The sequence below is a fragment of the Nyctibius grandis genome, chromosome 4, assembly GCF_013368605.1.
Source record: "Nyctibius grandis isolate bNycGra1 chromosome 4, bNycGra1.pri, whole genome shotgun sequence".
Taxonomy (NCBI): Eukaryota; Metazoa; Chordata; class Aves; order Nyctibiiformes; family Nyctibiidae; genus Nyctibius; species Nyctibius grandis.
In genome coordinates this window covers 18,723,873-18,844,421 of record NC_090661.1, presented here as the reverse complement: position 1 = coordinate 18,844,421, position 120,549 = coordinate 18,723,873, and the positions used below count along the sequence as shown (strand labels likewise).

The window sequence follows — 120,549 nt, the reverse complement described above, 5'->3', positions numbered from 1 at the left end:
ATAATTTCTCAAACATAATTTAGTCACAAATGCCATTGAATAATAAAGAATCAAATCACACTGTGCCCCAAATGGCTCTTTGAAAACTCCTTTTACAAGGGCTTGAAGTAAGCAGTACAGGATGAAACAAATTTATCTGAATGTGCCACAACATGTTCATCCATGATGTAAAAGGATTTCAGGAGGGAGGAAAGAGAACAACCACCCACTGCCTTCAGAGAGGTTTTCCCACTCAAAACATGACCATGGCTGTCACAAGCCATTGAAGATAATGCTGCAAAAAGGTGGCAGCACAGGAGCTGTGAGAGGCCAGACAGAAGGAGGTTGTGTCCTTCCCAGGGCCTAACCCCAAACTCACTGAGCTCCAGGAGTGTCCTCCTGAGAAATACTGAGAAACACAACAGAGAGAGGACTCCCTTCCCCGAGTGGCCTTCAGGTACGCCATCTTAAACCTACAGGTCCACCGCAGGACATGGGGCACCAGCAGTGGGAAGCTCCTTGCTCCTGGGTAGCTGGCAGCTGAGCAGCTAAGGTGGCTGGCCTGAGGCGTGCCACACTCCCTGGCTGTCATCAAGGCTGGGTAAAGCCCCCAGCGATGATGTCTGCCTGAATGCGAGGTGTTGCCTGCCTCCGAGAGAAAGTGCAGGCCTTCACAGAGGCTGCTGGGCATAGTTTACCTCAGTGCTGCCCCCAGACAGAGGGGTGACTGGCACCACCCAGGCAGCACCCTGTACCACACATGCAGGGTGCCTGCAGCTCCAGGGATGGCAATTCACCACCATCACCACTTCTTCAGGAGAAAGGCAGCGAGGTATGTACCTGCAGCACAATACTCCTACCTCTTTGGGAAACCTATTCTTAGAGGACTCAGCAAGTTTGCTACATTTCTGCTCCTGGTACAGCAATCAAAACTGTGCCTGAAAGGCTTTGGACTTTTTTTCCTGTTTCTTGTAATTGTTCTTTTTTTTTTTTTTTTCTCACTCTAACAGGAATTTGAGGTGGAACGACCCCATCCCCTCATGCAAGCAGGCACCACAAAAGAAATCACAGGCTTTCCACCCCGAAATGACTTAGTGGAGCACAAGATAATACACCTTAGCAAGGTAACCTGTGGTTACATGTAAAGGGTGGAAAAGTGCTGGTGGCAAACTGTCCCCCAACAGCCCCCAGGCCCCAGCAGGGCTGCCCTGGCCCTACTGCAGCCCCAGGGCCAGCCTCCATCAGCCCCTGCAGCCAGGGCACAGCAATGCACTGGCTCCCTCCTATATCCTCTGTGGCAAAGCACAAACCACACGGTATTTATACAGGTGGTATAAATAAACAGTATTTATACACAGGTGAACAAAGCAAGCTATCCCACCATTCTCCACAAAGGCCAGTTTCTAACACCACTGGGATTTGGTATGGTTTTAGCTTCCTTAAAGGTTAAAAGACAAGAGAGAGAAAAATGTCTCCAGCTGGTTTTTGAAAGTATGTCCTTTTTCCAACCTCTTTGTTTTTATCAGCAAGTTTTGCTGGTTGGTCCTGGTTGCCTGGCACAGCAAAGTTACATAGGTACTGTATTTTACAGCCATCTGTGTACTTTAGCAGATGCTCCTCTGTCTCTGCCTGGTGCACGTTTCTGCTCCCGTCCACAGGGCCTTCAGGCAAGGCTGAGGATTCTGATAGTTTGGACAATGGGCTGAATCAAGACAATATAGGAAAGACTCAAATCTGTACATAGTCCTCTCTGTAAGGTGTGCCAAACTCTGCTCTGGCACTGCTGAGAATCTGTTGTGTTGTACCTATGAACTCAGGTATCCTGACTGCAAAAGTAATGACTGTCAAGATCAAACAGGTCCCATCCAAGGAAACAGTAGAATGTATGCAAGGAGAGACTGTTTGTCACCTTACTAAAAAAGGAATTCTGTTCTTGCTTATATTTCTTGAGGCTATGTCTGTCTTGTTATTTATTCTTTGTTTCATTCTTAATATCAATTGTATCATGCAGCTTAGTGCATGTTTGTACTGATGATTATACTGTATTTCTTGTGTTACATGATATAGGCTATTGACGGTTTCATTCTGTTTACTGACGTGTATGTTTTCTTAAAGTTTTGAAATACATATTTTAAGTACTTTTTTAAATAGTAATATGTATTTATATCTTAAATGAAATCTATAAGCTTGCACTTTTCTGAAGAAACTATGTTATTAGCCTCCAGGAAATATAGCTAGCTGCTTTCAGAATCATGCAGGAAGTTTCACAGCTGTGCATTTGATTTATTCACCTATCAGCCGTTGCATGGAAGATCATTGGTCTATCATGTCAAACTTTTGTACAATACAATTGTGTCAAAGTTTTGCACAATACAATAGCAAACAGAGTATTTTGCTTGAGGCAACAGGTTATTTTGTTCCTTTCTCCCAAAAAGTTGCATGTCATCTAGAATGTTACTCAGATATTTCAGCTGTGTTAGGCAATCTGCATTGATATATATATGAACTCTCATGTTAAGACTACTTTCTGTGGTTAGTGCACAAGGATCCCAAAGGGGAAAGGATCTACAGAGAAAGTGCAGATTTGTTGTCTGTTGTTGTTTGCTATTTCAACCAATTTTTTTCCTCTTACTTCCAGTAAGCAACCTGGAACTACTTGTACAATTACTTCTCTGAAGTCTATACAGCCTTCTCTCTCCCAAATGAAGATCACAGGTAAATACAAGGTTTGTAGGTAGACATAATGTTTTATTGGCTCAGCGGGCATAATTAGAAAAATTAGGGAAGCTTTTTGGCACAAAGCCCTCCAGTCAGCTTCAAAAAAAGGTGACTAAATATTTTGCCATCAGAGAGTTATTTCTTAGGTAAGTCTACCTGAGGAAGCAGTGAAATCCAGCCAAATCCTACTCTCCTAGCCCATTCAGCTGAAGCCAGGAGGACTGGATTTGCATAGTCAGGATAGAATTTGGCCCATAGTCAGCTTCAGGAAAACATTTGCATCATTGACACTTGAAGAAAAATCCTTCATTATTTTAGTGATATGTTTAAAGGCTCGCGTTCTCCAAGTACTTCTGTTCCACTATAGATGCTCTAAACAGTACTACTGCTGTTATACATATATGTTGCTAGATGTAAAAGGGACTTGTAGGACTCACTCCCACTAGCTGTACTGGTGCAAAGTTGATTTTTTTACTTCAAGTAGAGCATACTGTAGTGTTACATTTACATGTCTCTACACTGCATATGAGACACATATATATGCAACAACCATGTAGACAAATTCTAAACAAGCAGTCAGTATTTTACCTGTAAACACATCTCAGCAAGGCTCCTGGGTCTTGAGGGATTGTTCCCAGCAGAAAAGATTGGTCCCTCTGGTATTAACATTGGTGTGTTTGGGGCTGTGGTGGTTGCTTGTTTTACTGAATCTGGTTTCATGGTAGGATATTTCAGGGTCCTCCACTTCTATCCATGCATGTAATACCATTAGTTGCTAATAGTGGACAAAGTCCTCCTTCTAACTGGAAAAACTGCTTTGCTCTTGAGTTCTGCAAAGTTTGAGAGTAGTTGTCATTTTATCCCTGATAATAAATCTCCTGTTCATTTTGACAAAGGCTTAGATATTTAACAGGCGTCACACAAACTGAATCCATACAGAGCAGTCACACAGGCTGCGATTGTGGATGAGTTGTATTACCTTCAGCCTAGTACCTAAAAAAGTCCTTGAGGCGTGGTCTTGACTCTACCCCAACACAATGCACATGCTGACAGATCAGAGCCTTGTACAATAATTGCTGGTTGATAAAGTAAATCCTTATCAAAAATGTACTCTCTGATGAAAAGATCAATATAAGTAATCAAGACACTCTGTTTGGAAACCATGTGAAGGCTACAAGAACATACAACAAGGACTGGGAGGTTTTTTTTAAATAATTCTGTAAAAATCATGCAACAGCATGAGTAACATTCCTTTATAGGAGATAACAAGTAGCAAGGACAGGGCGATCCTACTCTGTCTACTCTCTCTCCGTCTTTCTGTTTTTTCCCCTCCATTGTATGTTGGTTTTTTTCTAGTTTTCTGATTGCATTTCATAAGAACATTTGTATTTTGGGGCCATGGTGTACTGGTACTTAGCTGTCAAGTCAGCAACATTCTTGAGAATTTATAAAACTCTCAACTCATGAATAGCTGTGTTGGAACAACTGGGATTTCTTATGTCCATAAAGTCAGATTCCACTTAATACCCAATGCCATTCGACATACCTATTCAGAAAGGTAGTTTAAGAATATATGCATTTCAGAATAAACTAAATGCTTGCTTTGGCATTAGTGTTACTCTAACAGCTAAAAACCCCACTTACATGGACCAGGATTTTCATGTGCTGGGCACTATAATATACCATAGTCTGAATCAATTCTTTGAAATATGCACATATATACTTTGCCAAACTAGATGAGAGTTTCATTTTGTTTACATTTCTCTGCGTTGTCCTATTATTATTTATATAGATATTTATTAAGCCATGGGGGTGCTTGTAGTAGAATGGCATAGAATTACTCTCTGCTGTGCTGTACAAACATGAAATGTGAGAATTCTTAGAGATAAAAGGTGATATAAAGACACGGAAGAGAGGAGAGAGAGAGAACAGTAATAAGGCATCTAAAGTTACCTGTGCTATTTATGAAGCTTAAAAGAAACAGACAACTGCTTGAAACTGGAATTTTGCTAGTTATTTCTGTAGTAGTGTGACCACTGCTCTGCTAGTTTTAGGACAGTAGACACAGTGTTCACGGAGTGAACAGTAGTCATCAAACAGAGGGGAGGGATCAAAGCTGACTAGGGACAGAAACTTTTCTTAAACTCCAGCAAACAATGTCATTTAAAGGAGACTCTGATATACAAGGATGTCCGCACACCACCTCCAAGACAAATAAAATTCAGAAGCATGACGTCCTTTCCATGGCTTGCCCAGAACAGTACAGAAAGGGATTCTTTATATCAAGTTGTTTAACTCTTTCAGTCACAAAGGCCAGCCAGTATCTTTAGTTGTGTTTAATTTAGTTTACCTCCAAGATCTGGAGGTAAAAATAGTTATATTATCCCATTCATTTTTTCACTTGCTACCTCACACACATTCTCAGCTTCCTTACTCATCCATACATACCCACTTCCCTCTGACACCTCTCTGCATTCTGCCTCCTCATTCTTTCTAGTTATTATCTCTTTATGAACCCCAAGTCCCACTTTCTACCTCTCCCGTCTCTCCCAGTCTGTGCTCCACTTTCCATCTCCCTTTGACTTCTGTAAGAGGAAGCTGTCACACTCATAGTCCAGTAGCATAGTCCAGCAAGGGGCAAAAAGAAAAGGGGCAGTGAAGAGGAAGCTCATCTGCTGGTGACAGCTGAACTGTAACAGAAAGTAATGAAAAGAATGAAACTGGTCAGTCTTCAAGGTCTTTTAACTTCTATTTTAAATTTTCTTCTTCTCCATACTGGCTGCAACCATGATCCATATGCCCTTTTAACTTAATAACAACAGAAACAACAACAACAAAGCCATAGAGATAGTGAACGCAGAGGCGTCACATCAGGATCCCCTGAGCCACATATTTGTGGAGTATAGGAGAGTATTCTTCAGAATTATCACTTTGTGCTTGCTCAGCTCTTTCCTTGATGTGCTATGTTGGCCACTGCCACAGACAGAGTATTGGGCTGGATGGACATTTCCTTTCATCTACTGTGGTCATTCTTATACTAAATGAACAGAGTGGAAGTAGTTCTCATGTGGGTAAAACCAACACCAACTTACCTACTGTTCTTGGTTTACGTTAGCGTTGGGGGAAAAAAATAATCTTGAATACATTAGCAAAGCAAACACGTATTTATCAGAAAGGTTTGATTCTGTTTCCCAGTATCTAGTTTACTTTCCTGAATTACAGAAAGGTTGAGAGTTTGATTTGGCATCCACTAAATGCTTTACCACACAATAGAAATACCGGGATCTCTCTGTATAAATGTAACACCCTAGGATGGCATCAGCAGTTGCATGAACAACTTGAATTCCAGTAAATTCTAATGAACTGTGTTTTGCTTTTCAAGTGTAGTTGTCAAGACATACTTTTTAAACAGAAGCAAGATCCCCCCAAATTCCCTTATGCTGCAACATGTTGATTTGTTTAATGATATATCAAGCAATTTATTCTCTTGTCACATTCTGAACAGCTGGATCATTCTGATTGAAATAATTCCACCTCCTCCTTCCAAAAATACTTGTCACAAGTAGATCAAAAGTCTGTAAAATGTCAACTAAATGTTAAAAATCTTGAAAAAGTCATAGCGATTAGAGAGAGGGTCTTAGCATGAAAAATGTTGTATAATCACACCTGGCAGTGATATAAGAAGATTCAGGAACAAATCTAAACTAGAGTCTGTCATGTTCTAGCTAATGTACAACTGATGGTTCAAGATAGTACATGTCAGTAGATATGCAGTCATTCATCTTCCACGATTCTGCATTATGCATTGCCTTGGGATAGGAAACATTTCACTGACTTAGTAAGACAGCATGTGAAAGGATACAATCATTATCAAAGTATACATTATTAAAGGATTAATAAAATTTGTATGAGCTTCCATAGAAGTCTCTTAATTGATTTCAGTGGGAGGTGAATAATGTTCTACATATATGAAATTCTTACCCAGCTGTGAAGAATAGAGGATATCTAAGGTTAATCACTAAAATACAAGTGCAAATTCTTATGTTTTAGCAAATTAGCATAATTTAAGAAAAATATGAATTTGCATATATCTTTGTCATCACTTTCATTATCTGGATCTCTGGACCACAGAAAAAATGTCCGAAGACAGATCTTTTCCCAAGGTGTTCTTCACTAAATCAATTCAGATAATCATAGAAGCATAGAATTATTTTGGTTGGAAAATACCTTTAAGATTATCAAGTCCAACAGTTAACCTAGCACTGCCAAGTCCACCACTAAACCATGTCCCTAAGCACCACATCTGCACGTCTTTTAAATACTTCCAGGGATGGTGACTCCACCGCTTCCCTGGGCAGCCTGTTCCAATGCTTGACAACCATTTCAGTAAAGAAATTTTTCCTAATATCCAATCTAAACCTCCCCTGCCACAACTTGAGGACATTTTCTCTTGTCCTATCACTTGTTACTTGGGAGAAGAGACTGACACCCATCTTGCTACCACCTCCTTTCAGGTAGTTGCAGACAGCAATAAAGTCTCCCCTGAGCCTCATTTTTTGCAGACTAAACAACCCCAGTTCCCTCAGCTGTTCCTTGTAAGACTGTTCTCTAGACACTTTACCAGCTTTGTTGCCCTTCTTTGGACACAATCCAGTACCTCAATGTCTTTCTTGTAGTGAGGGGCCCAAAACTTAACACAGTATTCGAGGTGCTGCCTAACCAGTGCCGAGTACAGGGGGACAGTCACTTCCCTAGTCCTGCTGGCCACACTATTTCTGATACAAGCCAGGATGCTGTCTGTAAGCCTTAAGGAACAGCTTTCCCATATTAACGTTCAAGGGCCATTGAATAAAAAAAGTCTGAGGAAAATGATCTTTTAAATAAGTTTTGATGTAGAACTGGCTAAATTATATGCATAAATATGCTCACATTCCTTTCTTTTTATGAGCAAATATTAGCTAGAATAGTGACTAATTAGCAGGTATGCCCAAAAGAACAACCATGAGAATTTCCTGACTTCTATTCTATTCTATTCTATTCGTCTTGGTTTCAAATTATAACATACCAAAGGTTTTGCTCCATTCAGAACTTTTATGTGGTTTTGATCCACAAATAACTTAGCAAATAATTCTAGAGCCAGATGTCTTCTTGGGTACAGCTAATGTCTCTGATGTACAGAACGAGATCATTCAGTTCTTTCATGAGTGGGCAAACTGGAAATTCTTTCCCAAAGTCCCACTTGTCTTTGATCTTTATATATACAGAATGTTGCTTCTGTTAGGAGCAAAGTAACACAAATGGAAAAACCCACTGGATTGTCCAGGGTGTATATACAGCATGCTCTGTGATTGAGACCAGCTTAGCCTTCACAATTAAGGTGTGTCTGATGTTAATCTGTTTTATTACATACAAGAGTCCCAAAAGGTTCCTTCACACTTTACATGATTATGTTCAAACTGAATACAATGGAAAAAACTCCTTATCAACTTAAAAGGGAGCAGGAAACAATTTATTGCTAAAAAGTATAAAATGTTCCTAGAAAGTCCTTGAGTTGGCGAGGTTTGTGGCTTGAAACTTTAAATGTTACTTTGAAATTATTGTTTGAAATGTCACAGAACCACTGTACCAAACTCAGTGCTGGTGCGATACTGACCTGTGGACCACAAAGAATAGATATAAGGTGTTGCGTTTGCCTCCATGTATGGAAGGACATGGCAGAGCAGATATTTTCTTCATCTGAGCATTACTCAATGCAGTAAAAGCAGGAGATGAAACACCACTTCATCAAGTGGAACAAGAGAGGACTAGTTCCTTTGCTCAGATTAGGACAACCTGAAAGATACTTTAATTTGCTCCTAATGCCAAGATATAACAAAGACATCACAGGCGGAAGAGCCCATTCCTACCCTCCTCACACCAAAATCTGGGGAAAAGGATCAACATTTTTAATTATCAATTTTCAATAATTAGGGTTTCTTACTCCAGGAGCAACCAGTATCAAGTTCCTATCATACTAATATGTAAATGTAAAATTTGTTAGTTCCTTCTTGAGACATTTATAATAAAATTATTTCAGCCAGACAAACAATAGAAGGGAAATCAGACACAGAGGAATTTTGCATGTTGGCATTCTGCAAGGAAATCATAAAGTTGAAAATAAATCCAAGGACTCCTGACTCTCAGGAGACTGCCATAGATACTTCCGTAAGAGACCATAGCCCCACCAGATTCCTGTTAATGATCACGCTGCTACTTTGATTCTGAATTAGAACCAATTTATTTTGATGCCTTTTTTTTTTGCAATATACATCAAGATTCTTACTGTGAATTGTGTCCTATCCATGTTCATACTCAGACATAAGCAGAAATACCCAGCTTTTTTTTTTTTCATAAGTACTTTGAATGAGTTGCAAGTGGTTTGAAACAGTTCAACTGCTTTACCTACCCCATCAACAGATATATTGTGAGAGCTTGACAGGTTGTTTAAAACACTTCATCTTAGTCTTAAGCGCTGAGTATATGAATTTAAATATGCTCTACATAGACAATGGGCTACACTATCTCAGGATAGTACAGGTATAGGATACCCTAAGAAACATGCAATGAAAAGATCTGTATCCTCCTTTTTTGTTTATGATGGGAAATTTCAAGCACTTCTATATGCAATGCTATTTAATAAGCCACTTTGATATTTACTCATGACTTAGATGCTTTCAAAAGAATGGAGTTAACAGGTTTGAGCAGTCACTTGAGCTACGATAAGTGGCAACTGGGAATTGTTGTCACCAGAGCTAGAAAACATGTCTTTATGGAACACAACTACACTTCTGCTTCTTCAATTCCTTTCCCAATATTTCCTCTTCTTTTATACCCATATTATACCCCTTTCCACTTCTGCAGCCAGCAACAGTGATTGAGAAGAGAGGCTGCTTCAGGAATACATGGCAAGCATATGTCCAAGGATCTTATTTCCATGAAGGGTCAGAAAGCATGAGACGCTCTTGTGTGGTGGGGTTTAGGAAGCAATAGACAGGGTGAATACTGGAGTACAAGTAGTGGTGTTGCAGGCAGCACAGGTTGACTTTAAAAGGTAGTTGGAAGGCCATTTGGTGAGACATTTAGGTGAGTACAAACAGCTTGGAGTTGCAGAGGCGGCTGTTTGCTGCCTGTGGGTAACAGTGGGATTGAAGAGTTAGGCACAGGAGTGAGGGCTACTGTAGAGTACACAGCTGAGGTGGATGGAAATGCATCACAAGAAAAAAATAGAGTGGTGGAGAAAATTCACAGCAGTGTGTAGCCCTCCACACCATTGCCTGCTGTTTTCTGACAGAGAACCAACAAGCTTAGCAACGAGATGACAGCAAGATTTTCATTCCCAGGGACTGTTTTTCCTATTAAAGCCTACCCTTACTACATAGGATCCAAACAGTTCATACCTTAACCCACAAATTTGAAGAGATCCTATGTGCAGTGACATGAGTTTCATAAAGAGCCTGTGATGGGGAGGTATTTGGATGATGACCTTCAGGATCTCAGACCACCTCTTCAGCATTGTATAACCTCCTGTCTTCACTAAGCCACTTTAATACCTTACTATCTGCATTTAATCTGATTCTCAAGCTTCTTATCTGTAAGCAGGTACCTGAGTACCTTTGGCTAAGATGTACAAGAATGTAAATGAGATCAGAATCTTGCTCATTATGTTCAGAAAGCTGCAAGAATAGTTTTTACTGTTCTTTGCAATGTTTCTACAGATCACTCAGCACCATTATTGAATGTAGTCCTAAACAGTTGAGTTTGGATTAAATAAAATTGCTAAAGTTCTGGAGACTACCTTCTTCTTTACAGATGTATACCACAGAAATAAGAAGGAATGAAGCTTGGTTAATCTCAAATTTTTGTGAATTTGAAACTAGAAGTGAAGAAACAAATCTCCTTACATCTATCAGGAAAATCACCTTCAGCAGTTGCAGTATATCTATTATGGTAAACTAGTAGAGCAGCATGCGTATACGTGCATACACCAAAAGGTTATGATGTGCAAATAATAAATAGAATGGGTGACTCGCAGCCTCTACCAGAGAAAAGCCTGACTGCATGAAATCCATCAACATTCTGCTTTGACTGTCCCTTAAATACCATATGCAGAATGGCAATTAATTTAAACCAAGTGCAAGTTGCTTTGCATGTTCTTTCTCTTTGTAAGGAACATTACTTAAAATTAAAACTCACCTCAGCAGTAAAAGAATAACAATAATTAATACAGCTCTATTACTCTGAAATCTTTTGCTGCAACTAGAAGCAGTCAAACAGTGCAGTCAGAGAAACATCAAGATTCTTACCGTGAATTGTGTCCTATCCACATTCTTACTCAGACATAATCAAAAATACCCAGCTTTTGTTTCCTAAGTACTTTGAATGAGTTGCAAGTGGCTTGAAACTCAGTTCAACTGCTTTACCTACCCCAGCAGCAGCAGGCAGCACTTTGCTGTCCCGTAATTCTTGCTTGGTCTTGAAATAAAGGATGATGCTGCAGTCTGTGGAAAGCAGAAGCTTGCTTACCCCTATTCCTGCCTAGCTGCTTTGTCTGATTCGACTGGGGCAAGAGAAATAACACCAAATTCATGTCCATTCTTTGTCTCTCTTATTCTGTTTTCTGACTGCACAACATACTCAGAGAGCAGGTGCTGTACTCAACACCAGGATGGACTGTATTTTGAATGTCTAGTTCTTACTAGTGTTTTGACAGATAACATACTGAGAGCATTGTAACAGGATAACACAGGCACAGCTACATGGCTCACAACCCCTATCCTCCATAGATACGGCAGTCGTTGTGATGTCTTATGTACAGGACAATGCTTAGGGATTCAGAAAATCCTACTTTTAGGAAGCATTTGATGAAAAATGACTATATACAGAAAAACTAGAACACTGATTCCCTGTCCTTGAGCAGACAGAAGCGCATTTAACAATTTCATGGTGGTTTTTAAACACTAAAGAGGAGCTTCGAAGTTGAAATGGGAATGAGAAAGGAAAAGAAAGACTGAAACAGAATTAGTAGTAAGGGGAAAAGGCTTACAGGTGCTCCTGCAGCATCAAGATATGCTACAAGAAGACAAGGAGGGCTTGTATGAAGTCCTAGAAGCTTCCTCCAATAAATTTCAAGCTGCAAATATATCATCTGTAAAAGGTGTGTTTTCAGTTCATGTACCCAAGAATTTGGAGAAATAATAGATCATGAACCACAAAAAATCATTGATTCCTATAATTGTCAAAACTTTAGAAAATAATTAAATTCATCTTGCACTAAAGGGTGATGAAATTTTGGAGCCAGGTCATTCACTGGCCTGGTTTACTGTGGGGATCATAAGAGTGCCAAGGCTGGAGCAAGAGAGGGAATGGACATGTGTAGCCAGTGCAGTGGAAAAGGAGATAGCAGAAGCTCTGCTTTAGGTGGGTTTGAATTTCTTGGGAACCACATCTTAATTAACAGAGTAGAACAGGATGTCACAGAGGAGAGCAGCAGGAGGAATCACTGTGGTCATCTGCACTGACCCTTAGCACCAACCATCCCAAAACAGATGGACTCTGCTGCACACTTGCTACCCCACAACAAAACTATCTATGTTGAGCTTTTATTTGCAAATTGGGAGTTAGTCTGCGTAAGATTTTCCTCAACTTGTAGATTTGTCTCATAGTCTCTATTGACGATAGAGAGGGAAAGAGGAAGCAGAAGAGCCATGAACTGAAAACTGAGTTCTTGCATTGTTGTTTCTCTGCTCAGGGTGGATGCCAGGTAACTTCTATTAACCTGAAGAACAGTGCAGACAAGGAGATAAGGGATGATAAGTGTGACTCCTTAGGCAGAAGTTCAGCTGAGACTCTAAACTCAGTCAGCATTGCAGACAGGAGCTAAACTTAGAGCCGAGTCCCCACACACAGTCTTCAGATTGAACTTAAAGTTACCTACCAATATGGTCATAAACTTAGTCTGTCACACATTGAGAATATGTGCAGCACTAATGAGCATACTCAAATCTGAGCAGTTTTTCATGGAACAGATGCAGAAATGACTCATCAAGTATCACTGAGAAAGCCTCACAATACAAGGAAAAATACACTAAAGTTTGTCCAACCACAGATTTTGAAATAGGAAAAAAAATGCAAATGAAAACTTGAGAGTGCTTTGGGAAAAAAACAATCATTAAAATGAGGGGCTACGTGCAATTATTGGGGCAATAATTATGGCAAGCTTGTGGAGAAGAAAAGCAAAGGAAAAAGTGAACTATATCTAAGTCTCCCACCAAGGATTCAAAAGGCCAGACTTGGCTTAAGTATATTATTAGTATCCCACAGCATAAGCAATTTATGAAATAAAGAAAAGATGTACAGGCAAGGCAAAAACACAGTAACATACAGGACATTGAATGCCAAACAGATAACAAAGCATCAGTGGCCATATTAGTCCAGAAAGGCCTACTCAGCACTATGCTGAAGAGGAAAACAAAAATGAAACCCAGCCAGACAAACCAAATGAGAGCTATGAACACCATCCGAACACTGTGAGAACCAAGCAAATATTTAAGGTAAAAAATCTACCAACTGAGTTTTCAGATAGCATGTACAATGGAAAAGTTATGCTTTCAGATGAATTAAGTGCATGATGAACCTAGGGACATTAAACCTGGTAAAAATTATTTACCATATACGTATACATTTTCCCAACTTAAAAAAATAGCACCCAGCAATCAAAAATAATGAGATAAGACAAGGCATGGCAGCTTTCTGGCAGCAAAGCTATTAAAAGTTTTTCCAGATATTTTTAAAGGATGGAAATGAAGTAAAAAAATGATTCAGCCAGTACAGCTGAGTACTTACATAGTTAAAGCCTAGGAGCAAGAATCACAATGAGAAAGAAGGTATTGAGCTTACCTGGGTTATATACCGACCATGTAGAAGTCAAGCAAGCTGTGCACTTAGGAAGAGCTACTACCGTTGAAAACCACAACATGAATTACCACATTTCATTAATCCAATTTGAAATGCGCAGAAGCTATTGTTGCCAAGGTATTAGACATGAGTTTCATTTACTTTTCTTGCATCTTCCGTTCCCCTTAGTTAAGGTGATCAGAGCAAGAGCTCTGCTCTTCCTTGCCTGCCAACAGTTCAAGATACCAGCTGCAGGCTCCTCTTCCAAATCCTTTAAAACAGAATCAAGAAAAGGGAAGACAGCACAACTGTGCACTTAAAGTGTCTCTCTGTAATTAAGGAACTATGACTAATGTCACTGACAAATGAAGCAAGATACTTCACTTCTTCTAACCTTCACTACTCTTAGCTCTCACTTGTTTTCCATTTAGACGGTCTAATCTCCACACAGTTTTCTTCCACATTCCATAACACCTTGTGTAACAAGTTCTAAAGTTACTGTAACAAACTAAAAAGCAGTAACAACCATATACAACACAGAGCTCATCTGCCATTCACTGTAAGAGTTTAACATTCTCTCCACATGCTTTTCACCGTGAGGCTGTGTGCAGCTTTGTTTTCCATGCAGAAACCTCTCTGAGAATTCTCAAGTGGTGTGACATGTTCTACTAAACAGAAAATAGACTGCTCTATCAATTCCAAGAACCAGGGGAAGGAGCCTGTGGCCAGAGTGTGTCCACCATTTTCTTCCACAGTGGCAGTGCACATATTAATTAGGGGGAAGTTAACAGGCCATTGAAAAAAGGGTGGAGCATGAGCGTGAATCCCTGGGTAGGGCTAAAAAGCAAACCCTAGTGAATCACCTGTAGACTGATGTAAGGAAAGAACAGCTGAGGCTATCAGAGAAAGGTGAGAAAAGCACAAGCAGGACAAGCCAAGGAAAGCAACTAAACGTCTACACAGCTAGGCAGAAAGGGTGTGCCGGATCCTCTGCTTAAGTTAATGCCAACTTGATTTACATTAATTGCAGACTGTCATTACTTTACATTGCTTTCCACACCACAATAAATATTCTCTCCTCTAAGCAATCCAACTATTCATTAGTTTTCCCAGTTCACATGGCAAGTGAGGACTTGATAGATCTGAGGCACAATGCTGCTTTACCCGGGTCCCAACTGTCTCTGATTTATCACTCGTGATGAGGTAGAAGTCCACAACACTAGTGGAGTTGTAATTTGAACACAGAAGGCAGATGAATTTTGGTTTCATTAATAGCCTTAATACTACCACTTCCTAACTTCTGAATGCTTGCCTTTGCCACCCTCATATTACATGATCTACATTCAGGTTGTAATTATAGAATTTATAGTATATATGATATCCACATTTTATCTGGCATTTTAAATTCTGTGTTAAATTGGTATAATCAATGCCTTCAATTTTGTCCCTACTTCTATGCAAGAAACCAAAAAGAAAAGGTAAAATTGGAGAGGTTATATCCATTGTCAGAATTATGGGTCAAATAACACATATATTGGATTCACTGTTACAAAAGGTACTTTTAGTGACCAATCCATTGGTACAGATTTTTGATACAAGATCAAAATAAGAGTCAGAAGAATATTTGTCAGACAGATCCTTGGCTGTTGTAATTAATTTCCAATAACCTCCTATAAAATAAGCTGGTCTATAACAACTCTACAGATCTATCCTAAATTAATTTCCGTGTTATTTGACACTGAGATGTCAAGATAAAGTTCTGGGTTTCACACAGCATTAAAACAGAAAAAACGAAAAAATGCAGGAAAGAAACAAAATGCTTTCAACACCTCCCTGAACTTTCCCTCCTGCAAACAAAAGTGCTTTGTTTTACTGCCAGGCAATACCAAAACTGTGGTCCCTTGGTGGGTTCCTGGTGTACGCTAACAACAAAGACAGCTGCTCAAGCTTCAGTTATTAAAATACTTCAAAACTTGCTTCTGGGATTTCTTTCCCCTCATACAATTGAAGAGGAAACCTTGCTCCTCCCTACCTACATAGGTAGGCTTTTTTTACTGTACCATCTGGGAAACTCAAAAGTCCTTCAACTACTTTTTTTTAATCTACAAGAACTACTTGGAGCAACCACCCATGTGACCAATGAACATGTTTACTTAAACCCTTCCTTCTGTTTTTTTGTGATACTCTCATCTACAGATATGTTTGCCCCAGCAATTAGTAAAATCTCATAGCCTGATAACTTTCAGAATTTCATAAGCCACCTAACAGAGTGACCTGAATTTCTTCTGTACCTGTTTTGTCATTACCAATTTCACCCACTCCTTGTGGTGGAAAGGGAGGAAGAGAAAGAGGCTGTATGGTTGGATAAGCTGAACACTGGAACATCATTTGAATGTCACTACTCCCTGGAGATCAAAAATTTCAGTCTAGGCAGTAGCAACTGTAACAACTCCAGAATATATAAAGTTTTGAGAAAAATATCTGAGCAACATCTTTTAAAGAACACCTTCAAATACAACTAGAACAGCCTTCACAACAGCTATATAATAGTGTGCACTGGTAAATGCTTAGTGAATTCGCATATTCAAGTTTGACTTGCATTGTTCTAGTCACAAAGAGCTATAATGAGTGAAAACTAAAAACTGTCTTAGAATAAGAAATAAGTGTTTGGTATTAGCACTCTGCTTAGCAACACCTCCAGCAGAAGAGAAAGGGCAAAGGAAAAACAGCCTTGACCCCACTGGCACACTTAGTCATCCTAGGTGCAGACACCCTCCTCACTGTCACCAGATGAGTATCAAAAGCACTAATCACCCCCTCAGAAAACTCTTTTTGTCAGTAGTCCCTTGCCCTAGTATACCCAAATGGGAAACAAGAAACTCCCTCCAAATGTTTTAAAGTAATACAAGAAGGTCCTGGTATTCTGTTATTCCGCTCATGCAGAGGTGGGTGTAATTGAGAAAAGAAGCAACCTCTGCTACTTCTGATCATCACATGTAGCCCATTGCTAAAGGTTTATGCACATTAGTTGCTGAAAGCCTAGTTTGTTGGGTGGCTTGTTTAATTGCTTAAGTGAGACTAGTGTATATTTATTTAATACAGCTAACTGGTCACGTAAACAAGATATCATTTGCCTTCTCTATGTACAGATGAATTTATATTCATTATGAGTACTGGCATAGAATAAAACAGCGCTCTATGGGCAGGAAATCCAGTCTTTTCTTTTCTCCTGGTCTGCTGAAGCATGAAGATATAGATCTAGGGTGTGTAAACAGCTTACTATTGATTATGAAGATGTAACCTTAGTAAACATCCTGGATATTTTGACAGGGGATGTGTTTCATGCTATAGCAGGCCAATATGTTGACTTAAGTACACCAACCTTGCCATAGTAAGCTACCACTGATTTAAAAAAAACAAATCCAGATAGCACTTCATAAAGGAGCTCTTTTTTGTTTATTTTATAATACTAAATGAGTAAGGATCTCAAATATTTAGTGCTAAATGAAAGTGGAAATAAGGGCTCAGCCGAAATAAATTGAAAATAAATTACACCATTCAGTTCAGTAACACTTGAATGGAATATTGTATTATACTCTCCTATTCTTTTATGGAAATATTTTTAAATTTGTAGTCGCAGGGTAGGATTTTGATAAGAACCCAAGGGAACTGGGCATCCGGCTGTGAACACATTTTACAATTAAGACATCTTCCCGACATTGTCTCCTTCCCCTGCTTCAGCAGAAACGACAAATATCAGTAGAGACTGCTGAACGGGATCTTACCAGACGTGCAGAAGGTAACACTTTCCTATTTTACACAGAAAGTCCTTTTTGTATCTCTACACATCCTAGTATACATAATATTTCTTTTTTCTCCTTCTCCTATGGCTCCCCCGCTCCAACTATATCTCTCAGGTGCACCACGCTAAATACCCCACTGAGCAACAGCTCTCATTCCATTTCTTATGATGAAAATATTTGAATCCATCAGCTACCTCCATTCTTGTAAACTGGCAGGAGACTGAAGATGAGAATGAACTGAGGGCAAATGCTATGCGTATACCAAATGCTGGACTGTGCATTGTTTTTGCCAGACCTAGCAGTTTTAAAAGAATGGTTTCACTAACTTTGAACATTTTTGTCTGTCTTTTACCGTATTAAAGTAATGTCTATTGACCTTGAAAAGAGACAGAAATCTGCCCAGACCAACTCATCCTACCTATCTCCGATGCCAAGCTAAAAAAGGAGGATAAAGTGACATGAAGTAGCAGTACTGTCTGTATTTATTGAAGTATACATTCATTACTGCTTTTGAAATTCTAATCCAGTAGAACTGCAAAAAGCCAATGTTCAGGAAAAAAAATATATTAAACATTTACTTATAGGCCTGATTCATTGCCTGTTTCTCTAATTTGTAGTCCTCTTAACTCCATGGATGCAAATGGAATTACACAAGAATGATACTGAAACAATGTGATCATGGTCGTGGGCCATAATCAATCTAACATTTTTTTTTCCTACAAAGCTGGTGTAAGGCTGTTTGACTGTCTGAAATTACAGAATCACAGAATCACAGAATCAACCAGGTTGGAAGAGACCTCAGGGATCATCGAGTCCAACTGTTGCCCTGACACCACCCTGTCAACTAGACCATGGCACTAAGTGCCATGTCCAGTCTTTTCTTAAACACATCCAGAGATGGTGACTCCACCACCTCCCTGGGCAGCCCATTCCAATGTCTAATAACCCTTTCTGAAAAGAAATTCTTCCTAATGTCCAACCTGAACCTCCCCTGGCGAAGCTTGAGGCTGTGTCCTCTTGTCCTATCGCTAGTTGCCCGGGAGAAGAGGCCAACTCCCACTTTACTACAACCTCCCTTCAGGTAGTTGTAGACTGCAATAAGGTCACCTCTGAGCCTCCTCTTCTCCAGGCTAAACAACCCCAGCTCCCTCAGCCGTTCCTCATAGGTCAGACCCTCCAGACCCTTCACCAGCTTGGACGCCCTCCTCTGCACTCGCTCCAACACCTCAACATCTTTCTTGAAGTGCGGGGCCCAGAACTGGACACAGTACTCAAGATGCGGCCTCACCAGTGCCGAGTAGAGAGGGACGATCACTTCCCTAGACCGGCTGGCTACACTATTCTTAATAGAGGCCAGGATGCCATTGGCCTTCTTGGCCACCTGGGCACACTGCTGGTTCATGTTTAGTTGGCTATCGATCAGCACCCCCAGGTCTCTTTCCGCTGGGCCACTTTCTAACCACTCTTCCCCCAGTCTGTAGCGCTGCATGGGGTTGTTGTGGCCAAAGTGTAAGACCCAGCACTTGTTCTTGTTGAACCTCATGCCGTTGGTGTCGGCCCATCTATCTAACCTGTCCAGATCCCTCTGTAGGGCCTTCGTACCCTCCAGCAGATCGACACTCCCACCCAGCTTGGTGTCATCTGCAAATTTGCTGAGGGTGCACTCAATCCTTGTGTCTAGATCATCTCTAAAGATATTGAACAGCACCAGCCCCAGAACTGAGCCCTGGGGAACACCGCTAGTGACCGGCCGCCAGTTGGACTTTGCCCCATTCACCACCACTCTCTGGGCTCGGCCATCCAGACAGTTTTTAACCCATCGAAGAGTCCACCCATCCAAGCCCCGGGCAGCCAGTTTGTCTGGGAGGATGCTGTGGGAGACAGTGTCGAATGCCTTACTGAAGTCTAGAAAGACTACATCCACAGCCCTGCCCTCATCTACTAAGCAGGTCACTTGGTCATAGAAGGAGATCAGGTTGGTCAAGCAGGACCTGCCTTTCATGAATCCATGTTGGCTGGCTCCGATGCCCCGATTGTCCTGCATGTGCCGTGTAATGGCACTCAGGATGATCTGTTCCATCACCTTGCCTGGCACCGAGGTCAGGCTGACAGGCCTATAGTTCCCTGGATCATCCTTCCGACCCTTCTTGTAGATGGGCGTTACTTTTGCTAATTTCCAGTCAGCTGGAACTTTTCCAGTTAACCAGGACTGCCGGTAGATAATAGAGAGTGTTCTGGAAAGTTCATTTGCCAGTTCCTTCATTACTCTGGGGTGAATCCCATCCGGGCCCATAGCCTTGTGGATATCCAATTGGCACAGCAGGTCACTAACAGTCTCCTCCTGGATTACGGGAGGTTCACACAGCCCCCCGTCCCTAACTTCAGGCTCTGGGGGGCCAAGTCTCCTGAGGACAACCGGTCATGACATTAAAGACCGAGTCAAAGAAGGCATTGAGCACCTCTGCCTTTTCCTCATCCCCTGACACTACACTACCCTCCTCATTCAGCAGGTCGTGGAGGCTCTCCTTGACCCTCCTTTTGCTGTTGATGTATTTGTAAAAGCTTTTTTTGTTGTCTTTGACTGTAGCAGCCAAATCAAGCTCTAATTGAGCTTTGGCCCTTCTAATCTTCTCCCTACATGACCTGGCCACATCCCTATAGACCTCCCAAGTTACCTGACCCTTCTTCCAGAGCAAATAGGCTCTCTTTTTTTCCTTAAGTTCTAGCCTAAGTTCTCTGTTTAACCAGGCCGGTCTTTTTCCCCGATGGCTTGCCTTCCTACAGACTGGGACAGCCTGCTCCTGAATATTTAGCAATTCCCTTTTGAAGCATGTCCAGCCTTCCTGGACTCCTTTGCCCTTCAGGACCGACTCCCAAAGGACTCGGTCCACCAGCCTCTTAAACAGGCTAAAGTCAGCCCGACGGAAATCTAAGGCAGAAGTTCTACTCTTGCCCCTACGTACTTCCCCCACTATCGAAAACCCTAACATTTCGTGGTCACTATTCCCAAGACGGCCACCGACCCTCACATCTCCCACTAGTCCTTCTCTGTTCACAAACAACAGGTCAAGCAGGGCCCCTGCTCTAGTGGGCTCATTACTCCTGATATTTTCTACGAGAAGGTAAAATCAGATTATGCAGAGAATTCAGAAGTAGATTTCAAAGTTTAAGCCCACTTCTAATAAATATAGGATAAAGTCTAGGTGAAGCTGGCTTTATGTTCCTCAGATAGGTACCTAATGCTTGTCAGTGCCACACAGAAGGGTTTCCATGGCATACAGGCAGTGTGACCTTGTGATTGTAGAATCATAGAATCATAGAATGGTTTGGGTTGGAAGGGACCTTAAAGATCATCTAGTTCCAACCCCTCTGATAGTGCAGGACCCTTCAGGGTTATTACTCTGTTCTTTTTACAAGAAGATTAGCTGCCCCAAGAGGCATGGAGTGACTTCTTAATGCTGGGTCCTCACATATGAAATACTCCATACCTCCTCAGACTTCAGAAATCAGCGGGGTTTTTTGCCAAGGAGCTGCCTGGCATCAGTTACAGTATTGAAAAACTTAGAATAGTTACTTGCATGCCATCTGCATAGCTGTAAAGCAACACCAAACTAAATTTGTTCCAGGACCTGTTATTTGTGGAGGAGGAGTTGTGTTGTATTTGTAATCATGTTATGTTTCCTTATTAGACTGAACCTTAACAAAATATACGTATGTATATCTATATACTCCTCCCAAAATGCAAATACCATTGGCCAGTTTCTGAGGAAGGAACAGCATCCTCTGTTTACCTGTTCATTTGCTAAAATCCCCCAAACCCTACCTTTCTAGATTTTCTGAATCAATCTGGGACTTAAGCCAAAGTCACCTACTATATAAGACTGACAGAGCACAGGTGAACTACTCCTCCTGACCAACTTTAGACCCAATCCCTGTGCCAGACTCCACGCAGGATGGGGTTTGGCAGGGGGATATGGGTACCAGAATGGGCTTTCCTGTTAGCAGTTTGCTGTATCCAACAGATAGGTAAGAAGCTATCTTTTTTAATTGGGAAAAGAAAAAATAATCTGTTTAGATCTAGTAATATATTTTAAACAACTATACTCATTTTATTGTTTCACTTAACAGACGGTTTCATTTAAATAAGATTTCTTTTTATCTTTTTTTTTTTTCAGTTTTCATTAAATATTTAATCTCTGTCTGTTAACTGGACTGATTTGATTTAATATTGCCTCAAACTACTGCATATAACTACATTTGGAAGGTAGCCTTGAAGATCAAATAAAAAAGAACCATTATTAATGTCTTAAAATATCAGTTTTTCAGTATAGCTTATGCCTTACAAAAGCATTTTATTCCTGTTGCATTTTGTATTTGGATTGATTATGAATGTTATGGTTTTTACGAAATTTAAACTACTACATTTTCCAGTTGCTAGATCAGACCACTGGTCAATCTCTTCCAGTATCTTGTCACCTACCAGGAGCTAATACCAGATTCCTCAAGATTTCTTGCAACTTCTTTTGCAAAAGAGACTAGAAGGGAATATTCATGTGGCAATGATTTTTAGTAACTAATTATGCATTGATAATACCCCATGCAAAATAATTATATAAATTAATGATATTGAGTGTGAGCAGGACTGGGAGACTTATATGACACATACAATCCATAATTTTGTATGTTTTTTTTTTCTCCTGTCAATATTATACCCCTCAGGGCTGGTCTTGGCAGTTTTTATTAATATGAGTAGCCCTATTAAGTCAATGGGACCACTCAAATTGAAATTACTTGCTTGAGTACAAGCTTGCTAAATCAGTCCTGTTCATGTACAGTAATTACTGCTCTGTCAGCTAACATTTTTAAATCTTCAGATTGCCTATGTAAATTTATCTTGTATATAATTTTCAAAGCACTGACAAATGCATATATAATTTTAGGCTACTTTATGGTTTGTGAAATAAACACTAAAATCTAAAATACAGGCAAGTTGGTTTAAGCACAAAATACAAGTCACTTAGAGTATAAGCTTACGTTTAGAGTTACACAATGTCATTCAAAAGCATCTTCAGCCACTCATTGAACAAGAAAGTTATTTGTGCTATGCTATGCTAACCTGAGAAATGGCTTTGAAAAATGAGTAGTGGATAGACAGTGTCCAGCAAAATTCTCTTTGTTCGAATCACACTCTGTGGAAAATATTTTCAGATATCCTGAGTAACTAAAGAATATTGGCCCAGTCCCATGTCATCTCCACAAATATTCTGTGCATGACTTTATATTTTGGGTCAAATACTAACTTTTATAAATTGATTGTAACTATAATTGCACATGTAGATTGGCAGCTGGATATAGACTTAGCAAGGTGCATTTAGAAATGTTCTTAATAATTAGGTCAGTTCCCAAATTATCAAGTAGTAAATTATCTTGACTATTCTTACAATTGAGAGACACATATTTTTATAATGCTCAACAATGTGGCATTGTGCAATTACTAAATAAACCAATGCAGCTAGAATTTCCTTTGGAATGATGTATTTGCTAAGTAAACAAAAGCCCCTGTTGTTTCCTTGAGAAAAATTAACAGTCCAAAAATGCATGTATATACAATTTTACGCTGTTACAAAGGTTCCCATGCTAGAATAAACAAACTTTCTGTTAGTCTATGCCTGCTGAGATGCCTAGAGATGTGTTGGGTGAAAGCAAATTCTGGCCTATTATTATGATTTACAGTGGCATTTGTCTTACCTGATCAGTATCAATTTTTCTCACCTGATCAGTATCAGTTATAATGATATGAATTCATTTACCTAATGATATTATCTGTGATACTGAAAGACTAACAGGAAATGGAAAATGGTTAAGCTCTGTCCTTAGTTATTTCTTTGTACATCACTAGTGGTCATGAATAAAGTTAAATGGGAAAAGAATTAACAGCTTAAGTCTAAAATAAACTGCATACACTTCTGCAACTGCTAGATCTGATGAGGCTGCCCAGAACCCTCTCCTCTAAAGCCAGCAGTCTCTTGGGGACCTCTTTGGGAGCAGGGGCTTGAATCCCTTCAGACAGGCATCCTTCAGGTGTAGGATCAAGTACTCAATCTGCTTACATGGTGGGCAGAGCCAGAAGTTACATTAGTAAAACAATGAAAAAAAAAGGTACCCCTGATTTGGTTATTTTTAAGGCAAAGGTAGTTGTCCAGCTTTCATGGAGGTATCTGGGCTGACGTTCTTAACTGGAGGAAATGCTCAGCAAGGAATGTAAGCACCAAAGGGGACTGGGGTTTATGGCACATCCCTGACTTCAGCATTTCCCCCTCTTTCACCAGTGTGGCTCCTTGTTCAGTGAGATGGGTGTTATGAATCCAGTTCTGAATCAGTGAACTCTTCCCATCTATTGTATAAGGAAAAAGGGGGCTTAACTTAGGACTGAATTACATAGACAGTTCCTCTTTGACTGAGAAATTCTCTAGACACCTAGAGTGCTCATTCACATAATCCTGATCAGGATTCAGATACTAGTCATTTCATCACCTAAATCCTTTGAGGACTTAGACTTGGCAGGTTATAGGTACATGTTAGTCAACATATTCCAAGCATAGTTATCACATGCTGACATAAAGGACTCTCCCCTTTGTCTTACAGAGATGTGTCTGGGCCCTTTGATCCTATCTAAACGCTTTGCTTTAAAAGTTCAGATACAGGACATTGCACTTAATATGCTTTTTACAATTTCTTCACAGGAGCCCAAACTGAAATCCAACAGGAAACAGGAAGCAAATACTCTGACGTTCAGCAGAAACAAAACAGTATGTTCGTTTATACTGTGTATTTGTATTTATCTGCTACATCTCTACTACATAACAAAAATGCCTAAAAAACCTCCTTAGCATATTGCTGGTCAAATAAAGATAAAATGTGTATTAACAAGCCTCTCTCTATATAAGAATATTAATATCTTTATTAGATACCAATTACTGAACACACGCAGTATGATAACATTTGTATAATAATAGGTAACTAATAAAACAGATGTGTGTTTGAGAGGCTGTATGCATATGTGCATGAATATATATATATAAAATCAAAGTGGAATACATGTGCAGGATGTTTGGTTCCTTATAAACAAGGAAATGAGACCACTTTGACAAGCTGTAAAGTCAGTGGCTGATGTTGGGAAATCGAGATGGCAACCCTACTTCATTGGGTTTTGCCATGTAATGATTTGTGATCATCCTATACAATGGATTTGTGCTAATTTCTAAGGATTTTCAGCCTCTTAACAAAAGAATATTAAACAGAGAACAAAGCGATAATTAAAGTTTTTATTCGCTCCTTAAAAAGAGGAGGTGTAATGACAAGGCAACTATGCTTTTGTACCAGTAACAGGCTAATTTAGTACAGCTTAACCCTTTGTATTGTTCAGTGTGTCTGAAGCACTCCAATATGCAGAGCTGTGAATTCCTGCCTCTCCTAACACAATACAGAGTTTCATAAAAGTGTCAGAATTAAAAGGTAGAAAATGCAGATCGTCACAGTTGAAAGCAATTTCTTATTATTTAACTATCCTGATTTTGAATTTTAGTATGCACGTTAAAGCTGATCCATGACCTGTGTAAAACTAAACAGACTTAACATTGTTTCATTGAGTCTGGTCCTTTCTAGTCCTTTCTAGGTCAATTTTAGGTGCGAATTTTGGCATTGTTATATTAGTTTTTGTTTTCATTCTTATTTTTTTCTAGCTTCTGCTACAGTTTCATCTAAGGTGAACATCATCCAGCCAATGCTGACAAATCCAGTAATTACACGTAAGTAAAGGAAATGAAATATATTCAATAGGTTTTTGATTTTAGGGGATGTAGACAGAGGAATCTAATACAAATAGGGAAAGGTACTGGTAAAGGAAGTTATGGATTATTAAGAGGAGAAAGAAGGTGATTAAGAAACATAATATTGAACTGTTGTCTTAGCTGAAATGTGGACAATTAATAAAGCTCTAGCTGAACATAACTATATTTATAGGTGTATATAAGATGAGTAACATATAAGATGAGTGAAGAATGAATACACAGTTTTATAATGGATAGATGGACAGAAAACAACAAATGGAGGTAGGCAGGTGAAAACTATTCAATGACAAAATGAAGCCTTGGACAAGTTGATTTTCACCATGTTAAGGCTGGGAATTTTAAGTCGTTTTTTTACAGCTAGTTTTAATTCACAGCTTCCAATCCTGCTCACAATGGCCGCGTGTGCAGCACATGGGGCAACTTCCACTTCAAGACCTTTGATGGAGACATATTCTTCTTCCCTGGGCTCTGTAATTATGTTTTTGCATCCCAATGCAACGCTCCCTATGAGGATTTCAACATCCAGATTAGGCGCATAGTGGTGGAAAATGCTCCAACAATCAACCGTATCACCATGAAACTTGAAGGTGTAGCTGTTGAACTAATAAAGGATGTTGTCATGATTAACAGTGACAGGTAAGTTTATTCATAATGCTTGTTTGGTAACCACAGGCTTTTTTTTCAAACTTGCCAAGTACTTTGGTGTATTTGAGGAGAAAAAATTGTGTGCTTCAATAAATCTGACAATTTAACAAACATTAATAATTAATAAGTTGCTACTAATTCTTTTCACAGTAAACCAATCCTTCCTTTAAAGACTACCTCAAAAATAAAATGTAGATGAAAACTTGTGAGAGATTGGATCCAAACTCAGATCCATATTTGATGATGTTGAACCATCTTATTTTTTAATTGCTTTACTTTCCACACAGCTGCATTATTTTAGAATCCCTACAGATGCTGGATACCACAAGCCATTTTTTAACTCTTTATCTTTTCTAATCTGGATTAGAAAATGCCTGTCATTCTTTCTTCCTTTTCCCAGAGTTCAACTGCCATACAGCCAATCTGGAATTACTATAGAGAAAAGCAGCATTTATGTGAAAGTTGTCAGCAAAATGGGTATTGTGTTAATGTGGAATGAAGATGACAGTATCCTGGTAAGAACTGCTCCTGGACCTGTCTACGCCTTTGGAGACCAAAGTTAATTTCCGATTAGGCCAGTCTCTATCTGTTTAAGGGGTTACTATTGCCTTCTCACCTCATACTGTTGAGCAATTCTTTCGTAATAAAGATAGGTTTGCATCCAGGTAGTCCTATGGATTTCTATCTAGGGGATAGTAGATGTCTGCTTGAAATAGGGTGAAAAATCACTTTCATTGTATTGTTAACATATTGGCATTGTTATAGGGCCTACTTATCCCTTCAAATATAATTTTCTGTGAGAATTTCACTCTCTTAGGACTTCATGTTTGCTGTGGATTTGATTTTCTTTCTGAAGAATGAATAGAGAGAAAAAGGCTGAGAGTAATATAGATATTACAGTGAAAACTTAAGTCTGCATCAATAGCATCAATATCTTGGACTCTGCATTTTAAATCAAATCCAAGCCAACTCTTCATTCTGTCCCCTAGGTTTGAATTAGATATTGCTAAATAAAATTACATAGATCTGACAAAAAGTATTTAGAGGCAGCAGGTCCAGGGGCTTTCAGTGGTCTTGAATATATTTTAAAATGTTTATGTTAACTTCTATCAACTTACTGTCCATAATTTCAGCTGGAATTGAATGAGAAATATGCCAATCAGACCTGTGGACTTTGTGGCGACTTCAATGGCTTTCCAATTTACAATGAGTTCTATTCAAACAGTAAGTTTTTTAAATAATAAAAGTTGGTTTCTGGAGTCTCCAGCATGCTTTTTTGTATTCTTTTAACTCTAACATCATTAGCATTCCTCTTTCCTATCCTGTTAAATGATTTACCCAAAAGATATGACTCAATCTCTGTTGAAAAATAGGTAGTGGAGAGATCAGATAATGTGATTTAATACTTTAGGTATAAATATAGTAGTGGTGATAACAACTGATTGCATATTTCTTGCGTGCCATAATTTTATTTACCTAATCAGCTGACCCCATAAAAATGAGCCAGATATTCACTAATAACATAAATATAGAAATATATTCAATAAAACAAAAGGCAATTGTATTGTCTAGTCACTACATTTATTGTTTCAGTTCTGTCTTAAAATTGGTATATCCACATTTGCCTGCTGAATTGCGTAATCTTTATAAGACCTTACCTTCATCATTCTGTCTATTCCCAGCTTGAGCTTTTTCCTAAACATTGTCTCACTGCAGTGTCGATTGTTCAAATCCCTGTTTAGATTCTTTTCTCTCTTCCCTGCATGGGCTCAGTATAATATGAAAACAGTTTGTTATTATTCTGGTAAAAATCTTAGTTTGCATCTAGATGTAATAGGCTGAGAATTGTTTTCTAATGTTTGCTTTTTCCAGGGTGCTGTGCAGGGTAAATTGAGACAGTAATGTAGTGCTTCCTTTGCAAGGGGTGATCATCAAATTTAAAGACTCAAGGGAACTAGCTACTTTGGCCAGTCTTGAGCAGAATTCCTGAGAGAAGAAAAAGATAACAGGCAGTTGCATTGAACAAAAAACCCCAACCTTCATTATTAAACTTCTTTTGTACAGATATTAAGATGACAGCCTTGCAGTTTGGGAATATGCAGAAAATGGATGGGCCGACAGAACACTGTGAAGACTCCACTTCTACCCTGCCAGATAATTGCACTGATAAGTTGGTAAGGATCTTTTGACTATTCTTTTATTTTTCTTGCAAATTTGTCTGTACTCTTCTACAGCTTCAGACGGGTCAACAGGAAAAGCCCTCGGGTGACAGCAACTTAAAGAGAGATACTACTAAAGAATAATTATACAAAGTAACAATGCCAAAAACTTGCTCCTTTCTACTTTCTGGAAGTTGTTTAATTTTTTTTTCTCCCAAGGATGACATATGCCAGAAAACATTGACCAGCTCTGCATTTGCAGAGTGTAATGACCTAGTTGATGTTAGAGAGTACATTATGGCTTGCCAAGACGACTTGTGCCGCTCTGAGGAGTCTAAAAATGCCTCATGTATCTGTGACACCTTTGCTGAATACTCCCGGCAGTGTGCTCATGCTGGTGGGCATCCTCTGAACTGGAGAACCTCAAAACTGTGCCGTAAGTATCACTGGAGATAGCCTTACTTTATGCTCAGTAACTACCAAACAAGAATCTCTCAAATGATGCTGAAGGTGCATGAGAAATTATAGGCCATTCAAGATAGTATTCTCAAGAGGGTTGTGATGTACAAGTTCCAGCATGAAGACTTCAGCAAAAGAGCTAAGGGTTTTAATGCAAACTAGATTAAACGCTATCAAACACTTATATGGACACTCTAATTGAGAGTCAAAGTGTTATTTAATTAACTGTGACAGTAAAGGAGGCAAATAAAGGAGAAAGAAGGAGAAAGAATGAGGTGTACTTCCTTGCTTGTATTCCTGTTTCTCTCCTTTTCTTATGGTGGCTACAGCATTTTTTATTCTCAACTATTAGCTGATTGGGTATTCACAGGTGTTTGGCTGGTTAAATATTTATCTCCTCTTGCTTGGTAGTGAGGAATTTGCACCACTGTAGTCTTCATAGAGATTTGCACTGAATTAAACACATACTAGGCTATGGGGTGTAGCTGTTGATACAGTTGCCAGCATTTTCTCAAAAAAAAAGCCCATGAGGTACTATTTGCCCTTCCAATGGTATCTGAAAAATGCAAATATACTAAAACTTTAGGAATTTAAGTGTTATGTCTCACTAGCAATACAGGTGTTCGCGAGAAGGGTGCCTTCAGTAGAAACGCAGGCCTTGCTGGCTTTGTGGGGTCATTACCTTGCTGTCCCCAGAAATCCAGTCATTGAACCAGTTCAGCACCAGACAGTCATGGAAAGCACACTCAACTGTAAAATATAGATCTAGATGACTAAATTTGCAAATTTTGAGAGCTGGCCATCGAACTGCAGTTTAGTCTGGTTTTACATCTAGCTGAAGAACCTAAATGAACATAAATATTTTCACATACAGTGAACTAGAAACGCTTTTAATGGAATAAAAATCTCTCCTCTTTCAAAATTTCAGCCAAGAAGTGTCCTTACAACATGCAGTACCAGGAGTGCAGCTCCCCCTGTGCTGACACATGCACCAATCCTGAACGATCTCAGTTTTGTGAAGAACACTGTATGGATGGTTGTTTCTGCCCTCCAGGCAAGTTCTTATGTACTCACATCTCTGATCTCAAAGAACCACAACAGCTTACCTGTAGGATTTGGGTAGGTTCCACGGGGCTTAAGCCTCCTGTATTTGCATTTTCACAGCTGCAAGTGACAAGCATTTGTCATATCTCAGCTGAGAAAAGATATCTGAATTAACTGCCAATACATGTGCAATACTCAGAAAGAAGGAAAGCCGAAAGCAAACAGACCAAGACCAGTCTCTCAACAAGCCACCTGTACTACAATAAGTCCCTCTTTCAAAGCAGGTGGAATTTAAGAATACAAAGGTTGAATCCTTCACTGTGCAAATTTGCATAGTCCTACTGTCCTCCGCCTAAGTATGTCCATTCAAGACAGCTGCAGATCTGTCTCTCAGATGTTATTTAGGATTTGTAACAAACAAAAATGGTATATAGGAAATGCTTCTTTGATTGATCATGATTTTGTCTCTTATTTTAATCTAGGGACTATATTTGATGACATCAACAATTCCGGCTGCATTCCCCGTCAGCAGTGCTCCTGTGTTTACAATGGCAACACCTATGCTACAGGAACTTCTTTTTCAGAGCAGTGCCATTCCTGGTAACCTCTGTTACTTTTCCAACTTGCTATTTCCTCTCACATATTTAGGGAGTTTAATGGTTTATTATAGGCAATTGCATCACTGGTAATTGATATGTGTACTTACCTGACCGCTACAATTCCAAAATATCCCTAAAGAACGTTCTTTGTTTTATCTAGCAATAACCTTAACTAGCTTTGCACTCTAACTCGAGGTGATCAAAGCAAGGATTTACAATGTTTATATTTCTCACCAGGCAGTTAAAATGCTTTCTCTTTTCTTATTTTGTTCAAACATTTGGACTTCTCTAAGGGGAGTAAAGTTGCAGTCATTTATGTATTGCAAATATTTATTTTCTCTGGAGAAAGCAAGGGATGACACAATATAACCTCGATTTCACAATTATTAATCCTGTACCTGTGCACTACCACATTACCTTAGAAAACAGATACGCTCTGCATCAGGAGTAGATGTGGTTACATTTCTGTTGGTTTCTGATATATTTGTATAACAAAACAGAAGATACTTTAGTTTGTCATTGTGCTTTATGTTAGCTGCAAAGCCCAAGCAATTACTCATCCAATACCTGTTGCTGGAGAGTTCACCTGTCCAAAGAAGGAAAATAATTAAATAAGCAAAGTTAATGCATACCAGAGTCACTCATTTTAATGCATTGGATCAGATGTTCACAATGTTTTGGAAGGTCTTAAACCTAGATTAACTGTGTGTCAAACTACAGCTTGAAGGGAAAAACAGTAGCAAAATAGCTGAACCTACCATCGTTGTAATTCCTTTTACTCTAGACCACTGTTACTGGTTTCAGCTAACTTTCACAGAATCACAACTTTATTCTCTCTCTTCCAGTACCTGTAATGGAGGCCAGTGGAGTTGCCAAGACATGTCATGCCCAGGAACATGTTCAGTAGAGGGAGGTTCGCACATTTCCACATATGATAAGAAACATTACGATCACCATGGAGACTGCACTTATGTCCTTTCTAAGGTGGGAATCAGATATTATTGAGTAATAAAGCCTTACACATTTATAGAAAGAAAAGGTGATCTCTACCAACACTTTCAAAACTTACCTCTTTTGACATACAGATGTTAAATTGCCTCTCACTTAGCCAGATGTTTACTAGAACATATGCTGCCATTCAAATGACAATCATCAGTTAACTGTTAGGATGTCATGCAACAGTATATGGTGTTTACTGGGGAATTTCCAGTTCTGTGATGTAGTAATTGCTGAAGAGCATTGCCTTTTTTAAGAACTTGCTTAGTCTACATTCTTTAGTGTGATTACTGAGTTGCATAATTTTTGCCATGTTACTATATTATATGGTATTAGGCCAAATGGTACAAGTCTGAAAAATTACACTAACTGTTCTGGGAAAAAAAATTTAATTTATATGACTAATATTTTTATTTCATTTCTGGGTAGTTCAAATACAGAAAATCAGTTCAAGTCAACTGATACATTTCATTTAGAATTTGAACAATTATAAACAGATTTAAAAATGAGTCAAAAGAAATAGAAAGCTTAAAAGTTAATTATAACCAAAATATTTAGTTACAGCAATGTGCAAGTGAGATGTTTTGATCTGTTAGGGGTTTTTTCTGTTTGTTCTTTGCTTTCCTTTTTCCCCATCTGCACAATTCAGTAAATAAAAAAAAAGCTGTATGTTACTGTTCTTCTGAAAAATGTTTTATCTGAAATTTTTGTCTGGCATTGATACCAGCTACAGAAAGATGAGCGATACAGTAGAATTGAATCAAAAATTAGAAGTGTGCATGAATAAACACTCCAAATACAAATATCATCAATAAAATGAAAAACTAGATCCTAATTCTCTCGTCGTTTCTAATCATTACAAAAGGCAAAACTGGGAAGAAGTCCTGGGATTTGGGAGAATCTGGATCTTCTCCAGAAACAGAAATATTTTTTCAGAGTTGAGAGAAAATTTTACAAGGAAAGTTTCTGTAATTAGCCTTTCATGAAATAACTGTTGGCATTTTTTTTCAGCACTGTAAAGATGACACGTTCACCATCCTGGTAGAACTACGCAAATGTGGCCTGACAGACACTGAGACATGCTTAAACACAGTGACTCTCAACATGAATAAAGGACAAACTGTAAGAATGCAAAATAAGCATGGGAAACTACTGTCAAAAATATGGGGAGCAAAAAAGCTAGGCCTTAATCAGTCAGGGAACTGCATCTCTCTCTTAACTGGTCAGCACATGCAATAAGTACCTGTTATTTTATATCAAGTGAAAAGAAATGGATCTTGTTACGCAAATCAAAGCAGCCATAAATTTGGCTTTGTGGAAGTTCATTAAGAAAAACATTGTACTAACAAAGCAGATAAAAGCTTTTTTCTCTGCCAACTAGATGGAAAAAACATGAGCTTTTAGGTTAGAAACTACAAGTACAACAGTAAGGGTTGTAATTAATCACAAAGATGTGTTCAAATAAACTAAGATGATGTGATTCCCTAAGGAGGTGAGAAAGTCTCTTTAAAAATAATTATTTTATGGCAGGGAAAATCAGTAAAGTGTACGAAGTGGAAAGAGGGAGGGGGTGAAATCACAAAAAAACTACTCTTTTTATTTAATATCTTTTAAATTCGTATCACTGGAGTCATCAGTGTTATTACTCTTTGGACTATAGTTATCCTTCACACAGTTGCCTCTTGTTCCTCTTCCTTATCAGCTCATCGAAGTCAAACGTGATGGTGGAGTGTTTGTGAACTCAATCTACACCCAGCTGCCCATCTCAGCAGGTATTTTTTTCTCTAACAGTCTGTGAGAAATAAGCTCAGAACTTCAACTCCGCACCTGCTTATTTTCTTAAGCTATTGAAGATGAAAAGACTGTGAGTGGTTCAGAACCTGCGTGTTCACACCTTGGTTCTCTTTGGGATATCTTGTGAGTCATACAAGTGCTTTTGAAGTAGAAGTGGGAAGTTTGGTGTCATAAAGAAATGGGAGACAGTACAAGCGTAGGCAAGAGTTCAAACAGAAGCAAACAGCATTTACACTCTCCTGATTTGATCACTGCAAGGTTTACTTCCTTCTCACTGCCCAAAATTGAACACAGAAGACATTTGTTTGCCTCTTCTACCTCTTCTTTTTTTTTTTAACTACCATCCCTGTGCTCACACTTCCTCAGAAAAAAATTTGATTTTTTCACTGTCTCAATAACTAATGATTCTATGCAGTGTCTCTGACCTCCAGAGCTGCTTATTTTCCCTCTCCAGCAGAATGAGGGCTCCAGTGTATGCTGTACAAGCTTAGTAACAAAAATAGAAATATTCTTTTTAATGCTCAGTGCCGTACAGTTTTTCCTTCTTATTCTCTTGGGAGGAGTAACCTCCAAATGCTTAATGTTGAGACAGCAAATAAAATTAACAGCTTGCTAGCTACAAACAAATTCTGAACTGTAAATTTTGATTTATATTTCTGATTCATTTTCATATATATTGGCTTCATTTCACTTCAGAATTTTCAACAATCGCAATAGAAATTCAAGAATAGTGTAATGATGCACTGTTTTCAGCATTTGACCTCATTCAGAAAGTGATCATTCTGTTTTTCATCTGTAGCTAATGTCACCGTGTTCAGACCTTCATCATTCTTCATCATCATGCAGACAAACTTTGGCGTCCACCTTGAAATCCAAATCACTCCCATCATGCAAGTGTTTGTGCGACTGGATCCTATTTTCAAAGACCAGACCTGTGGTAAGTGAATGAAATATAAGAACATCTTGTTTGATGTCTTTTGTCTAGTATGAGCAGTATAAAGTTTTCCCTGCTTTTCAACAGGTCTCTGTGGAAATTTCAATAATATCCAAACTGACGACTTCAAGGTCATAAGTGGAATAATCGAAGGAACAGCCACAGCATTTGCTAATACATGGAAAACTCAGGCTTCATGCCCTAATATCCAGCAAAGTTTTGAGAACCCTTGTGCACTCAGCATTGATAATGGTGCGTGCTTCTTAGAATTTTTTCTAGGTTTTTTTTGCTCATCCCTAACGAAAACACATCCATTGGAAAGCAAAGATAAGAGAATGAAGACTTACATACTTGGTAAAACCATACATCTGAAATCAGAAACAAATATTCAAAATGAAACCACTAGGGTTAACTAACAAAGTAAAGGAAGAGTCATAGAAACATAACTGAAGGAAACTGTATGGTCATTGAATACAGAGAGGATGTCTAAGCTGACAACTTGATGTCAGAGGAGTGGATTGCAGCAGTATCTTTGGAAATCTTTTATTCATTCCCTTCAACAAGTCCTTTTCTTTGGTTTTAGACTCTTTAGCCCACAAGCTGAGTGAAAAAAAAGACAAGAGAAGGAGAGATTTGATGTAATTTCAGAACTGGCTTCATAGATCAAGACAGTGTGCTTTCATGACTAATGAAATACAAAAAGTAATGTGCATTTGTATTGTTTGTTGTCTTCACAGAAAAATATGCTCAGCATTGGTGTGGACTACTAACTGACAGCAAAGGACCTTTTGCTGATTGTCACTATGCAGTGAATCCCTCTGTTTACCACACGGTACTTTATTAGGCTGTTTTCCCCTTTAGAAACAATAGAAATAGGATCATTACAACTAGCTACCAGAAAAGGATTGTTCCAGACATGTCTCTTGTCTTACGCAATGCCTGTATTTTCATTTCTGTACTGCAGCACTTCCTTTTTCAACATGTGTTTCTGTTTGTGTTGTAACCTTACATTATTTCAATTGTCAGTCTTGGCTTCAAGATCCTGACTTGCTTGCGAATGAAAAGACAGCTGTTTACTCCTAGATGGATATACACACATATTAGGAAGTGTACATAAAGGCATGTCAAATGCTTGTTTGAATATCAGTGAATTGTTGTCTCATCAGCCTCATATCTCATTAATAACTACTTGGCACAGAAAGCCCATTAGCTAATTATCATCATTCTGCTATCAATGTGTTGTCAGTCTTTCTTCTCACTATGAATTATCCAGGTATGGACTGGTGAAATGACGTGTCTAGACGGCATATGATGAATAGAGCTTTATATGCTATTGTTCAGCATTTTCGTAAATATAGTTCAGAGGAACATGAAGCTGTTAAATGTATAACAGACTTTAAGACCACTATTTCCCAATAATAACTGCAGACATCAACTGAATTTCCATTACCTTCATTCTTCCCTGCCAGGAAACTTACACAAAGACTGGAAAGCAATAAAGCTATGTTAGCCTTGTCTATAGGGGAGCGTATCTGAAGAAGGATTAGTGCATAAGACCAGAAAGATAACGTTCTTTTTTTTTTTTAGATTAACAATATTACCAGTTCTGAGACCTTGTTTTTCTCTGCATTCTTAGAACTGCATGTATGACACATGTAACTGTGAAAATAGTGAGGACTGTCTGTGTGCAGCCCTGTCTTCCTACGTGAGAGCTTGTGCTGCAAAAGGAATCCAGCTGCGTGGATGGAGGTCTGATGTCTGCTGTAAGTATTCTTAACTAGCCCCTTTCCTAAGAACACATATCAATAAAAAATGCTGATCAGAGATTGTTTTATACTGATTTCTAGACAAATACAGTAAACATTGAGGAAGGTATTTTGTTAAGTGCACTCCTGGAAGTAATTCTCTGCCTGGAAGTAACTCTGTCCCTTAGAATCAATCCGTTGCTAGCAAGAGTGAATACTAAAAGATGGGAGACATAGCTTGCTTAGGGAAGAGACTGCTGTTATGGACACAAAGTTTCTGTGCAACTTTGATTTTCACTATAGCTTTATGTATCACAAGTTATTGTACAGAATATGTGACATATTAGAATAACAGTACTAGTAATACTAATCAGAACACTTGCAAATGAAATGTCTCTGAAGCTGCATGCTGGGTTCCACTGATCCAGTAGATCTGTTTTCAGCATACCAGGAGACATTCAGGAAGATGTCTTGTCTTGCACTTCAAAAGGGGTAGAAGTTAGCAATGAATGGCAATGCCAAATGGAGGTTTCTTTCCAAAATTTCATTTGAAAAAATGGTTTCTTCTTTGCATACATCACTTACTCCACAGGTACAGTAGCTTTTCAGGTCTAACTCTGGAAGTATTCAGAAATACATTTACATGAAAGATGCAACATACGCAGAGGTGTACAGTATTGTTTACATCTTATTTCTACTGCCTATGGTTTCTTTTTTTTCCCCCAGAAATTAACAGCTGGAATTAACAAACCTATTCTGTTTTCTTCTCTCAAGCAAAATACACCACCTCATGTCCCAAATCCCTAAGCTACAGCTATACCATCTCTTCCTGTCAACCCACTTGTCGGTCTCTGAGTGAACCTGATGTCACATGCAACATTAAGTTTGTCCCAGTTGATGGTTGCACCTGTGTAAATGGAACCTACATGGATGAGAGTGGCAAATGTGTGCCTGCTAATGAATGCCCCTGCTACTACAGAGGATCTCCCATACCATTTGGAGAAGTTGTCCATGAAAATGGGCTTGTATGGTAAGTGAATCTTTTGCAAAACACTCAAGCAATAGCATATGTATTTTCTCATTAAGAACTGCTACATTTAAACTGATCTCACCCTGCCTTGCCTGAATTTCAATACAATGCTATCTCATTATTTTCAACTTTATTTTCAACTTTTAAGAATGGTACATATTCCCCTGAGCAGGAAGACGGGGATGGGGAGAAGAATGAAGCCCCTGTAATCCAAAGAGAAGCAGTGAACTGCTACACCATTTAGATATATACAAGTCTGTGGGACCAGATGGGATCCACCCAAGGGTACTGAGGGAGCTGGTAGAAGTGCTCACCAAGTCACTTTCCATCATTTATCAGCAGTCCTGGCTAACTGGGGAGGTCCCAGTTGACTGGAGGTTAGCAAATGTGATGCTCATCTACAAGAAGGCCTGGAAGGAAGATCTGGGGAAAACCAGTCCTGTCAGTCTGACCTCAGAGCTTGGGAAGGTTATGGAGCAGATCATCATGAATGCCATCACATGGCATATGCAGGACAACCAGGCGATCAGGCCCAGTCATCATGGGTTTATGAAAGGCAGGTCGTGCTTGACTAACCTGATCTCCTTCTATGACAAAGTGACCCACTTAGTGGATGAGGGAAAAGCTGTGGATGTTGTTTGCCTGGACTTTTGTAAAGTCTTAGATGCCATTTCCCATGGCATTCTTCTGGAGAAGCTGGCTGATCATGGCTTGGACAGGTGTACTCTTCACTGGGTAAAAAGGTGACTTGACGGCCAGGCCCAAAGAGTTGTGAATGGAGTTAAATCCAGTTGGCAGCCAGTCACAAGTGGCATTCCCCAGGGCTCAGTATTGGGGACAGTTCTCTTTAATATCTTTATCAATGATCTGGATGAGGGGATTGAGTGCACCCTCAGTAAGTTTGCAGATGACACCAAGTTGGGCAAGAATGTTGATCTCCTTGAGGGTAGGAAGGCTCTACAGGGGGATCTGGACAGGCTGGATTGATAGGCCAAGGCCAACTGTATGAGATTCAACAAGGCTAAGTGTCGGGTCCTGCACTTGAGTCACAACAACCCCATGCAATGCTACAGGCTTGGGGAAGAGTGACTGGAAAGCTGCCTGGTGGAAAAGAATCTGAGGATGTTGGTCTACATCTGGCTGAATATGGCCAGATGGCCCAGGTGGCCAAGGCGGCCAACAGCGTCCTGGCTTGTATCAGAAATAGTGTGGCCAGCAGGACTGGGGAAGTGATTGTACCCCTGTACTCAGCACTGATGAGGTTGCACCTCCAATACGGTGTTCAGTTTTTGCTCCTCACTACAAGAAACACATTGAGGTGCTGGAGCGAGTCCAAAGAAGGGCAATGAAGCTGCTGAAGGCTCTCAAGAATAAGTCTTATGAGGAGCAGGTGATGGAACTGGGGTTGTTCAGTCTGGAAAAAAGGAGGCTGAAGGGAGACCTTACAGCTCTCTACAACTACCTGAAAGGAGGTTGTAGCGACGTGGCTGTCAGTCTCTTCTCCCAAGTTAGAAGTGATAGAACAAGAGGAAATGTCCTCAAGCTGCACCAGGGGAGATTTAGATTGGATATTAGGAAAAATTTATTCACTGAAAGGGTTGTCAAGCACTGGAACAGGCTGCCTGTGCAAGTGGTGGTGTCACCATCCCTGGAGGTATTTAAAAGATGTGTAGACGTGGTGCTTAGGGACAGAGTTTAGTGGTGGACTTGGCAGTGTTAGGTTAACTGTTGGACACGTTGATCTTAAGGGTCTTTTCCAACCTACATGATTCTTTGATTCTATGATATTTCCAGATTGATAGAACAATTGTATTTAGGTTCATTTTCTATTTAATTGCATGATTTTTTCAAGCACAAAATTATAACAACACCAGCAAGGACAGAACTTTGAGAAAGTAAGTAAAACGCAGAGACATATACTCATTTCAACCTATGATTTTTCCTGTTAAGCAATAATGGATGTCATATGAAAGCAGCAGAGGTATTGAGGGAAATTATTTCCTGAGGCTGCAAAACTGCATGCTGGAATTCCTTTGAAAATTCTGAAACTTGACAATAGACATGTAGCTCTCAGTCTCAATACACAGTTTGAGAGAGTTTTTCTCTCTCTTACAGCACTTGTATCCAGGGAAGGCTGAATTGCATTGGAGCACCCAATCCAACTCCAGGTAAAAAAAAAAACTTCCACTTTTTCTCTGTGCCCGGTTTTGGACAGAAAGAGTTGATAGAATTAATTTTTCTTAATGGATTTTTAAATAATAGAAGTATTTATCATTTAGTTATAGTGCAACAGTTATAAAAGGCAGGAGTGGACCTAGATTAATGATAAGACCTCTTTTTCGTAAAGATTTTTTTCTGAAATACTGTGGGTGTTTTTTTTCTGGGAATTCAGTGCTCTGAAGTGAATCTATTTAGCAGATTGAATAGCAACAGCAATCCCTACTAAGTGAAATATGCAATTTCCAAAGAATTTCAAGAGGGTTTTAATGGATATAGCTGTTGGATAAACCCTGTGCCATTTCTTACTGCTCTCACTTCTTTCCTTCCTGTAGTCTGCGCATCTCCCATGGTCTACTTCGAGTGTAGAAACATCACTGTAGGAACAACTGGAGCAGAGTGTCAAAAAAGTTGCCAGACTCTGGATATGCAATGTGTAAGTATGTCATGGCTGGATGAAATGGTGCTTCTTGGTGGTCTGTGCTCTTGGTGCCAAAGTAATTGATTTACCTGATCTACTCCACGTCTACAGCACAGATACTTTGTTCTTGTAGCAAAAGCCTAAAAGCATGTTATGAAACATTAACAATGGGACACTTAGACAAAAATATAATAAAGTAGCATCCAATTTAATTCATAAGACTAGTGTCTACCTTTCCTCAGCTACTGCAGGTAACAGTAATTAGTAGTGAAAATGTCTAGGGCTCTGCCACACATCTTACTTCTTTAGGAGAAAATTACTGGCTATAAACTGGTTAAGAGAAATCATTCTTTCTTAAACCATGATGCAATTGTGAACTTCTTGCACTTCTAATTATACTACTCCATCCAGGTGCATGGTAGCCGCACGCCATTTCATGAATAAGTACCATATGAGATAAACAGATTCCAATGTAACTCAATCAAACTGAAAAAGATTACTTATTTTCTTTTTAAAGTTCCATTCAATCACATATCACCCTCTACAAAGCGCAAGGCTTCTTCAGCTAACAGAGCAAGACTTAAGATTTAAAGTATTTCAAATTCCACGGACTCCAGCAGAGCTATCAGGATTGGCATACATAAAACATTTATGCTTGACAGCTTTATATTCTATTAAATCAATGGCTAATAACTTCCTTTCTGTTCCATTTTCCTATAAGTACTTCCTAGTCCTCTGCCATTTAAGCTGGACAGCAATAAGACCATATCAAGACATTTTATGACAATTTAATCTTCCTTTTTCTATTGTGATTATTTCATTTTGAAATTATATCTTCCTCTTGACTTTTCCAGTATAGCATGCAGTGTATATCTGGCTGCGTGTGCCCAGCTGGGCTTGTGTTAAATGGAAATGGTGGTTGTATTCCTGAAGAGGAATGTCCGTGTATTCACAATGAAGCCATGTATCAGCCTGGGGAAAAGATCAACGTTGACTGTAACACTTGGTAAATATTTCCTCAGAAGTGGCATTCTCGGTTCCATCATTTGCCTTTCCAAAGATGTCAAATATTACAGCAATGAGGAAAGGTTTGGATTGCACATTTCATCAATTGATGGATCTTTTAGTTTTGGATTAAACAGTATAAGCAGATCTCCTCCTGATGTAGACAGATGGCCAAAGCACAGAATGGGAGGAAATCTTTGGGACTACAGTGTTCATTAAGTATTAACCTATTGTGCAGTTAATGCATTCAGCATAGCGGAACAGAACTTTGCTTTAATTCTTTATGTGAAAAATGTGAAAGACTATTTTAACTCCAGAATCAATATAACATTTACCAGGGATGAGTTGCCAAACAAATACTGAGTTGTTGGGATATGTCTACACAAAAGAGTGAGTTGTTTTACTATTAAAATGCTTTGTTCTCTTTCCTAGTGTATGCAAGAATAGGAAGTGGGAATGCACCAAAGATCAATGTCTGGGCACTTGTGCTGTTTATGGAGATGGTCATTATAACACCTTTGATGACAAAAGGTTCAGCTTCAATGGAAACTGTGAATACACACTAGTCCAGGTACTGATAATTAGCAATAGTAAATGAGATGTAACCTTGATTGTGTCTACAAAAATAATATATTTTTAAATGTTATGCTTTACCCAGGACCACTGTGGGAAAAGTGGCACAGCCAATGGGACCTTCAGGGTTATCACTGAAAATATTCCCTGTGGCAACACCGGTACAACTTGCTCAAAATCTATCAAAGTTTTCTTGGAGGTAAGAAGGTTTTGCATATAGACCAGTTTTGTTCTGTATCTGTTTAGGGCGTGGGAGAAGCCTAGATATCCATTGCTTCAAGGAAGCTAGAAAAATATTTTCAAAAGCAAATCAACTTGTAAATTAACATTAGATCAGATTCAAGTAAAATATTTGGTAGAGCTTCCCAGCTTTCTATCTTTTTCATTTTCCACCCTGTCTTATACCATTCTCAAGCAAACTACAGATCTACAGGAAAATTGTCTTTAGCAGAAATTTAGCCTGTTATATCAGAAGATTATTTTATTCTGTGCAATGTAGTTCGTCCATGACTACCAAAACACCCTTTTTGACCTATGCCATTTAAAATAGCTTTTTACTAGAGTTCCAGGAACCTGAGATTTGAACTGTATAGTTTTGATTTATCACATTTGGATTATTTGTTTTCATTATATAAACAATTTGTAGTACTCTTAGAAGCAGAAAAACATGTTTAAGAGCACAGCTGCAGCTATTGAGTTAATTTCTAATCACCTTTTCCTCCTGTTTCAGAGCTATGAACTGATACTTGGTGAGGAGCGTGTCAGTGTCATAAAGAGAGGACAAAATGATGACGTGCCATACACAGTCCGCTATATGGGTATGTACTTGGTAATTGAGACCACAAGCGGACTGATCCTCATGTGGGACAAGAAAACCAGCATCTTCATCAAGCTCAGCCCTGATTTTAAGGTGTGGAACTAGCAGTTAAATGGCAATTTACTGTCCAGATTTGGACATGGTGTGAATTTTTGTTGAGACCCTGCCAAGATCCCAAACAGGTGATGTCTCTAGGATTCCTGCAGGACATCCCATGTTGTTTTTCATTCCTCTGGTGCCTCAGAAAGCCATGTCATCATCCTGCTGCTGTTCTGAGCTCTGAGTCAGCTTTCAGTGCCTGTTTGGCCTGACACAACTTGAGATGGCAACTGCTTTTTCAGTAATTCGTTGTTTCTGGTTCTCATTGACACACAAATTAAATTATCATACTTCAAGAACAAGGAGGTGAAATATTATGAGTGAAAGCTTTCCAAGCATGTGTCTACACAGGTGATAAGGAAAATGTATTCCTGTTGTCATACTCCTTCTCCTAGCTTATGATGTATAAGTACTCAAAACTGCAGTAAATGAGGAATTTACTATCTTATTGTATACCACAGTGACATTTCAATTAGGTATATAAAATAAATGTAATTTAGACCTAGATATACAAATTTATTTCAGTATCATAGATTTTTTTGCTGCCTCACCCACTGGCACTTTATAAAAATAGTAGTAATATGGAAAGTATGCATCTTAAATTCACAGGGAAAGTATAGCATCAATTGTAGACTATCACAGTTTTACAAATCCATAAATTTAGAATGAGGGATATTTCTGGATGTGCAAGGAAAACGTAATTTCTTTTTATACCTGTGAGCAGTCATAACATTAAAGACTTAATAAGCAGACTATGTGGCTGAACTGGTAGTATTTATGACAGCTTTGTAAGGCTGTTTTTTGTATATACATCTATTGTATAAAACAAGGCTTAAATGAAAAGCTTAGTCAGCTAACTGTGAGTCCTCATTTCCTTGTTAAAGACATATCTCAAAGACAGAAGATTACAATGACAAAGATGGTTTTACTGTTCAGATTTAAAAGAAGAAAAGTCAACAGCACTATCCTTCTGGCCTTGGTGGTCATGTTCTATTGCTGAGGAAACAAAGAATGAAGATGTTCAGGAATGTTAGAATGGAATGACACCATTCTAAGAGCTAAATTTCAAGTATTCTTTCAGTCTCAGATATTGTTTCAAGTTTTCTCACATCCATTATTATTTTATTTGCTTCCTTTTGCAGGGCCAGATCTGTGGCCTCTGTGGAAATTATGATGGCAATGGCATCAATGACTTTACTACAAGGAGTCAGTCTGTGGTAGAGAATGTCCTAGAGTTTGGAAACAGCTGGAAAGTATCCTCTACATGTCCTGATGCTCACAGCATAAAGGACCCATGTTCTACCAACCCTTATCGAAAGTCCTGGTCAGAGAAGCAGTGTAGCATCATCAACAGCAACGTCTTTGCTGCCTGTCACTCTCAGGTATTACTAGGGAAGAAGTTTACTGTGAGAAGACTAGGTCTGTGTGTTATTGAAGTTGCTATCTTCATACATTTTAGCATAATGACTAATTCATTAGCATGTTTTACTTTGAATTGTGTTGGGAAACTTCAATCTGAATCACGCTCAATGGGACAGATTTCTTTCTGTAAGAAAGAAAAGGACATTTAGTTCATAGGAAATATTGACCTATTACAAAAGAATAATTTCATAATTACTATGTATTTTCTTTTAGTGTGACTTGAATAAAAATTCTCATATACCACGTACAGAGTACAAGCGCAGTGAAATAACAACATAGTAATGAAGTATCAGCATAGCCTTTATCTGACACTAAGTACATACCAAACAATACAGGGTAACTGTGCTCTTCCTATTACCTTAGTTCTTTCCATTGGCAGAGACCTTCTTTTTCAAGTGCAGTTACCTAATATTGCTTGAGAATTTTAATCTAATCTTCCACTAGGACACAAGTCTGGGTGTCTAAAAATCTGTCAATATGTGATTTGGATGTATGATCTAGCATCACCTCTGCTGTTTAACAGTGTATGTAAACCAAATAAAAAGAAATTATTGATGTAGGCCTTTCTTCTGAGATGCTACAATTTTAAGAATATTACCCTAGCAAAGCTAAGAAAGAATTTAGAAGGCAGGATGTATAGTATTACATTTCTTTTTAATAACAGATTGAACCAGCAAAATATTACCAAGCATGTGTGACAGATGCTTGTGCATGTGACACTGGAGGAGACTGTGATTGCTTTTGTACAGCAGTAGCTGCCTATGCTCAAGCATGTAGTGAAGTTGGTGTCTGCATAGCCTGGAGAACCCCATCAATCTGCCGTGAGTTTTATGTCATAAACACTTCTTCTGAGAGTGCAGTTAAATGTATAGTGCCTTGCTGATGTCCTTGAACACACACTCTGAGGATCTTACATATGTACATTATAATCTCACTGTGTAGACTTTTCACACTAAGCTGTTTTGATGGTCACACAATTTCATCTATTCATTCACGGTTTTCAAGACTGTTCAAGTAGCATTGCAGGGATATGATGAACAAACAGGAGTCAAAAAAAGCTCTTTTTTTTTTTTCTGAACATGCCCAAATTTCTATTTCTCCTCAGCACTGTTCTGTGATTACTACAATCAACAAGGTGAATGTGAATGGCACTATAAGCCTTGTGGAGCCTCCTGTATGAAGACCTGTAGGAACCCAAGTGGAAAATGCCTCCATAACTTGCCAGGTTTAGAAGGTAAAAAGAGCTGCAAGTATCTTTAAGTGGGTACATTTTATTATATTTTTAATGATCTTTAATGGAGTGTATTTCCCCCATCAGCTGCATTTGCACCATTCAATTCTCTTCAGCATCACTGCATCCACATGAAGGCAGAGTATGGAAATTGGAGTTAAAAACATCTCTAGGACTAAGTCTTTGTGGGTAGACTCTGCTGGTGCTAGTACTCTGCATTATGTCTTAGAATTATTGGAAAAAATTAAGTAGTAAAAATTATTACTATTAAAGCAAGACCTGCAAACACGTTCTGCACAAGTAAACTTTTGCTGACTGTATCTCCTTCTCACCTTTTCTACCTTCTATATGCCTGTTTCCTTCCTTCAGGCTGCTACCCTAACTGCCCACCAGAGAAACCATATTTTCATGAGGATCAGATGAAGTGCGTTAGTCTCTGTGACTGTTATGATAATGAAGATGGAAAGATATATAGACGGGATGAATGTCATTTATGGTAAGACTTAACATACCAGCTTAATTGTGTATAAGCAAAAATGACCAAAACAGCAGTGGAAAATTGCATGTTCCTGTTAAATGACAGGGCTAATTTATGCGACTCGTTTAAAAATAATGCATTACTATCTAATGCCAGTTTTCTTACTACATCAGTAGTAAGAATTTCTTATGTGATTTTATGTTCTGTTGAATTTGTTCCTGATTAAGTTGTAAATCCTCAACATAAAAATACAAGAAGAACAGTAAGTCCTTTATGACCAGGCTTTATTTCCCATTTTATGGCAAGAAAAATATTGTTCCAGGAGTATAGATATCTAATAGGGGTCTACTTCCAAGGATTTTGTTACAGCCTTATACTGCTTGTAGTATTTAGACTCTTTCCCTTTTTAGCCTATTTTTTAGTACGAAAAGATTGCAAATGCAAGGAAAGTGATAAGGAGGAAAGAAGGAAAGTCTTCCTTAAGACTTCTACCTCTAGCTTTACATGACGTTTAGCTTCACTTCTATTTACAAGTTTGGGTTTAATATAAAGAAAGATTTTGGAAAACAGTGGCAAAAAAAGAAGTCAACATGAACTGGACACTCAAGGAATAAACACAAACAGAGTGTCCTGTCTTTTGATGCTATTATCTGGCAGGAAGATGACTAATAAAATTACCTCATAATCAAAAAATACCTGGGTTTTTATGTTTTTTATTTCAGTGAATGCACATCAGAAGGTTTACAGTGCAAGTTTGATGATAAAGGTAAGACAGCTAAGAAGAATTATTAAGAAGATGAAATGCTGGATATTATCTTTTCATAGATGCCTGACAATAAACAACTTCTGAATTACAGCATGCCACTGCATTTATGAAGGGAACAGCTATAAATATGGCGAACTCATCTACAACACCACAGATGGGACTGGATGGTGTTTCAGTGCAACATGTGACGTCAATGGAACAATAAACAGAAATATCTTTAAATGTGGCATCTTTACAACAACTCCATTTACATTTTCTACAAGTCAGCCCACAACTACTACTTCAGGTAAGCATGAATACTCTTTAAAATAAGTGAAAAATCTCTGGAAAGGACTGAAAATTGCCTGAAAGGGAGGGCCTATTCATCAGTTAATAGCATATAATTTTACTTGAAACTATTGACTTCTGCTGGAGCCACAAATTCATGTCAGCTTCAGTTGCTAAAGACGACCATAATCAAGGATGTAAAAATGAGTACAGCATTTCTTACAAACTCAGTCTCCACTGTTTCACCATGGTTTTTCCAGGGGAAAAAAATAATAGAGCTTATTAATCATTACACCCTGGAGAATCTCCTCATTTCCTTGCAAACAAAGCCCGACTAGTTCTAGACCAACTTCTGAAAACACAAAAGACAATTACTGCCATTTTTAAAATTACTGGCCACATTAGCGCAAACTGAAGATAAGAAATCTATTTTGAGGGAATGCTCATATTATCTAAAACCATTCTTTGGAACCTTTCCTGATCGTATTTAATAACCAAATAAACAGTTTCTTTCTACTCCTGCAGTACACTTCTATATTATTAGCAGTTAACTCATTATAGCGACCATGTAATTCTGAGAAATTGTGAGAAATATTTCCACAATATTATACAATACTACAGCAAGAACTAAATATTCAACTTTAAGTCTTCTAATATGTAATATTCATATGAAGAAAGTGGTATATATTCCACGATTATTTTCATGATGCTAAGAATATGAAAAGAAATCTTATTAAAATAAGTAGAAAATACTTATTAGATTATGGATTTCATATATATTGTATTTGTGCATTCTATATTATAATATATTATATATAAAATAAATGTGTTAAATATATATTTTATATTTATAAATATATTACACATTATAATATTAAAATAAGTAGAAAAGTCATTAACCTGTAAAATATTTTGAAGCCTGTTTGGTTATGCAGTTAATTATAAATAAGCACAGAGATAACACCAAGGAGAATAAAACCTCCTCTTATACTATAGCAATCGTGAGAACACACTATCCTATGTATTGACATTCCACACAAAGGATATCATATTAGCTATATTTAACTACAATTTTTTAACAAATGCCACATAAAGTACCATTAGAAAAATAATACAGGCATAAGATCAAAACCTACCTTAGAAATGAAATTCAAGACTGTCAAAGCAAGCTCATTAAAATTAAAATACTGCATTAACATATATAATATTACATACAACATTAGAATGTATGGAAGATGAATAGTTTTTTCATGGCACTTTCTTTAATAAGAACAGACAAGACATATTTCCTTCCTTTAATTACAGAAATGACAACTGCAACACCAGTGACAACTGTATGTGTGAAGAATGTATGTGCATGGTCAGAATGGTATGACTCTACACAGCCTGAAAACAAAGACGACAGTGGAGATTATGAAACATTTGAAAATCTCAGAGATAAAGGATACAGCGTGTGTACAAATCCAAATGCTGTTCAATGCAGAGCCAAAGAACACCCAGATACAGAAATAAACAATCTTAACCAAACGGTACAATGTAGTCAAAGCAGAGGATTAATATGCAATAACAAAGACCAACTATCTAAGCGCTGCTATAATTATGAAATCAGAATATCATGCTGCAGATACATACCATGTTCAGAAATACAAACTACAACACCACGAACCACAGAAGAATTTGTAACAACTACTACTGTAAAATCAACACCATTTACATTACAGACAAAGACAAAACCAACAACACAAAAACGAGAGACTGAAGCGCAAAAAACCAAAGTAACTACACAGTCACCAAAAGAGAGAGAAAGCACGACTCCTCTGACTGAAACTTCAGTTACGGTAAAGACATCACAAGTCTTAACAACAGGTTACCAGACAATGTCAACGCCAGCAGAAATCACGACTGTAGCAACCCAGACACCAGCAACACCCACTACCGCCTCCACCCTCCCCCAGCCAAAAATGACAACAACCGTTAGCACCACAGTTGTCGCCAGTCCCACTGCCCCACCAACACAAGGCACAAGCATCATCACTACCACCAGCACAGCCAGCACCACCAAGACCTCTCCCCCTCCAACAGAAGGAACGACCATAATTACACCCACACCAGCGGTGCCAACCTCAGCCAGTAGCACTGCCAGCACCTCCAGGACCACCACAGGAAGCACCACAACATCCACAGCCACATCTGCTCCAGCAGAAACCTCCACTGTGGCAATCCAGACTTCAACATCACCCACTACTACCTCCACTGTCACTGAACCCAAAGTAAAAACCACCACTGGCATCACGATTGTCCCCAGTACTGCTGCCCCACCAACACAAGGAACAACCATCATCACTACCACCAGCAGGGCCAGCATCACCAAGACATCTCCCCCTCCAACAGAAGGCACGACCATAATTACACCCACACCAGCGGTGCCAACCTCAGCCAGTAGCACTGCCAGCACCTCCAGGACCACCACAGGAAGCACCACAACATCCACAGCCACATCTGCTCCAGCAGAAACCTCCACTGTGGCAATCCAGACTTCAACATCACCCACTACTGCCTCCACTGTCCTCGAAACCAAAATAAAGACCACCACTGGCACCACGGTTGTCCCCAGTACCACTGCCCCACCAACACAAGGCACAACCATCATCACTACCACCAGCACGGCCAGCACCACCAAGACTCCTACCCTTCCGACAGAAGGCACAGCCACAATCATACCCACACCAACAGCACCCACCTCAGCAGCCACCATCACTGCCAGCACCTCCAAGACCACGGGAAACATTTGCCAGCAGCGCTGTGCCTGGACGCAGTGGTTTAACTTAGATTCCCCTAGCCCTGGTAGCCAAAACGGAGACACAGAGACGTTTGCAAAAATCCGAGCAGCTGGGTATGAACTGTGCGACAAACCACAGGACATCAAGTGCCGCGCTAAAGATTATCCTTCCAGGAGTCTGGACAAACTGGGACAGAAATTTGAGTGCAGCCTTGAAACTGGGTTTGTGTGCAGAAATAAGGATCAGATCAGAAAGTACCCCATGTGTTTTGACTATGAGATCAAGGTGCTGTGCTGTGACCGTAAACACTGCCAGACAACGGCAGCACCCCCAGGCACCACTACAGCCTTCTCCACTGCAGGCTCTCCTGCAGGAACCTCCACCATAGCAACCCAAACTCCAGCACCACAAACTACTGCCTCCACCGTCCCCCAGCCAAAAATGACAACCACTGCTGGCATCACGATTGTCCCCAGTACTGCTGCCCCACCAACACAAGGAACAACCATCATCACTACCACCAGCAGGGCCAGCATCACCAAGACATCTCACCCTCCAACAGAAGGCACGACCATAATTACACCCACACCAGCGGTGCCAACCTCAGCCAGTAGCACTGCCAGCACCTCCACGACCACCACAGGAAGCACCACAACATCCACAGCCACATCTGCTCCAGCAGAAACCTCCACTGTGGCAATCCAGACTTCAACATCACCCACTACTACCTCCACTGTCACTGAACCCAAAGTAAAAACCACCACTGGCATCACGGTTGTCCCCAGTCCCACTGCCCCACCAACACAAGGCACAACCATCATCACTACCACCAGCACAGCCAGCACCACCAAGACATCTCCCCCTCCAACAGAAGGAACAACAACCATCATCAAACCCACACCAACAGTGCCCACCTCAGCCATCAGCACTATCAGCACCTCCAGGACCACTGCAGGAAGCACAACATCCACAGCCACATCTGCTCCAGCAGAAACCTCCACTGTGGCAATCCAGACTTCAACATCACCCACTACTGCCTCCACTGTCCTCGAAACCAAAATAAGAACCACTGTTGGCACCACGATTCTCCCTACTACCACTGCCCCACCAACACAAGGCACAACCATCATCACTACCACCAGCACAGCCAGCACCACCAAGACCTCTCCCCCTCCAACTGAAGGCACGACCGTCATCAAACAGACACCAACAGTGCCCACCTCAGCCAGCAGCACTACCAGCACCTCCAGGAGCACCGCAGGAAGCACCACAACATCCACAGCCACATCTGCTCCAGCAGAAACCTCCACTGTGGCAATCCAGACTTCAACATCACCCACTACCGCCTCCACTGTCCTCGAAACCAAAATAAAGACCACCACTGGCACCACGGTTGTCCCCAGTACCACTGCCCCACCAACACAAGGCACAACCATCATCACTACCACCAGCACGGCCAGCACCACCAAGACATCTCCCCCTCCAACTGAAGGCACAACAACCATCATCACACCCACACCAACAGTGCCAACCTCAGCCAGTACTACTGCCGGCACCTCCACAACCACCACAGCAAGCACCACAATGTCCACAGCCACGTCTGCTCCAGCAGAAACCTCCACTGTGGCAACCCAGGCTTCAACATCACCCACTACTGCCTCCACTGTCCTCGAAACCAAAATAAAGACCACCACTGGCACCACGGTTGTCCCCAGTACCACTGCCCCACCAACACAAGGCACAACTATCATCACTACCACCAGCACGGCCAGCACCACCAAGACTCCTACCCTTCCGACAGAAGGCACAGCCACAATCATACCCACACCAACAGCACCCACCTCAGCAGCCACCATCACTGCCAGCACCTCCAAGACCACGGGAAACATTTGCCAGCAGCGCTGTGCCTGGACGCAGTGGTTTAACTTAGATTCCCCTAGCCCTGGTAGCCAAAACGGAGACACAGAGACGTTTGCAAAAATCCGAGCAGCTGGGTATGAACTGTGCGACAAACCACAGGACATCAAGTGCCGTGCTAAAGATTATCCTTCCAGGAGTCTGGACAAACTGGGACAGAAATTTGAGTGCAGCCTTGAAACTGGGTTTGTGTGCAGAAATAAGGATCAGATCAGAAAGTACCCCATGTGTTTTGACTATGAGATCAAGGTGCTGTGCTGTGACCGTAAACACTGCCAGACAACGGCAGCACCCCCAGGCACCACTACAGCCTTCTCCACCGCAGGCTCTCCTGCAGGAACCTCCACCATAGCAACCCAAACTCCAGCACCACAAACTACTGCCTCCACCGTCCCCCAGCCAAAAATGACAACCACTGCTGGCATCACGATTGTCCCCAGTACTGCTGCCCCACCAACACAAGGAACAACCATCATCACTACCACCAGCAGGGCCAGCATCACCAAGACATCTCACCCTCCAACAGAAGGCACGACCATAATTACACCCACACCAGCGGTGCCAACCTCAGCCAGTAGCACTGCCAGCACCTCCACGACCACCACAGGAAGCACCACAACATCCACAGCCACATCTGCTCCAGCAGAAACCTCCACTGTGGCAATCCAGACTTCAACATCACCCACTACTACCTCCACTGTCACTGAACCCAAAGTAAAAACCACCACTGGCATCACGGTTGTCCCCAGTACCACTGCCCCACCAACACAAGGCACAACCATCATCACTACCACCAGCACAGCCAGCACCACCAAGACCTCTCCCCCTCCAACAGAAGGAACAACAACCATCATCAAACCCACACCAACAGTGCCCACCTCAGCCATCAGCACTATCAGCACCTCCAGGACCACTGCAGGAAGCACAACATCCACAGCCACATCTGCTCCAGCAGAAACCTCCACTGTGGCAATCCAGACTTCAACATCACCCACTACTGCCTCCACTGTCCTCGAAACCAAAATAAAGACCACCACTGGCACCACGGTTGTCCCCAGTACCACTGCCCCACCAACACAAGGCACAACCATCATCACTACCACCAGCACGGCCAGCACCACCAAGACATCTCCCCCTCCAACTGAAGGCACAACAACCATCATCACACCCACACCAACAGTGCCAACCTCAGCCAGTACTACTGCCGGCACCTCCACAACCACCACAGCAAGCACCACAATGTCCACAGCCACGTCTGCTCCAGCAGAAACCTCCACTGTGGCAACCCAGGCTTCAACATCACCCACTACTGCCTCCACTGTCCTCGAAACCAAAATAAAGACCACCACTGGCACCACGGTTGTCCCCAGTACCACTGCCCCACCAACACAAGGCACAACCATCATCACTACCACCAGCACGGCCAGCACCACCAAGACATCTCCCCCTCCAACTGAAGGCACAACAACCATCATCACACCCACACCAACAGTGCCAACCTCAGCCAGTACTACTGCCGGCACCTCCACAACCACCACAGCAAGCACCACAATGTCCACAGCCACGTCTGCTCCAGCAGAAACCTCCACTGTGGCAACCCAGGCTTCAACATCACCCACTACTGCCTCCACTGTCCTCGAAACCAAAATAAAGACCACCACTGGCACCACGGTTGTCCCCAGTACCACTGCCCCACCAACACAAGGCACAACCATCATCACTACCACCAGCACGGCCAGCACCACCAAGACATCTCCCCCTCCAACTGAAGGCACAACAACCATCATCACACCCACACCAACAGTGCCAACCTCAGCCAGTACTACTGCCGGCACCTCCACAACCACCACAGCAAGCACCACAATGTCCACAGCCACGTCTGCTCCAGCAGAAACCTCCACTGTGGCAACCCAGGCTTCAACATCACCCACTACTGCCTCCACTGTCCTCGAAACCAAAATAAAGACCACCACTGGCACCACGGTTGTCCCCAGTACCACTGCCCCACCAACACAAGGCACGACCATCATCACTACCACCAGCACGGCCAGCACCACCAAGACATCTCCCCCTCCAACTGAAGGCACAACAACCATCATCACACCCACACCAACAGTGCCAACCTCAGCCAGTACTACTGCCGGCACCTCCACAACCACCACAGCAAGCACCACAATGTCCACAGCCACGTCTGCTCCAGCAGAAACCTCCACTGTGGCAACCCAGACTTCAACATCACCCACTACTACCTCCACTGTCCTCGAAACCAAAATAAAGACCACCACTGGCACCACGGTTGTCCCCAGTACCACTGCCCCACCAACACAAGGCACAACTATCATCACTACCACCAGCACGGCCAGCACCACCAAGACTCCTACCCTTCCGACAGAAGGCACAGCCACAATCATACCCACACCAACAGCACCCACCTCAGCAGCCACCATCACTGCCAGCACCTCCAAGACCACGGGAAACATTTGCCAGCAGCGCTGTGCCTGGACGCAGTGGTTTAACTTAGATTCCCCTAGCCCTGGTAGCCAAAACGGAGACACAGAGACGTTTGCAAAAATCCGAGCAGCTGGGTATGAACTGTGCGACAAACCACAGGACATCAAGTGCCGTGCTAAAGATTATCCTTCCAGGAGTCTGGACAAACTGGGACAGAAATTTGAGTGCAGCCTTGAAACTGGGTTTGTGTGCAGAAATAAGGATCAGATCAGAAAGTACCCCATGTGTTTTGACTATGAGATCAAGGTGCTGTGCTGTGACCGTAAACACTGCCAGACAACGGCAGCACCCCCAGGCACCACTACAGCCTTCTCCACTGCAGGCTCTCCTGAAGGAACCTCCACCATAGCAACCCAAACTCCAGCACCACAAACTACTGCCTCCACCGTCCCCCAGCCAAAAATGACAACCACTGCTGGCATCACGATTGTCCCCAGTACTGCTGCCCCACCAACACAAGGAACAACCATCATCACTACCACCAGCAGGGCCAGCATCACCAAGACATCTCACCCTCCAACTGAAGGCACGACCATAATTACACCCACACCAGCGGTGCCAACCTCAGCCAGTAGCACTGCCAGCACCTCCACGACCACCACAGGAAGCACCACAACATCCACAGCCACATCTGCTCCAGCAGAAACCTCCACTGTGGCAATCCAGACTTCAACATCACCCACTACTACCTCCACTGTCACTGAACCCAAAGTAAAAACCACCACTGGCATCACGGTTGTCCCCAGTACCACTGCCCCACCAACACAAGGCACAACCATCATCACTACCACCAGCACAGCCAGCACCACCAAGACCTCTCCCCCTCCAACAGAAGGAACAACAACCATCATCAAACCCACACCAACAGTGCCCACCTCAGCCAGTAGCACTATCAGCACCTCCAGGACCACTGCAGGAAGCACAACATCCACAGCCACATCTGCTCCAGCAGAAACCTCCACTGTGGCAATCCAGACTTCAACATCACCCACTACTGCCTCCACTGTCCTCGAAACCAAAATAAGAACCACTGTTGGCACCATGATTCTCCCTACTACCACTGCCCCACCAACACAAGGAACAACCATCATCACTACCACCAGCAGGGCCAGCACCACCAAGACATCTCACCCTCCAACAGAAGGCACGACCGTCATCAAACCCACACCAACAGTGCCCACCTCAGCCAGTAGCACTTCTAGCACCTCCAGGAGCACCGCAGGAAGCACCACAATATCCACAGCCACATCTGCTCCAGCAGAAACCTCCACTGTGGCAATCCAGACTTCAACATCACCCACTACTGCCTCCACTGTCCTCGAAACCAAAATAAGGACCACCACAGTTATCCCCAGTACCACTGCCCCACCAACACAAGGCACAACCATCATCACTACCACCAGCACAGCCAGCACCACCAAGACATCTCCCCCTCCAACTGAAGGCACAACAACCATCATCATACCCACACCAACAGTGCCAGCCTCAGTTGGTAGCACTGCCAGCACATCCAGGACCACCATGGGAAGCACCACAACATCCAGAGCCACATCTGTTCCAGCAGAAACTTCCACTGTGGCAACCCAGACTCCGACACCACCCACTACCATCTCCACTCTTCCCCAGTCAAGAATTACAAGCACCATAGGCAGTACAGGTATTCTTCCAATATATGTTTCTGCTGCTGGACAAAGTACTTCCACCTCTGTTTTTCCCACAGGTTTCACCACCATATGCAGCCCCAGTATGTCACTGTCTACCTCTGGAAAGGTTGCAAACATCTATTTCAGTAGAATGACACGGATATTATTGTATCCTGTGACTTCTTCCACTCTCATCCCTATTTCTCCCACAACATAAAACACTTTTTCATCTATCTGTCCCTCTGCTACTAGCATCTGTGTTAGATAAGTGTGTGAGTGGTCCCCATAGCCTGATATTACTTACCCTGAGCTCAAGGTAGACAGTGGTGTCTTTGAAACCTTTGAAAACATTAGAGCTAAATGTCGTAAGTCTTGCCAATTCCCAGATAATATTCAGCGTAGAGCTAAAGGATTTCTGCAATCTCCACCTAGCAGTAGGTCAAATAGTTGAATACAACAAAAATGTTGGCTTGATTTGCCGTAATGTCGAACAGTCCTCTCAAATATGTTAAAATTATGAGATCAAAATCCTGTGCTGCAAACTAAAGTATGTCTTGTGCTCAACAGTAGCTACAACTGGTACATCACAGTCAAGTCATGTTACAACAAGCACTTCTGCCATCTTCAGTTCTTCCCCCAGCACATCTGTCACAACAGAAGCAAGTACACATGTTACATCAAGCAGAACAACTCCATGTTTTTGTCATGTGTTTGGCAAAATTTTTTCTCCTGGTAAGTGCCTAATTTTATGGTTATAAAAATTTTGATAAACAATATAAACTCTTAATACTTTATTCAATTAAAAATAACCAGTCATTTTCAGCTAAGCATAGAAATTTTTCTACACAAATACATTTTTTATTTTCACAATATTTTCTTGGTTTTTTTCCCTAAGTATTTTCATTGGTCTTTTAATTCCTCCTTCAATTTTTCTCTACAGGGGAAGTGGTATACAACAGAACAGATAGGGCTGGCTGTAATTTTTATGCACTTTGCAGCAAGGAATGTGAAATCGACCCATTCCAGGGGCCATGTCCTTCGACAACTCCTTTCACTTCAGTCACCTCAGAAACTACAACACAAGCCGCCTCATCCACAGAACGTATATTTTCTTCTGTTTCACCAACCTCAGCAACATCCCTCACAACTTCAGTAGAAAGAAACTGTACTGATGTCAATCCTCCACGAAAGGTGGTTCCTCTTGTTGTTTTCTAATATATCACCATTGCAAAACCAGCCCAATTTCTGTCCTCTAATAGCCAATTCAAATCAACTTGTATGTATTTCAATAACAAAGTTGGTCATGTTAAAAATTACCTGATAGTGCACAATTCTTCAATCCGGCATTACCAGGCTTTTAAGTAATCTGGAGATGGAAAAGCTCACTAATACCATGACAGAGACTTTTTTTTTATTAAAAGACATTTAAATGTCATAGAAATAAGTAGACCAGCTGTGAAAGTGTTAAAATCTCATCCTTTCTACACAGAAGAAAATTCTGTGATTCTCATCTTGCCTGCTCTTGAGGCCTGAAATCATATGCTAAGAAAACTCTAATCTGAACTCCCTACCAATTTTGAGAGTCTATCTCAAGCTGGAACAGTATAACTAGGGTGCGAGAGCACTTAAGAACAAATTATTTACATATTTTCAGCTTGGAGAGAACTGGATAAGTGAATGCCAGAAGTGTGTCTGTGACCCCCTCACTGCTACCGTACAATGCCAGCCGCTCTTATGCCAAACAATTCAGACACCAGTTTGTGACGTAGGATTTGTTTCCATGCCTGTACTGCCACCAAAAGACCCATGTTGTCCTGAACTTATATGTGGTAAGTATTAAAAATACATATATGAATACCAAGCTACACACTCTGGTAAATTACATTTGCACTCTGTTAAGCAAGTTCTTCATGTATCACGATAACAGCAAAACTTTCCTTAAATTGTCTGGCTCAGTGAACATGCATCAATTTTTGGCTAAATGTGCATCAGAAGTTTATTTAAAAACAAAATATTACTTTCAGTGAAGTTAGCTAAAAGAACTGGAATGGGTGGGAGAGCAGGATAATATTTAGAACCTTGAAGTGGTCTATGTAGCACAACTATGTCTGTATCTGTATTCATAAATGTTATTAATGCATTTTATTTAATGTTATTAATGCAACATTGGAGCACATTAACATTAGCCTACCTGTAGATAAACTAAGATGCATAAACATAAGAAAAAGCCAGCAGAAATCTTAACAGTTAACTACAAAAGCAAGTAACATGAAGCAATAATGCAAAGTGATTTGTAATCAATAACAGAATTGTCAATGTACGAAAAAAATAATTATACTTACACTGTTGTTGAATGGTCATGAACATTTAGAAATCCAAGTTATATATGTTTATTTATATACATAAATTTTTATATATGTATATTTCATACCCATATATTTATGCAAAAGAATAAAAAAAAAAAGGTAGCCATAAATTAAGCCCGGAAAAGGAAAGTCAAAACAAAGGAACAGCCAAGTTTGAAGTAGTTCTGTGAAAGACTTGAATGGGCTCTACCATGTTGTCAAATTATTTATATTACTGCAGTAAGAGTATTTTTTCTCCACTTACAGTCAATCTTCCATCCAAGCCATGTTCTGAGAGGTCATGAAGAACCAATAACAAAGGCATCTTTGAAGGTTACTGGACTCCCAGGGTTCAAAGAGGAAAGAACTAATTTAATGTGAAGTGAATCTGATATTGAAAGGGCAAAAAAGGGAGTTTTCATACATAGCTTGAGTTTGAAGCCATTCCTCCTCAACTCTTCTAGATAATTTCAAAGATGAAACTTTACTTAATTTCAAAGATGAAACTTTACTTAAACATCCAGCTATACTAAATATGAGGTCTAAGCATGTAAGGGTGATTGAATTCAATTTTCCATAATCTCTGTGTTACTAACAAAACTTTATGACAACTTGACTTCTCAGGAAATCTCACAATTTGAGTTTACTCCAGAATTATTTTTTGTTTATTTTTCAGAACGAGTACCTAACACCTGTGTGATTAACGGTACAATGTACTCGGTAAGAAAGTTATACTTATATTGGTATATCGATGGACATGAAATGTACACCCTTTCTACCAAAATAAGCCTTTGAGAAAGTTCTTGTCCCAGGACATGTTTTTTTACCTCTAGTCCTTAACTGGAAGTTATTTTTTTTCTAATGTCAAAAACGAAATTGTCACACAAGAGTTCCTCAACATGTAACATAAAACAAGAATGTACCATTTTCAGTGATATATTTTCTCACATTTCTGGAATTAATGAGCTTTCCAAACGAGCTGACAAATAGCCCAAATTCAACCACTCTTTGAAATAAGCCCAGAGGACCTTCACAAATACAGCTGGGATTTTTGCTTTAATTGATATATAAATCTTTTGCTAAAATTGGTACTTAGGTAATTTAGTCAAAATTTAAACATTAACACTGAAGCCTTTTGGGGATGCATTTCAGAAAGACTAAAATCCATGTGTAAACTTGAATCTCTTCTTAAGTACCTGCATATGTATCAAATTATTTTAATCTCCATTTGTATATGATAATAGTTTTATAAACACTGAACATGAATTACAGGGAAAAAATTCTTAAATGGAGCATTAAAAAGCTGGTAAAATAACGAGGCAATACAAACTAGTCTTACCTGCATTTTATTAATTTACTTTTCACTTTTATATTGCTTCATTTAGTTTCCTCTTAACGTGTGCTTTCTTGCAAGGCATAAAGCCAAACAACTTTATATTCGAAGAGTTGAACGACCCAGTCACACTTACATTTCAGCAACCTTAATGGTTCTCCGCAATGCTTTCAAATCTGCCCATACATTATATAGAAACTGTTGCCATTTGATTTTTTTTTCTGTCTTCCAGGTTGGAATGTCAACAGTAATCAATTCATGTAAGAAATGTACCTGCAGTTCTGAGAAAGATCCAGTGACTACAGCAAATATGGTGCATTGTGAAACACTTCAATGCGAAACATCTTGCCCACTGGTGAGTTCAGATTCTCTAGGCTTCCCACTCAGCCCTCAATTACAGGAAGACTAGAGTTCTCTGTTACCAATTCAACATACTTTCTCTTTCATCTCTTTATGAGTAGGGTCATCAATATATGACTGAGGATGGAGAGTGCTGTGGGAAGTGTATTGAAGTAGCTTGCAAAGTCAAACTAAGTAACAACACTGTTCGCGTGCTCAATGTAAGTATTCCTTTCATTTTCAGATCTCTCTGTTAGCCAATACAGGTTAGAACAGCTAAGAGTCACCTCATGTCCCTTACTAGTAAAAATCTAATTAATACTGAAGTTACTCTGAAAACAACACACCAGTTTTCTGAATTACAGAATCACAGAATCACAGAATCACAGAATGTTAGGGATTGGAAGGGACCTCGAAAGATCATCTAGTCCAATCCCCCTGCCGGAGCAGGATTACCTAGACCATATCACACAGGAACGTGTCCAGGCGGGTTTTGAATGTCTCCAGAGAAGGAGACTCCACAACCTCTCTGGGCAGCCTGTTCCAGTGTTCGGTCACCCTCACCGTAAAGAAGTTTTTCCTCATATTTAAGTGGAACCTCCTGTGCTCCAGCTTGCACCCATTGCCCCTTGTCCTGTCAAGGGATGTCACTGAGAAGAGCCTGGCTCCATCCTCATGACACTTGCCCTTTACATATTTATAAACATTAATGAGGTCACCCCTCAGTCTCCTCTTCTCTAAGCTAAAGAGACCCAGCTCCCTCAGCCTCTCCTCATAAGGGAGATGTTCCACTCCCTTAATCATCTTCGTGGCTCTGCACTGGACTCTCTCTAGCAGTTCCCTGTCCTTCTTGAACTGAGGGGCCCAGAACTGGACACAATACTCCAGATGCGGCCTCACCAGGGCAGAGTAGAGGGGGAGGAGAACCTCTCTTGACCTGCTAACCACACCCCTTCTAATACACCCCAGGATGCCATTGGCCTTCTTGGCCACAAGGGCACACTGCTGGCTCATGGTCATCCTGTTGTCCACTAGGACCCCCAGGTCCCTTTCCCCTACGCTGGTCTCCAACAGGTCTGTCCCCAACTTGTACTCATACATGGGGTTGTTCTTGCCCAGATGCAGGACTCTACACTTGCCCTTGTTATATTTCATTAAGTTTCTCCCCGCCCAACTCTCCAGCCTGTCTAGGTCTCTCTGAATGGCTGCGCAGCCTTCCGGCATGTCAGCCACTCCTCCCAGTTTTGTGTCATCAGCGAACTTGCTGACAGCGCACTCTGTTCACTCATCCAAGTCATTAATGAATATATCGAATAGAACTGGTCCCAGTACCGACCCTTGAGGGACTCCGCTAGACACAGACCTCCAACTGGACTCTGTCCCATTGACCACCACTCTCTGGCTTCTTTCCTTCAGCCAGTTCACAATCCACCTCACTACCCGATCATCCAGACCACACTTCCTCAGTTTAGCTGCGAGGATGCTGTGGGAGACCGTGTCAAACGCTTTACTGAAATCGAGATAGACCACATCCACAGCTTTACCATCATCTATCCACCGGGTTATGTCCTCATAAAAGGCTATCAAGTTGGTTAAGCATGACTTCCCCTTGGTGAAGCCATGCTGAGTGCCCCTAATGATCCCCCTATCCTTGATGTGCCTAGAGACAGCACCAAGGACAAGTTGTTCCATCAACTTTCCGGGGATGGAGGTGAGGCTGACCGGTCTATAGTTACCCGGGTCCTCCTTCTTGCCCTTTTTGAAGACTGGAGTGACATTCGCTTTCCTCCAGTCCTCAGGCACCTCTCCCGTTGCCCACGACTTAGCAAAGATGATGGAGAGTGGCCTAGCAATGACTTCCTCCAGCTCCCTCAGCACCCGCGGGTGCATCCCATCAGGGCCCATGGATTTATGGACGTCCAGGTTGCTTAATTGGTCCCTGACCCAGACCTCATCAACCAAGACAGATTCCTCCTCTATCCTGACTTCTTCTGGGGCCTCAGGGGTCCGGGGCTCCTCAGGACAGCCTCCAGCAGTATAGACAGAGGCAAAGAAGGCATTCAGTAACTCCGCCTTCTTTTTATCCTCTGTCTCCAGGACCTCCACCTCATTCATCAGTGGGCCTACATTGCCTCTAGTGTTGGCTTTACCTGCAATGTATTTGAAGAAGCCCTTTCTGTTGTCCTTGACCTCTCTTGCAAGGTTTAATTCCAAGGAGGCCTTAGCTTTCCTAGTTGCTTCCCTACATCCTCTGACAACAGACTTATATTCCTCCCAAGTGGCCAGCCCCTCCTTCCATGATCTGTACACCATCTTCTTCCACTTGAGTTTGCCCAGCAGTTCCCTGTTTAACCATGCAGGTCTCCTGGTACCCTTCCTTGACTTCCTACTTGTTGGGATGCTCTGATCTTGAGCTTGGAAGAAGCAGTCCTTGAATGCTAACCAACTATGTTGGGCCCCCTTACCTTCTAGTACCCTGTCCCATGGGATTTCCCCTAGCAATTGCTTGAAAAGGCCAAAGTTGGCCCTCCTGAAGTCCAGGGTTGTGATTCTGCTAGCTATTCTGTTCCTGCCACATGAGATCCTGAACTCTACCATCTCATGGTCACTACAACAAGGCTGCCCTCAACCTTCACCTCTTCAACCAGACCCTCCTTGTTAGTGAGGATAAGATCTGGCAGCGCTCCTCTCCTAGTTGGCTCATCCACCGTTTGCATCAGAAAGTTATCATCAATGCACTGGAGGAACCTCCTGGACTGAGGATGGCTGGCTGAGTAGGCCTCCCAGCAAATATCAGGGTAGTTGAAATCCCCTATGACAACCAGGCCCTGTAATTGCGAGACTGCTCTCAGCTGCCTGTAGAAGGCCTCATCACCCTCCTCATCCTGATCCGGTGGCCTGTAATAGACACCCACAACAGTATCACCCCTGCCAGCCTGCCCCTTAATTCACACCCACAAACTCTCAACTCGCTCCTGATCCACCCCTGGACAGAACTCGATACATTCTAGCTGCTCACTCACATAAAGAGCAACTCCACCACCTCTCCTTAGTGGCCTGTCTTTCCTGAACAGGACATAGCCATCCATGACCACATTCCAGTCATGCGAGGTGTCCCACCAAGTCTCTGTAATTGCCACTAGATCATAGCCCCCCGACCGAACACGGATTTCTAACTCCTCTTGTTTATTCCCCATGCTGCGTGCATTGGTGCACAGGCATTTCAGGGAGCGAGCTGAGCACACCGATTTCACCCCAGGGGGATGGGAGGCCTCCTGGTCTACCTCAACACTAGAGCGTTGCCCCAGTGGTGCAAGCCCAGCTACTACCCCATCCCCCTTTGAATCAAGTTTAAAGCTCTCTGAATGAGCCCTGCTAATTCCTGTCCCAGAACCCTTTTGCCCCTACGACATAAACCTTTCCCATGTATTACGGTCACGCCTGGTGTCTTATAAAACCAGCCATTATCAAAGAACCCAAAGCCCTGCCTGTAGCACCAGTCTCGTAGCCAGGCATTTATAGAGAGAATCCTACTATTCCATCCCACGTCATCACCTGAAAATGGAAGGAGGGAGGAGAAAACAACTTGTGCCCCAGACTCTTTCACCAACCGTCCTAGGGCCTTGTAGTCTTTCTTCATCCCCCTCAGACTACGGGATGCAGCTTCTTCCCCACCTGTCTGGAAGATCAGCAGGGGGTAGTAGTCTGTGGCCTTCACCAGGCTGGGGAGTTTCCTGGTGATATCCCTGATTCGGGCTCCAGGCAGACTGCAGACCTCCCTGTGATGGGGGTCAGCTCTGCCTATTGGGCCCTCAGTTCCCTTTAGGAAGGAGTCTCCAACCACTAAAACTCTTCTCCTCTTCCTTGTGGACGAGGTAGCTATACACCTGTCAGGTTTTTCTGACTGTGGTGGGACCTCTGATATAGGTTGCCTCTCCACCACATCCCCATTGGACTGTGTATTCCACTAGGGCTTCATATCTATTGCTCAGAGGCACCTGTGGAGGCGAGGTAGGCAAGGAGGGTCCTCGCCTTTTGCCACGGCCATAGACTTGCCTCCACTCACTCCTTTCCTCTAGGTTATTGTTTTCCACCTGAGAGGGGCAGAGTACAGGGGTCCCTCGATCCTGGGAGCTCTCTGGCAGGTTCTCCCATTTTTGTTGCAGAGAGGGCAGAGCCTGGCTCCACCAGTCTATCTCCATTTCAGCCTCCCGAATTCTCCTAAGCCTTTCTACTTCGGCTTGAAGCCTTTCAACCTGGCTTTGCAGCTGTGCCGCTCGGCCGAGCAGATCATCTACCTGCTCACAGTGCACACAGCCCCCTGTCCCCACAGAGACACTGTAGCATTCCCTGCAGCCTGCAACCTGCACCATTGCCTCCTTCCGTGGGAGCTCTGTCTGGGTTCCCACATACATTTTGGTCTTCTTCCACCGGGTGAAGACCATTGTTCTTTCACGGAGCTGGGAAATACCTGCTGGTGACACCCCTGGTTCACAGCTCCTTGGCGCCTTCCTCGCCTTGTGCACTGGGAGGGAGTCAGCGTCCTCCCCAACGAGCTGCAAACGGCTGTGGCCTGCCCCGCCCTGGGACACACACAGTCACTGCTGACTCCCCCTCTGCCCTCTGGGCAGGGACTAGTCCCTGTCCTCCCAGAGGCTCTTTATCACCCGATCAACAAGGGGTGGTGCTACGCCCCCTCCTCTCCTGATTCATTGCCGGGAACTTCCGGGTCCAGGGGGAAGCAGCTCGGGGCTGCTGCTTGGGGGGCCCAACGTATGAAAACCGCCCGGTACAGCCCGATCTCACCCTCGCCCCGCACTCACCTCATTTGCTGCCGCCGCTGCCGCTGCTGTCGCTGCTGCTGCCAACTGACTCACTTTTTCAAGTGTTTCACTAGTTGAACACTTACTTGGAATAACAAATTCTTGATATGTGTGGTTAACTGGGCAATGGTTTCTAATCTGTGGTCTGAGTGTTAAGATCCAGGATTTAAACTTTCAAGCTAGTCACAGTTTGCAAAATTTCGCTTTTGCCACTTGGCAGAAGTTCAGAAGCATCTGAGAATCTTTGAGGTGCAAGAACTTAATTAGCTAAGACATTTTTGAAGTAATCATACTATACTTGATCACAACAAAAAAAAATAATTGTTTGCTTTTCTTATAAAATCTTAGGTTGATGAGATCCTGCCACTCAATAATTGCAGCTATTACAAATGTGAAAAAATTGAAGATCAGTTTGTTGCAGTCCAAACTAAAAGAGTATGTCCCGAGTACAACCCAGGAGAGTGCGATCCTGTAAGTTTTAATCAATTCTTCATTGATTGAATGCAGTTAAAAGAACAAGGAGGGGCAAAGAAGAATACAAAAGATCACTTTCACTGAAGTTGCAGGGATGTCTTAAGAACGAAATTAATCTTGCTGTAATGTTAGTAACAAGAAAAGCTTAGTATTTTTACATGAGACTACAAGGATTTGAGACTTCTATGGTGGGGACAGTAAGTTATCCATCATTTCATTCAGTGTTCATCACAGAGGAGCCTTCTGCCCAGTGTCAGTAATGCTAACTCATATTCTTACTCATGATTGTCATCTATGCATTAATACAAATCCTTCTTCTGTACTTTTGCAAAGGATGAAGCAGAGACTACTACCGATGGCTGCTGCAAAATATGTAAACGTAAGTAATGCTATGTTCATGTTTTCTGACTGAAGAGTGTTGTATTCAACTTCTATCTTTGAGTGGATGGAAGGATTCTTCACTCCCCCAGTTTTCACTTATTCTCTTTATCAAGACCTCGTGTTTCACTATTTATTCAAAAGGAAAAAGCAAATTTGTTTTCCTGATACTGAATACCACAACTCAAACCACCAATGCTCAAGCCTCTGCATTATCTTCCAAAGACATCGTACAGTTGAGATCAAAGAATAGCTGAAAACTCCAGATATGTTACACAGCATCCCCCCGCAACTGCCATATACTGCAGATTATCAATAATCAGACATCATGCACTTTGAAATTCTTTTAGCATTCATTTAGCTCTGAACTAGAGATTTTAAGTATACCTTTTTTCCCCCTCTTTCTATGAAGCTACAAACTGCAAACCTTACAGCAAAAAAAACCATGATCCGCCACGGTGACTGTGAATCGTCTGAACCTGTTGAGCTGGCATATTGTGAAGGAACTTGTCCTGGCTCCTCAGTGTAAGTTCCAAAACTTAATTTAGCATCTTTATGGCTTTATTTATACTTCATTTATACTGGTCTCTCAAGATAATAAGCACCCAAGGGTACTGAGGGAGCTGGTAGAAGTGCTCCTCAAGCCACTTTCCATCATTTCTCAGCAGTCCTGGCTAACTGGGGAGGTCCCAGTTGACTGGAGGTTAGCAAATGTGACGCCCATCTACAAGAAGGCCTGGAAGGAAGATCTGGGGAAAACCAGTCCTGTCAGTCTGACCTCAGAGCTTGGGAAGGTTATGGAGCAAATCATCATGAATGCCATCACACTGCACATACAGGACAACCAGGCAATCAGGCCCAGTCATCATGGGTTTATTAAAGGCAGGTCATGCTTGACTAACCTGATCTCCTTCTATGACAAAGTGACCCACTTAGTGGATGAGGGAAAGGCTGTGGATATTGTTTGCCTGGACTTTTGTAAAGTCTTAGATGCCATTTCCCATGGCATTCTTCTGGAGAAGCTGGCTGATCATGGCTTGGACAGGTGTACTCTTCACTGGGTAAAAAGGTGACTTGACGGCCAGGCCCAAAGAGTTGTGAATGGAGTTAAATCCAGTTGGCAGCCAGTCACAAGTGGCATTCCCCAGGGCTCAGTATTGGGGACAGTTCTCTTTAATATCTTTATCAATGATCTGGATGAGGGGATTGAGTGCACCCTCAGTAAGTTTGCAGATGACACCAAGTTGGGCAAGAATGTTGATCTCCTTGAGGGTAGGAAGGCTCTACAGGGGGATCTGGACAGGCTGGATTGATAGGCCAAGGCCAACTGTATGAGATTCAACAAGGCTAAGTGTCAGGTCCTGAACTTGGGTCACGACAACCCCATGCAATACTACAGGCTTGGGGAAGAGTGACTGGAAAGCTGCCCGGTGGAAAAGAATCTGAGGATGTTGGTCAACAGCTGGCTGAATATGAGCCAGGTGGCCAAGAAGGCCAACAGCGTCCTGGCTTGTATCAGAAATAGTGTGGCCAGCAGGACTGGGGACGTGTTGTCCCCCTGTACTCGGACTGGTGAGGTCGCACCTAAATACTGTGTTCAGTTTTGAACTCACTACAAGAAAGACATTGAGGTGCTGGAGCGAGTCCAAAGAAGGGCAACGAAGCTGGCGAAGGGTCTAGAGCACAAGTCTTATGAGGAGCAGCTGATGGAACTGGGGTTGTTTAGTCTAGAGAAAAGGAGGCTCAGGGGAGACCTTATTGCTCTCTACAACCACCTGAAAGGAGGTTGTAGAAAGGTGGGTGTTGGTCTCTTTTGCCAAGTAACAAGTGATAGGACAAGAGGAAATGGCCTCAAGTTGCACCAAGGGAGGTTTAGATCTGATATTAGGAAAAAATTCATCACTGAAAGGGTTATCAAGCACTGGAAGAGGCTGTGCAGGGAAATGGTAGAGTCACCATACCTGGAGGTATTTAAAAGACGAGTAGATGTGGTGCTTAGGGACAAGGTCGAGTGGTGGACTTGGTATTGTTAGGTTTGTGTTTGGACTTGATGATCTCAAGGATCTTTTCCAACCTACATGATTCTATGATCACAGAGTCGCAACAAAGTTGATGTGTTTATATGATTCAGTTGAGTGGAATCAGACGCAATGGAAGTAAGAAGAGTTTCACTATTGAAAAGACAGGCAATTAATATCACATTCATAAGTGTGTGTAGGAGGGAGGAAGAGAGGATGTGTTAAAAAAAAACCCCACACCCCCAAAACCCCCAACAAACCCCAAAACAAAAGTCACCGCATGGTTTCTGTGTGTCAGTTTTTAATGAGAAGATATATTTTCTTTTCCTGGTGGAACACAGGTACTCTCTTGAAGCAAACCAGATGCAACATGAGTGTAGTTGCTGCCAGGATTTCAGCAGCCAAACAAGAGAGGTGACCCTGAATTGTCAAAATGGAACAAGCATAAATTATAACTATGTCTACGTGGAACAATGCCAGTGTGTGAATGCATGCACTTCGAAAACCTCTGCAGCAGGCAGCTCCCAGTTGAAAAACTCTCCAGCACATGGTTCCCAATGGAAAATCAGCAGAAGAAAGAGATGATCATTGGAAAAAAAAAAGCAGAGACCCTAGGGAAGCCAGAATCATGCTTTCCCCAGAATAACTTGTGCTCCTTCTTTAACAGATCTTATGTCAGTTTCTGTTATCACCTTTTCTCATTTCTTACTTGTAAAAAAGAAATATAAAAGTCATGTAACTAAATCTTAGTTGTTTTTTTTTTAAGTGATACAATATTCAAGGGTAAAAACAGATAAATACCTTTGTGTAAATTATAGAAATACGTAAATATGTTTCCATTCAATCACAAAAATGACATTTTGGGAAAAAAGGTTTAAGGGGTCTCTACAAAACAAAACCAGAAAACATTGTAGCTACATTGTACTTAGCACTTGTGCCTAGAGAAAACTTTATTGTATATAATTTTTATGGATGTAATGGTCCTAATAGACATCACAGTGACAGGGAGAAGACTGTTGTCTTGTTCATTTTGTTTCTTATTTAATGAATAAAACTTTCAGCATTTTTCAATTTCGGTGATTGTTCAATACCCATCTTCATTATCTAAATGACAGTCCAATGGCATCAGGGAGTTTTCTAACTCAGATGGGTATATTCTTTAGCAGCCTTTGGGAATGAAGACACTCACAAAACCCTTTTCCTGGGTGAAGTTAAATTCCCTCACCCAGGTCTAAATAGCTCTGCTCACTGGCATCAAATGTACAGAGATAAAAAAACCTCTCTCATTTGCTCACTGTATTCTAGTTGCCAAGATTGTGGGATAACAGGCAGACTGTAGTTTGTTTTCACTGTAATTAGTGGAGAGATCCAGAAGACAAGCATAAAAAAGAGGAAGAGAAAACTTCATTCATCACTACCATTTCACATCCTAGGTCAAAAGGTATCTGGCTGTAGAAATCAGCACTTCTTCAGTCAAAGAAACAAATCTATATATGAATGAAAGCTCTAATTTATGGAGGAATACTTAAGGTGAAGTCAATGAACTTAGTATAATCAGAAAATTCTCCTGCCCATAATTTTAACAATATTCACAAATAAGTTCAGGTTATGTTTTTAAATTGTGCTATCTAAAAGATTCTGAATGGATTTACACTAGTGAGAAAATTGGCTGCCTTTTCCCACAGCAGTTTATCATGTTTACCTGAACTGATTGGAGCATTTACCTTATTAGTAGCTGCTATAATACAAAGCCTGAGATCTGCCCTGAAGTCTTGGCTGACAAAGAAATGAGGAACTGTTTGATCAAATAATTGCACATTCTATACATGCTTATTTAGAAGTGAAATTTAATCCCTGAATGAAAACAGTAGAGCCCTATCTATTGTCCTTCACAGGTATGATCCGATATCATATTAGCATTAATCAGTGGGGAGAAGTAGGCAGGTTTGTAAGCTTCGCATTTCACTGATGAACTCCATTAATCTCTCGACTACCCACAGTTTGCCTGTCCCACAGCTTGCCTGTCCCATGGGAGGTATGCAGGCTCCAGGCAGGGTTACTAGCTACAACAGTGGAGCAGACAGCTGTACCACTCACTGCACCTTCTCTGACCCAGTAACAAGCCACTTTTCATTGGGAACCTGGGCTGAAGCCAAACTAGCTGTGCATGACCGCTTTTACAATTTCACCAATGCATCCTCAGACCCTGAAAAACAGGTATCGCTATGAAGAGGCATCCGAACAGTCCTGAACAGAGTGATCAGTGGGTCAAGCAGTTTGACAGCTTCAGAATAGCTTCCCAGGTTTCTGGCTTCCAGAACTATGCACTTTGAGCATAGCACCACGACAACAGAGAGCCTGATGGGATCTAGAACTGTACCGTAGTGAAAAGATGGGATCTGGAACTGTGCACTGCTGGCCGTAGGAGGGCTTCCTAAGAGAGAGGCATTCATATATGCCAGCCATGTTAGGCTTGGCATTATAATGCAGAGCTAGGAATATTAATCCAAGCTAGACAAATTGATGCCTGAGGAGCTGATAGGTCAGGGTGCAGGGTACAAAAACCCAGTGACATGTAACATACAACAAACATCTGTAAACACTTCTAAAGTTGGCTTTGAGTTCAGACTGAAGCCAATTAAATCTGCGTGCTTTTCCCCCTGCCTCGCTAACTCCCTAGTCCCTATATTCTGAGTATTTAGTGCCATGTTCACCAGAAACAAAGCTTCCCTAACATTTACTGGTCTGCAGGTTTTCCTCAGCTATTTTAAGCACTATATTAACTCGTTAGCAGTACATTCCAGTTTAAGTCTTAAGCTGCCCTCTAACGGTCATTATTCGCTTCTCTAAAGAAAACTAAACCAGGAACTATTCACTTAATTCTACCGGAAACATTAAGCCTTGCAAAGCATGTTCATCTATCAGAAATCAATTATATTAGCATGTAAAATTACTTTTTTATTTTAAATTCCCAAATTATGGAAAATGTAGAGGTTATTTCTCAAAGCTGAACACCACATTATTTCCAGGTAGCTGATCGGTTACCTATGAGTTTAATTTCAAGATGCCATCGCAGTCCTCACTGATCATGTACTGTGTTCATGGAAAAAAAAGTCAGCACCATAATTCACCATTTAGAAGGGATAAACTTCATTACTGGGTTTTTGAGTGTTTGGGTTGGTGTGATTTTTTTTTGTTGTTGATGTTGGTTATTTTTCTTTAAAAACTAGCTACTGCAAAATACTAGAAACCACTGAAGTTTCTCTGTTCTCCTTAAAATGCAGCTTCCATTTTTTTTTTAAGTGAACGCTATACTTGTACCCTTTTTCTCTCAAGCCTACACAAAAGAAAAGCCAGGAGATTTGCACTTTAGGTAAATGGGAGACAGGAGGAGACAAATATCTAGATTTGTCTTGGAAGCAAATGCTATACTACAATTAAAAGGCCAAGGAACTTCTAGTAATTACTTAAAGTAGAGAAATTATCTAAAAAGGAAAACATGAAGACATAATTTCTTTTATAGCAAACAAAAGTATCATTTACATTAAAATGTATCTAGCTACTGTGTACTGTAGCAAGTTAATGGGAGTTTTGATCTTACTACAAAATTCTACGAGATTAAAACCATGCTGTTACAGCCTTTTATGTTTTGTATTTTCTTCAGTAGTACTATGGCTGTGCTCGAATTGCACATCTGATTTCCAGTGCCTTACTGTCTGCAAAGAAACAAATCTCCCATTTACAGGACAACGTACCCATAAAGTCGACGGGATTTTAGGAGTTCATGAAGAAAGAAAACAAACAAGGGCTCGATCCCCTTTGCACAGAGCAGTCTAACACACCATGTCACTCATTCGCCGCTCAGTTCCTGAGGTTTCTAACTGACAAGTTCTCTCCTTCCTAACTCACAACTTCGAACTCCTGCCCCCGTGTCCTGGTTTTGGCTAGGATATATTCTTTTTTTTCTGTCTGGGGTAGGTTATATTTCTTCCTAGTAGCTTGTATGGGGCATTTCCATTTGCCCTGAGAACAGTGTTGCCAACCCAGGGATGTACTAGTGATTGCTGAGTGTGCTTTCATAGCCTCAAGGGCTTTTGTGCTCCTCTGACTGCCCTGCCAGCCAGCAGCCTGGGGGTGTGCAAGAAACTTGGAGGGGACAGAGCCAGGACAACCTCTCCCCACTTTAGAATATCGTATGGCAGACATAGTCAAAAGAGAAAAAAAATCATTTTATTGGAGACAGCAACTGCGGGGGGCTGGAGGTGCGGGGGTACAGCCCAGGAGTCACAGGAGTTCAACCACTAACAGGAAAACGGCACCTGCAACGACAGAGTCAGAAAGCACCGATAAACCCACAAAGGCAGGAATAGGCATGACCTGCTTCCCCTTTGTCTGGGGAACACAGTTCCCAAGGAATTGTTTCTAGCCCGCAACAGAGAGCTATGGCTGGCATTGACTACGGGATGGCTCTGGCGCCTTACCCCCATGGGTCATGCCCTCAGAGACCTGTGCGCGTGCAGAGATGCAGAGTGCCCCTGTGGCACGCAGCAGGGCTCACTGCGGAGCCCCTGGGCAGCTGCCGTGGAGTTATTTCCAAGCCCTGCACAGCACCTTCCCTCGCCATCCCTTGCCAGCCACTTTGACTGACTTACAGCAGAGTTCAGAGTGGGGAAAGATGGGCAGCAGAGCCTGGGACACACTTGGGCTTCTTGACCTGATGAACCTACCCGCATCTCTTCGTTTTCCATCCCCAAAAACATTTTCTCTCTTCCTCCTTTTCCTGTCGCGTTGGCTTTCCCTCTCCTCTGCCCAGGCCTCTTCTCTCTTCCGCTTTCTTCCATTTTCATTGTCCTGAGGAGAGCCTGCAAACCTTTCCACCCCACAGTGGCATTAGAGAGGGAAAGCCACGATCCACGGCACTCAGTCCTCATTCTAACCAAACTGAGCGCATTTTACCTTCTGTCCTCTGAAAGGCTCCCCAGTTGTTCCAGGCATCCCAGGGTCTCTGCCGCGCTCTCAAGGGTGGTTGCAGGCAAAGCTGGAGCTGCCTAAAGCAGAAAGTTTGCAGTTACCAGGTGGCAAGAGACGGCCTGCAGTGGTAAGCGACTGATTGCCACGTTGCCACCTTGGCTCCACAGAGAAGGTGCTGCTTTGCACCATCCACATTGTGCACAGGCCCCCGCCCCCTCCGAAGACACTTCCTGAAGCTGTGATGAAGCAGGATCCAAGCAAAAGCCCTCTCAGCTCGGAAGCTGCTGCTCCCCCCTCTCTCTCTCTCTGTGTAGCTATTTGATTGGCTTAAGCACACGCCTAATTGCATCTGAGAAAAAACCTTTCCAGTTTCCCTTACACTGTATCAGCCCCGGGGGAGGAGGAACCCCAAATGCACAAGAGATGGGCTGCCAGGAGGAGGCACAGTGGCTGCTTGGCCTCATCACAAACTACCCTCCTAACCCAGGCACGTCGTCACCGTGTTGGTGGAGCTGCCGTACCTCTGCCGTTTCGGGCTCCACCGCTGTGTTTCCCTCAGCTCCTTTGAGGACGTCCAGCAGAGAGGAGGGTGCAGCCTGAGAGGCTTTTCCCTGATGCTCCTCGTCTCCTCTGCCTGCAGGGCCACTGTGCTCTTCCAAACGCAGGTCTAGAAAGCAAAAGCATGCGCAGCAAAGTGACTCCTTGGAAGTAAAAACCACCTAAAGCCAAACCCACCCAAAGCCCTACACCACTTGTCTTCTTGACCTTGAGGTTTCTGCTCTCCCAAGCCACAGTCTGTGACAACCCTCAGTCCCTCCTCATACCTGTGCATCTGTCCACGGCTGTTGGTGACTCCTCAGCTGATGGACAGGAGACGCCAGCCACCTCCTCCTCAAAGATGTCACGGCACTGTTCAACCATAAACTCCACCAGCACGTTCACCTGCGCACATCAAAGCCTTGCTCTCAGCCCAGGGGCCTGAAAATGGATCAAGCAGCCTTTCCCGCTCCTCAGCCTGGCCTCTGCACAGAAGACTCTTGCTGTGCGGCTGCTCTGCCAGGCAGCATTTGTCAGAGAGAGGGGGCCGCCAGGGACCTCTCAACAGCCAAGCTCTCACGGTCCAGGAAGGCTGCAGCCGGCTGCTCAATACACCATTACCTTCTTGGTGACCTCCAGCATGGCCTCGAGCAGGAGCAGCTCCTCGTTGGGTGGGCTGAGGAGGCTCAGCCCAAGGCAGATGGCCAGATTGCTGGAGGTCCTTCTGCTGATGGATACGTTGGTGCCGATATGCTGCAGCAGTGACAGCAGCTGCTTGAGGAGGAGGAGATTTGCTGCTGGCATCTTCTTGGCCACCCTGAGGGAACGGGAACAGGAACACAATACTAATAAAGCAGACATTGCCCTCAGCCGTCCCCGAAGCTTGCCCAGGGCAGGTGCAAGCCAGCGACTGTGTTGTGCAGCTTTCCAGGTGCTCTCAGGCAGCGGTCAGTGCTCCTGCACTTCAGGAAGGAAGCACAGCGTTGCTTCCCACCTCCTCATTTCACCCAAGCCCACGCAAGGGAAGGCTCCCCGTCCGTGCCCTTTCCCATGAAATCTGACCCCGCCCCAGCAACAGCGAGCTGCCACAAAACACAGCTTGTTCAGGAGACCCTCCCTTTGCAGCCAAGTCCCAGGCCTCTACCAGTCCCTGCTCAACTTGCAGGCTGCTGGCCACACTCACGCTTTCAGCTCTTCCACCTTTGCCTCCTTCCTTGTCCTCTCCATAGCTTGCATCCAGTCCTCGTAGAGGTGGGTCACGAGGAGCTTGCCGGGGATGCTTCGGAGGAATTCCTGCAATGCCAAGGGCTCCAGGTGAGCCTTTGAACACTCCAGCCCAGACACGGCCTCTTCCAGCTGCAGGTCAGAAGTGCTCACCTTCAAGACGCCGGCCAGCAGGATGGCAGGTTGGCTTTGCAGGTCGACGTCCTTTCCGTGGTCCAGGGCCTCCTGCAGCTCCCGTAGCTCCATCCCGCTGGCAGCTTTCCGGAATATCCCCTCTGTCGTCGGTCCTTCCTTGTGCAGGACAGCCAGCAGCTCCTGCAGGAGAGGCAGGAGGACAATTTCTTGCCTGAGGAGCTGCCTTCCAACAGCAGTGGCCAGAGCACTGCTCGAGCCCTGGCTCCTTGCTGGGGCTGTAGAGTCCAATCCCCCATCCCTGGAGCCCCTGGGGTCACTGCCTCTGGGAGCAGCTGCAGGGCTGGGCACGCCCTGGCCACGCTGCCTTACCTGGATGGGCTGGGGCAGCATGCCCTCCTCCCTGCAGATGGCTGCCAGGGGCTGCCCAAAGAGCACCCTGCTGCGGCCGGAGCCCGCCTGCCCCGGTGCCTGGGCAGCGGTCAGGCTCCGCCACAGAGCAAAGGGCCAGGGCAGCCCCCTCCTCCTCCTCCTGCTGCTGCTCCCTCCTGCTGCAAAGGAAAACACAGCAAGAGCCCCTCAATGGACACTGCCAGGCCAGTGCCCCCGGAGCCTGCCCTGCCCTGCCTGCAGCACGGTGCTGAGCAGTGCGGCAGGACGGGCAGGGGGCCAGCAGCTGGAACTGCGGCTGCAGCTCAGCGGCTCCGGTTCAGAGGCTCCCGAGACACAGCGTGCCACCCCGACAGCCTGTCCCAACCCTGGCCCTGCCCTCCTCCAAGCCGCGGGCAGCAGCAGAGGCTCCGTGTCCCCGCAGAACCATGTCCAGCAGCCGCTGCCCAGCGGGTGTCCTTGCTCTTCCAGTTGACATCCTCCCTTGGGCTGCCCAACCTGCATGGCGACACTCAGGGGACAAGTGAGCACAGCTGAAGCGCTTGCAGGAGCTTGCCTTTCTTTCCAGAACTCACCTGCTGAGCTGCAAAGTCCCCCTGCATCGCTGGACGGGGCTGTCACAGGCCCTTGCTTGGGATCAGCCTGTAAGAACCAGACTGCGCTTGGAGAGCGGCCCCGCAGCACAAAGGGCCATGGGCGAGCTGCCACCCGGCATCAGCAGCCTGAGCGCGGCACTGCTGGGACCCTCTGCCCTCCCGGACTCTCTGCTCCGCGCAGCAGGTTTCCTCCCAGCATCGCCACTGGGGACGTGATGGCGTTCCTGGTGGCTCCCCAAGCCTCTCCACTCCCCGAGTGGCACCGCAGGACCCTCCTTCCCTCCCTCCCTCCCTCCCGCACAAGCTCACCCCACTCGCCGCACATCCCTGGCACCCCAGCACAGCCAGAGGCAGCTGAAAGGCAGCCATTCTCACCTTCGCCTGGTCCTCCAGCAGCCTCTCCAGGCTTCTGGTGCTGAACGTCCTCCACTGGGCAGGAGAGAAGGATTGAAGAAGGCGAGCAGCCATGTCTCTGCTACTGGCTGCAGGACCAGTGCTCGGGGGCAGAGCCCACACCAGGGAGACACTCACGGCACGGCGGCAGCTCAGCTCCTTCTCCACGACCTTGAGCGACGGGAGCTGGGTCACTCACCCTCTGTTGGCTCCTCCTGGTGACCTGTGCAGCGGGAAGGGAAAGGGAGAGACCTGGCTAAGCCCGAAGCCGCCTCTTCTCTCTTGTCAGGCAGCTCTGCCCGAGAGCTGCACGCAGCCATAGGAGCACCTCTCCCAAGCCAGGGAGCTGTGTTCCCCGTCCTCCTGCGCCTGCAGCATCTCCCTGCCTTACCCCAGCAGTGTGCCCAGCCACAGCTCCTTCTGCGCCCGGGAGCTGCAGAAAGAGAGGAGAACCCGCGTCAGGCGCCGCTGCACCCCAGCCCGAGGCAGGGGTGGGCGCCTGCACAGCCCTGCCCCGTGGGGAAGGACACAGGGGCAGGACAAAGCCCCATGGGGCAGGACACAGGCACTGCCCAAGCCCTCTGTCCTGTCTCCCTCTGTCCTGCCACAGCAGCTGCTTTTGCCCTTCCCTTCTGGGCACCAAAAGGGCACCAGGGGGTGCAGGATGGGGAAATGCTCCCATACCTCCCTGCCGCCGTGCTGCCCGCTCCCTGCCCAGGCTCTGCACGGAGGGCACAGGCCATTCACAGCATTGCATGGCCATGGCTGGGAACCCCTCCTGCCCTGCGTGGGACAGGGCACCACCGCTCACTTGAAACTGGCGACGCAGGAGCCGCTGGGCCACACGAAGATGAGGGCAGTGCTGTCCTCAGCGCTGCAGTGCTGTCCTCAGCGCTGCCCTCTTCCTCCTCCTCTTCCTCCCCCGCCACCTCCTTCCCGCCGCTCAGCACCCACAGCTGGCCCAGGCAGAGCTGTGGGTGCAGGGTGATGCCATGGCTGCAGAGAAGGCAGGCAGGCAGTGAGCTGGACGTGGCCTCCTCGGGGTTCCCCGGGCAGAGCCCTGTCCCCCACCCGCCCTTGGCACAGACATTGATGCATCCAGCACTGGGGTGCCAGCGCCTGGGGCTAGGGCCAGGCTGTCCCTGCCCTGCTATGGGGGATAGGCAGCCGGGCTCTGAGGGTCTTACCGCAACTTGGCGACCATCAGTTCCTCCTGGAGGAGGAGAAGGCGCCTCTCACTCCTCCTGCGGCCCCGGCTCAGCCGCACGTCCGCGCTCAGCACCGCCTCGGCCTCGCTGAGAGCCTCCCTGCAGAGCAGAGAGCAGCAGGCATGAACAACGCCGCTGCTGCGGGGCCCGGCTGTGCCCACGTGTCCCCGAGCCGCAGGGAGAGCCCACCTGGAGCCGCAGCAGCAGCCGTTGGCCTGGCCCATCCAGCCCGGGACAGGAGGGCCCTCGCCGGGGACCACAGACACGGCCCAGGCGGTGACAACGAGGGTGGCAAAGTGGGGTGCTGGTGCCGGTGCCGCGCTGCTCGGCCAGACCCTGCTCCTCCTAGCGCTGCTCAGTGCCAGCACAGCTCCCTTGCTGCTGCCTCTGCCGTCTGGTGGCTCCAAGTGGCCAACGGTCCAAGCCCAACGGAAAGTGGGCGGGGCCTGGGGGGGCCCTGGCACAGGAGTTCTCTCCAGTACAGCCATGGACGGCTGGCCCTGGGGAGCCCAGAGCGGGACACAGCACAGGGGAAGGACCACCTCCCTCCACCTGCTGCCACTGCCCCTCGCCTTGGGCTTCGCTGCTGCCTCCTGGCCTCCAGCTGGGCCTGGGGCCACTGCTCACCACTCTCTGGGGCCGCCCGCTCAGCCACTTTGCCATCCCCTGCACGGCTCATCAGCCCATGTGCTGGTTGCTTCCGTGCAGTCCCCAGGCACATCACCTCCTTTTTGGAGTGGCTTCATGTCTCCGTTTAGCCCGCACCCAGGGCTAAACAATAACCAGTTGCTCTATCACGCAGTGCCCCCTCCTCAAGAGACAAAGGGAAATAGGAAAAGGAGGGAGACTCATGGGCTGAAGTTTAAACTGATTTAATAAAATAAGGAAACCAATATCCGTACTAATACAAAAGACAAAAAGTTACACTTAGCTCATAGAGTGGTGGCAAGTCCCTCCAGGGCTCACAACTGTGAGGGAGGGGAAGGGGAAAGAGCTGCAACCATCCCCACTAAGCTTTCCCTTTTGCAGTGAACATGAAGGGTTTTTTACAGAACACACTTGAGGGCCAGCCTGGGTCAGCTGCCCTGGCATTCCCTGCTAATGGCCTTGATCACCATACCATGGCTGGCCACAAAATGAAACAAAACGGAACAGAAAAGTGATTCTGTAATTTTATCCCCACAAAACCAGGACACTTCACAAGCCCATCTGCCAGCTCCCTCAGTGCTTGAGGGTGCAACCCATCAGGGCCCAGCAGGGACTTGCACACCTCCACTTCGTTTAGTGTTCTCTCATCTCCTTCTCTCCCACCTCATCCTACCACATCCTCTTGCACTAAGGACACCCCAACTTTGCTCCAGCCTTTCCTGAGGTCTCCAGGGCATGGGATGCCTCAAGACTGGTCTTGCTTGCACCATCACACCCCAGGAGGACTGGCAGAACCCGGACCAGCCTCAGGTACTGGCGTAGACTCGTGAAGGCCAGGAGAGTTTGAAGAGGGAGCAAAATCAGTCCCGAGATGTGACCATAGGATGGGTTCTTGTGGCCATGGGGAAGTGGGTACCACAGCTCTTCCCGTTTCCTTGCCCTGTGTGTGGTCCTGCCTTCCCGTGCTCAACAGCACTACTCTTGGCTTTTCGAGGTCCCTTCCAATCCCTAACTGTGATTCTGTGATTCTATGTTTTAAAAACATGTTTGTCCTGGTTTTGCTGGGACAGAATCACAATCAATTTTCTGTTACATTTGGTTTAGTTCATGGCCAGACATGGTATGCAGTTTTCCACGGTGAGCAAGGCCATTAGTTTTGAGTTAGCCAGGTGGTAAAGCTATGAGGAGCAAAAGCCAGGGCAGCTGACCCAGGCTGGTCCACAGGTGTATTCTATACCATAATGATGTTCACTATAAATTAGAAAGTTTCCTAGGGATGGTCTCTCTCTCTGCTTCCTCTCTTCTTGTCTATGGTTGTCATCCCTGGAGGATCTTGCCACCACTATATGGGTTAAGTACAACTTCGTGGGTTTTGTATTAGCGTTAGCATTAGTTTTCTTATTAAATCTGTTTCAATTTCAACCCACAAGTCTCCCTCCTTTTCCCAGTTCCCTTTCTCAGCTGGGGAGGGGTCATTGGGTGATAGAACAGCTGGTTAGTGTTTAGCCCTGGGTGTAGGCTAAACAGAGACAATGTTCTAAGTGAATTCTTTGAATACTCCAAACAGCAGTACTTTTGTAGTTCTCCCACACATGGAAATACAGATGTAGCTAAGATCAATTTCAATCTGCTTGCTTTCTGCAAATTCACTTTTCACATCCATATGCAAATTTTACCTCTAAAGTTATGGTATACCATAAGTATAGTCTATCTGTTCTTACAAATTAATTATGCTTTTTGGCAAGATAGTAAAGAAAATCCTTCTAAAATATACTGCAGTATGAAAATAGATCAACTTGGGTTTCTCAATAAGCTTTCTGAAGATCTAGGAGAGAAAGCTGCAGTCTTCAGTAGATTAGAACTTAAAACTGCAGCAGAAAACTGTTAATATGCGTTTTCATTTTACTTAATTATTTTAAGAAAACACATATTTGCATTTCATCCTAGAGGCCCTACTCTCATGGATGTACTTAAATGTTTTAATAATACAAAATACACTGATTTCTCTTTCACCCCCACACATCATCACTTGTTGATTAGCATTGAAATGAAAAAGCTAATAAATATTAAAATGCTAAATAGATGCTTTAGCAGCCACAAGAACACCAACATTTGTTTAAGTAAATTAATTCTACTTTTCTTCTCTCTCACAGTACACTAGACAAACATGAAAGCAAACTGGAAGCTTTAGAACATAAATTGGGATAAAAACTGACACTCAAGGGCTAAAAGAAAGCACAATTTGAACAAAATTTCACGTCATAGTAGGTTCACTAAGTACATTAAGGAAATAAATCAAAGGAAATTCAGTTGTGAAAGATTCCTCTCAGCTATCATTTGTTAAAAAAAATTAACTCCCGATAAAAAAAACACACTATGAACTGGACAGTAAAACCCAAAATGTTAGCTTGATAACACACTAATACTACAGACTAGCAGTTGATTAATAATCACTGAGCATAGCAATGCTGTTAAATGAGAAAGAGGACCTCAGACAACTTTGCAGTCAATCATAGAATTAAAGAGATGCTGTGTAAACCAGATCTTTAAAATTTATTAATTATGTATTAGCAGATAAAGCCAGCTCTTATTGTAGCTAAAATAGAACATAACAAGGTCTATTTCATAACTCTTCACTTGGACACCACTCTCATCTGGAGAGTTCTCAATCCCTCCACGCTGCAGAGCATTTCCTCCTACCCACACACTGTTCTTCCCTCCTCCCTTGCCCTCCAGCATTGTCCTTTGAACAATGCAACCTCACTACTGCCTCAGTCTATCCTCTAGATCTGAAATACTGTAACATTTTCTTGAGAAAGCAGCACCTAGAAGAGTTAGAAAAAGGCATCTACCTGGAGATGAATTCTTAAAATACTTTTGAGCATTTACTGTACTAGTCTCACCAGATGGATCACATTAAGAATCAGTGTAACTTGTTAACTAATGCACAAGACTGACTAAAAGACAGTAACTGATACTTGAATTCTAGACCAGTCTATAGACAAAGACTCAAATTGTGGTGCTCTCCAACAGAGACATAATACACTTTCATTTATATGATACATTTATTAAATTAGAATGAAAAAGTTAATGTACTTTAGAGTGCAAGAAACATTTGGACACTAAACCTCAATATAGAGAAACAATGTCTTCAGAATTATTACAGCAAAAAAAATCCTCTGTACGGTATTGCATATCAACCAAACAAGCAGTAACATTTGTAAGGGAAAAAACATTCAGTACCATGAGCGGATGCAAAGAGCAGAAGAGAAGAAAGTAGCAAGGATATAGCTAGACAAAAAAGGTTCCTACCTTTAGCAAGTTTAGGCTCTTGGCAGGACTCAAACTAGTACTAAGAACACTAACTTTTAGCAGGTGCTAGTCTTACACAGCTGGCTTTGGGTCCAAGCTGCTTGAAGCTGTTAAGCAGAAGAGCAGCATCAAACACAGTATTATCCCATTAGCATTTTGTCAAAAGCTACAATCATAATGCATGACAATTTATTTCTTTTAAATCAAGAAACAGACTGTCAGTTCCAATACCTTAATCTCACAGACCCCAGAATAACTAAATACTCCCAGCCTTTTTTAATCTCTCTCCAATTCATTTAATCTCTCTCCAAGACAATGAACAGTTGGATTGAGAGGATATGTATGCTGAAAAGCTGAGTAGGCTTACGATCAGTGTTCTGTTCTTTTTAACAAGATAAAGTAGCACATCCTGACACAAGAGTTTCAGCTATAATGCTTAATTAAATCAAGACAAAAAGATTCCCAGAACAATATTTAAGTATAGTGTAACATGTCGAAATCCATCTACTGGCCACACTGCTCCTACATATTCCATCTTCAACTCATACATGTACCCTGTTTTGTGTAAAATTTGCCTAGAACAAAACAACTTCTTAGAACAGGAGCCTCCCTCAGAGGCCCAGAGCCTAGTTTATGAATAAACCTGGCTAACCAAACATTCTCACTTATTCCTCCTGGTGGTTAGGATTAAGAGGTGCTTATTCTGTGCTTGACATTGAGCTTTGATAGGATGCAGTACAATTTACCAGCCATTAAGTTGAAACATGACCACTTGCTTTTATAAAAAGCTGTATTATGGATCCCAAAATTTTAATACAAATATTTAAATGCATACATTTTCCCTGAATTGTTCCATCCCTAGTAGTTCATGCGATCTGTGTAAAAGTTAGAGCAAGGGACTCTTCCTGGAGATATCCAAGCATTAAATCCTTACCAAGGTTTACCCTTCGGGGGACAATGTCACAAATCACTGTACTATAAAGACCAAATGCCTCTACACCTACTCAATCACAAAATTTACCATGATTGTAGGGAAGGGGCAAGACTAGCTTCTTGAAGAACACCTGTTTTATTTTAGAAAATAAAAATGTGGTGATTCTACAACTAAAGCCCACAGAAAACTATAGCCTTGAATCTCATTATTGAAAACTCAATTGGAGGATGTATAGAGACATTTATGCTTTCAACAGTAAATTTAAGATGGTAAGGGATTCATAACAAAACTTAAAATCATACATTGTGAAAAGACAGCTTTAAAAGGTCAGAAACTGGGATGATTTTTGGTGCTGTATTTTAAAAGTTTCAGTATTACTTTTCATCATAAAAAAATAAATATTCATGCTCTACTGCCAGTGCTACCTAAAGGCTTCTTGAATGTGTGTGTGTGAAAATAAAATCAGCTTTTCAGCAGATAATAAAAGAAAGTATTTTAAGCATGGGACATGAAACAAAGTATGGGGAAGAAGAGAATACATGCCCCTTTCCCCTAGTCCAAATCTGTCTTTAATGTTCTCCTGAATCACTCAAGAGCCTAGATTTCAAGTGTACATTCATTCCAACTCTTGAAAATATAAAGATCTATGGCTATTGTAGAAAGTATTTGAAATCAAACTTTAAAAAGATAAAACAGCAACATTGCACATCACTGGAAAAATAAACTGGTACATACTATTTAAAGTGCATTACTTTACCATCTACAAAAACAGACACCACAGAAATTTATCCAACAGATGTAACTGGTGCATACTGTAAGATTCAGCAGCTCCAAAATGAACTGTTATCTGAAAAAATAACACTAACAATAAATACAAGCAACCTCCAACCTCCTCTGACAATCAGAGTATAACTCAGATATGTTAAATTTTCTCTCACAAAGAATTTATTTCCATCTGGATGAAATAAGAATAAATTGACTACGGCAACCGTAGTCTAACAAGTCACTGAGCAACTCACAATGCCGTTCAAAGATTCTGAAGCTACTTTACATGCTTCTGATTTCAGATTACATGAAAAAATACAATAGTTTTTCCACTAATATAAAACAACAATTTTGCTGGAATATAGGTATAAAGAAAGAAGCCTTATAACCAGATCATAGATTTCTGCTTTTTTAATGTAAGACAACACTTTAAATAATTGTTTTCGGCTTCAGTAATTTTCCAGGTATAAAAATCTTTCCTTCTGCACTTACCCTTTGAAATAGGGAACAGGAATGCAGAAGTAGTAGTTAGAGTGCATTTAACTGTGGGAGTACATTCGGGCTCCGTCTTGTTCTCTGCTACAGCAATACATACTGTATGAGTTAAAAGTTACCTGTTAAGATTTTACAGATACATAACAATACCGTAATATGGGAGGATACAGCCCCAAATGCATGCCAGATAATGTATTGCTTTGGTGCCCCATGATTAGATTGAATAGAAGATGTTCATTACAATAACAACAGCACAACCTAAGACATTTAGCTTATTAAATTAAAAATCTTCAATCAGAAACAGTTTAACATATTATAGCAATAACTAAACACCACAGGACAAGAAAAGGGTCTTTCTTTTAATTTCTGTCAGAAATAGGCTGCTTGATGAAACCTAAATACTTCAACAAATCAAATCTTTAAAGAGCAAACCCTCCCTGGAAAAAAATTTTTTTTCAATCCAACAAACAGCAGTCAATCCTGTACTGCATAGAGTTACTCTGTTAGAACAAGTTTATGAAAAGGGGAGAGAAAGAAAAAAAAGCAGCATTACTCCCCACCCATCAGAATACAGCCACAGAGGGCATAGCTGATAGTAAAGATGCTTCAATACTATATTGTAGGACATAAGCTAAACTGAGTATGTACAGGTTGAGAAACAAAGTGAAAAAGATCCAAACGTCCAAGGACAAAAGGGGTATAATCTTTCATACAGGATGCGCTAACAGAAAGCTGTTGGGAAATTCTTCTTCTAGCTAAATCCCTGGCTTGGCAAGTAAAAGTAAGTGGCATCAAGGGCAGGAACTATGCAGGAAGTGTGGATCTATGATTCTTCAGCCATCTGAAGCAAGGAGTTGATAGCCGCATCCTTGTTCCCCCTCTGAGCTTCTAGCACTGAGCGGATTACTTCCCTGTCCATGTTGGGAAACATGTCCTGGATAGATTTCAGGTCTTCTTCATTACACAGGTGCTGAGGGTTGACGGCAGGAGGTGGTATTGCCACTGGTACCATGCCCGGATTACAGACTGCAGGCATCCCTGCAGGCAAAAAAAAAAACACAGAAGAAAAAAAACCCAAAACATACATGAGTGCAGGGGGAAAAAAAAAAAAAAAATAAAAAAAATCAATGATTTTGAAGAAGAAAGTGGCTCATGACTCAACCCACCAACTCTAGCTTTTTTTTTAAAAAAAAAATGTACTCCAGAAAAAAAAAAAAAAAAAAGATTACAGAGATTATACCTAGACTGTTACAATCAGAATACATTTTTCTGGAACAGGTTCTCTGCCCAAGTTATGTTCCAGAAGTGGTAAACTACAGTATGGCAACAGGTACAGTTCAAATTACGTACAGCTTGCATTAACCAGGTTTACACATCAAACACTAAGCACACCACAGAAAGATGTGGTTGGTATTTTCCCCTCGCTCCCATCATATTTTAGTTCCTAGTGTATTTATGTTGTGATGAAAAACATGGGTTTACACCAGCAATATATAAAAGTGATATTTAGAAATTCCATTAATGCAATCTCCATTGCATTCACAGGAAAGCAAAGTATTTAGGTCCACTAGGAGACTGGACCACACTCACCAGCAAATGTTAAGCATAAGTTTTTCCCTGGTTAAAGTTCCATCCAGTTCAGCCTGCAAAGTCACAAAGTGGCAAAAGAGCAATTCCTCTTATGCCTATAGGAGTACATACTCCTTGTGCCTGTTGCTCTGTCAGAGGACAAAGTTCTTCGACATTTTTCATTAACTACTTCTATGTCTGTGTAAAATTAAAGCACTGTCAGTTTATAAAGACAGTTTTAGAAAATGAGTTTTCTAATTCCTGTCTAGTAATTCCTTTTAACAAAAGTCCCTTTTCATTACTTAATAACTTTTATCATTAATTAAGCATAGATCCATTGCTGAAAAAAAATTCCATTTGCTTTTATAAAACTGAAACCAGGTATAGTATACATCTAGAGTCTTTCATCATCACTTCTGAAAATGGCATATTTCACTTCTCTAAGTAGTTCCAGACTCCTGATTATCTTAGTCCCACACCTTTGTGTGTTACTTTTCCAGTTCTGCTATATTCTTTCTAAGGTAGGGCAAGGAGAACTACCTGCATCTAGACACAAACATGGCACCGCTTCATACAGCAGATAAAGTTTTTGTATTTGTTCTCTATTTGCCTTCACACATTTTATCCACTGTTTCAAACACTATTCACTTGGTATTTTTCTAAAATAGTGTACAGCAATTTAAAGATATTTATGTGTAGTAATGACCAATCAAGAAATCATCACCAAATATGTATTAGTTAAGATTTTTCTTTACACAGAATACTTCAACACCAGCCTTAATATGCTATTTTATTTCCCATTTACTGTAATGAGATCCTTCTGCAACGTGCTGCAGTCAGAGACTCGGAAAATTGCAAAAAGTTTTTTGTTTTGACAAATTGTCTATTAATCCCCTTCTCTTGATTAGTTTTTTAAAAATATGATGCACCCCACCAAAGACCTCCCTCCATTAGGGGATGACTCATCACTTATTTTTATCTGTTCATCAGCTTTTCAAAATAGCTATTATACCACAAGAGGACCTTTATTGTATCAGAATATCACATGATAGGAAGAGTCCTTAGCAAATAGCATTTTCAAAATGCAGCTTACAAGCTGATATACACAGACCACATCATTCTTACCCACATACTCATACACCTATAATTTCTAAGACATGAGCCTTCTCTACGTAACCATGTCACCTCCTCCTGAAGTTTACCTAGTTAGTTCTTTGTTTTAAATTCAGCTTGTTCTAATCTCTATAGCTTTTAATCAGTTCATGTAATAGGAAAAAGTTACTTCAGAACTGCTTTTAAAAAAAAAATTCAGTTTGCTCTCCTCCAGTCCTCTGAAAGCAAGACTAATTAAGCAATAGGTTACATACTGCATTTGGTACAAAAATCCAAAATACAAGACTGGGAAAAAATGTTATCTTACCTTCATTTTCTTACTGATCATCTTAACAGTTAAGCGTTAAACTCTAAAATTCTAATCTGAGGCTCCTTCTCCATAAAAAAAAAAAACAAACAACATTCCTTCATAAGAAGGACAAACCCAAACATTTTCTTCCTCCCCCTGTTATGGTCTCATGTTCTAACTGTTTTTTTATTTTGTACTCCCTTACATAGTTACATCTTTACAGTCACTTAATTACCTAAATAGTTCCAGGTTCTATGCCTCTAAAATAAATAGTTCTCAACTCCTTACACATGTGGTCTTCAAAAGTGTTGGTACCCAACCTTATTACCAATTTAGATTTAATATATAATTTAACTCTCTCACATCCCCTCATTTGGGCAGGCCTACCAATTTTTGGCAGAAACCTACTTTACTGTTTTACTACAGAGATTTTTTAGGATTCTCCAAGAGTGTTTTTTTTTGGTAATTTGGCATACATTTATTTTGAGCAGTTAACAACTTTTTTTCCATAGTTTTTAGTTCACCTGTTTAGCATTCTTTCTGTGACCTTAATTATTGCTCCTTAAGTTAAACAAAGGATGAACTATTTGCATCACCACTATTATACAACTTCAAAATAAAGATACTTTTTGAATCACATTTCATGTACTACTCAGGAGTAGATCAAAAGCAGCTTCTCTATTGAATTCTGACTAGCTGCTCAAAAAGCATAACAACATAAAGCAGATCTACAACTGACATCATTTTCAAGTGTGCCTCTTTGCAGCCTCAGATCTCAGCAGAATGACTAAAGTACTTCAGTGACCAAATGTATTGCAACCATATTATGCAACTATTCAGACTTAACATCTCCCCCAAAAAAACAAAGAGCAATTTCAATACTTACCTTGTCTCTTCAAGATTTTCTTTAACCTGTAACTATGTCATCAGAATGTCTGCACTCGCTCTAACTTGTACAAATATTTTAGCATTTCAGTGATTACCTTTTTTCTATCAGCTTTAAAAATACTATATTAAAATTCACATTCAAGGTTGTATCAGCTAAACCCATCTTACCTTACGTCAACTCTGGCTGACAAGATACTGTAACTGCATATAGTTTGACTGTGGGCATTGCAACCATGACTTTATCTAATGTACTCTTCGCTATTTCTTTCCTCAGCTTGGACTTCTGTCCTATCTGAAGGGATGCATTACTGAATTGTAAGCACCTCCATACTTATCAGTGTTCTCCAATTTTGATTTTAAAATTCCCCTTGTAATCATCTTTTGGTTTTAAAAAGTTTTAAATCTTTTTTTTCCCCTTAAATTTTATTAGAAGCAAAAAAGGAACCTAGGTGCTTTAAGTCTAATGTACAGGCTGCATCTGTTCAAAAGGGTTCATGCTGGCAAGAAACATCCCTCTCACCATAAATTTATAACTTACACACTGGAACTATGTCTCTGCCCAGCCATCTGCATCACACCACTACCAAGGGTATCTATCACCTCTTCTGCAACAACCTACACTTTCACTCTAGACCTTCTTATGCCATTTGGACCATGGACTCTGGAATTCTGTCTGGTACTATGTGTTTGAACATACAGCACATCAGTCCGTGCATGCAGCACCCTGGAGGCAAACCACTGTGCAGTCCACATTAAATACTGCAAATACACTTTACCGATAATCATGTCCAGCAGAATTTCAGACTGCCTCTTCTATAGCTTCAACAAGCCTCAACTCATTCCTTACACTTCCTACAAACAATCTAAACAAAGATGTGTGGCCTCAAAAAATAAAGTTGCAAAGTATCTGAAAGAACACAGCAATAGGAGTTATGTTTTACTTCTAACACAATCTTCCTAATATTCTTCAGTAAGTCATCAGCACCCTAAAATTATCCAACTATCAGCCTAACTTGTGTAGGAACTGTCCATACAAAAGGTCAGTTTAAAAATATTAATCCAAATGAAATATGAGGCTCACCTCTCAAGTACCACAGCATCCTACAGCTTACCAATGAAGTTTCAGTGTCTTGTCAAGGTCAAAAAAAAAAAAAAAAAAAGACAACCAGCACGCAGTTTTTCTTACTGCTTTCATCAAAAAAAAGTAATTGTGAAGCCAGACATCTGCACAGGCAGTATTCAAGAAGTATTTTCTATCTAAATATTCAATTTTAGAGACAAGACATTTCTTGATGGTATTGTTTTTCAATAATGATTTTCAAAATCCATCTTCTCAGCTCTTACAGTTCTAGAATTAGTTTATGCTGTCTACAACTACACTGTATACAAATGGAAGTTAGTATCACAGTGATTTTTAACAAATACCTCCATGATAAATGCTTACTTTTCATGAAACTCAACATTCAAGCTATACAAATACCAATTTAAAGAGTACCTTGGCATTTTTGCTCAGGCTAGAAGCATCCATATTTTCTGATTTACAAAATAGTAAGCAAGACTTAAGCATAACCTTAAAGAACTACACACTAAAATTTAGCAAAAATACATATATATACAGCCATTAGAGAAAGCTATAATAAACTTCAAAATTATCAATGTTCAGTAAAAAGCTGCTTTACATATTAAGCACCTCATTTCACTAACAGGTGAAAATTGAAACTAAACCACATCAGAATCCACTATCGATGGAACTGCACACTCCTATGTTGCTCTTGGATATTAGGTAAGTGTTATAAATCAGAAGAAAGGAGCACTGTTTTCCAATTCAGTGAGAGCGCAATGGCAAACATGCTGGCATAAGCAGTGACATCGAACACATGAAACAAGCACGTACAATAGCAAGTTAATTGCCACGAGCAGCAATGGAAGCATCAAAGCAGAACTAACTGGGTAAACTTTTTCCAACTGCACACAAGGCATTACACACTTTATTTTATTTTCTTGTTCAGTCAAGTATCCTACGTTTAATTTCTTAACTCATTATTATTCTGTCCCAATGCATAGATCCTTTCAGAGTAAACTCAGGAACCTTCTCAGCACGAATTCTTTCACTTAAAGGAAGAAATCAGTATCACGTTTTAAAATACAGAAATAAGTCTTAAAGATATTTGCTTCACAAAAAAAAAAAAAAAATCAGTGCTAATACATGCATGCTATCATCTCAATTTTTTGAAATGCTGCTTCTTTGCAAAATACTAGAAGAGTGAAGCATATGGACCCACAGAAAAATTCTACAATTCCACTGCTCTGAACAAAACAAATACATTGTGACAACCATATCAGTTTTATTTACAGCACCTTTCTGAAATTCAGAGCATCAAGAAATGACATTTTCTCTCACAAGGAGTAATTCTAGAATTTTCATAACATACTTGTTTGAAGACCAATGCTTTTATCAAAGTTAAGGATGTCACAATATCTTTGCACAATTCAAAATCAAAGGTGTCATAGTAAGGTAAGTCTAAATTGAAGGAAAACTGAATTCCTGTAACATAATTTGCCTTTATAGTTCTAGTCAGATGCTTAACTTGACATGGATCTGAAACAGATGTGCATGAAAGATACACACTGATGAAAAAAGTGTTATCGTTTTGAAAAAAGGCTTATTTCAAGATTAACAGCAGGCAATTGGCAGGCTGTCTTCTCAATGTCATTGCAGAACTGAGTTCTTCACTTTCAAGTTTACAAAAAGTCATGGCATTACCTGCTTCTCCCCAAATCTTGCAGCAGCAGAACAACTGCAAGATTAAAGCTTCTCTTCTAGGAAACCAGTATAATCACCTAGAATAGCTCACTGACATACAACAGTTTCAGAAGAACATTAACATCACATATTATCCATCAACACCATTATGACCAATTAATTTATAGCTTGAAGCTGAGCAGATGCTTTTAAAGACTTTCCAACAGGTTAGAGGGGCTTTAACAATTTCCAGGTGATGCATTAAATTGTTCTATTGCGACATCCAAGTGGCAATACCTTGTGATACAGTCTGCTGTAACAAATAAAGCTGTTTAGATGAGTTCATGCAGAGATCTTGAGTCAATGAGGATGGGAGTGAGAAAAGAGCTTGGAAACTTACCCAGAGCAAAGTACTCAAGCCCTAAAGATAAGTGAAAATGAAGGGGCAAGGGGAAAGGAGTAAGACATGGGAAAGAAATATTAATCTATTTTTAAAAGGAAATGAATCATTTACCTTCCAAAGGTGAAAGTTGGATAAACTGAGGCAATTAGGTAAGACCTAAACTACCTAATATCGAAAATTAAATGCTGCTAGGATTCAGTCTCCCAACTAATTTTCTTCATCACTCTGAAGAAGTTTCCTAAATGTTTTGTTTTTACAGAAGTAACAATTTGAGGAAAAGTTTTCAAAATAAGCCACCAGGTGTTTGCAGCAAGGACTATAATTTATAGCCCACAAAGAACAACATACATCCATGGTTTCCTGAGCAAATACCAGTAACATCACAAGCTAACCCATGAAACTCAATACAGACACCTAAAGGAGTCATGTACATATAATACACACAACTTTGCCTCAGTGAAAAAGGATATCATAGACTCTGACAGGGCTCTGAAACCCATGGGTTTTTAACCTACTTTTTACACAGGTGTTTATAAGTTAAGTACAAATAGATTTCCTATTTATCCCATGAATACTTAGCTGATAAGAAATATAGCTTACTTAACTTTTTTTAGCTTACTGTCTTTGATACACTATCAAGAAGATCAGCTTGGACTGTAAGCAACTAGTATATCACAATATTCTATAGCCTAAATTAAGTAATGTTTAGAAAAAGAAACAGGAAGAGATCACAGATAAACTCAGCTTTTAGAAGAGCAATAGGACTGACAAGTTCAAATTTTCCCAAACCAATCCATAGATACATCATCTATGGCAACTAGTGCTACTGTCGGAAGTTTTTAATTTTTAAAATTAATTAACATGGTGCAAAAATATTCTACGGCCATTTCGGCTCTTATCACAGCTCTGTGACATCTACCATCAACAGCAGGGAAAAGAACATTACAGTGTTGACATTTCAAGCTTTATCTGCTTACAATAGCAACTAACTGCTTGCTACTATGATTTACTTCAGCTTGTATAATTGAGATAAGCATGACAGGAATTAGCGGCTTCGACCTTAATTAGAAGGTTAGTTACGTATACTAAGTTTTGAACAGAAATTTTCTGTTACAGAAAAAACAGCTTGGCCTTTGTGACACTGCTAACTTTGACTTAACACCAGCTCTCTTTAAAGCACAGTTATTTTGGACAGATAACAAATAACTGTTAAAACTGTTTGGAAACAAATAGAATTTGTTTATTGACTACACTCATTTAACTGGATAGGTAAAAAACTGAACTAAGAAGATGGAAAGAAGGTAAACATACTCCTGTGGAGCATACTGATGTCCTACCATTGCCCTTCTTGAAGCAGTCTCAAAAAGAGAGAAAACCCTGTACAGTGTTCCAAAAAAAGTGCACCAGAGTTTCCCCAGAAGATACAATCAATTCAGCTGGGCAGGGAAGGCCAGTGGTTTGCATGCATGCACCTTCCTGAAAGAGCTTACAGAATCCAGAAGGAGCATCTGGTTCACTATACAGAAAACATTCTGACAACGCTTCATGTCTTCCAAGATGCACTACTGGTTCCTCTTATAATTTGAAATTACTTTTATTAAGCCATACAATTAAATGTATGAAACAGTAAAAGTATTCTGAAGTCAAGTCACTTTCAAAGCCCAATCCTAACCACCCATCTAATTATTATGACTGGGTCATTGATTAGTAAAATAGGCAAAAGCTTTAAAAGTCACAGTGCTTTGAGAAATTTTGATGGTGCCCACAGAAATTCTAGAACAGCAAACACAAAGCATAGTTATATTAAAAAAAAAATCAAAAATAGATCAAAGGTGGCTTGTAATAAGTTTGGCATTTATAAAGTCATTCAAGCTTTCCCAGAACAAAAGAAAAGTTCCAATCAAGCGGTGGGACTTCACAATGCTTTAAAAATAGAATAGTCATAAAATCAGGAAGAATTTTTCATACAGAAGATTATCATAGCAGTAATTAAAACGAACACGCTGGATCTTTGCAGAAGGGCAATGCTTCAACATACAGATCAAAAAAATTGTTACAAAAAGGCAAATTCTTATATGCTAAAATGTCAGGCATTACTATCACTTGCTAAATATTAGTTATTTCTTCACTTGTCCAAGTAAATTTAATAAGTACTACTGAAAATATTCTCAACATAAACACAAAATTACAGAACACCAAGACCTGACCATCAAGATACACCTCTGTACTTGTTTTTCAACTTTGCAGGTCTAGTATCAGTTTTATCTGTTCAGTTCTAGGTCTAGTTTCAATCATACCTGAAACTAGTCTCTTTTTCATTTCTAGTGTTTGTACTCTGTCTGTCACAGTAATTTTGCAATATGAATATTCTCATTTTGATCTGTTCAAGAAATTCTATAGCACCTTATTACATTCCTATACATACCACCACACCTACTGTTTCTCTTTTAACCATACACAAGATAACTATGTTTGAAGTTCACTAACTGCTTCAGTATATACGGATATAATGAACCTACAAGCAAAAAAGATACGGCATCTAATTAAAACACAGAAAAGCTACACGAAAGTCTGGCTTACCACAATGGAATCAAACTTCAAGATGTACACAAAAGTTGAAACTAGTTCATTGGCAAAGCAAGCAAGACTTAATCCTGAGAACTAAGCTACAGAGATAGAAGCACTTTAAATGAAGCAAACTGCATGCTTTCATTGGGGAATGAAGTATGTAACCAAACTTTTCCATGTTTTGCTCTAAGTTAACTCTATAAAAAAGAAACAGGAGGTATGATTAAGTTACATACCCAGTCTTCTGTTGAGGAGGTTTGTTTTTACAGAGAATGAAATTTTAAATTCAATCAGGAATTGAGTCTTTAAAAAAAAAAAAAAAATATATATATCCTGCTGCGTCAGCCCTTTGCACTTCAGTTATGTCACACACTATCACTCATACACTTGTATGGAAAGAAATCCAAAATACGTAAGTTTATATCTTATTTTCCCTAAAAAGTACACATATTACTGAATAGATGTCCATACAACAACTCGGAGCTTTTAAGAGCTGTATGTGAAACACAAAAAAAAAAAACTGAACTTTACTTATCAGTTATTTAAGCAGTGCAAATTCAAGCAGAATCAGAATAGTTTGGGTTGGAAGAGACCATTAAAGGTCATCTAGTCAAACCCCCCTGCAATGAGCAGGGACATCTTCAACTAGATCAGGTTGCTCAGAGCCCAGACCAACCTGACCTTGAATGTTGCCAGGGATGGGACATCTACCACCTCTCTGAGCAACCTCTTCCAGTGTTTTGCTACCCTCATTGTAAAAAGTTTCTTCCTTATATCTAGTCTGAATCTACCCTCGTTTAGTTTAAAACCATTGCCCCTTGCCCCATCACTACAGACGCTACTAAAAAGTCTGTCCCCTTCTTTCTGATAAGCCCCCTTTAGGTACTGGAAGTCTGCAATAAGGTCTCCCCGGAGCCTTCTCTTCTCCAGGCTGAACAACCACAACTCTCTCAGCCTGTCTTCATAGGAGAGGTGTTCCATGCCTCTGATCATTTTTGTGGCCCTCCTCTGGACCCACCCCAACAGGTCCATGTCTTTCCTGTGCCGAGGACTCCAGAGCTGGATGCAGTACTGCAGGTGGGGTCTCACCAGAGGGGGGTAGAAGTGCAGAATCACCTCCCTCGACCTGCTGGCCACACTTCTTTTGATGCAGCACAGGATACGGTTGGCCTTCTGGGCTGCGAGCGTGCATTGTCCGCTCATGTCCAGGTTCTCATCCATCACTACCCCCAAGACCTTCTCTGCAGGGCTGCTCTGAATCCCTTCATCCCAGCCTGCATTGATATTGGGGGTTGCCCCAACACAGGTGCAGGACCTTGTACTTGGCCTTGTTGAACCTCATGAGGTTCACATGGGCCCACTTCTTGAGCTTGTCCAGGTCCCTCTGAAAGACATCCCATCCCTCAGGTGTGTCAACCGCACCACTCAGCTTGGTGTCACCTGCAAATTCACTGAGGGTGCACTCGATCCCACTGTCTATGTCATTGTGAAGACATCAAACAGTACTGGTCCCAATATGGACCCCTGAGGGACACCACTTGTCACCGATCTCCATCTGGACATTGAGCCATTGACCACTACCCTCTGGATGCGACCAACCAACTACTCATCCACTTAACAGTGCACCCATCAAATCCATCTCTCTCCCATTTAGAGAGAAGGATGTTGTGGGGGACCGTGTCAAAGGCCTTACAGAAGTCCAGATAGACGACATCTGTAGCTTTTCCCTTGTCCACTGATGTAGTCACTCCATCATAGAAGGCCACTAGGCTGGTCGGGCAAGACTTGCCCTTGGTAAAGCCATGCTGGCAGCCTTGAATCACCTCCCTGTCCTCCTCCGTGTGCTTCAGCATAGCTTCTAGGAAGATCTGTTCCATATTCTTCCCAGGCACAGAAGTGAGGCTGACAGGTCAGTAGTTCCCAGGGTCCTCCTTTCTACACTTTTTAAAATGGGTGCAATGTTTTGCTTTTTCCAGTCAGCAGGGACTTCACCTGACTGACATGACTCTTCAAATATCATGTAGGGTGGCTCAGCAAGTACATCAGCCAATTCCCTCAGGACTCTGGGATGCATCTCGTCAGGTCCCTTAGAACTGCACATATTCAGGTTCCTCATGTGGTCTTGAACCTGATCTTCTCTTACAGTGAGGGGGAATATGCTCCCCAGTCCCTGCCTTGTGGTCCATCCACTCAAGAGGTGTGGGAAGAGAGGTTGCCAGTGAAGACTGAGGCAAAAAAGTTGAGTACTTCAACCTTCTCCTCGTCTGTTGTTACCAGTTTGCCAGTCGTGTTCATCAAGGGGGTTACGCTTTCTTTGACCTTCCTTTTCTGACTGACATACCTGTAGAAGCCCTTCTTGTTATTCTTTGCATCCCTTGCCAAGTTCAGCTCCATCCACATCTTGACCTTCCTGACCCCATCTCTACACAAGCAGGTAGCATCTCTATACTCTTCCCCTGATACCTGTCCCTGCTTCCACTGCCTCTGCATTTCCTTCTTGCCCTTTAGTTTGACCAGCAGGTCTTGACTCATCCATGCTGTTCTCTTGCTGTCCTTGCCTGATTTCTTACACCTGGGGATCGAGATATCTTGTGCTCTATGGAAAGCATCCTTAAAGATCTGCCAGCTCTGTTCTGCTCCGTTGTCCCTGAGGGCAGTTTTCCAGGGGGTCCTATTGACCTTGAACAGCTGGAACTTTGCTTTCCTAAAATTCAGGGTCCTGACTTCACTCTTTGCCCGACCATATCCTTCAGGACTGCGAACTCCACCGACGCATGATCACTGTAGCCCAGACTGCCTCCAATCTTGATGTTGCCAATTAGCTCACTTGTGTTGGTGACCAACAGGTCCGGTAACGCATCCCCTCTGGTAGGACTGTCTATTACCTGGCTTAAGAAGTTACCCTCAATGCACTCCAGGAGTCTCCTGGATTGCCTACAGCTCACCATGCTACTTTTCCAGCAGACATCGGAGTGGTTGAAGTCCCCCAGCAGGATGAGAGCCTGTGAGCACGATGCCTCCTGTAGCTGGAGTTTGAAGGCTTCCTCAATAGGCTCCCCTTGATCAGGTGGCCTGTAGTAGACCCCAACCACAAGGTTCCTTTTGTTGCCTCAGTCTCTAATTCTTACCAATAAGCTTTCAACTTGCTTGTGGCTATTGTTCGGAGACAGCTCTTCACACTCTATCCTTTTCTTGATGTAGGTGGCAACCCCTCCGCCACTCCTTCCTCACCTGTCCCTTCTGAACAGCTTGTAGCCATTGATAGCCACACTCCAGTCATGGGATTCGTCCCACCAAATTTCAGTAACGGCAAGTAGGTCATAGCTTTCTAGCAGCACAGTGGCTTCCAGCTCCTGTTTGCTGCCCATGCTGTGTGCACTAGTGCAAGGCACTTAGCTGGGTTGTCGGCTGTGCCACCATCTTAGAGGAATACCCCTTAATTCCTTTGAGATATTTCACTGGTGTTTCCCTGTTGGCTCCTATCACCTCAGGAGCCCCTGGCTCATTCCACAAGACTTCAGCTGTGCTCCAGTGTAGCCAGCATGTCTCAGAGCAACAGGCTGAGGGCCCTCACTAGCACCCCATCCCTCTAACCTTGGCGTGTCATCCCACAGCTTGTCAAGGGCAAGCCTGATATCATCCCCCTCTCCCTTCAAGTCTGGTTTAAAGCTCCGTCAATGAGCCCCATTAGCTCATGAGCAAAGACCCTCTTCCCCCTTTAAGAAAGGTGTCAGAATCCCATCTGACACCAGCGAGCCTGGTGCTGTGTTAGGCCATCCCATTATTGGAAAAACCCCAAATTGTGGTGGTGGCACCATTTACAGAGCCATGTATTAATAGACTGGGTCCATCTGTTTCTTCCAATGTCACTGCCCACAACTGGAAGGGGAGACGAAAAAATAACCTGGGCTCCAGATTCCCTTACCAACCATATATACTTTAAACTTTTCATCTTTGACAGAAAAATTACAAAACCTAAGTTAACACATCTTTCTATATAAGTCCAAAACTTACTTTCCACAGACCAAGAGAACTGACAATACTTGCTTTAGCTCTTCTTGATGTATTTACGTAACTATCTCAGAGCTCCCTAACATTTTTCATTTGCTGTGCTGCACACTTCACATGCTGTGTACCAGGTTCTCAACAAAGCGTCTTCAAAGACCACAGAAGAGTCAACCCCTTTATGGGCCATGTAAGTTGCAGTTCTAACAGCACAAGTCATTTGGTGCACTTTCTGAAGCCTGAACATTTTCACACATGGATTGCCACCATTTAAACAAGCACACATTATGCCAGAGTGCAGCCTGCTAGATAGTTAGTTATTCAGTGACCTAAGTCTAAAATAGACACCCAAGAAGAAAAGCCTTCAAGCTACTTGTTCCAACCTGATAGTCATTTTAATCCATTTAATCAAACTCACGCATGTCCCTTAAACAGGGTACAAGACTGAAAGCAGACCTACACTTAATTCTCTCTCTTTTCCTTCCAAAAATGTATCATGGGAAAAATGGTTAAGGACAAAAGTCATTTATAGCTTCCTTTACATTCTGAAAAAGAGGAGAAATTTGGTAGTTACTTCTGCAAAACCCTTTACCTGAAAGAGTCTTCAAGAAGAGAAAACATACCTGCTATAGGCACGTATCCAACTCCTTGCTGATATACAGTGGGCATCAGGACCACTGGCTGGGGCTGCATCATCATGGCAGCTGGCAAAGACTTGACACAAAAAGCACAGATTAGAACAACTCAAGAAAAAGAAAACAACTAAACCAACAAAACAGTATTTGCAAACAAATCGTCACATTGTAAATCCATGTTCCATGTTCAATATTACAATATGACTATACTAAGTGCTAATCTATATTAAACAAAATCTCTGGCAAACTAACTGAACTATAATCCTTTTAAATGATAATTAGTTTGTCTGTAAATCAATATAAACACACCATGTCAAACTAGCCTTTTGCAACAGTTTGATAAGATTTGACACTGGAATTTTGTTACTGAAGTGAATGATTTCAAAATACTGGTTTAATCAGCTTTTGTGTCTTATTCTTGTGAAATGAATATACAACATATTCATCATAAATAAAATCTTGGAGCAAACCTGAATTTTATTAAAAGCAGTATACTGCCCTTAGAAGCAAATTTTAGTTCAAATCAATTATTTTTGAGGTAAACCAGTACTTTAAACAAAATATCAATTTAACTCCATTCCCTTTTACTACCACAATTCTTCTTCAGTATGATCCTGGAAAATATTAAAAGGTCAGATTCTATGTACAGTACATTCATGGGCAGACAGTTTTAAAGGTTAATTACAAACTCATTTCTCCTAGGGGTAATGGAACAACTGTTCAGATGTGGGGAAAATGTGAATTTCAAACAGCAGGGAACATCTGTTACCAGTTGTGCACTCAACAGCAATTTGAACATTTGATGACGTACAAGTGTAGTAGGAAGCATTCAGGGCTGCACATGCTACACATGCTATCCAACAGTTACTAAAGATGATAGATGACAATAGTCCACGAGTTGCTAAATGGACCAGTGTAAGGCAGCAGTTCATGACTAGCAGCACCAAATGAACAAGAATAGAAGAACAAAGTTATCAGAAAAAGCATTCAATCTGAGACAGACCTAAGACACTTAAGAGTTTCCACTATTTTTGCTTTTAAATTGACATGAATTTCTAAAGATTTAGGGAAAAAAAAATAAGTTGTTAGATTGCACAAAGCTTTTTTTTTAGTTATTATTATTAAATGAGAAAATACAATGGACCATTTGACTCAGGATTTCTTTTTTATACTTCTATTAGCAAAGAAATAAGCTGAATTTTTGTAATAGCAAAAGGAGATGAATAAATATCCATTTATCCACCTCACCAAAAAGTATTTACTACCTTAACTAATATTTTTGACTGCTATTCCCAAAGTTAAGTATAATTATTTTAAATGCTAACACATACAAACACCTAGTAAGGTACAATGGAACTACTTCTACTTCAATCTAAAATATCTCCCTCCCACTACCCAAGAAACTTCTCTCCCTTCCTCCTCACATACAAAACTTAGCTTACCGTGTACGACATAACCAGATTAATCATTCCTTCCTTGTCATCACCCTGCCTTCCGCTCAGGCTATACCATTCATCCTCCACATTTCCTTGTTTCAGAGACTCAGGAATTGTAATATGTGTCCAAGCGATGCGGTCATCCATTGAAAAGGCCCGCTGGAATATAATTTAAAAATTATTATCAAGTTAATTTTCCTGAAAAAAAAAACCCAACAAAATTATTCTTGACTAACCCTTCAGTTTTATGCTATTTCATCTTGCCAATTTTATTTTTAAGTTATTCCTTCTGAAACTACTAAAGTGTCAGTAAATATTTTAGCCATCTCTTTTCCAACGAGGATGAATGATGCTTTAAAGTGGGACTATAGATATTAGGACAAAGCGCAGATGGAGCTGAACTTGGCAAGGGATGCAAAGAATAACAAGAAGGGCTTCTACAGGTATGTCAGTCAGAAAAGGAAGGTCAAAGAAAGCGTAACCCCCTTGATGAACACGACTGGCAAACTGGTAACAACAGACGAGGAGAAGGTTGAAGTACTCAACTTTTTTGCCTCAGTCTTCACTGGCAACCTCTCTTCCCACACCTCTTGAGTGGATGGACCACAAGGCAGGGACTGGGGAGCATATTCCCCCTCACTGTAAGAGAAGATCAGGTTCAAGACCACATGAGGAACCTGAATATGTGCAGTTCTAAGGGACCTGACGAGATGCATCCCAGAGTCCTGAGGGAATTGGCTGATGTACTTGCTGAGCCACCCTACATGATATTTGAAGAGTCATGTCAGTCAGGTGAAGTCCCTGCTGACTGGAAAAAGCAAAACATTGCACCCATTTTTAAAAAGGGTAGAAAGGAGGACCCTGGGAACTACTGACCTGTCAGCCTCACTTCTGTGCCTGGGAAGAATATGGAACAGATCTTCCTAGAAGCTATGCTGAAGCACACGGAGGAGGACAGGGAGGTGATTCAAGGCTGCCAGCATGGCTTTACCAAGGGCAAGTCTTGCCCGACCAACCTAGTGGCCTTCTATGATGGAGTGACTACATCAGTGGACAAGGGAAAAGCTACAGATGTCGTCTATCTGGACTTCTGTAAGGCCTTTGACATGGTCCCCCACAACATCCTTCTCTCTAAATGGGAGAGAGATGGATTTGATGGGTGCACTGTTAAGTGGATGAGTAGTTGGTTGGTCGCATCCAGAGGGTAGTGGTCAATGGCTCAATGTCCAGATGGAGATCGGTGACAAGTGGTGTCCCTCAGGGGTCCATATTGGGACCAGTACTGTTTGATGTCTTCACAATGACATAGACAGTGGGATCGAGTGCACCCTCAGTGAATTTGCAGGTGACACCAAGCTGAGTGGTGCGGTTGACACACCTGAGGGATGGGATGTCTTTCAGAGGGACCTGGACAAGCTCAAGAAGTGGGCCCATGTGAACCTCATGAGGTTCAACAAGGCCAAGTACAAGGTCCTGCACCTGTGTTGGGGCAACCCCCAATATCAATGCAGGCTGGGATGAAGGGATTCAGAGCAGCCCTGCAGAGAAGGTCTTGGGGGTAGTGATGGATGAGAACCTGGACATGAGCGGACAATGCACGCTCGCAGCCCAGAAGGCCAACCGTATCCTGTGCTGCATCAAAAGAAGTGTGGCCAGCAGGTCGAGGGAGGTGATTCTGCACTTCTACCCCCCTCTGGTGAGACCCCACCTGCAGTACTGCATCCAGCTCTGGAGTCCTCGGCACAGGAAAGACATGGACCTGTTGGGGTGGGTCCAGAGGAGGGCCACAAAAATGATCAGAGGCATGGAACACCTCTCCTATGAAGACAGGCTGAGAGAGTTGTGGTTGTTCAGCCTGGAGAAGAGAAGGCTCCGGGGAGACCTTATTGCAGACTTCCAGTACCTAAAGGGGGCTTATCAGAAAGAAGGGGACAGACTTTTTAGTAGCGTCTGTAGTGATGGGGCAAGGGGCAATGGTTTTAAACTAAACGAGGGTAGATTCAGACTAGATATAAGGAAGAAACTTTTTACAATGAGGGTAGCAAAACACTGGAAGAGGTTGCTCAGAGAGGTGGTAGATGTCCCATCCCTGGCAACATTCAAGGTCAGGTTGGTCTGGGCTCTGAGCAACCTGATCTAGTTGAAGATGTCCCTGCTCATTGCAGGGGGGTTTGACTAGATGACCTTTAATGGTCTCTTCCAACCCAAACTATTCTATGATTTTGTGACAAATTGCAGATATTTAATAATAAGAAATTGAAAACCAGAAGCAGAACACTTCTAGAAATACAACATATTAATATCAGCATAGTCTGTGTGAATCTAGTGACACCACATCAGAGGCCATTAAATGAATGTGAACAGGTTACGTTTACACTACTATGCTAGTCTGTGAACTCCAGTAAGTCAAGAGCAGATACAAGCCCTGATCTGCCACCCCTGCTGCAGCAATGAAAGACACTTCAGCCAATCAACTAAGCCCACAAATTAGCATCCAAAAGCCTCACTTGTGTAATGACAACAGAGCTACGGCAGCGTCAAGTTTTACTACACAAAGTAAGAGAGGGAACATAAAAAAGGCAAACTACAAACTTTAGCCTCAGTTGTAGCCTCTTAGTTTCTGCTAATAAATCCTAGTGACTACACACACTCTATACTTGACAGTTTTACTCTCAGCATTTCTTAGCTTGGGAAAGCTTCCAAGCTCCTCCTGGGTTAGAATAACACTGAAGAATTTCTGAGTAAAACAGCACTGTATAAACAGTCTATTTTTAATAGGGACAGTACAGAATATAAGGCTGTGGAGCATTTTGACAGCGAAGCGGAGCTTAAACACCACTCAGACTTTTTTGCTTCTCCTCCTCTGCAGAGAACCCTGCTAATTGTCCCTTATCAGCTACCACAGGAAAAGTAACAGCTCTGACATTCTGGGGGAAGAGTGAAGCCGCCTGCATTGCTGCTCTTGGGATTCTGAAAAATTTCCGTTGTTTCCCAGAAAGCACAGCTAAGAAACAGCCTTTGGTAACTCAAACCTTTTTTGCAAGATTTCACCCAAACCTCAGGCCAATCAGGAGGGGGCGGGGAATATAGCAGTTCTGACCTCATCAAATATCTCTAGATAAAAAGAGTCCACGCCTGGGGGAACAGTGCACTGAATAACTTTGTTCCAGCGGGGGTTCTTGGCTCCATTATGTGCTGTTGGAGTTTCATATACAGCATACCCCAGCCGTATTCGACAATATGGATCCATGCGGGTCATTCCATAGTTCTTTGCCAATTTTGCCTGGAAAGAAAAGAAAGCCTATAAGTGTATAATATTTACATTAACTTGAGAAGTTAATTACTATTAGTTCACAGAGAGAACCAAATATTGAACAAAGGACTAGATTCAATTATGAGGCAGACAGGAAGAAAAAAAATGAAGAAAAACAGCATTCAGACTAAAACATAAGCCAATGACAGCATTAAGTGTCTGGGAAACCTTGAAAAGGGAACCTCTTTTTAACCCGTCAGTTGTAAAAAATACACATCTTCACCATAGCTAAAATAAGTTACTTCATACCAAACCAAAAAATATATGATTACAAGGAAATAGTAACAAGTTCAATTTTTGCCTAGGTATCTGTTCTCCAGCATACAATCATAAACATAATGTGATAGGCAGCCTGTCCTCTGTCACCAATGTACTTTTAAAGGATGAAATACAGAAATCCAGTAGCTTCAAGAATATAACACAATACAAAAGCACAAACTGCAAAGGCAGTTCAATTGAGGTAAAATCTAGTAGATCGTACTTTTCAAGGTGATTAAAAAAAAAACTTACTTAACTCAGTGTGTGCATTTGATATTACTTAATTCAGCGGCCAACTTAAGTTTTACATTAGTGTAAAAACAGATGCTGTACAGAATCAGAAGATATCCAACACATTTTTGCTGTAACATTAGAGGAACAGAACAAGTTGATGACAGTCCTGAAGACAACATTGAGTACTGTTGCATACCTATGTCAAAGTAGAAGTTGGACTTTTTGGACATGCTGTTTCTCTGACGTGTACTAAGCAGCCTATAGTTCTTTTTAGAGTAAGACAAGTGACAAAATATGGTGCCTAGGATGCCTCCCACCTACAGGACATTTAAAGAACTGGAACAGTTAAGACTTGCATAAGATTTAGTCACAATGGCTACAGCTCTGGCCTGGAAAGCCCTTTTCTCCTTCAGGACACGTGCTGGTTCAGTAATTCATACATTAGAGGTGGCAAGAAAGGGCTCAAACTGTTTCTTGTAAACGGGGGCTTAACAATTAAAGTAGGAAAGCTGGCACCGAAATTATGCACTCTCTAGACTCTGAAGTCCTGAGATTAAGCAGTTTATCATAAACTTCACCAAAAGAAAAAAGAGCATATAAATTGTCTGTCTAGTAATTTAAGAGGACACAATCAACTGTGCCGAGACAAACTCACCACCATTCCTACATATCTGCAAGAAAAAAAAAAAAAAAGCAGTAAATTACCATCCCATAAACATTTTCTGCTCTATACACTTTATTAATGCATATTTAAATAGAAAAGACTTCAACCAGCTTTTCATGTTCCACAGGTTAAATATGCCGTGGTAAGTCTCCTATCCAGAATGTCACATGCCTCAATACACAGCCAAGATTCCCACAGCATTCTTGCATAAACTCCCAGACAGGTACAGAAGACTATCTCTTGGGACACCACAGGGTTGTACTGTCGTTCAGAGCGACCTTGCCAGGTTGGAGAAGTGCACAGACAGGAATCTCAAAGTTCAGCCAATGAAAATGCAGTGTTCTGCCCCTGAGGGGGAATAACCACATGCATGACTATAGGCTGTGGGCCAAGTGGTTGGAGAGCAGCTTTGCACAGAAGGACCTGGGGGCCTTGGTGGACTGGGGGCCTAGTGCAGAAAGCACTAGGAAAAACAGCAAATGCATTAGATGAAATGGGGATGCAGTCAGTTAAGGAAAAATACGTAGGGCAACTGCAGTTCCCTACAATATTCTCAAAACTGCTAAAGTCTTCCAATATTAAGTGTTTCTACAAGAAGCCTTCTTACCAGAAATTTTCAGAGAAACCTGTTCACTGTAAAAAAAAACCAACATGATTTTATTTGATTATCACAGAATCACAGAATGTTAGGGATTGGAAGGGACCTCGAAAGATCATCTAGTCCAATCCCCCTGCCAGAGCAGGATTGCCTAGACCATATCACACAGGAACGCGTCCAGGCGGGTTTTGAATGTCTCCAGAGAAGGAGACTCCACAACCTCTCTGGGCAGCCTGTTCCAGTGTTCGGTCACCCTCACCGTAAAGAAGTTTTTCCTCATATTTATGTGGAACCTCCTGTGCTCCAGCTTGCACCCATTGCCCCTTGTCCTGTCAAGGGATGTCACTGAGAAGAGCCTGGCTCCATCCTCATGACACTTGCCCTTTACATATTTATAAACATTAATGAGGTCACCCCTCAGTCTCCTCTTCTCTAAGCTAAAGAGACCCAGCTCCCTCAGCCTCTCCTCATAAGGGAGATGTTCCACTCCCTTAATCATCTTCGTGGCTCTGCGCTGGACTCTCTCTAGCAGTTCCCTGTCCTTCTTGAACTGAGGGGCCCAGAACTGGACACAATACTCCAGATGCGGCCTCACCAGGGCAGAGTAGAGGGGGAGGAGAACCTCTCTCGACCTGCTCACCACACCCCTTCTAATACACCCCAGGATGCCATTGGCCTTCTTGGCCACAAGGGTACACTGCTGGCTCATGGTCATCCTGTTGTCCACTAGGACCCCCAGGTCCCTTTCCCCTATGCTGCTCTCCAACAGCTCTGTCCCCAACTTGTACTGGTACATGGGGTTGTTCTTGCCCAGATGCAGGACTCTACACTTGCCCTTGTTATATTTCATTAAATTTCTCCCCGCCCAACTCTCCAGCCTGTCCAGGTCTCTCTGAATGGCTGCGCAGCCTTCCAGCACATCAGCCACTCCTCCCAGTTTTGTGTCATCAGCGAACTTGCTGACAGTGCACTCTAATCCCTCATCCAAGTCATTAATGAATATATTGAATAGAACTGGTCCCAGTACCGACCCTTGAGGGACTCCGTGAGACACAGACCTCCAACTGGACTCTGTCCCATTGACCACCACTCTCTGGCTTCTTTCCTTCAGCCAGTTCACAATCCACCTCACTACCCGATCATCCAGACCACGCTTCCTCAGTTTAGCTGCGAGGATGCTGTGGGAGACCGTGTCAAACGCCTTACTGAAATCAAGATAGACCACATCCACAGCTTTACCATCATCTATCCACCGGGTTATGTCCTCATAAAAGGCTATCAAGTTGGTTAAGCATTACTTCCCCTTGGTGAAGCCATGCTGAGTGCCCCTAATGATCCCCCTATCCTTGATGTGCCTAGAGACAGCACCAAGGACAAGTTGTTCCATCAACTTTCCGGGGATGGAGGTGAGGCTGACCGGTCTATAGTTACCCGGGTCCTCCTTCTTGCCCTTTTTGAAGACTAGAGTGATATTCGCTTTCCTCCAGTCCTCAGGCACCTCTCCCGTTGCCCACAACTTTGCAAAGATGATGGAGAGTGGCCTAGCAATGACTTCCGCCAGCTCCCTCAGCACCCGCGGGTGCATCCCATCAGGGCCCATGGATTTATGGACGTCCAGGTTGCTTAATTGGTCCCTGACCCAGCCCTCATCTACCAAGACAGATTCCTCCTCTATCCTGACTTCTTCTGGGGCCTCAGGGGTCCGGGGCTCCTCAGGACAGCCTCCAGCAGTATAGACAGAGGCAAAGAAGGCATTCAGTAACTCCGCCTTCTTTTTATCCTCTGTCTCCAGGACCCCCACCTCATTCATCAGTGGGCCTACATTGCCTCTAGTGTTGGCTTTACCTGCAATGTATTTGAAGAAGCCCTTTCTGTTGTCCTTGACCTCTCTTGCAAGGTTTAATTCCAAGGAGGCCTTAGCTTTCCTAGTTGCCTCCCTACATCCTCTGACAACAGACTTATATTCCTCCCAAGTGGCCAGCCCCTCCTTCCACGATCTGTACACCCTCTTCTTCCACTTGAGTTTGCCCAGCAGTTCCCTGTTCAACCATGCAGGTCTCCTGGTACCCTTCCTTGACTTCCTACCTGCTGGGATGCTCTGATCTTGAGCTTGGAAGAAGCAGTCCTTGAATGCTAACCAACTATCTTGGGCCCCCTTACTTTCTAGTACCCTGTCCCATGGGATTTCCCCTAGCAATTGCTTGAAAAGGCCAAAGTTGGCCTTTTGTGTGGCCTATTATGTGCTATAATAGCAAGGTTTACAGGAAATTGCTGCACCATGCATGATGCAGCTAAGAAACATGAAACTGCACAAAATGCTGATGTACAGAAACATGAAGCTACAAAAACTTTAAAAGTTACTCATTCCCTATACACAAGTAAATTTAGTAACTCAAATTCCAACACAAAATCTTTTTGTGGCCACCAAAAGACTAATCTTATTAATTAATTATAATTATTTTAATATACAAAGATGGTACAATTTGTACCTGTACTACAGTAATGCTGAGTCTGCCAACTGTACCCATTGGTCCTCCATACTGTAGCTGCTGAGCTGCCTGGGCGTCCAGCTGGATTTGCTGTTGCTGCTGCGTTGGGGTAATGCGAAGAAAATCTTGAGGAAGCTCACCAACATAAACCTTAAAAAAAAAAAGGAAAAAAAACCTTCAAACTTCAGTCTTCCACTTTCATAATGAAAAAGAGAGCAGAATACAAATCAAAGAAAAGCTTAGCAAAAACATTCTGCAGAATTTAGTCTAGTTTTGACAACACAAACAAAGAACTAATTATATTACAAAACCGTGAACTCGTGTAGAGAATATTCTCATACTCGCTTTCAAAAACACTAATTTCCAACATAAGCCTCTGAAAAAAAAGTAGGACAACAGCCAAGGCTGTTCTGCAACTAAACATTTAAGTACTCCATACAAAAGTCAGAGCTACCAAGTTCTACACCCCGTTCACATAGGACATTTGATGGCACACAGCTCTTTCACTTATTCACCACTCATGTTGCATCCAATCATTCCTGTGACAAGACACAGCACACCGCTTTCGTTTGAAAAGGTTGCTTTCACAGTCACCTTCAAGACAGACAATAAAGACAATGTTTCCTATGAACCAAATCCTTCAACATAACTAATAATCCTTCAACATAACAAAGATGCCCTAATGCTTTTCCAATGTTAAACTCGGCTGGCCTGCAACTAACCTTGGGGACAATTTGGGGACAAAATCCCATCATACTCAAAACAATAGTGGAGGAATTCAAAATCTGGTCTATCCCAAGAAAGAACCATGATGAAAAATTCAAAGCAGAAAAATACTACAGGAACTCCATCATATGTGCCAATACAAATCAGCAGTCACCATGTACTTTGTTAGCTTTATGGCAAAAGAAGGAAGAGTTTCTACCTATTACTTGTCAATTTTATTACTGTCAATTCAACAATGCAGGTTGTTTCTAGGTTTTAAATGCTCAGTGAACATTATCAATAACACATTTAGAGAGATAATCACATTAAAATAACAAGCATACTATAATAATAAATTTTAAAAGGCAAATAAAGTGCCATAGAAAAATTATAATTAAGCTGTACTCTATATAGAGTTGCTTACATTTTTAATACAGAACTGTCCACTGCATCAAGACAAAAAGACAGTGCAATTTCTTATGTTGCAATCCCAGGCAAGATTACTCAATTGTATATCTGGCAGATGCATGCCTATAGAACATAATTTAAGTTAACAGACCTCTAGGACATAGCTTTTGAAGATTAGACAGCACTTGCATGTCAAGATTGAATCTTGGAGATAGAAATTGCAGCTCTTGCCAAATCACATTTTGTATGACTATTGCTATCTGAGCGCCTCAGGATCCTGGCAACAGTAGGTGTCAGATGCCAGAAAGGAAATTTATCAAAAAAGCTAAGGAGGAAGTACTGAATGCCTGCTGCTAGGATATTGGGAGGCAGGAAGAAGAGGGAATTGGTTTTGCTTACAAGCATCCTAAAATTTTACAATTAAGATCCTAAGTAGCTTAAGTTTTAAAAAGCAGGAGGAAAAATGTGGGCATAGAGGGAGAAGACTAAACTAAAAGATAGTGCTAATATTAAAAGAAAGCTTATTTTAAGTTAGGCTGGAAATTAGACAGGGTCTTGTAACAGCCTTCTCATTAGAATACATGTCATAAAAAAGGAGTTAGTTTTAAAATAAAACATAATCCATTTAGGAAAGATTTGAAATGGCACCAGAATTAGCAAGGCAATGGCATTTACAAGACAGCGGGTCCCCTCCAACCCTTGATCTCCAGGAAGTTTCAAATCTGGTATTATTAGCATCTCCAAGAACAGATATCATAATAACTTCCCACAGTCAGAAGTGGTGGCTGCAGCCCTGAAATTACATTCCCATATGTGCAAGCTCCCTCTGTCAACTTCTCAGAAAACACGATAGCATGTTTTGTCTCCACCACTTTAACATGGACATTGGAAAGTGTAATTCATTCACAACAAGTAAGAAGTCTAATAATATCTTTCACTTTTTAAATTTTAAGTCACCCAAATACTGCTCCAAAATAAAATATATAAACTAGTCTCTGTACTGAGGTCCAAAAGGGACAAACAAATCTGTAAGGGAGACTGAAGTTTTCTTACAGCATCTAGGCTGATTTCAGGTCATTCAGTTACCTCACACAAAGCTACATTCTTATCCTGGAATTGCAGAGCAGACATACACTAGCTGTTTTCAGTTTCTGTGTAACTAAATTCTCAAAAGATCTGAGCAGTAAACCCCTCCAAAAGGAAGAGCAGGGAACAGGAGATGCATACGTTCCCATCTTAAATGTTTAGCTCTGACTGAGATCTAGCACACAATTCCTGGTGATATATTCAGTAAAATATCTAGGAGAGATGCTTATTGAGGAAAACACATGACTCAGTAAGTTCTTACGCCAATTATCAGTTGATTCCACATTGATGGAGACAAATCAGTATTGTGCAATCTTTTTATCTGTAAAGAGGCCAATTTATGTCTTCCCTAAAGCATTTAAAAGCAGGCATATAACTGCCACCTCCAAACCTGAATCAAAAATACAAAGTTACATAACCAGAGTTCAATCACAGTTTTTGTTTTTAAAGCAAGGAGAACGTAAGTGACAAGCTTGTATCACTGATCCTACTCAACACCCACTTTAAAACAAATGCACTTCCCTCTACTACAACAACATTTAAGGAAGAATGTGAAATTCAAACCCGCTCTGCCACCAACTGCAGAACGATAAATTAATTCCATTTAACATTTGAATTTTACTAGAACTCTCTTTTCAAGCAAGAGAGCAATAGGACAGTGCTACGAGAACTACAATTTGGAAGACAAATGTTGAGCAGGCATTCATAAAAAATAAACCTGCCTTGTAATTACTTCCTAATAAACTTTATTGACAGCATTGTATATCAAAAATATGAGTTGTCTAGAGACAGAATAATATTGCCCTTCCTATCTGCTGAAACCACCCAAAAGCTAGTTTTCAGGATCTTCAAAGTGAAACGCTGCAGGTATAAAAACTGCATCTCAACTTCTTCAAATTGAAGGCAATGTGATGTTGTGCAGCTATTCAAGTTTAGGACAGGGTTGTCTCAGTCTCACCTTCCTGTTTCTTTTCACTCCCATTTCTTGTGCAACATTAAATGCTGCCCAGGCAATTGTAAAGTACGCTAGCACAGAGGGCTGATCAGAAGAAAGTGAAACAAGGGTTGGAGGGGAAGAAGAGAGGAAGTCACCAGGATCCTTACCTCGCTAACTGATCATGTGAGTATTGGTAGCTACGTAAGGGAGGGAAAGGGAATGCAGACCCAAGGACAACCACAAACACCCAGACTTACAGAACCATATACCGAGACATGATACATTCAGGGAACCATAACTAACGTTTCCACACTAGCAATTACCAAGAAACTCTGATATTAGCTTTCAAAGAAGTTTCATGTCAAAGAGCTTTAAACACCTAGCTACTCAAAACCGTTCTAACCATCCTCCTGTAAATGGTTTTGCTGTTTTTAAGAAAGAGTGAGCGAATGAAAGAGAATTTCGAACTATTATTCCATGTTTTGCATACTAAAGAAAAGATTTGGACCAGACAGGATACATCCAGAGGTCCTGAAAGAGCTAGCTGATATTTTTTCAAGGCTACTCTCTTTCATCGTTGAAAGATCATGGAGACTAGAGAAAGTCCCCTATAACTGGAGAAAGACAAATCTCATACCCAGATTTCAAAAGGGCAAGAAGGATGACCCGAGGGACCACAGGCAGGTCAGCTTCACTTGGGTTGCTAAGAAATTCATAGAGCAAGTCCTTCTTGAAGCCATTTCTAGACACACAAAGGAAAAAACAGGGACTAGGAATAGCCAGCCTTTACCACTGCTTTAAAAAGAAAAAGAAAGCCTAATGAGCCCAACTGCCTTCTACAAAAAAAATTATTAGAATCTGTGAATAAAGAGAGAGCAGTAGGTATCAAAGCTGGGTCATTACAATCCAAATGGGCGGACCACTGGATGGATGAAAAACTGGATGGGTCACTGAGCTCAGAAGTTGAAGTTCAGTGGTTAACGACATCAGAGGTTGGTTAAAAGCAAAGTTTCTCAGAGGTCTGTACTGAGACTAACTTATGTGTCTAATATTTTTCCTTATCAGTAACCAGAGGTGAAGACAGAATGTACCCTTACCAGTTTTGAGGATGACACCAAATCTGGGGAGGATGACCAGTATACTTGAGGACAGGACCAACAACCAGAGAGACAGAAGAATTCACTGGCAGGAATCTCACGAAATTCAACAAGTGCAAAGTCCTGTACTTTGGACAGAAAAATCCCTGGCACTGGTACAGACTAGAGAACAACTGGCAGGGCTGCAGTTCCACGGAGAAAAACATGCAGGTCCTGGCAGAGAGCAAGCTAAACGTGAATGAGCAGAGCACTCTCGCAACAATGAAGCCTAACAGAATACTACACTGGATCAACAAAAGCCTAGCCAGTAGGCTGAGGAAAGCGATTGTGTCCCTTCACTCGGCACTCATTAGACCACATCTGGAATACTGCAGCCCATTTGGGGCTCAGCAGTACATGAAAAATTATAAACTTGAGTGAGCCCAGCAAAGATCCACCAAGATGGCTCCTGAAAACAGCTGTAGCACAAGACTTGTGAGGACATGCTGAGGATTTGTTTAGAGCAGAAGAAACTTAGGATGCACCTTGTAGCAGCCTTCTGGTATCTATGAGGAGGTCATTAAGAAAACAGAGCCAGATTCTCTTCTGAAATGGAAGGCAAGAAGAAAGGAGATCTCAATTGTCAAACTGAGACAGAGGAAGTTTGACATGACATAAGGAGGAAAGAAAAAACTTGCCGGAGGGACAACCACAGATTTGCCCAGGAAGATTGCAAAAAATCTCACCTTAGAGGTTTTGAAGATCCTGCTGGACAAGGCACTGAGCAACTTGGCCTGAATCAAAGATTGACTGTTTTTAGCAAGGGGTTGGACTACATGGCCTCCTCACATCCCTTCTAACCTGAACTGTTCTATGATTCTATAAAAGTCACGTTATAGTATGACACATCCCCAGTTAAACTCCTGTAAATTGTAGTCAAGGGCTCTACTTCAGAATTTCAATTTAGAGATGGACAAAGGAAAGGATATAACAGCAATTAAGTTTATTACATTTACACATTTTTGCTGTTTCATTTTTTTGTTTTGGGCTTTTTTTAATGTTTCTTTCAAATGTCACAAAAATAAAAAAAAAAGTGTTGTGGACTGCAAGGTGCCAGACATTTCTTCTCCTGTTCTTATGATTTTTTCCTGTTACCTGAAATTTTCCATCTACTTTGTCGCTTCCATTACTTCTATATGTCTACCTGTAAAGGCTTTATGATTCTACAGTCATCACCTTAATAGTATTTACCCTTTCCCCCAAGTACACTATGTATATTTAGTCTTGACTAAGTATTTTGCCACTGGATTTTCCCAGCACATCTAGATTTGTCCAAGCCATTAACATTTAAGTATTTGCAAAATACATTCCACAGTGCAAAAGCACAACAGTTGATAAAGAAAAAAAAAAAGTTTGGTTTTACTCGAGAAGAAATCAATAGGAACCATTTCATTACAGTAAAAAAAAAAGATTCCCTTCACTAAAACAATAATTTCAATTCCTGCTAAGTATGGTAGGAGCTATTGTATACAAACATGAGTTAAAAATTAAAGATAGAATGAGTGTCCATAGACATATCAAATTCAAGAAGCATTTACAGCATATCTGAGCTGTGCGGATTTGGTCTGCACTCAATGCAACAGAGGAACAAGATCAGGAAAAGCCATAGAAACAGCTCAAAATAAGGAAACCCATGAGTTCACACTGAGATTAGCATTAAGGAGAAGCATAATTGCCATCAATTCCAGGAATAGACTTCTGATTTTTTCTACTCTACCACTAGACATACCAATACAGATCTTCCTTTCCTCCAAGTCTTGGTTAAAAGAAAATGGCATTGGATGCAACAGAAAACAAGCCACTTAGTGCCTTAAGGTACTTCTCTTACCTGTTAAAGAAGAAGAACTTCAAAGCATTACCAATGCTGCCCTTAACATTTTCTGTCAAAGGAACATGTTCCAGAGATCAGATCACAACACTTAAAAACTAATTCACATTTTGCTTAGAAACACTCAATGATATCTTACTCCCTCAACATTTTAAACAACTTCTGAAATCCAAATTGATTGCAATGTGTCTTTATGAAATTTCCACCTTCACAGATCGGGATTTTAATACTACATATATCATGTTCTAATAAGAAATAAAATATCGAATAAAATACTCAATTATACTCAGAATTATCCACAGAATTATTTTGGTGATGGAACTTCATATTCAAAAATCACTCACGTGACAGCATAACATACATCAATACTGGACAGTGCAAAGAGGAACTGCTTCTTTGTCACCTTCGTTCAGAAAAAGATATCAAATTTCTGAAGAGTCTCGAGACAAAACTTCAAGTAAAGTCAGAGATAACAAGACTTACATAGTTAAATGATAGTATTAGGGCAAGAAAAGAGAAGTAATCAAAAATATATGTATTAGAAGACTTCCAATCATTAGAGCAGCAATTCTTAGGGAAATCAGGAGCAGAAATTGAAGTAGTCCTAGCCTGGCACTTGATCTAATTTTAAAGGACCTGACATATTTGCTAGCATGGTGAATAATCACAGAGATTAATTTTGGGTGTGCTTGGCTAGCTAAGGAATCACAAATATAACGTTTTGGTGTCTCACACTTAACCTGAAGCCTGATCAAACTGTTTATTCTCACTTAGAAAAGGTATCATTTAGCAGCCCTTATATATTCAGCTATAGTTTAGATTTCAAAAGCTGTTTTGTTCTCAAAAGATCGCAAAACATGAAAACACACTAATTCCACAACATCCTGAAAAGAGCCAGAGAAATCTATATTCTAGCAGAATATTCACCAGTAACAGACAGGATGAATTCCAGTTCTGTTTCATGTGAAAAACTAAACGCAATCAGAAATTTTAATTACTCACCAAATAAGCATCGTCACAAACTAGAAAGCACAGGTATAAGAACAAGACTGGCAACAGTATATAAGCATACTTTATTTTATTATCTGCATGAAACGACCTTGAATATTTTCTTGCCTGTTCAAACAGAGAGAGACAGAATGGTTCTTTGCAGCACTGAAGAGAAAATGTTTCACAACCCTTTAGCACCATTTAGTGGCTACTTATTTGTAATGCAGTTAGAATTCTACTTGGTTTTGTATGTACATCTTCCACTCTAGAGAGAATTAAGAAAAACTGGCATGTACCATATCAACATCCTCACCTGTGAATGGCAGCTTAATATTGCATAATTTATTCATTCATTTGAAAACATTCAAATCTCTAAAGTGGTTAAGACAAGGAAGAAAAGTATGCACAACAATGTTAGGAACACATAAAAAACAACAAAACAAAACAAAAAACCAGAAAGCCAAAGTTGTACAAAATAAATCATCATATGCCTTTCCATTTGTCAGGCTTAAATCAATTTTAAGTAACAAAAGATTGCCAAGCAATTATACAGGAGCACCTGGGTAATTCTAAAATAAGACATCTAGAAGAATAACATTCTAAGCTATGAGATGCAGTTCCTTTAAAACATGTTATAAAGATTATAGCCATGTTCAGGAAGGATCTCACTAAAATATTCTCTCAAGCCAGGAAGAGGATTTCACCAAGCCAAAACAAGCAGATATTGAAAGTACTCCACTCAACACCAAAGAAGGTGTTCAGCACCACAGGCAAGTAAACCGTCTCTCAAAAAGAAACACCACTCCATTGCAGATAGAAATATCTGCACAATTTCATCTGACTGCAATCAGGCCTACTGTTCAGCTTTAGCCAAACCACTTACAATTGTTACCAATTCCTTCTATCTCTACTCCCACATCAATCCCCTCAATCTCCCCAACCTTCTTCAAACATGAACTAAAGGATAACTAAAGTGAAGTTACTTTTAAGCAAACTGACTATTTTTCAGGTATTTATACTATTTTGAACAAAACCTGTTACATATTGACAGAGTTCTATTTGGGTGCAATCACACCATCAACTCTCAAACATCAAGCCTTCAGGGATAGCAACTACCTAATTCACAACAGATTCAACCAGAACCGCAGTCGTCGTCTTTTCATACCATCAGGAGACAACAAAAAAAGTAATTCACTTTTCTACCTTAATCCGCACTTGAAACTTTTATTCCAACAGCAGAACCATCACCACAATCAGTTGTAAAAGGAACCTATTCTGGAAGGCCAGACAAATAAGGCATTTTAAGGAATTAAATTGATGACCATATAATATTACTGCCATGAGATAACAACAGCCAGTGATGCAGTTTTTCGAGATTAGCAGTTTAATAATTTACTTCTCTGGTCTTTCATCAAGGTTGCATAGACTCACAAAAAAAGTAGCTGTTTCTAGGAAATAAAATACAGCAGTTTAAATTGATTGTTTAAGAAAATCTTACTTCACCTGCAGAGCCACACCGCATTGTCAATTACCACCAGATCCTTCCAGACAGGAGGAACAGACAGGAACAGCACCTCAATCCAGAGCTGATGTTATACTGCAGTTATACGCCACACAGTAGAACATCCCGGTGTGGGGCAAGATTATTCGAGCCAAACTAGACAATAACACATTCTCAATAAACTATAAACATTAACTCCCAGAAAACTGTTAAATCGGTTTTAAGACTGCTCAGTTCCTCCCCCCGCAACAGACACGCCTACATACATACTACCATTGAATGTGGTTTTCAGCACGTTTCACGTTGCAGCTTTCAGGTGGCAATTTCAGAAGCAGCTACCTGAATCCGCCCAGCACAATCACGAAAACATGAAGCTCTACTCTGCTTCAAAGAGAAAGAGGTTTAGGTTTGGTTTAGTTTAAGACGTTCCCTCCTTGGGAAACCTTAGACGAAGAACGGGCAGAATAGCCTCTTCAAGCCCCTACACGCAGACAAGATGGACTTTCCCCTCCCCTTTCCCAAAGCCTCTTCGCAAGGCGGAGAAGCAGGAGAAGAGGCAGACTTTCCTTCCCCCACCCCCTCTCCCTGTACCACAGCAGTCTGGAGAAGAAGAGAGGTCTTTCCTCTCTCCCCTCTGCCACGGGCCGGAAGCGGGGGAAGGGAGGGAGACAAGAAGGGTGAGACACCCTCCCCACCAAGGCCCACCGGCAGGAGCCGGGCCGAGGGGCAGAAGCCGAAGCCCAGAAGGGTCCCAGCCGGGCCTCACCAGCCCAGCGCCGTGCAGTCGCAAGAATTAACAGGAGACAACCTCCGGAGGCCCCTGCGGCTGACCCCCAACAGGCAGCACTCACCGGGCCCCGCTGAGTGGTGACGGTGGTCGCCATGGCGCCTCCCTCGGGCCAGGACCCTTCCTGCCGCCCCGCCAGGCCGCCGCTGCTACCGCTACTGCCCCACCGGCCGCCGCTAACCGCCACCCAGCGAAGGGCTCCCGGGTCAGCTGACCCCGGCCCCGCCCCCAGCGCCGGGCGCGCCTGCAGCAGCGCATTCCTCCCCCGCCCCTTCTGGCGGTTTCCAAAGGCGCGCCGTGCGCATGTGCTAAGGGAAGGAGGCGGGGAAGGCAGCGCCCCCTTCCTGCGCATGCGCCTGACGACACACTGCGAGGGGAGGGAGCGGGAAGAGCGGAGCCACTCTTGCGCATGCGCTCTTCTGCTCTGCGGCCACCGCAACGCAGCGGAGCGCTGCGAGGAGGCGTCGCAATCGCTAGGAGGCGCCGCAGCGCCGGGGAGGAGTCGGGGCGAGTACGCGGCCCAGGGGCCGACATGTTGGGTAGAGGTGTAGTTCCCCGCCGGCCTGAGGCAAACTGCGCCCTCCCACGCGGAGAGGTTTTGCGTGGGAGTCTGTGGAGCGCTCCCCGCTGGGTTTTCTGCTAGTGGGTGCGATGTGTGTAAGGAAACGACCTTTTGCCTTGCCCGGCCCGTCCTCTGGGCAGCTGGCCCCGTGTTAGTGGTTTTCCAAAGCAGAGACCACAACTGCCTTCAGCCTGCTGAGCAATTGCAGCCCTTTCTACAAGAACAAAAGCTGCTTTAATATTCATCTGAGTGCTGCTTTGTGAGATAAAATCTGATCATTTCAAAGCCTATTTAAATAACTGCTTCCTGTTGTTCCTGCTGCACCAATTTAGCCCTTAATTAAAATTCTAGCGCAGATTTCGGCAGCTGGAAATAGAACAGTGCAATTAGGAACGCTCCAAATATAGCACCAGCTTTTTTTTCCACACTACCCTAACATCTACTTGGAGTGGGAACGGCCTCATCTTTTTACTTGTGTCTTGATACTCAGAAAAATGAGTACTACAGGATATAATTGATTGGGAGTCATTGAACGAATACAGTTGATGTCAGCTGAAAGTCAACCAGCCAGCTGAAGAGAAAGGCTGTAACGTTGCCTCTTACCCCTATCAACATTTCCTCTGCTGGAAGCAGAATTCAGGTCAACCAACAAAACCATTAAGGAAGCAAATCATCCTTCCCTTGCTCCTACCACTAGAAAAGAAAACAAACCTGAAAAGACGTGGAATTTTTCTTTAAAAAGAAGGGTAAATTCACCCCCCGTTTTTTTTTGGTTTTTTGGGTTTTTTTAGTTTAAGTCTCTGAACAGTCTCTTGAGATACCGTTTTTTTTTTCCAGGGAGAAGGGATTAAGTTTCTTGGAGGAAGCTAAAGGGACTAGACTTTTTTCATTGCCTCTTATATAGGCCTTTCAGCAGAGATAGTGTGCTATATGTAGGGGCAATGCAATGTGAAATTAAGCTAAGTGATTAAGAACATTCAGCACTTATAATGTCAGATACGTGCTCTGTCTGTACAAAGCTGTGCACAGATAACAGTTACATTAGTTTATAACAAATGCTATCCACATGTAGCCTCTTCCAGGAAACTCAATTTCTTCATACTATATACACGTCCAACAGAGTTTCAATGATTAAATGATAGAAGTTTCGTGAGCCAACATAGTTAAAACAGTAAGTAAACCCCATAGAGGTAATGGAAGAAGATCAGTGCTTATCTCCATAATTACAATCTTGACATTATGAGGGCAGGTTGGAAGGAAAAGAGTGTTAACAAGCCTCATTGCTATTCTTATGTCTGTAACCACACGAGCTAGGAAATTAGTTTTAGGTAAGTCATGGGCAGTTACAGTTTTACTTACCATGGATTTCATTCTAAGTAGTAATGTGAAATCAGATTGTTGAGATTTGTTTTCCTCATAGAGAGATACGCAGTGACTAGAGTGAACATGGTGCCTTCTTGACAGCACCACCATTTTCTAACTGCATCTTCTGTTTTCCTGTTTTATTATTATTCCCAGGAAATCCACATTGAATCTAATCACTTATTTTTAATCACCATTTTTAATGTATGCAGTAAAGGATCTGTTGTTAAACAAGCCCCCCCTCTCTCTAGGGTAAATTAGTCTCGGAAGGTGGCCTGGAAACTCTACAAAATACTGGCTTTGCCATCTGGTGGACATCCACAGAACAGCAACTAGCCTTCGACCAGGAGAGACAGGTGTGTTTGTTTCCCCAAGTGCGCTATCACCGCAAATAGGGAGCACTGGTGCAAAAACATTAGGCAAGGCATCTGATGTCAATGTAGTAATTAAAGTGGGAATGTAAGCCATGGGAAAGGTGAGAGAACAAAAGTCATAAAACCCTGTTATTTGCAACATACGGGCATCATTAAAAAAAGGTTGGAAGGTAATTAAAGAAGCTATAATGACAATAAATTGCATTTATCTTGTAATAAAAATTTAGACGTCAATTTCTCTTGTATAATTTTTTCACTCTGATTCCCAGTCTCTTTGTTCTTCCCAGTTCTTCGTATCTCCCTCCCAGAATCTCCCCTACCCAAATCTGCCCCTTTTTTCCATCATCCCATCTGTTCTTTCCTAAATGCTTCTGCCCCTTTTGCATCTCCTTTCCATCCTCTCTTTTGCTTGACACTCTGTTTCATCTCCTACATTTTTCTATTTAACTTTGCTTCCTGCAGATTTGTTGTAAGCAAGCCCCACATTCCCTGAAATTTCACCTGGAGCTTTCTGTTCACATTTTTTATAACCTCATCTCCTTGCTCCCAGCTATTGTCTGGGTAAGAGGCAATGCATGTTTCTGAGCTCTCCATGCCACTTCCCCAACACCAGGCCAAATGCCAGAGATGACTATTACCTTTGCTGAAACCTTTGCCTGGTGGGCTCACTAATACTGTTTATTTTCTGTAACCAGTTGCCTATTCTTATGAAATTTCAAAGAGCTTAAGAGATTAAGTAAAAATTGATTGAAATCGGACAGCAGTTGGAGATGTGTAAAGACAAACAAATACACGTCCACATAGTGTGGCTGCTTGAAAATGATCAAATAGGCATTGCTGCCTAGGCTGGCTCCAGAATCTGAAAGTGTAGATACCAGCTATGCTTTTCTTCATAAAAACATAAACTAATGTCTCATGGAGGGGAGGAGGGGAGAAAGAGAGTAATGCACGTGATGCTGTCCATACTGAAGAACAGTTACAGCAGAATTCCTGCCCAATTACTTTGGTGCTTGTTCACAAAACCAGAAGGGACACTTCAACAGTTGAGGAGAGTCTGATGCTATGGGGGGAGTGAGGGAACACGAAGCTCAGTAGGATAGCATCTAACTTTTGGTAGGTATTTATTTAGCACTCAGCATTGGGGTCCCACTCTAAAACCGAAACCGGTCAGATCTACAAAAATGTAAATAGTAGTAATTAGTATGGTGGGAGGACTACATTTGTACCTCTTTAATAGTGCCCTTTTAGGAAGGTCAAGCCTCCCAGTTTATTTAGGTAAGATACATAATAGGATCCTTCAGTTAGGAATTGCACTTCAAACTGCTTGTTAGCTGATCTGTTTCCCAGGGAAAGCTCACAAGTGAACTGGGTGGTTACATTTTATGCCATTTTTTCTGTCAATAATGAGTATCCCTCATGATACTGGGGGAGATCCCACAGTCATTTAAACCTGGTTTGTTTATCGTGGCTTACAAAGATACTGGAGTCACAGGAATGTGTTTTAAAATGCACTCTTAGCTGAACTAAAGCTGGTGCATAAAAGCAGAGTAATAAATCACAGCTGTGATTTGTTTAGTTAAGAGATCTGACCCTGCAGAGATTGAAGAGGGATCTCACAGCAAACTACCAAAACAGGTTTTGGGTTAAGTTTTATAGGTGTTAACAAGCACACAAGAATATTGTGGGATACCTATGCATTGCTTACATCACTGGCTTGGGTCTCAGGCAAGATCAGCCCTTTTCACCATATCCCCATAGGACTTTACATGCCACACAAAGGTACGATACTGTTGCATGGGAAAAAGCATCTTTTGCAAAATACAGAGCCCAATTCCACCATCATTTCTTATGCAGTCTCCCAAAGCTGACTTGAAGTTAACAGCAGGCAAGGGTGACAGTGGAGAAGGTCAAAGGGATCCACTGCTCTGTGGATCCAGCCCATACTAGAGTGGAAATGCAGAAAAAAGAAAGGGATGCAGCAGGCTTCAAGCTACGGAAAAGCCCTTGGAGTCCTAGTGTGCCGAGCACAGCTTCTCAGGATGTATGTGGTCTTATATAGGTGCTGGACACAGCACCAAACACACAGCAACAGAGTGCAATGCTAATCTTTTGTTCATGGTACCAGCTCAAGCGTGGTGATGTACAACAGAGCTGAAACAATAACATGGAAGTCCCAGATGGCATTCAGACTGGCTGTAACAAACAATAATTTCCACTTCAATAGCATGCAAGGTACTCACAGTGCACGGCAAACATTAATTAATCCTCACAATCCAGTTGGGATGCAGGAGGATTACATCCCTCATCATGAAGGAAAGATAGCTCCAGCATGAAACGTGGCAACTCTGTAACAGCACACAACAACATTACCCAGGAATTTCAGCTAGGATGCATAGTGCACTGAAACTGCAAGGGAATTCAATTGGATAGACTGAAGAGAGAAAGAATTAAATACAAACTGAAGCTCAAAATCAGCACTGCATCCCTCCCGACACCAGGCCATGAAACAGAGATGTTAAACAGCAGGCAACTTACCACCATTGCAACCACCGCATAATTTCATACCCCAGCGTTACAGCTACTGATTGAGCTAGATGAGTATTGGCAAAAGTGTTGTTCGAGCAATTGCGGGGGATTCTAGCAGAAAAGCTGAGAGCACTGCCGAGCAGCTAATAAGTGGCTGTTCTTCAGTCACGCTGCACTCAAAATAGCCTTCCAACAGAGGAAAAGCAAATTCTATTGGCTTCAACACCTGGCTGAGCAACTTAATAAGGACAAAATTGAAAGTTAGAGCTGAATCATTATTTATTTTTAACTACATCTTCATCACACAGTCCACTACAAAATGGGAGTTATTTCATTTCAAATCAAGCTTGTGCCAGGTTTTTCTGTAGGCTCATTCAGCACAGAGGTGAAAACAATTTCAGACAGCAGCTGCTTAAGAGGAAGAGAGCAATCTACAATCATAGGAAGATTTTTTCCCTTCTCTCCAGTTCCACCATGCTCTTCCTGAATTGTATTTCTTAAGTGTATTTTTAATGCACAAGGAAAATTTTAGCAGTGCAAAGACTGTATTTAGTGTTATTTGGGTAACATGTAGATTTCTAGACAGCACTTCAAAAGAGATGAGCAAACTGTTATGAGAGCAAAATGTCTCTGTCCTGTCCACAATAGACACAGAAAACAGCTTGTTCCTCTCATTGAAATTACTTTTAATGTATTTGAAACTTGCTATTGTTTTACCTCTTAGTTTTCTTTTTCAGCTGTTCAGATGAATGTCAGTCTAAACCAAATTCCTTCAGCCTTTCCTTATACTTTTATGAAGCCTGATAATTATTGTTGTCTTCCTCTGTTTTTTTTCCCATCAGGACCATACCTTCCTTGAAGTATCCAAAATTGGACACAGCATCCCAGCTGGAGCACAGACAGCTCCAAGGATAGCTGAAGAATTACTAAATGTTTTGTAGGTGATAACACTGGCTACAAATTGCAATTGCTTTTTTTACAGCAGCATAACAT

At 41.9% G+C, this 120,549-nt stretch overlaps 3 protein-coding genes across 3 annotated transcripts; 1 reads left to right on the top strand and 2 right to left on the bottom strand.

The window, feature by feature from the left end:
• The first annotated feature begins 11,802 nt into the window (after positions 1-11,802).
• LOC137663157 (mucin-5B-like) lies at positions 11,803-65,599 on the top strand. Its single transcript, XM_068400067.1, is given in 36 exon segments — positions 11,803-11,890; positions 25,175-25,240; positions 25,657-25,918; positions 26,328-26,442; positions 27,061-27,151; positions 27,992-28,101; positions 28,306-28,522; positions 29,474-29,599; positions 30,072-30,189; positions 31,034-31,172; positions 32,196-32,306; positions 32,887-32,956; positions 33,778-33,915; positions 34,000-34,164; positions 34,650-34,744; positions 35,549-35,675; positions 36,432-36,687; positions 38,803-38,855; positions 39,240-39,340; positions 40,180-40,331; positions 40,763-40,901; positions 40,989-41,102; positions 41,634-41,813; positions 42,962-43,201; positions 43,906-44,062; positions 44,347-44,475; positions 44,842-44,968; positions 45,673-45,716; positions 45,808-46,002; positions 47,289-54,848; positions 55,267-55,413; positions 57,856-57,899; positions 58,745-58,867; positions 58,974-59,072; positions 64,023-64,145; positions 65,195-65,599. Coding segments are annotated over 36 exon segments (12,426 nt in total).
• Positions 65,600-70,782: 5,183 nt separating this feature from the next.
• On the bottom strand, positions 70,783-76,483 carry LOC137663155 (T-cell activation Rho GTPase-activating protein-like). The gene is made up of 14 exons (XM_068400065.1): positions 75,975-76,483; positions 75,599-75,783; positions 74,926-74,981; positions 74,770-74,823; positions 74,374-74,440; positions 73,781-73,959; positions 73,430-73,591; positions 73,236-73,345; positions 72,674-72,869; positions 72,340-72,457; positions 72,037-72,182; positions 71,501-71,592; positions 71,272-71,414; positions 70,783-70,863 (listed from the first exon to the last, which is right to left on the bottom strand). The coding sequence occupies exons 1-14, from the start codon at positions 76,481-76,483 to the stop codon at positions 70,829-70,831; spliced, it is 2,052 nt and encodes a 683-aa protein (XP_068256166.1). The 3' UTR covers positions 70,783-70,828.
• A 3,206-nt stretch (positions 76,484-79,689) lies between these two features.
• Positions 79,690-114,930, bottom strand: TOLLIP (toll interacting protein). The gene is made up of 6 exons (XM_068399872.1): positions 114,797-114,930; positions 105,355-105,504; positions 100,899-101,081; positions 97,805-97,957; positions 96,351-96,441; positions 79,690-83,187 (listed from the first exon to the last, which is right to left on the bottom strand). The coding sequence occupies exons 1-6, from the start codon at positions 114,827-114,829 to the stop codon at positions 82,973-82,975; spliced, it is 825 nt and encodes a 274-aa protein (XP_068255973.1). The 5' UTR covers positions 114,830-114,930; the 3' UTR covers positions 79,690-82,972.
• Positions 114,931-120,549: the final 5,619 nt, after the last annotated feature.

Bases quoted from the DNA above. Each gene is read 5' to 3' on its own strand.
- TOLLIP (XM_068399872.1), bottom strand. From the start codon at position 114,829: ATGGCGACCACCGTCACCACTCAGCGGGGCCCG. The intron at 101,082-105,354 runs GTACAAATTGTA...TTTTCTTTCCAG, and splicing joins TCAGCATTACTGTAGTACAG to GCAAAATTGGCAAAGAACTA. The intron at 96,442-97,804 runs GTAAGCTAAGTT...TTTTGTGTCAAG, and splicing joins ATCTGGTTATGTCGTACACG to TCTTTGCCAGCTGCCATGAT.
- LOC137663155 (XM_068400065.1), bottom strand. From the start codon at position 76,483: ATGGCTGTACTGGAGAGAACTCCTGTGCCAGGGCCCCCCCAGGCCCCG. The intron at 73,960-74,373 runs GTGAGTTCTGGA...TTTCCTTTGCAG, and splicing joins GGGACTTTGCAGCTCAGCAG to CAGGAGGGAGCAGCAGCAGG. The intron at 72,870-73,235 runs GTGAGTGTGGCC...CCGTTCCCTCAG, and splicing joins AAGGTGGAAGAGCTGAAAGC to GGTGGCCAAGAAGATGCCAG.